Genomic DNA, 121,896 nt, shown 5'->3' with positions numbered 1-121,896 from the left:
AATCTTCACTCTGTGTCCTAGAGATGAACAGGGATGCTGAAACATTGCCCTGTTAAGGAAGGAAAATGGGAGGAAATCTTGCTTTTTTATAGTAGGGTTGTATTTCTCTAATTGTACAACTGAGTTTTCCATTTATATACATATAATCTATATATAGATATATAGTTTCTGGCTTAGTTCCACTGAAATTACTAGAGATTCTGCTCTTCATTTGTCAGGAACAAGATCTAGCCCTATAGGTGAAGTGCCCCTACACACTGGTGGACGTTTCGGATTCCCCCCAACGTTTCATACAGTTCTGCAGAGAATTAGCATCACCGCCGTTAAGCAATGGGATGCATGAGGAAGCTTTAGCATCCCTCCTGCGTTGGCTCAGCGGCGAAGTTCCCATTGCCGTCAAAGATGGGGGCATCAGACTAGATGCCAAGACCGCTAGGTACAGGCAGGGCCGGGTAACACCGAGGAAACCCAGCAGTCGGTACGCGGTGGGGGCACGTGGCGCTTGCCCGCCCCGCGGTCCCGTCTCTAGCCGGCAGAGCAGAGCAGTTCGCTTGTCTAGGGAGAGCTGGCCACAACCACCGCGGTAGGAGGCAGGCTCAATCCGCGCAGGCGCACTGCTGCCCAGCTCAGGCAGCAAACGAGCATGGAGAGATGGGGAGAGGAGCTTCCTGCGCTCCTGTCGCAGTTAGGCAAGCTGAGTGCGCCTGCGCGCTGGGGAGGTGGAGGAGGGCGGGGCTGTATTTTGAACGGCTGGATGCGGGTGGCTCACTATTTGGCAGGAAGGTGAGGAGGCCTCTATCCTGGCAGCAAAGGCAAGGCGGGGAGCGGCGGCTCCAAATGTGGCAGAGGAGAGCAGCAGGCAGCGGCGGCAGAGGAGGGGGAAACACTAGAGAAGGGGCGCAGCTGTCTCCGCGGCGGAGCTGAGCGGCCTGGCGAGGCAGGGGGGCTCCGGCAGCTGCCGCTCTGGCACCCCCGGGCCCCTTCCGGCCAGCAGGTGAGAGCGAGAGCGAGTCTGTCACGCCGCGCTTGGCCTGGCCCAGTACCAGGCCGAGCCGGAGGGAGTCGCTGTGGGGGGAGCCGGAGCCGCCGCCGCTCCTAGCCTCCCCCTCCCCCGGGGCTGCCATTAGTTATTCACTCGCAGCTGGCCCCGCCCCTGGGCCCCCTCCCGGCCGTCGCTGTTGCGACTCAGCCTGGGGTGTGCAGGAAAAGGCCCCTGTGTGACCGCCCCTGCCCCGCCCCCTCGGGATCCGGGGAAGGGGTCCTCGCTCTGGTCCCCAATACCGCCCCCCGGGCTGCACCCTCCTCCCTCGCGACTGGGCTGCAAGCAGGGGGCCCCGCACGGGGGGAAGGGCCCCCTCGCTGGCAAAGCCCCAGAGTCAAGCCCCGCTCCCAGTTGTGCTGCAGCGTGTGTCTCTCCTGTCCCCCCCATGTGGCTGGGCGAGGGGGTGCGTCGCACTGGTGCCCGACTGGGATACGCGGGGGTTGGGGGCGCAGCTGTTGCGGTGGGACTGCGCCCGGCTCCCCGCTCCGGAGCGATACACGGCGCTGCAGCTATCTGAGACGCTCCGTGTGCGCGTGTGTGTGAGCGCGCCTGGCTCGGGCTCTGCTGGCTTCCTTTGTCTGCTGCTGCCGCCGCGCTCCCCTCCTCCCGCTCTCGGTACCTCTCTCCCTCCCGCCCCTTCGTCCTTCCCCCTCCCTCCCTTCCTTCCCCTCTCTCCCAGACTCCAAGCGCTGCTGCAGCTGCAGGTTTGTAAATACTGGACCAACACACACACAACATGGCTGACGCTCGCCCTGCTCTTCCACCAGGCTCTCCTCCTCTGTCTCTCTCCGTTTCTTAATGTTTCATCCGTACGTGCATTTCTGTCTCTCCCCCCATCCCTAATCTCCTTCCCCACCCCTCCCCCTCCAAAAGGAGGAAAAGCAATTCACCCTCCTTGCGCGCATGGCGGGATTTCAAGGGTAAGGATCCTTGCTTTGGAAGCTTTCTCCTTTCGCTTTGCTGTTTACAACAAAATGAAACCTAAAATCAGAGGGAGCCTGGCAAGGTCTGGGGCGGAGGGGGTTGAGGTGAATGGGGTGAGCCCTGCTGAGAGAGGCTTGATTGGAATGTGCGTGTCTTTTTCTCTTTAGGGAGGTGGTGGGGGTGGGGGAAAAACTGATGCACCAAAATGTTGGCAGAGATGAAATACTGTGTTGCACTTGCAGAATGCTCTAGAGCAGTTTCTTTCTTTTTCTTTAGAATGTGGCTCATTATAAAGAGATCAACCCAATATAGTCACTTAAAAAAGAACTGGATCACTTAGGTCAGAATGAGTGTTGGGTGGATAAAAATCATAATGTAGGCTTTTGGAATTTTTGGCTGTACCGTCTCCAATATAGTATCAATATCTTGAGGAGCTTTCATACCATAGGATCCAGAACTGGAATGGAGGCTTGCTGAATCCTCCTTTGCAATGCCAGGTTTGTTGTACAAATCTATTTGCCCTTGTGATAACCACATCTTGGCTGAAGGATGTTTCCTTTATAAAAGAAACATGATGCTGGATATGCCAGAAATCCAAAAAGAATTGTGAACTTCAGTGTGCTTTGTTGAACTGCAACAAGAAAGCATGTTTCCTTCTTACTTGCTCCTGGACTCTGCATGGAGTCCTAGCACTGGGCTAACATTCAGTCCCACACCCTCAGGCCTCAGTTATGCACAGCACCCCCTTCTGGCTTCCAGAAGAATGTCCTCAAATCAGTGGATAAATGATGATGAATTTCTAAACTAGATGCCAAAATAATGTTGTTTGATGGCAGTTTCTTGTGCATATTTTCCCCATTCTATAGTGACCTGGAGTAGAGCTGAATTTTTTTCTAGGTTAGTTTTAACAGTCACTTTTTAGTGCTTCCTAGGCCTCTTGCTACATGTTTTGTGACTTTAGTGGTAAACATTTAATTTTCAAAGCTTAAAGTTACGGTATAATGCTGCTGGTGTATTGTCTAAAATGAAGTTAACAGAGGTGAAACTAAAATTATTTCACGGACTTGGATAACATACACTGCAGACTTGTGTGGAATCATTGCAGTAACTTATTGATAGGCCTAACTTCCATTAATTTCTGAGTTGTGCTCCAAGGTGACATTTTAGCTTTTGTAGTTTTGGGTGGCCTGCTTTGCTTTGGAAGCTTCTGGTAGTTTCTAGAAGAGAAACAGACTGGTATATTTGCATTTGTATAGGTTTTGAAAGATAGTTAAGTGGAATTATATTTCTTGTGTTGGAATTAGATATGATGTGTTATACTGGCTGTATAAATATTCTACCATTTGTATCTCTATTACAAAATGTCAGTTGAGTAGAGGTGAAGTCCAAATTAGAAGATTATTTGGAATGTGTATCTAGGTCTGCTCTACTTCATAAAACAGGGGTATTGCAATATTCAGTTATTCCTTTAACCTCACAAGGTTCTTTAGTAATATCTGTGGAGCCATTAAAATGTTCTAATAGTAGTAGATGAATACTCTGAAGACTGCTGTGCATTACATATCAACAACACTTCAAAACTATTAATTCTTTTATTTTTATATGAAAAGCCTGCAGGTGTACTATGTATGTTCAAGTCCCCTCTCCTCCTTAGTCCTGTTGATATGCAGCTGCAGTCTTGTTGCAGAAGTAAAACTAACTTGAATCATGGAATTATTGTAACTGTTTCAATGGAATGTTAAATCAAAAGGTTTACCCATATAATTTATCAATGAAAACTGTCATTTATGTTGGAGCTGGATCTTGGTCTAGAAAGCTAACAACTAACTTTTCTTGCAGTTGAATAAATTCAGTTCATGGTTGCTTGGTATTGTTGTAGGTATCCTATAAGTAATTTTGTGTACCCTGTACATTTTACACTTTACAACATGAATTTTTTAGTTGTACAGATGAGTCCTAGCACAGAATGAAAGTCATTGATCTTTCTCAGTAGTGGTCTGATCTGGTCTGATTCTGCCCAGAGAATCCTCCCAATGTAATGTTAATCTCTTTTTCAAGTACAAATAGAGCAGGTGGGTGCCATTGGAGGACCACTTTTTGTATATTGGGGGGTTGGGAGACAATGAAATATAAAATTCAAAAAGCTGTCAAGGTTATTGTGCCTAAAAGACAAAGTATGGTATTGATAGAAAAACATAGAACAGAACAATGTGCATCAAGATTGAGGGATAGCTCAGTGGCTTGAGCATTGGCCTGCTGAACCTAGGGTTGTGAGTTCAATCCTTGAAGGGTCTGGGGCAAAAATCTGTCTGGCGATTGATTCTGCTTTGAGCAGGGGGTTGGACTAGATGACCTCCTGAGATCCTTTCCAACCCTGACATTCTATGATTCTATGAAGATTTAATATAAATTACTCATTAATATAACAGTATTGTAAAACAAGACTGAAACGGGAAGAACTTGTAAAACACCTATTGTACAGGTAGGCTAACAGGAGGAGGTGAAAAGTGGGAAACTTATAAACTGATTTACCCTTTATTAACACTTTTATCAGTGGATCTTGGTACAAACCGCAAATCATAATAGAGTGCGATTCTTCATTTTAGCACAGAGCTTCACAAATGATTAAATAAACTCTTAAGGTAATAGGCCATTTTAGTTCATATCCACTTGAACTCGTACAGCTCTTCTGTTTTAGCTGTTCATAAAGGTGTGTGAATAGTACCCTTCCATCATTCATCTTATTTGGTATCTTCCCCCCAGTAATAGCTGCCAAACCCTTCTTGCCATGATAAGATTGATAGAAATCTTGCTGATGCAATGTTTGTCAAACTTGCTGTAAAATATTTTAATGCATTACAGATAACTTCATTAAATTCCAACTTGTTTTGCCAAATAGGACTAAGATTTTGAAGAGCAAGACAGAACAGCTTATCTTTGCTATTAAAGTTGTGCTTTTGGTTTTACTCACAAACTTATTAGGAAGACCAAACTGACTCTGCTTGATAGTATGGGCAGGAAGGTATTTTGTATGTAATAATTTTAGATGATGGCCAAGATATCCTAATGTCGATGTGTCCAAAGGATGTTATCTGAAAAATGACGAATAAGGAGGCTTATTTTGTGTCTATCTGACCTTGTAGTATTAATGTGTTGGTGCTTTAGAATACCTGAGAGGAAGTAAACTTTCAGATCAAAATAGCAATAAAATACTATGATCGGCACAATTTTTTTCATACCATATGTAAAGGATTCATCTTTATTCTTTGAAGTGTTCTTATATTATTTTCATTATGTCACTTTGGGTGGTTTTAAACCAACTATTATATTGGATGTGAAAACCTGACTTTTACAGAAGATTTCTTAGTTGAAGATGAGAAAATAAGTCATATCTTTCTTTTGAGTAGTTGGCATAGACACATAGCTTGTACTTGAAAAATGTCAATCATTCAACTTGCTTTCATGTATGATTTAAAAGATCTCTGGTTATGGCTCTGTGGTAGTCCTGTTTCTTATTGCTCTGTTACTAGCTAGTAGTTTCTGCACATTCTTTAGCTCAAGAGAAACCTACCTAGACATCAGCATGTTGCATAACAAGACCATGAAGAATCAGAATTCATTTTATGAGTAAATATATCCTACTCCTCCCTCAACATATGATGAAGAATGAGGTTTTTAAAGCATCCTAGGGATTTGTCAGATATGCCATTAAAGTTTAATACAAGATGTGTCTAAAACCACTAGACTACTTTGAAAGTCTCAGCTGAGGCATTTACTTGAATTACTTGCAATATGTAGGACCGCTTTTGCCATATGGATGAATGTTACATATTAAACCAAAACAGGAAGCCAAATCCTTTAAGCCAGTTTAATTCTGAATTTAAGAATGTAATTGACTCTTCTAAAAGTGAAATTGACAAGTGTTGAAAATGTCTTCCTAACTGGAGACTCTTTCTATATTCCTCTTCTGCAGTGTGTGATGTGAAACTGGTGTAATTCCATACTAAGTAAGATCATACATATTTCCTTCCATCTACCATTTACTATTTTTTTTTTTTTTTTTTTTTTAGTGTAGTGGTAAGTCCAATTGCCACAATGCATTAATCACAGACACGGATGGTGGCAAAAGCTTATGTTTTAGAATATCTTATTCTTCAACACAAGGCCCCAGTATCTGCAGATCTTAGCAAGATGGTTATTGATGTCTATAGAATCATTTTACATCAATATGAGTAAATTTGGAAAAGATGAGGGGAGTTGTAAGTGAACTATAAAAGAGCAGCAATGCTCTACTAGAGATTTATTTCCTGAAGCATGCTTGAGACTTTATAGAGTTGTAGATGGATGTTTTGGGTTTGTGAAGGAAGGTGGCAAGACAAGACATCTCAGTGTTTTCAATTATGTATTTTTCAACTAACTGTTACATTGTGAGAAATGTTTAGAGATACTACTTTAGCTTACTATTCAAGAAACTAAGGTCAAGAACGACTGACAAATTATTTTAGATGTTCACAAAACTCTAATAAAGTTTTAATAAAGTTATCCTATAACACTCCTGTATTATCCATCATTGCTGAATGATGCGTACTGTTTAGGGCCTGACTGTGCAAGTGTTTACTGTCAAGTATAGTGCTTATTGCTATCAGAAGTCCCTCGACTTCAGTGCAGCACTGTTTGACAGCAGATGTGTGCGGGCTAAGGCACTTAGATTGTAATCTCATTGGAGAAGGGACTGGTTCCTTCCCCCCCACCCCCCAAATACCAGGCAGAGAATGATGATGGCATTTTTTTTTTGGTCTTCTATAAAATGGCCTTTTCTGTTCATTGAGTGATTTCATGATGGTGACTTGTGACATCATTACACTTAAATCTGGGAAGAATGTGCTGTCACAGTTATTGGGCTATCTACATCTCTGACCTTTCTTGATCTCTTCAAGTTCTCCTGGTGTCAGATCTCACCTTCACTTCTCTCTGCATAGAATCACATCCTCTTTACCACACAGAGTTGGCCTTAGGTGTCAGTCCAAAGTACAAACCATGATTACCTCAGCAGGCCCGAGTTATTTTCTGTACCTATAGTTCTACTCCTCGGAAGCAGTGGCAGGAGTGGTACCCATTTCGTGACCTTTGATCTCTTCTGTTCCCAGCCTTGATAAAACAGCTGTGTAATTTCAGCTATAGCAGTGGTTCTCAAACTTTTTTGTACTGGTGACCCCTTTCACATAGCAAGCCTCTGAGTGTGACATCCCACCCTTATATAAATGCTGTCTGCAAAGTGAGGCTCATGACCCCTCCGTGTAATAACTTCGCGACCCCCTGAGGGGTCCCGACCCCTAGTTTGAGAACCCCTGGGCAGAGCCTGGAAATAGGCAATTGTTGTGGAACTATCCCCTCTCCCCACCTGTTCATTGAGAGGTTGCTTATCTAGCTCCATTATGTTGCTTTCCTGCTTGTTATTCCAGCAGCTCCCTGTTAAACTGTGTTAAGTGATTTTGATATTCCGTCCATTCACTTCTCAGCAGTTGAAGACAATGAAACAATGAAGTTTGAGAGCTGCTGAGCTAGACAAATATATTGACACAAGAAACTGGTAACCCAGTTAACTATACAGTAACTTTACCTCACATACTGGAAGAATGTAAGAATGATACCTCAATAGAAATGTAAGAATGATACCTACTTAATAGAAAGTTCTGCTCTGTTTTGTAATGTGGGATGCATTTGCTTGCTGTATGGACTGACTTCCAATATTCACGAGCACTGGCAAATTGTATGAAGTCCATGTGAATGTCAGGTGTTCAGTATCTTTGAAAATCAGGCCATTAGTGACTAAAAATATTTTATGGTTGTTGGCACTGCAGGGCCAATACATCAACAAAAGGGTGAGCTATATTCTATTCTAGCTCATCAGTCAACAGAATTTTTAACTTCAGTTCCAGGGTTAAATTTTTCCCTCAGTTATATCTGGCATTGACTTGCCTACATATAAAAAGTACAGAATTTGCTCCACAATATCTTTACTACTACAGATGATTAAGCGGAAGGTCACAGCTTTAAAAAAAATATATATATATACTTTCTGAATGGTTACCTCTTTATGGTTACATAGAATCTACCCTAACAAAGATGGGAACATGCTTACCTATATTTTTGTTTTACTTCCCATTTGACACTGTTTTATGGTTAGTCAGTTTCACAGTTTCCTGTGGTGTTTGTGCAAGTCTGATACAGCAGCTAGACAGAGAAGCATACTTGTTTCTTTTAAGCGCACATAAACTGGCAGGGACACTTGAAGGGGAACATAATACCTGAGACGACGTCTGAATTTTTTAAAATAACTAGATTTCTAGTTGATTGTCACTTTAAGGCTGTCTTTCAGTCTTCACAAAACTTGAATTTCTGCATTTTTTTTTTCCAACCAGTCTTTTCCCCTCCTCACCCTTTTTTCACCTTGCCTTGGATTCTTTCTTCTGAAACAGATGTAGCTGTCAGTCTCCTTTATATTGTTTCAAAAACACCTCCCAAGCAACAAAAGTTTTAGCACTGAAAGGTGCCAGTATAGACAGTGGCTCCTGGTGATAAACCTACCATCGCTCATTCGGGGTTGGGTTTTTGTTTATTGCCGGGGGACCTCTCCTCGGGCAATAAAGCATGTCTACACTGCCCATGTCACAGCACTGTAACATGAGTAGTGTAGATATACCCCATGTCTCTTCTGGCCTTACACCTCCATCCAGAGTCAGACTTTAATACAGCATAGATCCTCTGATCACAGGTGGCATTTGTGTTCAGTTGTTCTCACACCCCAAAACCTTGAAGGAATTCCCTGATGTGTATTAGTGATGCCATGCCCACCCAAAGCCATGCATATACTTCAATATTAAACTGACATGGCAATATTTTCACTCCCTAAATAAATCACTTCTTTCCTTCTCCTCAGAGTTCAATAAATAATTTTCCACAAAAGACTTCTAAACAGTTTTGCCCCACATTGATCTTTGTTGGGCTCTGTCATGGTATAATTCCCCACTCTGAACCTTAGCGTCCAAAAGATGGGGTACCAGCATGAATTCCTCTAAGCTCAATTACCAGGTTAGTACTTGTAGCGCTGCCACTAACCAGGAATTCCAGTGCCTGCTACACTCTGGCCTCCCCAAAACCTTGCCTGGGGACCCCCAAGACCCAGTCCCTCTGGATCTTAACACAAGGAAAGTAAACCCTTTCCCTCACCATTGCCTCTCCCAGGCTTCCCCTCCCTGGGTTACCCTGGAAGATCACTGTGATTCAAACTCCTTGAATCTTAAAACAGAGAGGAAAATTCACCTTTCCCCCTCCTTCTCTGTCCCCCTCCCAGACTTTCCCTGAGAGAGAAAGTAATCCTAACACAGAGAGAAAATAACCTTTCTCTCCCCCTTCCCTCCTTTCTCCCCACCAATTCCCTGGTGGATCCAGACCCTGTCCCCTGGGGTCTCACACCAGAATAAAAAAAAAATCAGGTTCTTAAGAAACTTTAATTAAAAGAAAGAAAAACAGTAAAAATTATCTTTGTAAATTTAAAAAATGGAATAGATACAGGGTCTTTCAGCTATAGACCCTGGGAATACCCGCCCAGCCTAAGTATACAAGTACAAATTAAAATATTTTCAGCAAAATACCAATTTGAACTCCTTCCAACCAAATACGCATTTGCAAATAAAGAAAACAACCATAAGCCTAACTCACTTTATCTACCTAGTACTCACTATTCTGCACTTACAAGAGCCTGTATCGGAGAGATTGGAGAGAAACCTGGTTGCACGTCTGATCCCTCTGAGCCCCCAGAGTAAACAACAACCAAACACTAACAGCACACACACAAACTTCCCTCCCTCAAGATTTGAAAGTATCCTGTCTCCTGATTGGTCCTCTGGTCAGGTGACAGCCAGGCTTACAGAACTTGTTAACTCTTTACAGGCAAAAGAGATATAAAGTACTTCTGTTCTATTAACTCCTACTATCTGTTTATGACAGGCTTTTTTGCTACCACTGTCTTCCTGAGTGCATGTATATCCTCCACTGTCTAGCTCTGAAGTTATTGCGCTCTCTCTCTTCCCCCCCCCCCCACACCAACCCAACAAAAAATAGCAACACTTGGGCTTGTCTGCTCCTTCTTGGAAGGAATATAGGGAAGGAAGGAACAATCGGTTCCCCAGCTTGACTTTTCCGGTCAGAATATTTACTCATCCTGGACATTTTGACTTTTTTTCAAACCCTAGGGGAAAACTGTTTACTAGTAAACTGAGCAAATGTGATAACTTGAGGCACAATAAATAAAGAACCATACACTATCACTGCTTCTCACTTTTCTGAGAATAAACACTTGTATGGAGGATTCAGAATTTAATTTAATTAATAAATAGTTTTACATATGAATTTTCTTAACCATTTATGGACTGTAATACTGGTTAATAGTTAAGAGTTTTCATTTCTTTCTATTCTCCATCTTCAATACATTAACTTTTTGTTCAAAAACTTTATTTCATTTACATTCCAGGTTTATCCAGTAAACTAATTTTTGTTAACTGAAGATAGATGTATGCTTATTTTCAGAATCTGTAACACCGAGACAGTCTTTCAGTTCAAGGTTTCATTTTTCTGTCCCTTGATCCTGCAAAAATTTAAGTACATGCTAAGTTATTGTGGCTACTTGCATGCTTAAAGTTACTTATGTGTAAGTCCTTGCATCACGGGGGTTTAGAACAACAACAGTGATAAATGTTATAATTACAATGAGAGGAATATTGTGCTATTCTTTAAATTTGGCAGGAACATAAATAGCATGTTCATTGTGTAATCTATAACCATGGTATTTCATACATTTCAAACTTTTTATTCAGATATGTCAAGTAAAACATTTTCACAATTGGGGTTGTTTTCATGTAAAACTCTACTATTATCTAAAGTACTTAAGATTAATCAAATAGTGAGTTAAGACTGTTAGAGACTAGCAAAAATGCCTGAGTTAAGTTCAGCTGGAGATAGTTTGTTCCTCTAGTCCAGTGGTCGGCAGCCTTTCAGAAGTGGTATGCCGAGTCTTCATTTATTCACTCTAATTTAAGGTTTCGCGTGCCAGTAATACATTTTAAGGTTTTTAGAAGGTCTCTTTCTATAAGTCTATAATATATAACTGAACTACTGTTGTATGTAAAGTAAATAAATTTTTAAAAATGTTTAAGAAGCTTCATTTAAAATTGAATTAAAATGTATAGCCCCTCGGAGCGGTGGCCACGGCAGTGTGAGTGCCACTGAAAATCAGCTCGCGTGCCGCAGGTTGCATATCCCTACTCTAGTCTCTGCAAAGATATAGTTAAAGTTGGTGGAAAAGTTCCTTTACATGTTCATTTATTCATTTCTTTTTCTTCTCAGGAGACTGATCCTGTAAAAACTTACATATGTGCTTAACTACTATGTAAGTCTTTACAGGATCAAGACTGCAGGTAATACTGATAACTTCCCCTTTGCCTTTGGACAGTCTTTAAAATCTCTTAGTTCAGTTATGTATTGAATAATAATAAAGTCTGCCCTTTCACTACTGATAATACTTAACAAGATCACTTTGTCTAGTCTCTAAAAACTGAAGGAGACTTCTTCCTTGTTGGTAGTGTTACCTTTATTTGATTTTTTTTTTAAGGGGGGGGGAGAATGGGTTATAGAGTTGATACACAATATGACTTATTTTCTAGATGGTTAACATTATCCATTCAGTGCTGCTTGTAATGAGCTGTAGAACTCTTGAAACTTGCAAAAAGGATTTTAGTTGACAGTCAGTAATGATAAATGTGTTATCAGTTGGTCTATAAATTGATCAGCCAGATACTAATAGGGTATAAAAAGAAGTTGTAACTCCTTAATAATAGCTTATGTTTATATAGTACCTTTGTTCCAGAAGCATTCAAGCATGTGTTAGAGTAGACTATATAAATAGAAATTGAACATGGCAGCAGTACACAAACTTGAGAAGAGGAGTTAACTTCTTTAACTGAAATTACAGGATTCATTTCAAGTAGGTAAATCATGAGTAGCCAGCTTGAAATCTGACCAGAAAATTCCCTCCTGTGAATAGTGGTGTGTGGTATACTAATGACATGAGTGATTATGGTTTAGGATTTTATTTGATCTGAAAGATTATTAATATACACCTCTACCCTGAAACAACGCTGTCCTCGGGAGCCAAAAAATCTTACTGTGTTATAGGTGAAACCGTGTTATATTGAACTTGCTTTGATCCGCTGGAGCACGCAGCCCCCTCATCCCGCTAAGCGCTGCTTTATCGCGTTGTATCCTAATTTGTGTTATATCGGGGTAGAGGTGTATCCTCAATACTCTAAGGAGAAAGTGACACCTGCTAGGTGCAGTTCGTGCAGTGTTCTTTAACACGTTGAGATTTTTTTTTCTTAGTCTTGGTCTCTTCTTGGCCTGTTATCTAAGTAACAAGTAGGCCTGACACAGCTAAATGTAAGAATTTGAGGTAGAATGGTTACTGTGATACAGGAAGGGAAACTTTTTTTTTAACTCCTACTTGAGACAAAGTAATGAACTGAGACCAAATTTGATGTTTCTTAAAGTATTGTCATCAGGATACTGAAGATGATGATTTCTTTCTTTGATAGGGTTACTGCTCTAATGGATGTGGGGAAGCAGTGGATGTAATGTATCTTGATTTTTATTAAGGCTTTTGACATAGTCCCACATGACATTTCTTCTAATCAAACTAAAGAAATAGGCTCTAGATGAAATTACGATAAGGGTGTGCCCAGCTAGTTTAAAGACCGTACTCTGAGTAGTTATCCGTGTTTCACTATCAAACTGGGAGGGCATATCTAAGGGGATCCCACGGGAATCAGCCCTGGTCCAGTACTAGTCAGTATTTTCATTCATGATCTGATAATGAAGTAGAAAGTATGCTTATAAAATTTGCAGATGGCTCCCACCTGGGAGCACTTTGCAAGCACTTTAGAGGGCAGGACAGAATTAAAAAGGGCCTTGACAAATAAGTGAACTGGTCTGAATTAAATAAGATGAAACTTAATAAAGACCAGTGAACTTGCCTTCACTTAAGAAGGAAAAATCAAATGTGCTACTACAAAATGGGGAATAGCTGGCTAGGTGGCAGTAATACTAAAAAGGATGTGTGGGTTGTGGATCACAAACTGAATATGAGTAGACAGTTTGATGCATTTGCAAAAGAGGCTAATATTCTGGGGTGTTTTAACAGGAGTGTCAAATGTAAAACATGAGAGGTAACTGTCCTGTGCCACTTGGCACTGGTGGGACCTTAGCTGAAGAACTGTCCAGTTTTGGGCACCACACTTCAGGAAAGATGTGGACAAATTGGAGAGAGAGTACAGAGGAGAGCAACAAAAAAGATGAAAGATTTAGAAAACCTGACATATAAAGAGAGGTTAAAAACAAAACAAAACGGGCATGTTTAGTTTTGAGAAAGGCAGACTGAAGGGAAACCAGATAACAGCCTTACTATGTTAAGTACTGTTATAAAGGGGTTGGTGATCAAATGTTTTCCATGTCCACTGAAGTTAGGACAAAAAGGAACAGCCCTAATCTGCAGCAAAGGAGATTTATATGAAACATTAGGAAGATTTTTTTCTAGCTATAAAGGTAGGTAATTTCTGGAATAGTTTTCCAAGGTGGGTTGTGGAATCCCCATCACTGGAGGGTTTTAAAAACAGGTTGGACAAGCACAAGTCAAGCATGGTCTAGTTTTACTTGGTCCTGCTTCAGTGCAGTGGAACTGCACTTGGTGGCTTGTTGAGGTCCCTTCCAGCCCTGTGCCTATATGATTCTATGAGAAACTAGATCCCTTAATAACCACCTAGGTTGTAGAACAAAACACTGTGGATCTGATAAGTATTTCAGTTAGCTCTTTCCTGAAAAGAGTGATATTGATGCAGATAAGGAGCAAGTGATCTAGCATAATAATGAGAGATGTGCAAGTGGTGGCAGCAATGTCTGCCTTAAAATTGTAGGAATATAACAATAGCATGGTGTAAAGACAAAATAACACAGGACTGGAGCTCCAAGAATTCCAGAGTTCTAATCCCCATTATGTCTCTGGGTTTGTAACCTTTGAGAGAGAATTCTTAAATGACTTGCATTGATCCCATTTTACATATAGGAAACTGCTTGCCTGCATTTCAGGGTTGTATGGATAGATATTTGTATATAACTTTGATGTGGTAAACTGCTATGTGTAATTGCTATAAAGGGGCTGCACCACCATTAAAACGCCAATTAAAAGTGCCCTTGTATACATGTCTTTAGTGTTCTAGTTGCCAAAATGCTTGAATAATTATTCTGCAATAATTTACAAAAAAAGAAGTTCATGTTCTTTGGATCAGATATATGATTATGAAAGGTCATTATGCAGATGAGTGTTTCAAGAGGTCCTTGTGATTGTCAAATTGAAACAGACTAGAAGCTTGAGTGAATTTCTTTTGAAACTTAATGTATATGTACATACATTATATAAATATTTATACTGGTTGATACCAATACACTTCTTTGTTTAAAGTTGACTTTTAAGCTTGATCCCAGCTTTGTTTGACAGTTGTCTGCTCTTTATTTCTCTTATAGCTGACTCTTCAACAGTGGGTTGTTCCATTGAGGGTTTTTTTATATTTAACCTCAAATCCACTTTCTTTGAATCATTCTGTTCCAATTTAATCCTTGGTTTAATCTGGGAGCAAGACATTCTCCGAAGGGACAGCAGATGGCAAATTGGCCAATGCCTTAGCCAAATCTTGAATGTGTCTGTGGTGTTACTTATGAGGGCGGCAAAGCAAACAGGAAATTATTAAATGTTCATTTTACCTAACTGTTAATGGTTTGCTTTACTGTCCATGATCTTTTAAAGTAATATTAGAACAACTAACACTTTTTGGGATACATCCTGTGCAGGAATTTCATTTGTTTTTGGTTTCATTTACGCCCGTCTGCCCCCCTGGACATCTGGGGTGGGTTCCTGAAAATTAATGGATACGTTTTATATGTCTGTCTTGGACATGAGAGGGTGGGGAGGCTGTCATTCTCGTGCTGAAATGAAGTCGCTCACTTTTTCCCTCATTGTCTTTGAATCTGTTTTGTCTTTTCTTTCATCCTTATCCATTTTAATTTTTCTCCCACTACCACCCTCTTGGGCCTCATTTCCTTTTTTGTGCTGGCATCCAGCTTTTTTTTCCTTTCAAATTGTTCTGTATGTGGCAGTGACTGGTTATATAGTCTGTTGTCTACACTAGAGAATTAAACTACTCATAACAGAACCAGTGGGATAACATTGAACTAAGTGCCCACAGCACAGTGTGCACAAATTAACCAGTGTTTTGATTTAAGTCTTGTACTATGTCCACACTTACTCTTTACTTTTCTATTTCAGTAGCACTGTTTTTGAGTACCCATTTCAAACTATTGGTGCAGTTACCTTCAGTGTCTGCTTGTAGGACACTTAGGCCTTTGTGCAATCCAAAGAGAATTGTAGAGGAAGTCAGTCAAACTCTCAAGTCTCTAGGATCAGTTATATTTTTGAGACAAGCCCTGGAAAACGATAAGCTAGGATAAATTTTCAGCTCTTGCTCTGTGCTCAGTAGGAAAGGTTTCTGTTGGAACTTTTTAGGCGGAGTGAATTGATTTAAATCAGTGATATAAATCAGCAAGTGGAAAGCCTCAACTTATTTAATCAGCCTTTCAGTTTGTGCTTCAGTTGTTTTCTTAAAAGAAGGTGCATTTTCATTGGCACAAGGTGGATTTGATTTAAATCACTAATCAGGAAGACTCAATTTAATCATGGATTTCTACATAAAAGTGCATTTTTCTTGGTTGTTATTACCTTAATACATATTCTTCACAACTCAGAGATAGATGTAAGTTTCATTTTTAGAAGGTACACACTATACATTTTTAAAGTGATTTATTTTTAAAACTTTTCAGATTAGTTCTACAGCTATATCAGAAAATGAATGATTGTTTGGTTATTTCATTTACCAAAGGTAATTGAAGCAGATATTTACGAAGTCAGTTCACCTCCCAATATCTCCAATTCAACATGTTAATCATTAATACTTGAAGGATTTTCTTGTCATGCTGTATTAGGAGGAGAACGTGACCAGACAGATGTTTACATTGTTTTATTTAACTAAGACAATGTTATGTATTCTGGATTTTTTCTTTTACGGCAAACATATAATATTTTAACAAAACAAGCATATGAATTTTTGAATCTAGTTAAACATTCAAGTTTTTTAAAATCAGGTTTGTCTCTGTTAAAATTTGTTTTTAGCTGAAATAGTTTAAATGAAATATTTAAAAAAAAATCGACTAGATCAGCCAGGTCAAGGAGAAGGAAGATCTGCCTATTTCAGCTATTTATTTTTTTTCACAACTGCATCTAAAATGATAGTATCATAGAGTAACAACTATATTTTTTGCTCAAACATGAGATTTCAAGAATAGTTCAGAAGGAAGACAGGCAGCCCTTAAGAAAGAAGTCTGAAATAAAAAAAGTTTACCAACCTGAAGATCCTGCATGTTCAGACATGTTCCGTTCAGACATGTTCCTTTCATCATCTTCAACGCAGCTTCTCCCTGAGAAGGAACACTTCTCACAAGGTTGTTTCATTTGAGCAACCAGGCCTTGCATTTCTTTGTTGCACTGCTTGTTTGCATTTTGCACGCTTGCCTGTTTTTAATGAAATTCCTCTAGTTGTGAGTAAAATATTCCCAAAGTGGGTCTCTTTTATGGCACTTTTAGAGAGTGGTAAGGGATTGATGCTTGGTACACAAATTTGCAGAGGGACAGTAGGGTTGAGGTCTGTTAATTCTCACCTCTTTTATCTATTTATTTATTTAAAAACATTTTTGCAGTTAACAACATGTTATCTTTGGAGACACAAAGCCACTGTTAGAGAACTGCAAAACTAAGCATATCTAATAGTATCTTCTGGACCAGGGGTCTCAAACTCAAATGACCATAAAGGCCACATGAGGTCTAATGCATTGGCCCGAGGTCCACATCACTGACACCCCCACCCTCTCTGCCTCTGCCCCTGTCCCCACTCCGCCCCTTTCCACCCCCTTCCCCAAAGGCCCCACTGCGCCGCTGCCCCTTCCCTGTCACCAGGGGGTGCAGGGTGCATCAGGGGGTCAGGGCAGGGAGTTGGTGTGGGTGGTGCAAGAGGGATGGGGGTGTGGCAGAGGGCTCAGGGCAGGGAGTTGGGTGCAGGTTATGGTGAGGGCTCAGGGCAGGGAGTTGGGGTGCAGGAGTGGTGTGGGGTGCAAGCTTCGGCCCGGCGCCACTTACCTAGAGCGGCTCCGGGGTGGCAGTGATGTGCATCGGGGCCAGGAGCCTGCCTTGGCCCCGATGCACACCACTGCAACCCCAGAGTCACTCTGGGTAAGCGCTGCTCCAGGAAGCAGCCGGAATCGCATCCCCTGGGAGAGCAGGGGTGGGCACAGGGGTCTACTGCTGCTCCTCCAGGTACCTCCCACGAAGCTGTCATTGGCCATGGTTCCCTTGAAGCCAGGCAATGCAGGAGCCCTCTGCCTCCTCCACCCTCCCCTTCGGCCCGAAGGGATGTGCTGCCAGCCACTTAAACATTACATGAATATATTGTCTCATACTATAGAATTTATAATTCCCGTTCTATGATGAGATATCTTTGAGCTATAATGTGTCTTAATTAAAACTATCTTTAGATAGGTTTTTTTGATAAAATGCTTTTTCAGGAAAAAAACCTGATATTTTGGATTTATTATTTATATTTTAAATCATTGATTTTTATCTGCCTTGCATTGGCAGATATTTAATTATTAAAGTATGTTGATTTACAACTAAATAGAGCCTTTACACTAGGTTTGTAAATCTTTTTGCTGTCTTGGAGGATACAGTAGAATTCTGCTTAAATAATTTAATTATTGCTTAATATTTTTCTAATTCTTATTGAGCATATTTAGTGTTAGAACATGGTGAATTATATATTTTGTTTACTAAATAATTAACTCTTGTTTTTGATTTGTGTCAAGCTGCATTAGTTGGTAATTGGAAGTTCAATACAACATATGCACATTTTATTAAACAAACAGTCTTAAATGTTTTGGGCACAAACTTCTCTTACCAAAAATTTTCACCTTTACGACTAAATTATTTATTAAAGGAACAGAGATTAACTGTCGTCATTGAGTTAAACTAGTCATTTCAGGTCAGTCTGGGAAAACTTTCAAATAGGCCTAAATTAAAGTGACTGAAGTTTAAGTTCCTATTTGCCTAAGTCTCTTGAAAATGAGACAAATGTGCCAAGTTCCTTAAGCAGTCCTTCAAACATTTAAAACTAATAGATCTCATCCCCCTCCCTCATTTATATTGATAGACTAGAAGACAAAAAGGTAGTTTTGTCTTTTGAATGCCCAAATAATTAATCTCAACTTTGAAATAATTAGAATATTTTCTTCATTTGGACTTTCTCTCTGCCTCCAGGAAGGGCTACTGCCGTCAAAAGTTTGAATAGCGTGTCAACAAGCTTTGGTTCCAGGTGCTTAGCTAGTGACTTCCACCGGGTCAGTGGTATGACTTTCTCTAAAACATCTGCAAACATATACTGCTTGAATGGCACATCTCCAGACCTGAAATTTATTGTGGTTGGCATGTTTGATGAGTAATTGTTAGATGCCCATGTAGTAGCAGCAGCAGCAGCATCTTCAGCAGTTAGGCATCTTCTCTGGTACGTTGGGTTGAGAATTTTGGCAGGAAAATGAGTGTTTGATCCATATACTTTACTGCCTTTAATTTAACTTTGTTGTTGGGTATTTCTTTGTTCAGTGTCTTTTTTAAGTGCTTTCCAAATTTCAACAGCATCAGCAATACAGAAGCAAACCTTCTGCAGTTTGTCCAGGGCTATAGAAATAGGTTTCAGTATGTTCAGGATATCTTCTATGTTTCTCTTTAGTCTGATGTTGATTACTTTGGCTCTAGTAGTAGTTCCACCTATTTTATGATTTTCTTCACAAATTATCAGAATAGACCAGTTCTTAATAAGTAACTCAAAACAATCAAGCACTGAATTCCATTGTACGTCTTAGGGGAAGAATTATGTTGGATTCTCCTGCTCTCTTCAGTGTAACTTAAGCGAAGTGGTTGCCATGGAAGTATTTTGTAGTTTCAACATTTTCCTTTAACCCTGGAGTTATACTTACATCTTTAGCTAAAAGATGTGTTAAATGAGCACTTCATGCATGTCGTAAATTTCAAATTCCCTTCATTATCTTTTTGTAGATTTCTCATCTGTGACAAAGCCATGCAGTTGACACTTAAGTTTTTGTTTACAGTTTGTTATAATTTTTACTGCTGCTAGTTAGTATTCCCCTGTATGGGCATTTCCTGATGTATCAGTTTTTTCTGTAAGAGAGACAACCACATCCTCTGTCTCACAAGTGCAAATTACAGGATCATTGTGTACAATGCTCTTCTCATTAAAAACTCAGATTAATGAATTTCCCATCAATGTTTTTGCATGCTGTTCAGTTTCTTTCTCATATACTGTATCCAGGAGCCATCCAGCAATGTCTGTACTGTCGTAATGATAGACTATGTTAATGAAATCTTTGGACCTGAACTAGACAAAAGAGAGAATTTGTTGAATAAATGAACCAAGCAATCTTCTCATCTGTGGAGTCTTGCTGGAATTTGCTTGTCCTGATTTACGAACTGATCCATGATTTTACTGGATGATGGAAGACGGTTTTTGTTTGTTTTTGTTTCTATACAGGTAATTTACTGTCTGACATATGTTTAGTTACAGCATTGCTAGTGGTATCAGCGGATTTTCCTGAGGTTGTAGACCAGTCCTGCACAACTCGTAAAGCGGCGAGGGCCATATTACTCCAAAGAAAACAGCTGAGGGCTGAAACCCCCTGGCCCTGCCCCAGTGCCTCCAGCCCCCTCCCCCCCCCGAAACACCTCCATTCCCCCCAGCACTGCCTAGCCCTATGGAAACAACCCCTTCCCTCAGTGCCTCCTGCTCTGCAGAAACAAACCCTCCTTCCCCAGCGCCTCCCGTCCGAAACAGCAGTGTTGAACCTTGGTAATATATTACAGCGGGCCCCTAAGGTAGTATAATTAAGGTAAAAGAAAAATGTCTTTTTTTGCTAGAAGTAGAATAAGATCTTCCCCCCACTTTGTAATCAATTGCCCTGTTGAATGAATGAGGTGTGAATGAGGAAGGCCTGGAAGGCAGGCACCTCCAGACAGCCACAGCCCTTGGAGAGAGAATGGTAGCCAGACCAAGGACAACCAAACTTGTTAAGTGGGCTGACTAGAAAAGAGCAGACATAGTGACGGCCTCGGGGGTTAGAAGCAAGCACCTTCCTTTGGGAACACCCTTTTTGCAGCATTGGGACAACCCCCAGCCCAGAGAAAAGCAGCAAAAAAGGACCAATTTTTATGAGAGACAAGATCAGTAGAACAGGTCAGCCACCAACTCCCCGTTCGCCTCCTCACCCCCACCAGATATAAGTTTCCCCCCCCCCCCCCGCCGCCACTGCCCAACTGCTCAGCTTGTCATCTCTCTCTGCCTCCCCCCAGCTCGCCTACTCACCCACCGCTGCCTGCTTGCCTCCTTAGCCGCCCCATCACCCTGCTGCCGGCTCACCTGCCCCTCTCCCCGCCACTGCCCACTTGCTCGTCATTTTCCCCCCCAGTCTCACCTACTCACCCCCTGCTGCCCGCTCGCCACCTCAGCTGCCGCCGCCACCAGCTCACCTGCCTGTCCGCCGCTGGCTCACCCTCACTCCTCAGCCTGCCACTGGCCTCTTCACCACCCCACCCACCGGCCGGCCAGCCAGCAGTTATCTTGCCTCACCCCACCACTTGCCTACACACTCCCTGCAGGCTGCACAGTGAGCCCACGCTGGCCACATGCAGCCTGCGGGCTGTATGTTGTGCAGGCCTGTTGTAGACATTGCAGATGTTGGACATTCTTAACATCTTATTTCTAAATTGAGCCCTGAAACAAAATGATTTTAAAACAGTCATTTTTACTCACTGAGTATGTTACTGAGTGCATTGCTTTTAAAAAATGAGATGGTAAATGAAAGATTCCTCCTGCAATTGTTTATACCACTGTTGAAATGATATGATTTATTCTAAACCCAGTTTTATAGGGAAAATAATAGATGTTTTACATGTTAATTCATAAATGCCTAATAAAACTTTTAAACAGAACATTTTCACCAGGTCGTTTGATTATATTGAGCAATAAAAAAATCAGTTTAGAAGTCCAGCAGTAACAGTAGAAACGTAAATACTCCCACATGCTAAGTACAGTAGAACCCCATTTATCCAAGTTTCCATTATCCGGTTCTCCATATTAACTGGACTGGGTAGCTGGGTTTGGGCTGTCAGCCCCAGGCAGCCATTTGGCAATTTTTATTTTTTATTTTTTTTTAAACTCAGAGTTACAGGAATTTTTTGAATTATTCACAAATACGGTCTTTTTTTGCAATCCGAAGACATGCCAGTTTTTTCTTCAGTTCCCAGGTGTTGAAGTCTGCATTAGAGCTTGCACTCTGAAGAATGTTGACCCTTCTTCACACGGTGTCCTGCTTTGACACCAGTGTTGCTACTTTGTGGTAGCGCACTCTCTACCTGTTGTGACATATTGCCCCTGCCCCGCCACATCCCCAACCCTACCCCAGATAAACAAAAGAACTAACAATCCAAATTTCTGCTTGTGTAACCTACATGCCTTTTGCACTGCAGTTTTTTATTTAGAGACAGCAGGAGAGTTACACAATTAATAGATATTGGGGCAGGGGGGATTCATCTGTGTACACATGCAAGTAGACAGAGCAGAGTAATTTACTTGACGTGCCCAGAACCATCCAGAAGCAAAGACTGGTAGTTACTAGTCAGATCAGTGTTTTTTCCATGAGCTGGATGGAGATTGTGTCCATGGTGAGCGTAGTCATAAACATTCATAATTTGAGAACAGAGCCAATCAAAGCTAGGTAGGTATAAAGTGTAACACAGAATATGAGATTTCCCAGGTGATCTCATCAGATGATCCTGATGAGATACATGAATATGTCACTGAAGTCAGAGGTCAGGTCCCCATGCCTGTGTTAACTTTGCCAGTCTGTTGCACCACCCACTAGCACAGGCCATAGGTCCTGTACAGGATCAATCCTGTAATATAGTACATAACTTATTGTGCCATATTTATAATGCTTGACTTCAAAAGTTGGATGATTCCCCCAGAATTTTTCTTTATGTAGAAAAGCAGCCATTGACTTAGTTTTTGATAGAGGCTTATGGATTCAGCATATTTTTTTATTTAAATGTTTTCAAAGATTGTAATAAGCTTAGACCTTAATGTATTTTGTATTAAATTCAGATTTCATTTTAAACAAGTTTATTTTAAAAAAAAATCCTATTTTTATCCATTCTGTTTCGAGGTGACTACAATGAATTAGTGGAGGTTATCTTGACAGTTCCAGCAGATACTGATCAACAATCTGTGATTGAGAAGCATAATCTTGTTCTGGGACAAGCGATTGCTGGATAGAACATCCAGTTGGACATAGTTCTTCTTGAGACTTGGGACTAGCATTAGTGAGCTGCAGAACTTCAGAATTAGGAGGGAGACTTATTTGAATCTCATTGGTGTGCCTGTACTAGTAATTTTCATGAGCTTTGTTTCAGATAGCTATACAAAAGGTATGATCCCCGCCTGAGGAGCTTTTGCTCTGTTTCTTCTACAGAGAGAACTTTGACTTTAAGACCACATGACTTTCATTGGCACAGGTAGGCTAGAATAGGCTTATTACTATAGATCGTCATGACGTTTTTTGCACCACGTTTTGCATTTACTTAAGGGTAAACCAACTATTTAACCATTTTCCCACTCTCATTCTTCACACTGATCCCCCTTGTGAGTGTGTGTTGGTTCATGGCTTTCACCACATTTCTATACAACTTCACGTGTGTGATAGAGATGCATTCTTGTGGTGGCACTATTCATTTGTGCTGTAAACTGAATATTAAGACTTGCTGCTCCATGCTTTGGAATCAGTTTTTGTCAAGACATGTTCACCAGCTAAGACTATAGCATTGATGTTGCCTTGCTTTGTGGAGAAGTTGGAGAATTTCAACTCTTCCCTCTAAAGTTTCCAAGATGTTGTCGGTACTGTGAGGTTGCACATCTCATGGTAGAAGGCAGAGGTCCAGAACCTCAGAACTGTGCGGAGATATAGGAAGAAGGGTAACATCAGGGCCCAAATGGGGCTATGGGTGATTGCTACTTCCCACCACCCAACACAGATGTAATGAGGTTAAGTGATGTCCATATAAAGAAATTAAAACTACTGATGATTCCTCAAGAAAGGCTTTTAATGACTTATGTCTATAAATACAACACAGAATAGGAAAAAAAAAAGACTAGCATTGAATAAGGATTAATATAAATGACAAATTATACTGAAGATAAGCACAAGTAAATTTCTGCATTAATTACTGACTACTGTAAAACCCTGTCCTTGGCATTGTAAGTTATACTGATGTCAGCCACAATATATGCATGGTTCTTATTACTTATTAGCCTTACAAGTACTATTCCTGCCCTTCATAAACACAAATACAAACAGAGATACTATAAATTGATTAACAACTTACAACTATTTCTAAACAACTTGACACTAGTATTAAAGTTTACTACTATTTTTAATACTGCAGCATTACTATAACCTGAGATCAAATTATCCCAGCACTACCATTCTTAATACTATGGTATCAGTACAACCTGAGATCAAATCAGCTTGAGCAAACCAGACTTCTTTACTCCGTTACCTTTATTCTGCAGGCAACCAGACGACTTTATTCCTCCGAAAAAAACGTTACCCCTTCAGTCGGCTGTTTTACGCACTGGCCAGGTACAGACGGTCATGAAGTGCCCATCCTTCAGTTCAGGGGATGTGGATTCGGTTGACCAAAACACACGTACACGCCCTCCCGAGCCTTAGGAATTCTTATCTCATCTGTTGGCCGTGTTCCAAAACAGGCCAACCAGTCGGGTTAGGCTGAATATTTACTGTGGTAGTTGTGGTTACTTTGATATCCAATTGTTGTTTTACTTTAATAAGTTATGCACAAGGAGATAACTTATTTCCATATAGCCCATTGTCTCGATTGTGGTTTTTCTAATAGCCAATTGGTGCTTTAGTTTTTTAGGTTACAAGGATATAACTTATCTCTAAGTGGGCTATTGTCTTAATTGTGGGTAAGGTTATTTTGATGACCTATGCCTGAAGGCCTAGCCCATCAAAACCACATAGGAATCAGTTTTCTGGCTGCAGTGTCTCTTAACCACAAGTTTCAAAGGTGGTCTTAATAAGCTTTACCTGTGGATATAACCTATTTTACCATATAGGAATCAGCATAAAACGTTGTCTGGTTGCAGGTGTCTTTTGACCACAAGTTGCAGGTTAATTTTGCAAAGCTTGCTTTTTAAAGCTAATTTACAAAGCTTGCTCTATAAAGCTTCCAGAAGTTTTAGGCCTAACACTGGCAATACTGTTCGTTTTAAGCTTGACAACACTCTTGTTCAAATTAATCACAAACTAGGCTGCCAGAACCCCCTGGTTCAGGTGGGATCAAGTCCTGTGGAGAGCGTTGATGAGTTCATCTAGCTAGGCTGCAAGCAGAGTTCGAACTATTGTAGCAAATCAGGTGTTCAATGAATAGGTCCCCCAGCCTTGAGCATGAAGTCCATGTCTTGTGTGTGGACACAAAAATGTTTTTGAACTGAGATAGAGTTCTGGATCTATCAAACGTGTGCTGCTTGTTTTGCTATATGGGCCATCTTACAGACTTGAAATGGCTAGAAACATTTCATATGTGCTGTCTATGCCGAATCCTGAGCATAAAAGGTTTGACTTTGTGCGAAGTGTTGCAGAGATCTGGCTTTCTTTCAGTCACTCACTGTATGGAAAAGCAGTGTTGTGTACTCTTTGGCCATCTTGCCAGAATGGACAAACCACCCCAACACACCATGCTCTCAAACTCTTCATTGACATGTAAAGGGAGTGGCGTGCCCACTCTGTCACCCTATCTGGTGCCTCCTACGGGGCCACCCCAGAGATTCATGGATTTGCAAGTTTGAGCCAGCTCTGAGAACTTACTGCACGATGCCAGGTGCGATGGCATCAACCATGATCATTCTCCTTGTGCAACGGTCCTCAGTAGATTGTGTGTTTTGAGTCTCATTCTTTGTGAAACAATTTTTGAAGAGATTTCTTATGATTTAACATGTTCTGAGTTGTTTTGCTTTGTAAGACCATGGTGTCTTATTTCACTTCTTTTTTGTTTAATTTTTTTTCATTGTCTCCAGTTCCTTGAGGCAAGCTGCTGGTATTGAAATTTTTCTTCATGCATTTCAAACTTTGACTTTAAACATTTTTTTTTCTGATCAGATTATTTGGACAAAAGGAGACTCCTTTTAACTGGCTGTGTTCTTGCATAATAATGGAGTTGTTGCAGAGTAATAAGGGAATCTTTAATTTTTATTTATTGGCACAAAGCACCATAAAGTGTAGCCTTGAAATTTTGGGATATACCCTGTCACTGGTTTCTGATGAAGTTCTTGTTCATCTGAGCATAAATGATAATTTTACTTAGTGTCCTGAGAAAATGTGGATAAAAGTTTGAGTGCAGAGTGCTTGATTTGCTAAATAAAACGACTGCACATGGATTAAAAGTTTGTGCGTGTTGTAACAAGTGAAAATAATTTTTAGGAATACGATGGAATATCTCAGTTTTTATTTCCAGATTCACAGAGGTTGATTTCTATTATGCAGAGTCTTCTGAACTTTGAGAACTGTAAACTGTATTGTAGTAAAGCTTTTATGCCTTTAGATTTTAAAATAATCCATGTGCTCAACTAATGAGACACAGAACTAAACTTGGCAAGTATGTTGTTTCCTTCTAAGAACTCTAGAAACTCTGGAAAGGGTTCTGAAACTATTGAATATGCCTCTGTTCACTTGTTTAGGTGACTGATAAATCAGACAGATGTAGAAGACATGCTCAATGAATCTTTCATTGATGTTTTTATTATATGGGGAGAAATTTTGGTCCATGGCACTCTGTTACAAATCAGAGTTGAACTACCTTGCAACTTGCAGTTGTGTTCTCTTCCTAGAAAAGTAAGGTAAAATGTCTTTGCTTTTTGGAACACCTTGCAGTTGTTGGCATTCATCTGGGGAAAAAAAATTGATATTGCTGTATTAAGTTAGCCCAGTGACCGAGACCTTACGGAGTGATTTGTCGTGCTTCTCATGTTTGGTGAGATAAGAAAAACAACCTAGGACAGTTTACTCTAGACATGTTAGATGGAAAGTATACCCAAAGGATGTCCTCAGTCTTCATCTTTTGAGGTCCATCTTTAAAGAATTCAAACTTGTTTCTCCCAAGTCATTTTTTATTGGATGACATTGGGAGCTTTTGGAGGGACATATGTTTGACTCCTTGTGCTCCCTGGAACTCCTGCTGCGAATGGTAGATTGAAAATATATGTGGAATTTAACCTGTGGTAATAGGCTTATAATGAAATCGTTTGTGTCTGTGTAAAATATGGTAGTACTAACGGAAACTGTTATACTTTTGATTCTGCTCTGAAAACTACAAAGATTAAACCAGCAAATATCACTGCTATCATATAGGTTATCATTAATTTTTTTCTTTATCTTATCTATTTAATTATGCTTAAAACGATAAATAGTGTTCATAAGTTTAAGAGACTCTTTTATAAATGTACATCAGTGTAATTAATACACATCAGTGTAATTAATACAAAGCTGAATCACTTTGAGGTTTACAGCTGGTCAACTTCTTGAGATGCATCCTTTTGATCTAGGGAGTTTTATGTAGTCCCATATATGGGTTAGCCATATAATTGCTGAAGGGCTATCCAGAAATATTTTTACATTTATGCATGTGAGAACTGAATAAATTTTTAATAGTCTGTATTCTGCTAAATAAGTAGCAAGGATACACCAGTATCCACTCAGAACTATAAGAAGAGACTGCAAGCTGAAAAGCTGGTATATCTTTGTAGTATAAGGGGCCAAATCCCAAGGCACGCACACTAGGAAAAAGAAAATGGAAGCATATGAAGAGGGGAAAGATTGCTTAAATTGAAAATGATTGTCAAAGTGTAAAAAAAACCAAAAAAAAAACCTTCCAACGTTCCTTCATTAAAATAGTTGTATGCAAAATGTATTATGATCATGAATTAAACCTTTAAATTTTTTTTCATTGACTGATATTTTTTTTAGAAGCATTATGAATAGAGTTGGTCAACATTTTATAATTTTGAAGAAAAGGAAACCTTTTTGAGTTTAACTGGAATTTTTTCCCATTTTGGACCAGCTTGAGTTATAAAGTACTGTATAGTAGCAATACAGTGTTATCCCTCTTGTTTTCAATATAATCCACATACCTTGTATGCCTTTCCTTATCTAGATTTTTGTACATAACATCCCAGATTTTTCATTAGACCACGGAGACATCTACACTAATTGTACCTAGCACGCAAGCAATATTTGACAAACTTCTGTAACATTAAAAGAACAGGAGTACTTGTGGCGCCTTAGAGACGAACAAATTTATTTGAGCATAAGCTTTCGTGGACTACAGTCCACTTCTTCAGATGCAAAGACTGTAACATACAGCAAGAAGATAGTTTATACATACGGAGAACATGAAAAGGTGGAAGTAGCCATATCAGCTGTAAGAGGCCAATCAATTGAGATGAGCTGTCAGCAGTAGGAGAAAAAACACTTTTGAAGTGATAATCGAGATGACCCATAGAAGGTGTGAGGATACTTAACATAAGGAAATAGATTCAATTAGTGTAATGGCCCAACCATTCCCAGTTTCCGTTCAAACCTAAGTTAATTGTATATAATTTTGCATATTAATTCAAGTTCTTTGGAGTTTGTTTTTGAAATTTTTTTTGTTGTAAAATTGCCACCTTCAAGTCTGTCACTGAGTGGTTAGAGAGGTTGAAGTGTTCTCCCACTGGTTTTTGAATGTTATGATGCCTGATGTTAGGTTTGTGTCCATTTATTCTTTTGCGTAGAGACTGTCCAGTTTGGCTAATGTATATGGCAGAGGGGCATTGCTGGCACATGATGGCACATATCACATTGGTAGATGTGCAGGTGAACGAGCCCCTGATGGCGTGGCTGATATGATTAGGTCCTATGATGGTGTCACTTGAGTAGATAAGTGGACAGAGTTGGCATCAGGCTTTGATGCAAGGATAGGTTCCTGAGTTAGTGTTTTTGTTGTGTGGTGTGCGGTTGCTGGTGAGTATTGCTTCAGGTTGTGGGGCTGTCTGTAAGTGAGGACTGGTCTGTCTCCCAAGATCTGTGAGAGTGATGGATCATCCTTCAGGATAGGTTGTAGATCTTTGATGATGCACTAGAGAGGTTTTAGTTGAGGGCTGAAGGTGACGGCTAGTGGCATTCTGTTATTTTCTTTGTTGGGCCTGTCCTGTAGTAGGTAACTTCTGGGTATTCTTCTGTCTCTGTCAATCTGCAGTTAGTTTAACATTTGTATGCTTGGATACTTGGCTCTTTGCATTGGTGCTGCATGCACACACCAGTGATTGTGTCAATGCAGTAAGCACCCCAGTGTGCAATATGCCACTTTGCAGTACACTGTCTTTTGGAAGGCTTTGGCAATGCATGGTGGGGCAGAAACAAGTTGTGCAGGGATGAATGGGAGCAAAGGATCAACTTCCCAGAGTGTAACTGTCTCCATCCCATAATGTCATCTATATCCCATCTGTGCGTTTTTAAAAATTTCACAAATCCATGCTGCTCTTTTCATTGTCTGTCATTTCTGACAGAAGCATGGCACCTGCACAACTCTGCACTATTGTCACGAGTGTTGCAAGCACACGATGCCAGATCATCTGGTATTTACAGAACCATATGAAGAATCAAATTAATGTGAATATGACAGTTTCCTGGAGGGCAGGTTGCTGCGGGACTTAGTGAGAACCAAGTTAAGATTGTTTAGTGGCATTCATAGAGCTACTGCGGGTGGTGGAGCACCACTTCTTGGCCTGAGAAATGAGCACTGACTAGTAGGATTGCCTTTAATGCAAGTTTGGGATGGTGAGCAGTGGCTTCAGAACTTTAGGATGTGCAAGGCTATGTTCATGTGCTGAGCTCTTCTGCATCCTCCAGCGCAGGAATCCCAGAATGAGAACTGCACTCACAGTGAAGAAGCTAGTGGTGATCACCTTGTGGAAGCTTCCATCACCAAATTGTTACCGATTAGTGGGAAATAATTTTGGAGTTGGAAAATCTCCTGTAGGGACAGTTATCATGCAAGTGTGCAAGGCCAGTATATTTGAAAATAGATTCTTCAATCTAGAGAAAGGTATAACATGATCCAAGGGCTGGAAGTTGAAGCTATAAAAAGTTAGACTGGAAACAAGGTATTTTTTTAATGGTGAGAGTAATTAATGGAGCAATTTACCAAGGTTCATGGTGGATTCTCCATCACTGACAATTTTTAAAATCAAGATTGGATGTTTTTCTAGAAGATCTGCTCGAAGAATTATTTTGGGGAATTTCTATGGCCTGGGCTGTACGGGAGGTCAGACTAAATGATAGCAATGACCCCTTCTGGCCTTGGAATCTATGAATCTGTGAGCCTCCTGCAATGCAGGACAATGAGTCTCAGCAAATATTCAGGACATAATGGATGGATTTGCAGAAGTAGGGTTCCCAAACTGTGTTAGAGCAACAGACAGCATGTTTATCCTTATTTTGGCACCAGATCACCGTGTTCATCAACAGAAAGAGTTACTTCTCTATAGCTGTGCATGTGTTGATGGATTCCTGGGGACTCAAATCTTTCTGAAAACAGGACTGTTCAGAAAGCTACAAGGATGTTCTTTCCTAACTGGTTGATTACTATTGGCAATGTGGAAATGCCAGTATAGATCCTGAGGGGACCCAGACTACCCGTTACTTCTCTGGCTCATGAAGCTGTATCCTGGCCACCTCAACAACACAATAGAAAGTTTCAACTACCAGCTCAGCAGGTGCAGAATGACAGTTGGCTGTGCTTCTGGTAGTTGAAAGGACACTGGTGGTTATAGCTGCCTGCTATGTCCTGCATAATATCAGTGAAATGAAGGGATGTTGGGGGGTGAGGGGAAGAGGGAGTTGCTGCTGGCATGGCTGGAGGTGGTAGGGTGGCTGCTGTCTGTTTTGAGCAGCCAGCCACAAGGCTTTTTGGAGAGCTCAAGTGGAGCTACACAGCTCAGGGAGGCTTTGAAAGAGTGCTTTAATATCAAGCCACATAATGCATTGTGGTGTACTGTGCTGTTTTGGGCCCTTTGGGGAATTGTGTGGTGCTTGGTATATATTTGACTATAACACTGTCAATGCAAAGACTACTTTTTTGGTGCTTTTATGATGATTATGCTTTTTGTCACTGATCCTAAGCATTGTCTCATTGTAACATAACAAGAAGGTGTTCTCTGCAGCGTATGTTTTGAACTAATAAAGATGGCTCATTTTTTGGATAATAGAATTTTCTTATGTAACTAAACCAGTGCAAAATAAAATCTGCAATTTGAAATCAAATACATAAAAAACTTAACTTCTGTTCTATTAATATATTGTCAAGAGGAAAGAACATTCTTGTCCATTTTACCTCTATGTACAGAAACAGCAGCTTTCACAAATCATTGTATGTGAGGCCGTTTGTCTTTAATGACTCCTGGGGAGTAGTGGTAGAGGTAGGTATACAGCCTCTCATGCCACATGGAATGTTGAGGGAGAGTAGGGAGGTGCTGTAATGGAGTTTTCCATGGACTGCAAAGGAAGGTGAACCCATGTTTGTTGAACCTGTAAGTCCACAAGAGACTGGAGCCATCTATGTTTACTGCTGGAGAAGCCTCATTATGTCCTGGTGCATCTCCTTCTCTGTTCTCCCGCTTGGACTCTTAGACCTTTCTCCTGTCTGCTCTTTCCTTCTCCCAGCTGTCTGCAGTGTTCATCCTCCAGGCCCTTTGCTCATGGTCCTATGTAGTACTGGCTTACAGGATTTCATTGAACATGTCATCCTGAGTAATTTTCTTTCCTCTTCCTTCTCTGGCTCAGGTGTTCTACAGGTGTGTGGAGGAACCTCTCAAAGCTGCAACAATAGCAGCTACAGATAAAACACACAGTGGTACCATTGTCAATATGGTCACAATGGAAAGTGAATGTTAAGATTCAGAACTCCCTTCCATTGCTTCTTTTAAGTTTTCAACAGGACGTGTTTATTGACTCTTCTGCTTCAGAGTGCTTGTGCACGACCCCACTCACAACAGCAGCCATGGTCTACCAGTGGTGAGGGAAATGAGGAGGGAATTACTCGGTTGCATGAAACTGAATATAGGGCAGTGGCACTGAATATGGTCTCCGTTTTCCACAGGTGATAGTGATTTTATCTAATATCTCACTCTAAGGATAATAAAAGCAAAGAGAGCACAGCTGCTACTGAAGCCACCTAGGCTGCTAGCCTGTGTACTGCAGTGGTGCTTGCCAAAGTTATTGTCAGCTGGTGTTGGAAAGGATCCAACCACGGAGGAAGAAATAAGGCTGCCATCCAAGTTCCCTGTAAGCTGTGCGGCCGTGCAGCAGCCTGTTTAGCGCACTACAGGCACTCGGGGAACCCGTCCAGCCAACCCAGCCTGCTGCAGCCAGGAGATGGGCATGCCATAAGCACCGACTTCCCCTCTAGCAAGGGGCTGGAAGGTAGTGTAGAGGACATGGCCAGAGGTGTCAGGCTGTAGAGGGGCCAGAGCAGAAGGGTCTGTGACTCACCTGCAAGCACACTCCCTTACAAACTTCAAATTGAACCAAAGAACCCAGCGCATTGGCAACTACTTGTGAACTCTCATCCTCCTCTAGTGCATTGTTTTATTTAACTAAAACAACAGAGTTATGTATTCTGGATTTTTTTCTTCAATAGCAAACATATAATATTTTAACAAAACAAGCATATGCATTTTTGAATGCAGTTAAACATTCAAATTTTTTAAAATCAAGTTTGTCTTTGTTAAAATTGTTTAAAATAGTTAAATGAAATATTAAAGAAAACAAACATTAAATCGACTATGTCAGCCAGGTCAACATAAGAAACTTTAAAATATTGGCGTCTGCAGTTAACTCAGTCATCGTCACCTTCATTTTCCTGTTTGTTCATAATCTGGAAAAGAAAAACAAGCTTTCCTGCTTTTTCAGGTCCCAAATGATTTCTCAGTTTGGAATGAATTAGTCCAAAGGAAGAAAATATTCTTTCTACATGGGCAGAAGAAGCTACTGCTGTTAAAAGTGAGATTATCACTTCAACGGTCTCCAAATCCAAGTGCTTAAGTGACTTCCACCAGTTCACTGGTGTGACTTTCTTTAAAACATCATCAGCAAACATATATTTTTTGAATGGTTCAGCCTTAGCTCTGAAGTTTATTATAGTTGGCACTATGGAGGGATGATTGCTGGATGTCCAGGCTCCAAATGGTGCTTACCTCAAGCAGCTCCCGGAAGCAGTGGTGTGTCCTTTTTCTTGTTCCTAAGCGGAGGTGCAGCAAGGAGGCTCTGCATGCTGCCCCATCCGCAGGCACTGCCCTTGCAATCCCCTAGGAACCGGAGCGAGGCCGTGCTGCAGCTTCTGGGAGCCATGTGGCGCACTGGAGTGGGGCTGAGCCGCGTGATGCGTCCCCGACCCAGTGCTCCAGCCAGAGCAGAGCTGAGCCAAGCCGCGCGGCCCCTGATCCAGCGCCAGAGCTTAGTGGCTTAAAGTGGCTCGTGGGCCGGATCCGTAGTTTGCCCACCCCTGAACTAGCGGGTACTTGCTGGGCTACTCTAGAAAAATTCATACATTACAAGTTGCCGAAGGATATCTAGTTAACTGCTCTCTGTGTAGGTCCATCTATGGCCTATTTGCATGAATATGAAATGAAGACAATATTACCCAAGGAATGTTTTTTAGACCGCAGAGTTCATTGAAGCTGAACTTTCTACAACTGTCTTAGGTGCTACAATGTATCCTTTTTACGCTTCTAGGCTGCAGTAGAATGGCTAACCAGCTGCATGCAAGTAAGGTAGTGAAGGCTGTAATCTCCAAACTTTCATACTTTGTTAGGCAGAGCACCTTCAGCTCCCAGTGACCTCCATGGGATTTGTGAGAGCACAGCACTCAAAAATCAAGCAACTTTGTATTTAATTGCTTAGCGTAAGATACATGTAAGAGTCTAATTCTCGGTCCACTCATAGTTGCAAAGTTTGGCCTGAGTTTCCAGTACCAAGGGACTCTGGGAAATCTCTTCTAAAAACTAATTGCATGGACAGTTGAGTTAGATGTGGATGGCAACTTGGTCAAATGACTACATTGCCATTGTTTTGCTAGTTGTGAGGAGGCAGGCAGGTGAGGAGCCCGCCTACCAGAACTTCCCCCTCCCCCAAGTGCCTCCTGCTCACCGTCGGGCCCTGCTGATCAGCACTCCCACCCCCTAGCATCTAGCACCTGCCGTGGATCAGATGTTTCGTGGTGTCAGAAGGCACTGGGGGAGAGGAGAGCGAAGGCGCAGCACGCTTAAGGGAGGGGTGGAACTGGCCAGGGAAGAGGCAGGATGGGGGCAGAGTGGGGGTGGAAAGAAGCAGGTTGGGGGTGGAGTCTTGGGGCAACTGGTAGATTAGGGGCAGGGCTTGGGTGGAGCCAGGGGGGAGCACCCCCCCAGCAGATTAGAAACTGGCCATCTATGTCCTGGGCCCAGCACCTCCGTAGGGGCGGCTCTGTCAGCTGAGACATCTATTTGTTTTAGAATAAGCCAGATACTGTTTTGAATGGTATTTTGGAGAAAAAGTTCTTCTAATCTTCCAGGGCAGGCGGTGTGGAATGTAATCATTCTGTATCTTTGCTCTTCTTCAGAGCTGATAGAAAATCCTACACTTTTTTTGTTGTGTTTTTGTTTTTATTAAGGCCTGGGCTGGAATAACAAATTATGAATGGATTCTGTCAGTTCAAGCAAAGGCTTACTTCACAAAATTCTTGTTCCTTTTATCTCCCAGAATAACTACGTCAGTTATATGTATGAGGAGTTTCATTTCTTCAAGCACTTCACTCCAGATAGAAATCATAGGTGTCTGAAGGAACTGCAGTTTGGCATGTCACTTACGCCATATAAAAACCTCAGAATGACAAGTTGGACCAGTGCAACTTCTTAGGGGGAAATCCTATGCATGTTGAGGTGGGGAGGATAGAAAGAAATCTCTGTGACAGTCTTCTAACACCATTTAAAAAAGATGAAATCACAGCGTTAGAAAGGTGTAGGGGCGTTCTGGATGCTAGTCTTGAAGAGAGATTATTGGTCAGGGGGCAGATCAGGTATGAAAGGTTTACGATAAACTGCAGAACAACGTACAATCTTTATCATACATACATTGCAACCTTATATATATGTTCGATCATTTCAGCTGTCATGATGCTATCAGTCAGGAGTCCTTGGATCTTGACATTTGAACAAGCACACTAAAGCACTCCATTTCATAGTAGTACTGATGCTTTCAAGGTGTTTGAGCTTGCTTTTTGTAAAGGTCTTACTGTTACCTTTAGAGTGAACTGAATGCAGAAACTTACTCAGACACAGATCATCCCTATTTAGATTTTTCTCAAATTGTCTCTGCTTCATAAATAAAAGCTCTGTGGATGAGAGAGGATTTCTGGTGTCCAATGGATCTTTTGGTGTCTGGCGCACTGAACTCTCCTCTACTCAGTGCCAGGGCCCTTGACTTGCTGACATCTTCCTGCCACTGACTGCCCTTCTTGTTGCCAGATTCAGACAGTGAGCAAGAGGATGTGGTTTCCCGCTGCTTTTCTCACCCGCCATATGGGGTTCAGTTCCCTGTGGACATCATGAGTATCATCCCCTGATCCACAGCCTCCTTGGTTTGGCCAACTGTGGTACCGACCGCCTGGTCCCTTCCCATTGCAATGGCCATACTAGGATCCTTAGCAGGCTCAAAGATAACAAGCGTCCCTTACTTCTAATGTGACCTACAGCAACCGAGGAAACACCCTCCTGTAACAGCTGCCTTCAGGGCTTCTGAACCCCGAACAGGCAAGGGAGGAACTGGAGGCTGAAGTGGAGGAAGTCACTCCTAAAGCCCACTTCTCATCGTTCTCACCAAGGGATAAATGGAAATAAGTTTATTGTAGTATTAAAACATTGTTATGTAATGTCAGGTTCATGCTGCAATATTGAAATATTAATATTTTTTTCTACTGTATACCTGATTTATGATTGTTACACTTTTTCTGCATCCATATACTGTATGGAGTAGAAAGATGTTAAATTAATTTTGAACAGTATCCCTTTTGGTCAAGACAGTTTGAACAGGCTGGACTTACTGGAATTCAGGGAAGAAGCAGAGGGATTGAAGTATACATTCAGCATTTCCAGAATAGCAACGGAAAGATGTGTAGTTTTCAGTCTTTCCCTGTTCTGACATTTCAGTGAACTATACCGGGAATGCAACTTCTATTAATGGTATATGTTCTCAGCTCTAGAACTCCAAGAGGATGAGGATGGACATACATACCCCTCTCTCCCGCTGCCCTTGCCTAAGTATACGAAGGTAGAAGGTGCCAACTAGTTCTAAGTTGTGTTGACTTTTGTTCAAAAAGCAAACGTTGGATGTTGACAATCTTACCAACTGTTCATCAGTATCTGATCTCTGCAGCAAAGGGGTCAGGGGTTTGAAAAGGTGGTTTGGAGGCTTCTCTCACTGGGATGAGGAAGTTCAGTGGTTCCAGACATTAACTTTTGGGCCATAGAACTGGGTTTGAGGCAGAAGCTAACACAACCTCCTAGCAATAGTGTTTCTGTTAATTCTTTTAGACCTGATGCCGTACAGTTGACCACAAGGTTCTTGTTGACTTGCCGGCAGAACCTAGCAAAGGTGGATAGTACTGTATTGCTCTTGAGTGTTGCTCCATTCTGAGATAAAAATGAACAATTAGTCCTCTGCCCCAAGGGCTCCTCCTCTTTTAGTACATAGGGATTATCTGTCCTCGCGCATGAGAACGCTGAAAATAAATTAGCAAACATGGGCTGTGATGGAGTTCATATGTTGACAACATGTAGCTCTGTCACATGGCATGTACAGTTTGGGCTGCTACAGTGGAAGAAATCATTCAGTGCCTAGAAGATGAACGTAGGGCTTTGATAGGGCTACCTGGCTGTAATTTAATGCCGTTAAGATTGAGAACCGTTTCTAGGCACAGGGGAGCTGCCAGTTGATAAGGATTTTATTGACATTCCTGAACTATAATATGTAATTCAGTGTGTTACTAGACCTTGGGCTCCTCAGAATTGCTTGTGGGAACATGCACTTTGTGAGAAATATGCCATTTTCTTGGTCAAGTGGAGTTTCACACCAGAAGCTTATAATGCTAGTGATTTGGGATCTGTTACTGGCTGCCAAAAGGCATCTGGGTAGAATTCAAGGTGTTGGTTTTGATCTATAAAGTCTCAACATTTGAAATCTGATTCTGTGTTTCACCATGCCATACTGCTACATTTGAAATCAGTGGAGGTACTTGGGATGGAGCTCTTTTAGGTATAAATGAGAGGGAGCCGCCAGTTATGAAAGGAAGTCAAATTAGGTAGGCCTGGCCTTGGAACAAAGCTTATAAACACACACACACTCTCACTCTCACTCTGCTAACTGTCCAGCTATGCCAGGGTTGGCCAAACATTTTGACCTGAGGGCCACATCTGGGTATGGAAATTGTATAGGGGGCCATGAATGCTCACAAAATTGGGGATTGGAGTGCGGGCTCTAGAGTGGGGCCAGAAATGAGGAGTTCAGGGTGTGGAGGGAGTCTCCAGGCTGGGGGAGAGAGTTGGGGTGTGGATGGGGAGGTGAGGGCTCCGGCTGGCGATGCGGGCTTAGGGTGCAGGAGGGTGGGACAGAGGAGTTTGGAGAGTGGAAGGGGGATGTGGGCTAGGGCAGGGAGTTGGGGCACTGGAGGGTGTCGGGGTGCAGGCTCCAGGCGGTGCTTACCTCACGCAGCTCCCAGAAGCAGCGGCATGTCCCTCCTCTGGCTCCTGCACAGAGGCGTGGCCAGGTAGCTCTGCATGCTGCCCCATCTGCAGGCAGCCGTGGCCAATGGGAGCTTCAGGGATGGTGCTTTCTGGCTGTCCCTACGCACAGGAGATGGCTCCATGCTGCTGCTTCCAGGAGCTGCATGGAGCCATGGCATAGGCAGAGCGGGTCAAGCCCTAGACTCCACTCCTCAGCAGGAGCTCGAGGGCCGGATTAAAACGTCCGAAAGGCTGGATGTGGCCCCCGGGCCATAGTTTGCCCACCTCTAATCTATCCACAGATTTTGCATGGGTTTAACTGTCTGTTTAGCAGTTATCCTCACATGGTTGCAACTGTAATGGATTAAGTATTTATATTTGCATAGCTTGTTTTGGAAAGCTTCTAAACAGATAGAGTTTAATCCATAAAAAAATTGCATAGACAAATCCTAAGGGGTAAAGGAAAAGAGATATATAATGCTTAAGTTTGAGCCCTAGAAACCAGTGAATCTACAAATGAAAAGTAAAGCTCTCTGCCATTGTCACTTGCACATCACATACTGTAGAAAAGAGAGGGAAAAAAGAAAAAAGCTCTGTGGGCACTCAAATCTTTGTTCACAGACATCTAACATTATTAAGGCTACGTTTTTGTCATGGATATTTTTAGTAAAAGTCATGGACAGGTCATGGGAAATAAAGCAAAATTCATGGCAGCCCGTGACCTGTCCCTGAGTTTCATTAAAAATATCCCTGACAAGAAGGGTAGGTGGGAGCTCCAGGCTCCCCCAGCCCCTGGGGCTGGGGCTCTCCCAGTAAACCTACACAGGTGCATTGCCCATTTTCTGGATGAGATTTTTGAAGAGATCACCGATGCCGATTACCGTGATGTGATAGACCACATCAATGCGCTATTCCGCATCTAGGGATGCACGCAGCCCTTACCCTCCTCACCCAAAGAGTCCGTACCTAAAAACTTCCTTCCCGAAAAGAAAGCCGTTTACCAGGAACCTTCTCTGTTGTTTGTCCTTCCCCAAGCACTGGATGCCACGACTGGCTGCCTTCTTCCTGGCTCAAGAAGAGCTTCTGGCTGCATGCATCTACGGATTCCAGGGTGTCTCTCTCCACCTCAGCACCATCGCTCACGCTTTTCTCCTCCCCCTCCCTCCCTCTTGATAAGAACGGCCATACTGAGTCAGACCAAAGGTCCATCTAGCCCAGTGTTCTGTCTGCTGACAGTGGCTAATGCCAGGTGCCCCAGAGGGACGGAAACTAACAGGTAATGATCAAGGGATCTCTCTCCTGCCATCCATCTCCACCCTCTGACAAACAGAGGGTAGGGACATCATTTCTTACCCATCTTGGTTGTGGAGCTGTCTGTAAGCAAGGACTGGCCTGTCTCCCCAGGTCTGTGAGAGAGAGGGATCATCCTTGATGATGCCCTGGAGAAGTTTTAGTTGGGGGCTGTAGGTGATGGCTAGTGGCATTCTGTTACTTTCTTTGTTGGGCCTGTCCTGTAGTAAGTGATTTCTGGGTACCCTTCTGGATCTGTCAGTCTGTTTCTTCACTTCCCCAGGTGGCTGTTGTAGTTTTAAGAATGCGTGATAGAGATCCTATAGGTGTTTATCTCTGTCTGAGGGATTGGGGCAAATGCAGTTGTATCTTAGGGCTTGGATGTAGACAATGGATCGTGTGATGTGTTCTGGATGAAAGTTGGAGACATGTAGGTAAATATAGTGGTCAGTAGGTTTCCGGTATAGGGTGGTGTTTATGTGACCATCACTTATTTGCATTGTAGCATCCAGGAAGTGGATCTCATGTGGACTGGTCCAGGCTGAGGTTGATGGTATGGTGGAAATTGTTGAAATCCTGGTGGAATTCCTCAAGGGCCTCCTTCCCATGGGTCTAGATGATGATGTCATCAATGTAGCACAAGTAGAGTAGGAGCACTACGGGACAAGAGCTGAGGAAGCATTGTTCTAAGTCAGCCATAAAAATATTTGGCATAATTGGAGGCCATAGCAGTGCTGCGGACATTAAGGTATAAATTGTCCCCAAATCTGAAATAGTTGTAGGTGAGGACAAAGTTTCTTACAGGATAGATGAGAGACGCTGAGAAATTTTATCAAAGGGAAGTACCCATTAAAACACTTCTGTCTCTTCTTCATTAGTGATCTCCTGTGTGGATATTCTTAGCTGACTCATGCTCACTAGAGGCTGCTATGGAACTTCCTGTTATCCTCCCTTCAGTGAAAGCATTTCTCCCCAGGAGGATTCTCAGGTCATTCAGATGGTGAGTGAGTTAGAGAGGATTCAAGTCAGGCTTTCCAATTAGCAAACTCATCAGGACACTTATCACCACAGATGTAAGGCTGGAGGGATGGAGTCAAGGCCCGTCCAAGGGAGCTGGTCCAATCAAGAGAGCAAACACAGTATAAACTGGTGAGAGATCAGGGCAGTCCAATATGCTATCATGTTCTGCTTCCATATCCGGACTTCCCTCATGCAGACTATGACAGACAACACCTCAGCCATGTCGTATGTCAGCAGACAAAGGGAAACAAATCTACAGACTGTTAAAGGTAATCTCATGTCCTATTACTTGAGCTGAGCAGAATCTAGAGTCAGTTTGCTCCCTTTGTGTCCGCTCAAAAGTGAATGTAACAGCTCACTGACGCAGCAGGCAAAAGGTAGATCATACAGAATGAGGTCTATACCCAGAGGTCTTCCATTTACTGGTAAAGGAATTTGGTTTCCTAGCAATACATCTGTTTGCATCCCATTTGAATTACAAAGATTGTCAGCGAGTTTGTAAAGTCAAGGCAACAGATACCTTGTTGCAAAGATGTCTCAAAGGGACGGACTGTTTATTTTTTTTTAAATATGTCTTTCCTCTAATCAGAATGCTTCGGAAGAAAAGCAAGACTGGTAATTCTAGTAGCCCTGTTCTGGCCATGAATACCTTGGTTTTCTGATCTCCTTAAAATGGTACAAGGACCTTCCCTCTGCTATCCGTCCAGAAGGGATCTGCATTACAAGGGCCAGTCGTACATCAGAATCCAGACAATCTGAGCCTCACTGCCAAGTTCTTGAACAGAGCCTCTTAAGTGAAAGAGGTTATTCAGAAAGATAATATCCATGTTTTAAGGTTCCAGAAAGAAATTTAACACAACATATTCATGGGCCTGGTGGCATTTACTTATTGGTACCAGGACAAGGGTCTCACCCCTACATGTGTGTCAGTACTACAGGCTCTTTGATTTCTTCAAGATGGACTCAGGCTGGGCCTGATAGTTCAAACATTTGAAAATCAAGTTGCTGCTTCATCTGGCAGCTTCTTAGTTTTAGCAGAGAATTAGTGGATTTCATTTCTCCTAGATGGCTGGTGTGCCTTTTTTGAGAGTAGCATGACTTCTACCTCCTCCTAAAGTACAGAGTTCTTTCCTGGGATTTTACCTGCTTAACAATACCCTCACAGCCCTTCATTTGAACTACTTATGAAGATAGTTTATTACTTTCTAACCAGTAAAGTGGTCCTTTTTATTACAGTCATGGTAATTCACAGGGTATCAGAATTGGGAGCACCTTACTTTGAACCCCAATGCTCTCAACTTTGACACCCATCTTTCCATAAAGATTAAGTGATACTCTCAACCAACCATGTCTTTGTACCAAAGACTAACTCCAGGTTCTGTAGAGTACCCCAAAGAGAATCCGTGGTATTTGTTGGATTTCTGTAGAGTTCCCAAAATATATACTCACTGCACAGCTCAATTCAGAAAGACAGATACTTTCTTCATTCTTTTATTATCCATTGTCAAGAGGAAAGAGAGCTTCAAAATCTAACATTTACATAGGGCTAAAATATCGTATCTCAGAAGAATAAGAGTAAAAATCATCTGATGTTGCCTTTGGTAAGTGGGTACTGCTCATTGTGGTATTCCAGTAACTTTTAGAAAGAAGTTACCCCCTTTCACATCTCCGCAAAACTATATGTTTAGTATGCCCCCTCTTGACTCAAGTGGACACTGCTATGAAAATCTCAGTGTCCTGGATGACCTTGTTACAAATAAGAATAGACAGATTTATTTATGCTCTATTCCAACAAAGGAAAAGTTTTCAGGTAATGAAGTCCACAGATCTAACCCACCTGAAATAGGCTGTCAATTGGGGAAAGGTATGGGATTATTAGTTGTCACTCAGTTCATTTTTTGTTTGTTTTTAAATTGAATTTCATGCTCTTTTGGAGAATTGTTCTGTTTAGTCTCAATGCCGACTAGAATAGTTGTTTTTTCCTGGGCTATGGAAGTGTTTCAGTTGGTGGCTTAACAGAGATGGAGCCGTATCTCTTTGCCACAGAATAACAGATCTGGCTGCATGGATCAGAGACCTAAAGCCATAACTCATTTCCTGTAAATTTTCTTTCTTGGAGTAAGGCATGGATAAACTTTCATATTCTGCATCTGTTATATTTCAGTTCAGAATGATTCACTCCAGAAAAAAATGTGAATGAATATAATGGGTTCTTGACATTTAACTTGTTTCATTAGAAGTTGCGGGTTACATCTCACATCTCTAGTTTTAAACTATGATCAACTCTAAACACTTCTAGTGTTATACCAGTTATATTAGACTAGTAAAAACCAGCAGGATCTTATTAAAGGGGACAAGGCAAAGATGCCACATTTATTATGATAACAATTTATGACTAATAACTAATATCTTAATTTTTATACACACACATTATACCTAATACCTATACACACACACACACGCACACCCACATTCATCAGGTGTTCTGCAGCTGCTGCATAGTTACCAGTCCTGAAGATAGCTTAAGTTCATGGCTTGATTTTGCAGCTTGGGTTCGTAGCTTGTGGCAGCTAACTGACCAGGAAAGCCGGGCACAAGGCTGAGCTGGATCTCTGTTGGGCAGGCACCGATGTTCTTCCGTGTTGGCAGCAGAATGTTACCCAGAGTCTCTCATCTCACCCTTCTTTTTATAGGCTTTTAGTTTGGATTCAAAGTCTATAGGTCTTGCTGTGTCACGCTGCCTCTGGGTTTAGATTGATCACCCATCAATTGCAGGCGTGACTTTCAGCCTTGAACCTGGCTTTGATCTTCCTTCTGTTGTTCTGTTGTCCTTTTCTTTTTAGGGTGGATGCTTCTTACTTTGTTTAGGGCTGTTGTCTAGGTCTTCAGCCGTTGGTATTTGAACTTTATCTCATCAGGACAGGCTGGGGCTGGAGGTTGATTCCGTCATCCACACATACCTCATTCACACATCTAAACTAAACTAATAAGATTACAGCAGGGTTTGCAAAAATGAAGGTTGGTGGAAGTTTTTACAAAATGGAGTGAGTGTTTTAAAATGGGGTTTGAATTACAATATGGCAAACAGTGAACAGAAGTTACAATGTAGGCAAGTGCAGTGAATGGTGAATAGAAGTTACATTAACAATTAAAAACAATTTCATTTATCAGTTCTACACTAGAAAGAGGGAAGGTTTTGGAAGACCAAACTAGAAAAGTCCGAGAGAGAGGAAGCCACTAGAGGGTGCCAAAAGGCCCATTCATGAATAATTAGGTGTAATTCCACTTTTGACACTTACTGAAAAGTGCAGAAATTGGAGTGCACTAAGCAACTCTCTTGCATTACTGTGCCATTATTGAATTGTTACAATGGGGCTCAAAGTAGGCATGTATGCTAATCAGAGAACAGTTAATCTACATAATTAAGTACAATGTACATCTATTTAGATTGATTGATTTAAAAATGTCTATCTAAAGCAAAGTGTTTATGGATTCATTAAAATAACACGCCCAAAGGATTTATGGATAAAATGAAATTATTTTGCTGAAAAGGGAAAATTTCTTATATTCTGTGCAGTATTGGGAAGGCATGACTCATTCTGTTTTGCCTCCTCTCCACTCCTCCGCTGCTCCTCAAATGGAAACAAATTTTTGTGGTAATTCTTATGTTCTGCTGTATTAATACTGCAATTGTATCAGATATCAAATTTCTTTAAATATGTAAATCTTTGATCCAAATTTTTACTAGTATGTAAATATAAAGAAAAATGTTTGTCATTCATTCAAAGCTGATCAGAATTATTTGTTATAAACAATATTAAACATTCTTAACTCTGATCTGATTGATGGCATTCAGCTTAATTTTCATAGCTGTGAACTAATTTTATCTATAACTTTTCTTTTTAATAGCAACAAAAAAGGTGTTTTTTTTTAATGTAAAATCCAGCAAGTGAGGCATCACCTTAATCCATGTAATGATCCCTGTCCATTTCTTAGTGGACAGCTGTATGTCTATGTGCATATAGTCACAATACTTTTTTGCAACTTTTAGAAGAGGCCATTGAGTTGAGAAACTTCCATCACTACGTGTGCTGATGTTTACTTAGCAGGCCACTGACCCCCACCTGGTACTGGGAAGGCCTATGCCAAAGAGGTCAAGCCTTGGGTGTTCTGCAGAAAGCCTTTTCCCAGCCAGTGTCACTGTTGGAAGTGCAAGGGTGAGAGCCATATAGAAATAGGTGCTCTATTTTCTGTGGTTTTAAGACCCAAGACAAAGAAACTGAGAGAGGAGTATCTTAGCTACATCCTAATGGAGGCAATCCTGAGACCAACCTCAGAACCCTTTTAATCATCGAAGGGAAGCTCTTTACAGGCTTCTTGTCAAAGTGATTCCTCAGAGCAGAGCCAGAGGAGATCACTACCACCAGATCTGTCATCTTCAAGGTCCAGGATTTCTGTACTGTCCTGATCTCAAAGCATAAGAAAAATTCAGTATTTCATTCCGCAAAGTCCAGAGTCCAGGACTCCTCCGCAGAAGGTTCGTGTGGTACTGATAGTAGAACTTTCCGTTAGGCTCGCTGATCCCATCTTATTCAGACAGATCTGAGCTGTCAACTCTGGCACCATTCAGGGGCTGTTGAAACTAACTACCTCATCATCTGACGGGTTCTTAATTCCTGTAGGTCCACAGCCTATGTCTGCTCCAATCACTGCGGAGGCCTTTGCTGTGGCCAGAGACATACTGTGCATTTTTGCATGATCAGGCACCGGATGAGGGGAGATTCCCATTACTTCCTGATACCCAAAACCAGAGGTGATCCATGACCCAACTTAGACCTTGAGAACCTCAACAAGTACATCAAGGTGATGAAATTCCAGCTGGCGTCCTTAGCTATGATTATCTCTTCCCTAGATCCTAGAGAATGGTATTCTGCTTCAGCTTGTATGATGTGTACTTCCACGTGTCTGTTCATCCTGGCCAGCAGATTCCTTTGGTTTGTTGTAAAAGACAACTATTATCATCTTCCTTCCCCAGAATCTCCCATCCATTTCCAGTGCAAAGGAGCTGAGGAAGGGATGGGGCAGGACTTTGCCCTTTGTACCATTGTTTTGCCACATGTGGACCTCAGTGATGGGCAGGGCCACCCTTACAGGTACTGCTAGGGAAAAATCTGTAGCACCAATTTACAACAAAATATTACACTTGGTCGTATGTGCCTTCTCCACCAAAGTGTTGCTATCTTGTGTGAGAATGATAAACTTTGTGAAACAAACTAGTGGTTCTGGCCATTATCAAACTCTTGTTTCGCACTTTGACTTCATATTTGTTGAGCACAATTACAGTGGTACTGTTGGATAACTGTGCTACATGCGATGAGCAGCAAAAAACCCCACAGCAGTAAAATGCCATCTGTGTAACCCATCAAATTGTCTCTTTAGCTATTAAAATGTTAATAATCTAGGGATATTGTGTAGGTTAGGTAGACCAGTTGCAGCCTGCTTACTGGAGTTTTATACCTTTACTCCAGTGAGCCACCGTGATGTTCAGTTATGACCAGTGCAAATATTTATATTTTTTGTATTTTTTTGAGAGGTAATATTTAGAAACAATCTATCAGAAGAGTAAAACTCTAATCTTAAACTATACTTGACATTAGATATTAATTTAAGTTACTAATTTGACACCTTTTTAAAAATTCTTCCCTAGTTCAATACTAGCCAGAATTATTAAACTAAAAACATATTTGCTGCTCTGAAATTCTCAATTGGTAGTATATAAATCCACTTGTATGGGTATTTACTAAACAGCATGTTGTTAAAAATACAGTACATCATGCTTCTAGCTTAAGGTGGTCTGTAAAGGACTTAAAAATGGCTTGACTTTTTTTCGTCTCTGTGGATGTGTTCACTGCAATAAATAGAGGCTTTTTGTATCAAGATGGCAAGTTTGAGTTAGCTGAAACAAGACGTTGGTAGTTAAACCCCGGGTTTTGGTTTGGGTGTGGGTGTAATAGGGCAGACCTTGACTAGCTATATTAAACTCTACAAGTAAAGACTGCCTATGTCATGTCTCCTAGTTGGTTTTTATCCATGTTTTGTAGTGAAGACATAGCCTATGATATAAAGAAGACCCAGACTTCTTGTGAGGGTTTTTTGGTTGGTTTGCCTATATAAACACCAGGAATGGCAAATGTGACCTTTTCTGGCTTGTTGAAAGACCCTTTTTGGGGGATACCTCAAAGGTTTATTCTTGCAGTACAACTAAAGTGCTAGAGATGGTTGACTCTCTAACAGCTCCCTTTATTAAAAATGTTACTGAAATAAAATGTGTAAGCTAAAACCCTGCTTTTTGAATGACTGACTAAAAATACCTGCTCTTGGTCAGTTTTAACCCTCTTGGATGCTGTGATGGTGTTGTTAATTCTCCTCTCGTAGTGTCTCAGACTAGAAAAGTTTTTAATTTCCTTTATAAAAAAATGAGGAAAATCTTTCATGTCTCTTCTGTGAATCATGAAGAAGCAAAAAGGTACCAACCCAGTTATTTTCCCCCTTGTGTAGGTTACCTTTTAACTGGTTTTAGAATAGCAAAGGTTGGATTTCATTTCTAGCAGCCTTGGCGCATGACATTTGTTGCAGGGAAACTGTTGTGACTCAGGCCATGGCTACACTTACAGTTCTGCAGTGCTAGTAGTTACAGCTGTGTTCGTACAGCTGTGTAGGGCCAGCGCTGCAGTGTGGCCACACTGACAGCTAACAGCGCTGCAGTGTGGCCACATTTGCAGCATTTGCAGCGCTGTTGGGAGTGGTGCATTGTGGGCAGCTATCCCAGCATTCAAGTGGCTGCAACGTGCTTTTCAAAAGAGGGGGGTGGGGTGGAATGTGACAGGGAGCGTGGAGGAGACAGAGAGAATGGATTTTTGGAGTTGACACTGTTCTCAGCTCCCTGCCTTGCAAGTTCTAAGAACTGGAAGACACACAGTGCCTACCTTCAATCATTTTAAAAGTTCTGACCCCTTCGCCCACCCCTCTCTCATTCACTAAATGCAAATTATGTACTCCTAAATAGCCATCAGACCAGATAAGCATCTGCTCAACATGGACTTCCCCCTCCCCCTCTGCCGTGTGAGCGTGCTGTTTCTCTCTTCAAGCAAACAGCTGTGAACATTCCCCTGCCTGCCTCCGCTCGCTCAGCAAACAGGAGCTGTGTTTGTTTTTTAAATAAGCAGTTTGGCTGAACTCCGAGCTCTCCCTTTCTTCCGGTTTGTTGTGGACAGGAATTCTGGGATACCTCCTTTACACCCCGGAGGTCAATAAAAGTGGGGTCCACACTTGCTGACCAGCGCTGGATCACCAGTGCTGGAATCGCTACACCCAAGGCTCGACCGGGTGTACAGCCAGTGCTGCAACCAGGGAGTTGCAGCGCTGGCCGTGCTTTGCAAGTGTGGCCACATCCGAAGTTGCAGCACTGTAACCCCCTCACCAGCGCTGCAACTCTCTAGTGTAGCCATGGCCTCAAAGTAGAATGTTGTCAATGTTAAATGGCAGATACTTTAAACTCCTGCTGTTTAGGCTTCTTGGCTCCAAAGACTGACAAAATAATTTGTAGATTACTCTCCCAAATACAGCCTACAACTTTCCCAAGAACTGCATTTTGCCAAATTCTTAAATGAACTAGTAATACCAACACCACAAGCCAGAAAACTTCATGTTTGACTTTTTCTTTAAATTAGAATAAATAAAATAGAATAAAACATCGAACTGGCTTCTTATCTTTTCTTTATCTGAATAGTGTTATATTTACTGGCATGTATTATCATGATAGAACTGGCATAGGTAAGAATATGTACATGACACAAATATAATGTCCCATGTAATCTTGTACCCTTGTCTATTGGCATCAGATCTTTACACATGTAAGGACTTATCACCTGGACAAAATAATTCCCTGTGGTGTTTTGTGTCCTGAAATGATAAACTTTTCCATAAATATTCGGTTATAAACTAGCTATTCCAGTAGTCCAGTACTTTGTCATAATTATTGGTGCAAAGTGTGTTTTAACTAGTTGTTACAGTAATATGATGTTTAAGCAGGCTTAGGTTGCTCATTACAGGTTAATATGGTGGTCTTTTACCTCTGGAGGTATGAATTTAAGTCCTAATTTGGTTACAAATGAGATGATTAAATCTGTTTTCATTTTAGTTCCTAGAGGATGTTTGTCAACAGTGTATGACCAAACAGTTTGGCAAAATTGCCAACCTTCTCTTGAAGCCCAAGATAGTGACAGGGAGTCATTGAGTGTGTAGCTCAAGAGGAGAAGTGCCTTAACAAACTACAAGCAAACTTGCAGACCACATACTCATGCTAATGTGCTGGTTTTTTTGTAGTGCTACTAGTACACGTTCAATGTACATCAAATTACTTCTTTTTGTAGCTTAGGGTTCTTTGGCTATGACTGTCTTAATGTTACCAGTTAACTGTTGAATCAGTATTTAAACTCAAGGACTATTACATATAGATTTTCTAAATTTCAAAGTTTGCCAACATTTTTGGGCATTAAATTACTTTTATAATGCAACGTTTTGCATGTCATCTCCTGGTGGTTCTTCCTAAAACGATAAGAAAAATTTGACAGTGGGTTGTACACACCGTAACAGTACATTTTATATCCATCTGTCATTTTTTTGCTGTTTTATGCTAAAAACTGCAATTGCTACTATAATATTTCAAGTCTGAAAGAAAACCAGACCCAACCATGTAATTAACATGAAGACTTGCTCAACAGATGGTTAGCTTGCATGGTGGAATACAAATTTAGAAACTTAAGAAAAATGCCGTATTAATCAGACCCAGGGTTTAGCTAATTGAATATTGTGCCCAGTACCAGATGCTTCAAAGAAAGAAGCAAGAAGGCTAATGGTGGACAAGTATAGAATAACCTGTCTATAGGTGAAACTTCATAACAGTTGGTAGTTTGTCTTATTTTTGGAAGCGTGGGGTTATATATTGCTTCTGAATGTTTATCCATGTAAACACCTAATCTTTTTTCTTGAAATCATCAAAGCTCTTGGCTTCAGTGATGTCTTGTGGCCAGGAGTTCCGTAGGCTGACTGTGCATTATGTACAGAATACTCCCTTTTTTCTCTTTAAATTAATGTTCTTTTCACATAGTTTTATGAGAGAAGGCAGATAGGGGTGTTGTATATGTCTCTTACCATGTCCTGTTGTTTAAGTGAAAACGTTTCAAATCTTTTTGTTTCTGATTTCTCAACATTTCTATCCTCTTTCCTCCCCTGACCTCTTCCTAGTTTTGCCTTTTCTTTAGATAGTATATACAGAAATGAATGCAGTATTCCAGAAAGTGAGATCAGGACCCCATTAAAACAAACTAGGTATAAAAATCTGTGACTTCCATTAACCTCTGTGAAATTTTCTCTCCCGAGGCTGGAGCTCCCAGCCCATTGCAGCTGCCCAGCCATACCAGGCAGCTGGCAGACCCTGCAGCTGCCCAGCCATGGTGGGCAGCGAGGCTACTCTCCACCGCTGCCCATCTTCAGGGGGGGCACCCCGGAGCTCCCACTCACTGCAGCGGTGGGGGACCCTAGAAACCCAGCAGCAGTGGATGCTGAGCCTGCCTCCCCATATTATTAGGGATATTTTTAGTGCAAATCAGGAACAGGTCACGGGCTTCTGTGAATTTTGGTGTATTGTCCATGACGTGTCCTTGATTTTTTTACTAAAATATCCATGACAAAAACTTAGCCTTAGTTATAGATTATGGTTGCCTTCAGCTTCAGTGTGTCCACATTACATAGTTGTCAGATTAGCAACGTGAGTATAGGCTAGTCTATACCAGACATGGCCAAACAACGACTCATGAGATGCATGTGGTTCTTTAAGGGGTCAGCTGTGGCTCACAGAGCTTGGGGCTTGACCCTGTGGAGGGAGGAGTGAGCTGGTGCTCGTGACTCCAGCCCTACAGGGGGAGGTGGAGGGGTGTTCCGAGCTCTGGGCTTTGCCCTGCAGCATGGCAAGCCAGTATTCATGGCTTCAGCCCTTTGCTGGGGCTCCAAGGCTTGGGGCTTCACTCCTGCGGGAGTGAGCTGGTGTTCTTGGCTTCAAGCCCGCGTGGGGGTGGCGAGGCTGGGCTTCAACCCCATGTGGGGGTAGCAACTCAATGCTCAGAATTTCAGCCCCGGAAGCACTGGTGAGCTACTGCTTGGGGCTTCAGTGGCACTTGCTCGTTATAACAGGAAATTGCGTCACAGTAGTGCTGTGCAGACCTTGTGTGCTGTGATCTCCTTGCATTCTGCACACTACAGGCTGTGTTTACTGTTCGTAAGTGGCAGCTGAATAGATATAGGGGTTAACCCTATGTTAATTTAATGGATTACAATGACATCTTCAAACTATATAAGAAACACAAGTATAAAGAAGAAAACAAACTTTTCAGCCAGAATGGGAAGAAGATTTTGTATTCACTAGTAAAGGTAGCAAACCCATGTGCCTTATCTGGCAATGCTTTGCTCTGTCACTATAAAGCGAGCAACTTGAAATGTCACTATGAAACGAATCAAAATAACTTTTTTTCTCTAAATACCCTCCTGGATCAGAATTAAGGAAAAACAAGCTTACTGCATTAAAATTACACCTCAGCTGTCAACATACCCTACTTTTGGCTTTCCGGAAGGAAACTGACACAGCAACTGAAGTTAGTTTTGTTATGGCATGGAATATCACTCATGCGAAATAGCCGTATTGTGATGGATAATTCGTTAAGAATATTGCAGAAGTGGTTGCAATTTTAGATCCAAGTAACACACAACTTCAACAACTAATAAAGCAAATTCCAATTTCATGTCACACTATGGAGAGGCAGATCTCCCAGATCAGTGCTGATGTTGCAAGCAAGGTGCAAAACAATCTAAAGAATGCTCTAGCATTCAGCCTAGCTGTTGACGGCTCCACACACATTGAAGATAAAACCACAACTAGCGATATTTGTTTGCTATGTTTCCTCACCTGTAATTGTGAAAGAAGAAATTTTGGACTTCGTGGCTCTAAAAGAAAGAACCCGTGGTGTTGACAAAGAACGCACTTGACAAAGCATTGACAAATACCAATGTACTGCTGGATAAACTTGTCCGTGCTGCAATGGATAGAGCACCTGCGATGGTGAGGAAAAAAAGTAGGCCATATCGGACTTTTGAAAAGCGATCCCACATTTCCAGAGTTTCTCCCTGTTCATTGCATCATCCATCATGAAAATCTCATAGGCAGATATTTCAAGTATGAAAATTTTGTGAAAACACTCCTGGAAATTATCAATCATTGGCTCTCTTAAGGTGTACATTTTTGGCTCTGCTGATGTGAAGAAGTTGCGGAGCCTAACCTTTTGTACATAAAACACAGGCATGAGTATTGCTGGTGTAGCAAAATACTGTGATTCTATATTGTTCTGGCTACTTTCAAGAAATAGTAACACTATTTCATAAAACTAATTGGTGTATCTGTAATTTCATGCAGATTGTGTTTTGATCTGGTGAAATTTTGAATTGGTTACAGTGGTATTTTTCTTTCTCTTGTAAATGTTAAGTACTGGTTTAACAAAGTGGATGTACACGGCCCTATTTGCACGTTTTTGAAGTTGGAGGTTTCCACTGTGGGATCCACATAGGGTGACCAGATGTCCCGATTTTATAGGGACAGTCACAATTTTTTGGTCTTTTTCTTATATAGGCTCCTATTACCCCCTAACCCCTGTCCAAATTTTTCACACTTGCTGTCTGGTCACCCTAGATCCACGTGATGTGTATTGATCTCCCCTGACCTGGCTTTTATTTCTCCTGGTCTGCTCCCTACAATGCAAGGGAGGGTAACTCTCTGGCTGTCTACCTGCTGGAAGTTCATTAAACAGCATTTCTTCCTCTCTCCTTAGCCCTGCTGTGTGATAAGACTGCCACTAGGCACCAGAATTGTATATAGTATTCAATGTATTTTAAAGGATGTTTGAAAATATTGGAGCGGGTATATTTAAGAGCCACAAAAATTATTTGAGGTCTAATGAAAATACCTTACTGTGAGCTTATGTCTATACTTGGACAGTGTGTGGAGTACAGGCACTACATTTGTAGCTACATGTTGCTGTGAAAGGCGCCAGCAGCAGGGAAAGACTTTGACAGCTCCTGATATGCATCTAAATATAGCCTGTGTAGCGGAAAAAAGTCACTCAAAAGGTATTGGGGTCACTTAGACCTCATTAATTATGCAAGCATCAGAGGGGTAGCCATGTTAGTCTGGATCTGTAAAAGCAGCAAAGAGTCATGTGGCACCTTATAGACTAACAGACGTATTGGAGCATGAGCTTTCGTGGCTGAATACCCACTTCGTTGGATCCGATGAAGTGGGTATTCAGCCACGAAAGCTCATGCTCCAATACGTCTGTTAGTCTATAAGGTGCCACAGGACTCTTTGCTCTATTAATTATGCAGGTATTGCAGGGTCAGATTTTTATTTTGAGGCAGTAATTATGATTGTTTTGATTACCATAGTTTCTGGTTTTTATTTTTCAAAAAAATGCACTGAAAGTGTTTTCTTGCCTATCTTTGAGACTCCAGATAACGTTTGCTTCATATCAGCACATTGAGGGTTTTTTAAAGACAACACTGTGAAATTGATTTTTCTAGGAAGCATGTGCTTGCTAGAAAGAATTTCTGGGGAAGCCACGATTGTCAGATGGATTTGCTGGCAGCCCACACTTGACAAGATTCTGCTGTTTGGTGCAAAGACTGGCTATTACATTGCACATGTACGTTGACTGTCTGAATGCATATTCATTTGGATTTTGTTGAACTGCACATGGCATAGTCTTTGAGTAAGAGTTGGATGTTTCTCAGGGACCAGGGTACAGAAATGGTGAAACCAGGTATAGAAAAGGAACATTGCTACCTTACCTCGTCTTCTAGGGAAGCAGCATCTAGTGTGCTGAGTACTGATCCAGAGCCTAAGAAATAGGAAAGATGTTACATCTGCTCCAGAGAAAAAGACAGAAAAATGCATCAAGAATGTGTGAAGTGTAAAAACTTAATATGTTCAGGACATATGTCATCTATTATTTTCTCCATTTGTTCAAAGTAGTAGGCTAGTCACTGCCACTTTGTTGTGTTTGTGCCTTTTTATATTGCTATTTCCATTGTCTAAATGTGGGGTCAGTTAAATACTGAAAGTTGCATAGTGTATTTTTTTAAAATAAATGTGTGTGTTCTTGTGGTCAGTTAGACTCCCACACACAGTACAGTTTAGTGTGCTTCTGAATCTAGAAAAGTTTTAATTTGTTCATAGATTTATAGTTAACTGATTATAATATCAATTTTAAATGCAGCCCATGTGTTTTCCAGTGTTGACATACTGGGGTCTTACAGATCCAACACAGAAGTAGTGTAGTGATTCTTTTTGGTCCAATATGAGTGTTAAGGAAGGAGTGGCAGGGATAACTTGTGCTAGGCAGGTACAGAGCTGCACTGCAAGGACTTGGAAGAGCCTCTAGCTTAGAACAGTAATTACAAATAAACTGTGCAAGACAGACTTAAGTCAAAATGGCATTGGAGATAATTATTATATTTGTATGACTACACTGCAGTATTCTAGATCTTGATTTTTTTTCCACATTGATATCAGTTTTGATTTTTTGACACACATCCATAGGTAGCAGCAGAACAAGCTAGCTAAATAAGAATTTATCTTGATAGTTTTTCCTACTGAATATCCTTCCAAACAAAGAGAGCATCCTTTGTCAGCAAAATGTCAATCCACATGTCTTGTTCACTCTTGAGTCAAGGGAAAATTTAAATGTTTCAGGTATCTAATTTTTTCTAATAGACTACAACATAGTTTTACTCTCAATAGTTTTAATATACTGGGTGGGATTTTGATCTCTGAAGGATGAAAATCATGGAGTCCCAAGAATGTCAGGTAATCTAAGGGGCTGTAAATTTCTTAATTAAAATGAATGATTTTGACGTCTAACCACCAGTTTGATGTTTGTTTTGTCCATTTCCCTACACAATGCAAGAAGTCAAGTATTCTAAAATGTTAACCCCTGGTTTCATTGAACAAACCAATTTAATATGCTTTTTATTTTCTTCGGATTTAACTTCCTTGTCTCAATTTACCATGGTCTCATGAAATTGTAAAGCTATTGGTAAACACTAATTAAGCTAGGACAGCAGATGTTTGTGGTGTGAAAAAGCGAATAAAGCTGAAAATGCTTTAGTTTCAGATCAATTACTGTGATTTCTCTTGTTCTGTTTGGTTAGCAGGAACTGTTTTAGCAAAGATATTGCCAACTCTCAGGGGAAAAAAAATGCTTGATAAGAGTGTTCCATACAGATTTCTATGAAGAACTCATGTAGCAACTGATCTGGAATATTTAATCCCATTAAATTTATCTAGAAGTTTTAATTCTCTTCACTTGTCTTTACAAATTACTTTACTCAAATACCTACCCTTTCTGCAAAATTTCTGTAAATTTGTGATAATTAATTTCACACACTGAAGAACTCTTCTCCCTTTTATCATAGTTGAATTATTTTTTCAGTGGTGTGTTCTAAAGTCTCAAATCACTGTTCTCTGTAGAGCTGGTTTCCTTTACGGAGAAGTAAATCTGGTGTTTTGTCCAGTAACAGAAGTATTTGATTACTGCCAATACCTCCTGCTATGCAAATACAGTGATATGTCCTTTCTTATTCTACAGCAAGACTTTCATCCAATCAGCTACGTTTTAAGAATTAAAAATTAACACCCTGTACTACTCTGGCTGAAAACAAGCTGTTAGTTTATTGGAACCTAATCATTTTATTCCATGTTGCTTTCAGATCATTCTGATCCATGTTTTTAAATACTGGCCTAGAGAATGGCACTGTATCGTTTACAGAAATTAACTTAAGGGACAAACCTACCAGGTATTGTAGGTCCAAGTTGGTTTTGTGCCAGGTTATTCCATTGTTTTTACTGCACACAGTGCTAAAACATTAAAATAAAAAGTAAAACTTCCCTGAGCATGAAAATTAACATTTTTGCTAATATAATTTTAGTTTTTAATTTTTACATTGCTCATCTTGATCACACTTCAAATTTGAATGCTTATACTAAAATCTCATTTTGTTTTGCAGAGAAATATAATTGAAAATACCACTTCAGCTAAACTTGGGACAAGCAAATTCTCATTTGAATGGTGGATTAACAAGTAGTAATTTTATCATTCTAAGGCTAAGAGGAAATTTTAAGAGTTGGAAAGAACTGGATTTTCACCCTAGTCCAGCAGCTTTGCTGCTCACTTAAACACAGATGAATGAAGACCCCATTCGGAAAGACACCAGGTCAGCGATCCAGAGCTGATGCAGGTAGGCAATCTTTTTTCAAATTGGGTGGTGAAATACTGAATTAAATATTAAAACACAAAAGTGTCTGTAATGGTTTTATGAAGTTTTTAGTAACTTTCGGTTCTTTTGCATCTTGGTATTAAAATTGTGTGTGTTCTGCTCCTGTCAACTTCCCTGACTTTATTTTGTTGTAGTTGTTCTGACAGCAGCTTGTCAGAAATCCAGTGGAGACTTGTATGTAAAAGTATCTTGTTGTATTTTAGTTTTGCTGAAGCTTTCATATTGCACACAGACATGAAATTTTGAAAGGAAGGGGAAAATGCTTCACAACAAGATTAGTGTCTGTCAGTTTCAGAATATAAGCAGTTCATCAGTGATTCCCCACAGTGCTTGTAAAGAGACCTCTGGAACATGATATATTCATTAGGTGCTACTTAAAACTTGCTTTAAAATGTCAGCAACCTGAAGAAGCTGATCAGCCAATAATGGTAAAGGAGCATCTCTAAGCTGTTTTTGGCTTTATTTACATGAGATTTAGGAGTCATCTGAGTAGGGAAATGAATTCAGATTGAGGTAGTGTGAGAAGTTAAAGCTATTCCTGATTAACTCTATGCGAGTGCTCTTCTTCCACAATAAGAGTACCTTTTTCTAAATTAGCTTGATCCATTTCTAGAGCATCCATGCATGAAGTTAGTCAGGAATACCTCCCCCTGTAGACAAATCTTTTTTTTAAACCAGTGCAACCTTTTATTTGGACAATCCTTATCTTGGTTTGAATGTCTTACTTCAGTTGAGTTTAAATCAACTCCTGACTAAGGGCTTGTCTACATCAGAAAGTTGCAGCGCTGGTGAGGGAGTTACAGCGCTGCAACTTAGGAGGTGTACACATCTGCAGGGCACCACCAGCGCTGCAACTCCCTGTTTGCAGTGCTGGCCGTACTCCCGTTTTGTCTCGGGTGTAGAGGATCCAGCGCTGGTGATCCAGCGCTGGTAATCAAATGTAGACACTTACCAGCGCTTTTCTTGACCTCCGTGGAATAAGCAGGTATCCCAGCATACCTGAGGAAGCCTCTGGTAATCAAGCTGGTCTCCTTCCCCGGTTTGCTCTCGCGTTCCCCGAACCCCGAGCAAGCAGGTCTCCTTCCCTGCGGTTTGCTGGGTGGTTCCGGGAACGCGAGAGCAAACCGGGAAAGGAGACCAGCTTCGCCGCGGTTTGCTCTCGCGTTCCCCGAACCCCGAGCAAGCAGGTCTCCTTCCCTGCGGTTTGCTGGGTGGTTCCGGGAACGCGAGAGCAAACCGGGAAAGGAGACCAGCTTCGCCGCGGTTTGCTCTCGCGTTCCCCGAACCCCGAGCAAGCAGGTCTCCTTCCCTGCGGTTTGCAGGGTGGTTCCGGGAACGCGAGAGCAAACCGGGAAAGGAGACCAGCTTCGCCGCGGTTTGCTCTCGCGTTCCCGGAACCACCCAGCAAACCGCAGGGAAGGAGACCTGCTTGCTCGGGGTTCGGGGAACGCGAGAGCAAACCGCGGCGAAGCTGGTCTCCTTTCCCGGGTTTGCTCTCGCGTTCCCCGAACCACCCAGCAAACCGCAGGGAAGGAGACCTGCTTGTTCGGGGGTTCGGGGAACAAGAGAGCAAACCGGGAAAGGAGACCAGCTTCGCCGCGGTTTGCGCTCGCGTTCCCCGAACCTCCCTTGAAGCCGCCCAACAGCGCTGCAGTGTGGCCACATCTAACACCACTTGCAGCGCTGGTTGCTGTAAGTGTGGCCACTCTGCAGCGCTGGCCCTATACAGCTGTACTAATACAGCTTTAACAACCAGCGCTGCAAAATTTTAGATGTAGACATGGCCTAACTTAAACTATATGAAAATAAGTGTTCACGCAGCCTTATGCACCCATTTAACTAAAGCTGTTTAAAATTGCGCATATAATTAAACCAGTACAACTTTGTCTTGAAGACAAGCACTTAATCCATGCTTTGAGGGCAAGAAGAATTTAAGACAATGCAAGTGTAAACTAACAAGGTTTAAACTAAGTGCCTGGGGTCTCTCTGAATGAAAACTAACTAATTCAGCTTTCCCCTTGCACTGGGTGCTAAGGGAGGTGTCTGTAAGGACTTATGTACACATGGAGCCATACAGAAATAGCTATTGTACTTGTAGTCTGCAGTAACTTTCAAGTATAGACAAGCTGTAAGAGTCATTTCTTGTGAGTTGGGGGGGAGAATGGCTTTGGGACACAGAACTCCACATCCAGACATTTTAGGAAACTGTTGAACCACAAGCTAGAAGTTCTGTTGTTTTAATCTGTTTGATTAAAACTTCATTAAAAAAAAAAAAAGCAAAATAGTTTATCTTTGAAACAGAGAATTTGCTTGGTACAACTGTTTTGTTTTTTTGAGGTTTTTTTGTTTTGTTCTCTCTTCACACACACCCCCTCCCCCCCCCCCCCCCTGTTCTGCAGGGTCATTCTATTAAGCTTTCATTCCTGGCAGAGAAAAATCCTGTGTTCACTTTGTAAAGCACAGAACATAGCTAATGAGCTGAAGGGAGGGATAAAAGAGTATTTAGGTATGCTGTACGGCCCATGTACCATAGTAGATTTATGTGAAGCTCCTGTGATTTTAATATAAAATTGGGAAAGCTCAATTGATATGAAACTAACCACACAGCCCATATTGATGCTTCCAAATGTGTTTCCAGCTCATCATTCAGATTTGTTGAATAAATTACAAAAAATCTTTAATCTCCATGAAAGGCTGCAAGTCTCATTCAGTAACCTAATCTCTTTAATATTAGACACACAGAAGCAACGAACACAACACTAACTGCTTCTGGGTTGTGAAATATAATTGTCTTCCAGTGTGGTATGTTAAGTATTCAGTTCTGGTAGTAATACAACAATTTTTAATCTTATGTATTGCTAGTGACAACTTTTGAAAGGAACACCTGCTGTCGAAGGCATTCTTTTCAGTGAGATTTGAGGCATGTTGTGCATCTGATTTCATATATGGTTCATGTTAGCATGTCTTTACCTGTGTTATGATTGTCCAGTGAGCATCACACAGTAAAAACTAATGTTGGGGAAAAATAGTTCTGGAAAGAGTGCTTTTGCTTCACTTACATTGTTACTGATCAAATTCATAGTAATGCTACAACACTTAATTTCTCTTTTGCAATTATAAACTTTTTGGTTACTATTAAAAACAGTTTGTTTTATGACTTTGCTTTACAGGTACAGGAAAGTTACCTACAAAGTTGGGAAGGTTAGGAATAAACAGATGAATCAGTTTCTTAAAGAGCTGATCTAAGACTCTGTGTTCAACTATAATAAAGTAAATTTCAGATATGGCAAACTATAAATTCTTTTTTTGAATTAGTACTTACAAAATAGTGTTTTGCATCTCCTACTGTCATTCAATATTTTAAAATTTTTTTTGTAACTAGAAATCACAGTTTGGTGATTGATTGTTTTATCAGTTCATAATTATCTGATTAAACTTTGTTCATTGGCTGAGATTTGAGAATTGCTCCCCCTTTTCTTTCAGAAATCTTCACATCTAAGGGACAAGTGAGTGAAAGTTTTCAAATGTCAGTCTATGAATTAAAACTAAAAATTATGGAAGGCTTGGGTGGCCAACGAGCAGGAATCAAACAAAGCCTGTGTCTAAAACATTCATGTCATATAAGTGCAAGAGAAGAGGTAAAATACATTGATGAAGATTTAAGAGGAGAATGGATAGGCCTGAATCAAAATGATTATAAACAAAGTTTCTTCAAGTGGTGGCTTCTGTGTCTGTTCCACTGGAGTTGAGCATGTACTCCATGTGCCTGGGACTAGAAGTTTTTCTGCACCTGCACCCTTCCCTTTGTGCTCCCAGCTGAGGGAATATGGGGCAGTGCAGACCAATCACTTCTATAGTTCCTTTCTACCATCTGTGGTCTGAGATAAAACTTCTCTAGTGTCTACAGCTTTAGCTAGCATTTTTTTGTTTTATTACTTGTCAATTGTTCTCCTTTTCTACCTAATTATTAGTTTTAGTATTAGTTTAGGAAAACTTCGGGGGTTTCCTCCCAGCCCCAGCCATCTACCAGTATTTGGTGTCTATCATGCCCAGGGCCCCAGGTTTGAAGCACTGTGGTCTGTCTCCAGGCCTTCCCAATCAGTGAAGGTCTTGACACCCATCTGTAGTGCCTCAGGGAAGCACATATCCCCTGAAGTGCCGTATCTGCTAGAGTTTCTCTTGCTGAACTCCTCAATCACGTGAGTTCAGACTTCATACTTTCCTGATGGATTGTTTGATGAGACCAGAGTCTGACTTTGGTACATCAGTCAGAGGCACCAGGAATCAGCCTTTAGTATACAGCTGTCTCAGGACAGGTCTTCACTACCCGCCTATCCAGCGGGTAGTGATTGATCTATCGCGGATCGATTTATCACGTCTCATCTAGACGCGATAAATCAATCCCCGAGTGCGCTCCCCATCAACTCCGGAACTCCAGCTCATAAGAGGTGGAAGCAGAGTCGACGGGGGAGCAGCAGCGGTCGACTTGCCACCGTCCTAACAGCAAGGTAAGTCGAGATAAGATACGCCAACTTCAGCTACACTGTTTGCGTAGCTGAAGTTGCGTATCTTAGGTCGGCCCGTCTCCTAGTGTAGACCAGGGCTCAGGCTCTGAGACTGTTGTAATCAGAATTAAGGACCAGCAGAAAACAGGGAAGACACAAAGAGGGTAAGAATGAGCACCCTCATAAGGACAAATGTAAGCAATCTCTTCTGTGTTCTCCATCTAAGAAAAGGACTTCTCTGGTCCATTCATATGTTGGGTGAGCTTCCATGCCCTAGTACAGGTTTATCAGGAGCTCAAAGAGAATCTGGTACCTGTCCCTTGGCACAGAAAGCCAAAAGTGATCTGAGACCACCACCTACTGAAGTAGTGACTTTGGGTCTATCTTGAGTACTGAAAAGGAAAAGGAGCAATTGTATGCATCAGACACCACTATAGAGAGTTGCCTGGAGAAGAGATTGCCAATACCAAGAACCAGTCTGCCCAGATTGGCACTGCTGAAAGACTGAAGCTTCATTAACTAACCAGCAACAGGTACCAGATGGACTATTGAGGCGGGCCTAATCTATGCAGACCTGGAATCATCAGTGCTGTTGGACCAGACCTGTCAAGAGAGGTTCTGACAATACTGTTGGTTCGGCAATCACTGATACCGTCAGTCACCTGAAGAAGAGTAAGACCACTATCTGTACCAGCAGCTCTGCCCATTGATACAGAGAGAATGCTCAGACAGGAAGTAGACTTCTTGCTTCAACTGGGAGCTGTAGAGCACCTCAGCACAGAGGAAAACTATTCTACTTGAGATATTTCCTCATCCTCAAAAAGAAAGGAGACCAGAGGCCTGCACTATGTCTGAATGTCTTTGTCCACCGCCTGAGGTTCATAATGATCACAGTGTCCTCCCTAATGTTCTTGCTAGACAAAGGAGATTGGTTGATTTATATCTCTCAATCTGAAGAATGCTTATTTCAACATAAATCTCCACCATGCACATAAGAGACTAAGATTTACCATCAGCCTAAACCATTACCAATACAGAATCATTGCCTTTGGCCTCTCCCCAGTGCCAATAGTGTTAACAAAGGTGTTATCAATAGTTATGGTACAGCTGCATCATCAGGACACGTCAGTGTTCTACCTATGTGGCTGGCTCCTGAAAGGGGAGTCATGCCAGAAAGTTCTGCTAGCAACTCTATTCTTAGTTAACCTCCGACAGTCATTAGAACTTCAGAAAAGTCTACTTTACCCCCACATAGACTATGGACGTTTTTGAAGTGACTATGGATTTGGTCGTGGCCAGGACATGCTTACCTAACAACAGGTTACGGGTAATGGCAGGACTCGTAACGAGTTCCAGGTGAACCCCCAGCCACTAGTGAGGTCCAGTCTTTCCCTCCAAGACCATGTAGCCTTATACATACATAAGTACATGTGATACCATTCAAGATTTCATCTTCAGTGTCTGCAAGCTTGGTTATAGAAAGTCTGTCCCTGACAGACACAGCCTGGACAAATTGAGTCTCTACCCCACAAGGTCTAGCCTCACTCACCTGGTAAGAAAACATGGAGATGGTGTCTGAATTTCATTCATCTCTTCCCTCACCCACACAAGAAAAAGTTAGGTGCCTCCTCATTAGGTTGGGGAACTGATCAAGACACTTGGCATGTAGCACAGGGTACTTGGACCCCGCACGAGGCCAAGTTGCAGATAAACCTTTTAGAACGACATACTGTACACAAGAATTGCAAAAGATTCCTGCTGTTCATCGAAAGCCTGCATTTCCAAGTCATGCCAGAAAGCATGATAATCTGTTACATCAACAAGCGGGGAGGTAGATGCAATTTGCCTATTTTCATAGAGGCCATCAATCTTGAACTTGTGCGTCCCACCAGCACATCATTCTCCCAGTTGTGCATCTACCGGGGACGGGGAGGGGGCAGAAAACTGTGGCAAGTAGCTTTAGCAGACTCTCTTCCAGAGACACAGGATGCATTTCTAGTCGGCTGGTCAGAACTGCTAATGTATGCATTTCCGCCCATCCCACTCTTAGCACAAGTCCTGAGGAAGGTCAGGCAGGACAAAGCAACAGTGATGCTTGTGGCTCTTGCATGTCAGAGACAGTTCACCAGCATTCTCCAGATGGCTGCACATCCATGCATCCACATTAAACTACTACCAGATTTCTTGACCCAGGACACATGCATGGTATTCCATTGGAATTCAGCACCTGTCCATAGAACTGCTTGGTATGTAAATGGATAGCTAACTTAGAGATTGTGTTCTGCTGCTATACAGTCCATCATGATCAACAGCTGGGAAGACTCTAGAAGAAAGTGGTACACAGCAAAATGGAAGAAATTTTCACCATTGCTGCCACCATTGTCAGCTATCACTGTAAGTTTGCGAGATGCCAATTGCTGAACTATCTCCTTTCTCTGAAAATGTTGGGATTGTCATTCTGCTCCTTACAAGTACACTTGGCAGCTATTAGTGCTCTTGCGTGCGCGCTCTCTCTCTCTCTCTCACCCCCACACCTCCAGTGGACAACTATTCCATCTTTTCCTATCCAGTCATAGTGTGGTTCTTGAAAAGCCTTGTCAGTGCCTTTCCACTGGTGCTTAAAGCCACTGCAATATGGGACCTCAATCTAGTCCTGTCTACATCAGCAAAACGCCCATTGGAGCCCTTAGCTTCATGTTCCTTCAGTCGTCTGTCTGTGGAAGTTGCCTTTCTTGTTGCAAACACTTCAACCCGGAGAGCTGGGAGCCCTTATGTTATCCCTATGGAAGTCTCTCTCTCCCTGTCTCTCCCCCGTTTCCTTAAGGGTACATTCTAAGTTGAAGGTGATTTCAGAATTCCGTCTAAAGTAGGTCATCCATTTAATCTGTTCTCTGTTCTGAAGCCACATCCTAACAGAAAGGACATGAAGTTCATTCTTTGGATGTCCAAGCCTTGGTTTTCTACTGTCGTGGAAATGACCACCACCGTGTTGAGTTGATCAGACAGCCTGAGGCTCTTTTTTATTGATTAATCAGAGATACATGTGTACACACGGAGAGACGACAAATCCCCTAGCTGCCTTACAGCAGTGATACCTATGCTTATAAAGCTTAAAACCGCAAATTATCATATGAGCTTATACATCCGTCATTACCTTATTTGGCTAATACATGACATCTTCTGAAAACAATTGCTATTAATATTTCTGTATATCATAAGTGAGCTAAAAATTGCAAGCCTGTTCTTTTCTACTTCCTCATGGAAAGTTCTCGTAATTGTCAGGACATTGACACCTCGGTTTTCCCTTACTTGCAGTTAAGCTGTTACGCGTCGCTAAGCTTTTTGAGGAACTTGTGTCCAAAAATACATATTGTTTTTACCTTTGGCCAAATTATCGTGAGTTATATTTTATGCTTACACGAGCAACTTAATGAACTAGAAGCTGTTAGTATATTCCGGCAGTGATTTACTGTTTATTTAAGGGACTTTATGTCAGTTCTAACCCCTTTTAGCAGCATTATTCATGGTTTGTGTATAATAAAATCGGAGAGTTAGCCTCAGGTGTGTTAGTAATAATTATTCATGATTATCTTCTTACTTTCTATATGTTAGTATGATTGAGGCCTATGGCCTTGATTTAATTATTAGCTTAATCAAGACCTGGCTCCGGGGCCTGGGGTTTATTTTCTTTATCACTACATAAGAAGTACAATTCCCTTCAGAAAATTCCCTTAACTATTTGACTCCTAGGGCTCTTCTTTTATATGTTGGGTGATCTTCTCAGAGACTTTTCTAAATGGATTTTGAGCTGCCCCCTGCTTTTGCAATGAGTTGATAGTGACCTCTGCCTAACAGGGTGTGAGGCCAAACTCAGTTAGGGCCCAGGCAGACTCTGTAGCTTCACTGTGAGAGGTCTCTCTTCTCAAGATATGTAAGGCAGCAACATGAGGCATTATGCGTACCTTTTGAGACATTACACCCCAGGTGCAGCCTTCAACAGCAGACACTGCTTTCAGCAGAGCAGTCATTCAGTCAGTGGTACAGCAGGGGTTCCTCACATCCTCCACCTGAATGAATACTGTTTTTGAGTCACCTTGAGTGAACACACGCAGAGACCACCATGCAAAGAAAGTAAGGATTACTTACCTTGTATAATAACAGATTTTTCCACATGCGTAGTCCCTATATGTATTCCATAACACACCCTCTGCTTCAGATTCTTACCCTAAGCTGTTCACAGAAGAGAAGGAACTGAAAAGGCAGGCGGTGTCTGCACTGTCCCTTATATGCTTGACTGGGAGCATGAGGAGTAGGGCGCAGACACAGACCAACAGACACTTCTAGTGAAAAATCGTCCAGTCTTAAGTGAATGGAGCGTATGTGCACCATGAATGGAATACAGATGGAAGCTGTACATCTCAAAAAAACTCCAGTTACGTTTCAAGATAAGTAGCCATCCTTCACTATCAAGCTAATCATTTATGGGGGAAGGAAAACCCTACACTTTCAATTTCAGGAGTCACACTAGGAACTAATGGAACACAAGTTCCTGGTATTATTCTGTGGCAAGAGGCTAACAAAACTGTTGGACCCTGGGGGAATTATGAGGCATCAGTAGTAATGCCAGTGTTAAGTTTTGGACTCAAAGCAGGGATGAAAACTCTGTTATGTGGTAAAAATACAGCATACCTTCCCCAGAATTACAGCATTTACTGAATGCTAAGTGAATTTTCTAAATATTTACAAGTAAATCTGTTTCTTTAGCATTAAAATGAAGTTTAAAAATGAATCCTTAAGAAATGTAACACCCAATATTTTTTGTCTCCCCTGATTTCATTAACAGAATAACTCTTGTCAAACTTCCTGTAAAGTGAAAATTCACTAAAATCTTGTGCATATGCTACATTTGAATAACTTATTTTAGGATTACTGGTAGTGTTTGTTCTCGAGAATAATAGGTAAAGTTTTCCCTTCAGCATAGGCTGAAGATTACAGTGGTCTACTACAGAGAATTCCACAACTTCCACTGCCCTCACCTGGTAGCCACTCTGCGAAAGATCTCTTTGTGTGTCACAGCATGGAAAGCAACCATCTTCCCTGACTTGTGACTTCAAGTATCAGAGGGGTAGCCATGTTAGTCTGGATCTGTAAAAGCAGCAGAGAGTCCTGTGGCACCTTATAGACTAACAGATGTATTGGAGTATGAGCATCCGACGAAGTGGGTATTCACCAACGAAAGCTCATGCTCTAATACATCTGTTAGTCTATAAGGTGCCACAGGACACTCTGCTGCTTGTGGCTTCAGTCTCACTGAGAATATTGGAAATGGTGACCATTTTCAAAGAAAGCTGTTCTTTTTGACAGATAAAATTTCCATTAGAATTTTTTAAAAAAAAATAATAAATATATTTTCAAAAGTTATTTTGTGACACTACCTCTACTCAATAGGTAGGCCAAGAAGGAGGGGGAAATTACAGAAGGGGGATATATACCATGCACACGAGGGGGATATATACCAAGCACACGAGGGGTTGCAGGAAGGACGGGGAAGTTTGTGTGTGTTGTAAAAGGCAGAGGTAATTTGGAAGATGGGGGGAACGGAGTGTGCACTCAGGTGTCTTGTGGTGCAGTGCCAAAACAAAGCAGCTGTAAACCCACTTTAACTGACCTGTATGCTCTGGCTGCTTTGTGCTATTCCAGAATAGGACAAGACAGCCATTTTAAAAACTTTTTTAAGAAAAAGTATGTACTTCATAAGTTTAAATCATTAGAAATGTCACATGGTAGCATTTTCTTTTGATTTCTTTAGTTTCAAATATAATTGTTTAGAAAATGGTGCGTTATGCATTTCTTGTTTACTACAGTCCTATTTATTTACTCATGATTTGCATCAAGTTACGTTTGAAGGAAAATTCAGTTCAATTAAAATGCATGTGTACATATGTAAGGATAGTTATGAAAAAAGTTTATCCAAAACATTTATTTAATGAAGGATAAAATTTATTTATCTGTAGTTACTAAATTAAGCTGATCCTATAACTAGATCTTGTTCTCTCACCTCATTTTTATTCATATTGGAAGAAGAACACCAGCTACTGTGATCAAGTTCTGGTGTTCATGCTTTGAAACGGTGATTAAAAAATTAGCACGGGTTCAGAGAAGCTATAAAAAGTAACTGAGGTCTGGAAACAATCCTTATGATGAGACTTCAGCTAAATAAGGTGAGTTGAATGTGACCTTTAAGTAGGGTGACCAGATGTCCCATTTTTAAAGGGACAGTCCCATTTTTTGGGACTTATATAGCCGCCTGTTACACCCCACTCCCTGTCCTGTTTTTTTCACAGTTGCCCTCTGGTCACCTTACCTATAAGGGGTCCTTTAATTTAGCAGACCAGGGCATAATAAGATGAAATAGTTGAATGGGAAATAAGACTCACATGAAAGTGGGGGCAATTAATCATTGGAACAACTTTCCAAGAAAAGGGTAAATTTGTCATTTAAAAACATAAGAGCAACCATACTGGGTCAGACCAGTGGTCCATCTAGCCCAGCATCCTGTCTTCTGACAGTGGTCAATGCCAGACATATCAGAGGAAACGCACAGAACAGGTAATCATCAAGTGATCCATCCATACCCTGTTGCCCATTCCCAGGTTTTGGCAAACAGAGGCTAAAGACACTTCAGAGCATGGTTTTGCATTTGAAGTCCTGAAATTATGGTTGGAAATCTCTCTGAGAGGCACTCTATTTCAGCTGCAAGTTAAGTTTTGGTAATTTGTTTACATGGTAGATAAGAATTGCCTCCACTGCAGAAATTGAATGGATGACGTTCTATGGCCTGTGCTGTGCAGAAGATAAGATTAGGTGATTATATAGTGATCCTTTTGACCTTAAAATTTATAATGTTGTCATGTATTTTCTTAAAATTAGTGCAGCAAACATATTGGGAGAAGATTATACCCTGCTTGCTTAATCTGATGCTGAGAGTTCATCATCAATAAATTAGGTAATTGTTGAATTTTGAGGATAGTCACTAAAATTGGCTTTAACTGTAATCATCTACTGGCTGAAGCCATTTTGATTAAAAAAAAACAAGTGACCTGACTTGTGACCCTGACAGTTTAGAAAACAATGTATGAGACTATAAATCAGTTTCCAGCCAGCCATATTAGCTTATTAGAACAATTTGTATACTAGTGCTCACATATGGTCCTTTTGTCATTTTTAGCAGAGAATTGTCTGTTGGGCTTTTGTGGTTGCCAGATCATACAGGTGGTTCTTTCTGTATAATTTCTTCTCTTTTCCTGAGGTATTCTTTTCCCACCAACTGCCCTCCCCTCCCCCTCCATTTCTTTCTGTCTTTCTTTCTGTCACTGCGTGTCACTTCCCAGCAGCTACAGGATTGACAGATAGTTATATCCTGGAAAGTTTGACATTTTTCTTGGAGGATTAGACATTATCTTACCTTTTACAGTGATCATCTGCCAGTGAATATCTGTCAGGCTGATGTATTCCTCCTCCTCTTCTTTTTGTCCTTCATTTCTCCTAGATTTGGAAATATTTTCTAAACTGATAAGTTCCTGAGAGACTTTCTAGAGTCATTGTTAGAATTGCAAAAAAAACATTGCATAAGGGCTGCTGCCAACCTGCATGTGAGCCTGGCTAAACCCAGCAGTTACATACCTGTCATACATTCAGACAACTCTAATACTCTTAGTCATCCAGAAATGTAACATCACTGCTTCAAAATCAAAGTATTTTTGTCTCAGATAATAAATCTAATTTCCCTCCCCCCAGTTGGCTATAGCAGAATGCCTGTTTTTTGACACAATAATAGTTGTCAGCAGCAGTCTAAGAAATGGCAGTTAACTTTCAGTGAAGGTTAACTGCCACCGGTATAGACAAAGGGCATTCCCTTTTCAGGCAGGCAGGAAGAGATAGTAAGTCCGGACACAGAAGCATTCACCTATTCTTTCAAATAACTTTTGGGTATATAAAGTGAAATGCTTTAAAGGACCTAGTTTTCAGAAAGTACTGAGTACCCTCCTCCTGAGAGTCTGGCACCTTAGGGATTTAAGAATTGGGACACGTAAAATCAGTGGTCACTTCAAAAATTTAGATCTTCCTGTTTGGTTCTACTCTTTCTCCCATTAGGCTCAACATTTTATTCTCTACTTTGTAGAGTATTAATTAATGGAGTCTCAGACTGATTTGCAGTCTCAGCTTGCCTTTGCTATATCAGAATGGAAGAAAAGACTTCAGTAAAGAAGTCTGAAGAGGTAAACTAATTGCAACACCGCTTTTTCAGCCTCCATAATCTTCCCAATTTGTCCCCTTCACCCTGGGCTTTCCCTGTTGCAGCATTGTGTATGTATGCTCTTCCCTGTTGGTCACCGATGGAAATAGTGCCTAACAGTGCGTTTTACAACATGAATCATGGAACCTCACAAGACCCTGACACTATAGTGTCATGGGAAAAAGGAGGGAATGCTAAAGAATTCACTGTAACTTTTCCTATCCTGGTACTCTGTTCTCCAGAGTGGAAGCTCTCAATCCAAGGAGTAGTTCTTGGATCACAAAGCTTTTCTTCTCAGGTACCCTTATAGGTACCCTTTGCACTGTAACAGTTTCTCCTGCTCCTTCATTTATCTCCAAGGACTTGTTTGCTGAATCTTCTGGCAAATGGGTAATTCCTTAATCTCCTCCTCCCTAGTAGCTGGATGTCATAAAGAGAGGAGGAGATTCCTCTTCTCTCCTCCGCCCCCCGGAAGAGCTTCTACTGACAATTAGGCTTATTTAATTGTGCACACAACTGTAGTTCATTTAAATTTCTGCAGTGAGCAAACAGGATGCAAGGTTTCCTGCAATGAGGATGTCAGGCAAATTTTTCCTTGTTTGGTCAACCATAATAAAAATGGAGGAAGCTTGTAGCAGAAGCACTAATATTGCCAGTGCAACACCATCTTTCCTTGGTACCAGAAATAGTCTTTTCGGACCAACCCATGAAACAAGGAGACAATGGAGGAATTGAAAAGAGTTTAGCCCAGCAGTAGCTTGGCTCTGCTGAAAGCACAGTAGGTGCCAGCTGGAGGGCAACAAGGAGCCAGACAGCCACGGCAGACCTGGACACCAAAATTCACACATCCATTTCTGGGGAGGACTGGGTCTGTGAAACAGATCTGGGTATTGCTTCAGCAGTTCAGTGAGGCTCTCAAAGAGTGGCAGGTGGTGTAGTTGGAACTACAGCAGGCTAAAAGAACAGCAGCAGTACATGTTATGGACCCTGCAGGAAAGAAGCAATAGCAGATACTGGGTGGATAAGAGGGATCCAGTGGGCTGGAAGACTGAGACGTGGCCAAGAAGATGTTATGATTGTGGACAGATGGGATATTTTAAGAACAGCTTGCCCTTGCATGAACTGTGGGGGAGACCCAGAGAAACCAGGGCAGAGACTGCAAAAGATTACCAGGCAGAGAGGTCTGAGAGAGAACACCTAGACCAACCAGGGCAGAGACTTATAGCTCTCTAGGCAGAGATGCCTTGGAGAAAAGACCCTGACAAAGCAGGGCAAAGAGACTGCAAAAGCTCTCAATGTCAACAGGTCTGAGGTGGGAAATCCTGTCTAATCAGGACAAGGGACTGTTAAACACTGTCCAGACAGAACAGCCTAGGAAAGAAGACCCTGAGAAATCCAGGCAGAGATTGCAAATAGCTCTCCACATAGACAGGCCTGGGCGAGGAGACCCTGAGCAAGGAGGGCAATAATTGCATAGGATGGGACGTTAACCTTCAGATAGGCCCACAACCCTAAATCCATTTTTTGGGATTGGGTGTGAGGGGAGATATGTGATGGGGTGTACCAGGTCCTTTGAGATCCCCTGCTGGAGGCATTGCATTCCTACCCCACCCCACCCCACCCCAGGAATGAGCAGTTAAAACTGATCCCCCAGCCTCCCTAGAAAAGCTGCATTGGTTGCTTTTATCAGAGCACAGCAGGCTCAGATAAAAGTTGTTGCAGGGCCTGATCAGGTCAGTTCATGGGTGTGACCAGAGGGGCAAGGAATGACCAAAGGTGTTTAATAAGCCGCGTTTACTGGACCTGGGAAAGAGGGCATGAAAATGGAAACCCTAACGTAACCAATGAAATGAATAGGACCACATGTGGGGGGAAGAGCCCAGGGAATAACAGCAGCAAACACAGAGCGGTACATGGCTGCTGTTTATAGTCCCTGGGTTGGGACTCGGAGTAGTGGGCGGCCTGAGTTCCTCCACCCACCACTGGGAAAGTGACCTATGCCCCGAGAAGGGGACAAGGTTCTTTAGGAGCTCAAGTGAAAGGTGAGATTTAAAAGGCCAAGAGAGGGTTGAAGACCTTAGTGAGGGCAGGTAGCTTGTTGGACTTTTGCTACCGCTGGGAGAGGTTTGCTTTTTGATTGTGTGACTTGGCTGGAGGGCTGAGCCACTGCAGATCTACCAAGCAGGTACGTACCAACCTACAGGAGGCGCCAGGACCAGAAAAGATTGCAGTATGAAACCCAGCTGACAGGAGGAACTCATGAGAGGTTAGTGTCCCATGTCACAGTATGGTTTTATTAACTTGGCTGAATGTTCATTTTGTGAAACTATGCTGAATATATAATAAATAGCTGGGATTTTTTTTCTAACCTTTCCAGTTGCAAAGTACATTGTGAAAGCTTATGTAGGTAGCTGGAGAATGCTAATCCTGAAAGCGGTATCTCAAGTGAAACAGTAGTATGCTGTTTTGTGTAATTATCAAAGTAGTACAGAAACTGCAGCAAGTGATGTGAATCTAAACCTTTTCACATTTAATGGAAATGGCATTCATGCATAGTAAAATCTGACAGCTCCCTTGTGATAAATTCATTAATGTTGGCTGCTTTAATGCCAATTATTGCCTGAGACCAAAGTTATACCAAAAAAAAATATATTCTGATCTTTCCACTTATTAAATATATGGTGAAATATTGATATTGAAATTTCCATCAAAGTGTTTTTTTAATAATGAATTAGCCAGTCACTGTTCATCCTCTAAATTCTGTTTAGATCACAAATCAAAAGTAGCGTCAGTGACAGTCATGTAAATTGTTCACTCTGCAAAGCTGCTGCCCTACTTAGTGTGTTTGGAAGTCTCTCTGCCGAAGAGAGGATTAGGAATTAAGTGTTAATTTGAGATTGGGAATGGTGTGAGGAAGCTTGTATAGGATCTGACTGCACTACACTTGGCTTGTTAGGTTTTCTGTACATTCTACTAGAAATCAATCTAATATAGTTTTCCAAAGGTGCCTAAAGAAACAAAACTGAACAGTGTCAGCTTCCAGGAAAACTGCCTTGATCAAAACCTTTACTCATAAACATCAAGTACTATTAAATCCCTTGCTCTCCAAAAGCCAACCAATTTTCAGTAATATTTAAAATGATATTTGCAAGGAAACAAAAAGGCTGTAGTTCCATTTTTAAGATGTTTTTCAATAAAATGCTTCAAGCATTATGAGCTTTTCTCAGGCTCACTAAATCATATGTTATACAAACGTATGCAAATAGGTTTGTATCTAAAATAATCCAAAAGTAGCTAGAGAAATAGTTTTTGATCAATATTGATAGAAATTATTTCTTCTGTGCAATTTGTTTGACACTCTGGCAGTACAAGATATTTGGGTCTTCCTTAAGTGATGATCCGTGCAATAGGAATAAGATCCTGTTAAATTATTTCATAATTTTTTTATTCATAAGTACTTTTAAAGGGCAAATTTGCATAAAGCAATAAAATATACCTCAAAATATCACCAGAGCAATTTAAAAGTATTTTAAATAAATTTGTCCTGGAATGTGTGCTACAAAGAGAAGATTATTATTCACACGCTTATTGTGAGCTTGCCACAGTGAATTGGGCAAAATTGAAGGACCAATGTTTGATGTAATTGGAGGACTGTTGGATATTGTTGTTTCACTCATAGAGCTATCATTCTGCTTAGGGACAAATTACCTTCTAAACATTAAATATTACTCCAGTGAGGGGGAAAATTCAACAGTTGTATCTACTCTTGATTTTATTGGTCACTTATCCTATTCGTGGAGTACCTGCCTGTGCAAAGGCAGCCTAGTTGCATGTCTGTCTGAAAATCTCTCCCTTGGTTCCATCACTGGGATTCAGTACTTACTTAAGAACATAAGAATGGGCATACTGGGTCAGATCAAATGTCCATCTAGCCCAGTATCCTGTTTTCTGACAGTGGCCAATGCCAGCAGCTTCAGGACATGATCCCTGGTTGAGCTCCCACATGCTACTGCAGTACCAAAAAAGCCACAACAGAAAATAGGGTCCCTTCACACCTTTTTAGAACAGTTTTCAGTTTAAGACCATGATATATGGGTTCGCATTCAAGCATACGGACCATCTTCCACCAGGAGTTCACAAATACATGAAGCAAGTCGGGAATATGGCAACTATCCTTCTTAATTTTTAACGTCATTTTAAAATTATGAGAATTGATGTTTTAAGATCCTGGGTACTTTAAGCACTTTTTTTTTAGTAAAAGGGAAAAAATGGTTTGTCATATAACTGATTAGTTTTTACCGTCTCACAAAAAAACCATGTTCCTATGGCAGTTGGGGGAAGAAGGGCATATTTTTAACAAGTATGCCACTTTTGTTGGTAAACCTCTATCAACTTTTTCTAAAGGTTCAATAATATGGTTGCATATCATTTGGATGTGTGTTTTTTTTAACACTTCCTTTCCTTCCCCTACCCTATATGTGTGCACACTTTTGTATTTTGCATTGTTGTACATCTGTAAGGATTATTAGTATCTAATCTTTTAGCTACAGCTAGTATATTGTCTAGATGTGTGCTGGTGGTAATGAAAAGTGTTTCTCTTTTCATAGTGGGGGAGAGGAATGTGTCAGAGTGGTTACAAGTGTTTTTCTCCCCAAATAATTGGCTGCTACTCTGAAACTTGTTCAACAATATGAAGATCTGCAAGATGCTAGCAGAACTCAGGATATATTTTGCTAGTTAAGATTAGGTAGTTTAGCAACTGTAACTTCCCTAATTCAGTTGAGCAACAAAAGAGGCAGGCAGGCTGATAACACTAATAATAAGCAAATAGTAGTTCTGGTCTTATGTAAGGGTAAAACTGAATGATGTAAATGGAAAATGGCTGTAAATACTGAGAAAACTTCCAATAGCTACTTCTGAGGGCATTCTGCCCCAGAAAATTAAAAATTCTGTGCACAGTATTTTAAAATTCTGCAAATTTTATTTGTCAAGTAAATGTGGAGGCTCCAGCATGGCATTGGGGAGCACAGGCCACTGGCTGCACAGAGGTGGGAGATCACTGTGCAGCTCCTCCCTGAGACAGTGACTCAGTGGTGGGGCTGCACCCAACCCTGACAGAATGCAAGGACCTGACCTGCTCCAGAAACACCCTAGGGCCCTGCCCCCGTGTGTGGGTAGACACACCCAGCAGGGCAGTATCCAAGTGTGGAGGGGCTTAATGTGAAGAGATCCAGTTGTGGGTTAAGAGGGTTCTGAGTGGGGCAGTCTAAGTGCAGGTGGCCGGTGAGGGATCTGGGTGCAGGGGTGGGATCTGGGTGCACTGGGGCTTGTCGGGGGTTCTGAGTGCAACTGGAATGGGAATACAGGTGAAGGTGGCTGGGGCTCAGCAGGGGGAAGGGGTGGAATTGGGGGGGGATAGAGCTTGGCAGGGGCTTCTGGATGTTGGGGGCTCAGTTTGGGGTCCAGATGCTGAGGGAGTGGGGCTGGGTGGGGTGGGGATTCAGGTGTAGGGGAGGTTTTGAGTGTGGGAGGTGAGACTTGGTGGGTGGATCTGGGTATGAGGGCATCTGGATGCCCAGGGGTTGGGCAAATGCAGGAGCAGCTCCCTGCACAGGAATCCCTCCACCTGCAGCTGAGGAGCGATGGATGCAGGAATCGGAGGGGGGGGGCAGGGAAGGGAAGTTTACAGAGCTTACTGCAGCCAGGGGAGAAATCGGGGGGTGGGTTTGACCCAGCCCCGGATGCCATGCAGGGGAAGAGGAGGTCTCGTGCTCCCCAGCCCAGCTGTGACTAGCAGCTGAGCCCTGCTCAGGGTAGGAACCACCAGCTGGGTTTTCCCCAATCCTGTCTCCTGCCCCAGAGTGATTTGGGGTACCTGAAACATACTGCCAGGAAGCGTCGCACAACTGCTTTTTTTGCCTTCCCCATCAGAAAGTCATTTTTATGCAAGGAAGCAAATAAATCTGGGGGGGACACAAATTCTACGCATGTGGCACAGTGGCGCAGAATTCTCCCCAGGAGTAAAGAGCTTAGGAAATGGTGGATCAAGCAATCATCTGGTTAAAGCCTTTAACTTGTACTGATTTTGAAAGTTAAATGTTAAATTGTTTGGGAATTTCTTATAGTTTGGAATCTTTCAGGAAAGTCGATGAAAAAGGTAGAGAACAAATGTGTGGCAGTCACCCTCAAGGGAAACAAATGTGTAGGGTTTTTTATACTGGTTTTACAACATTGTTTTAAGCCATAGAGGCTGTGGCGAATTGAGCATTCTGTCTGTACCATTTCTGAATTGCTTATAATTTTTAGAAATTGTATCATGAAATTACTGTGTCATGGAAGAGGGTATCAGAGCAGTGGAAAAAAATACCAAAAGGCTGAACAAAAGAAGCAGATGATGCCAATGGGGAGTCTATAAAGGGACTCTCAGTAAATGATCAGATTTGTGAAAGAACTGTGGGTTTTGTGATAAAAACATGAAATTTTGCCACAATCTTGGAGCATGACCTTGTGACTTGGATTTTCATTCATACCACATATAACAAATTCTGAATAAGGTAGAACAGTTGAAAAAGTCCATAGGATGAAAATTGGTCAGGATATCTGGCAAATAATTACTGCAAATTAATACGTTCACAGAAATAGAGATCAGTTCTTTAATAATTCTTGAAGACAAAGTGACTAAATGGGAAGATGTTTCATCCAGACCCAGTGTCTCTGCACTTTGTAGCTTGGATGTTTGCTACCTAATTGATGGGCAAAATCTTGTTCCAGGGATGTCCAGAGCATTTGATAGATAGTGGGAAGGAAGGACTCCAAGATTGACCTACAGTGCCAACTGGAAAAGATTTACCATTTGCACAGAACCTCAGCATACCTCACCATTCCTAATGGACCTTTCCATTCATCCTCTCAATGAAATCATCTGGACTGTCAATTTGTTCTATAAAAGTTCAACTAGTAACTGTATGTGCCTGTCATCAGCAGATTCAAAAGCACAGAATATTTTCACCCTTTACAGTGTCTAGGTTTCTAAAGAGATTAGTACATGTATTCTCTCCAATTTGAGATCTCCTTCCCTAATGGGAACTTAACATGATGTTAGCTGATCTGGTGGGTCCCCCATTTGAATCATTGGCTACATGTTCATTACATCACCTTTTAAACATTGTTTTTGATCATTACTCTCTCTAGAGTGGGAGAGAAATTAAAGCTTTAACAGCAGGCCCACCATTTACCATTTTTCATAAGGATATGGTCTGTCGAGTCTCATTTAAGGTGTCTATCCAAAGTAACTTCTAATTTTCAGGTTAATCAAACTGTTAATTTACCTGTTTACTTTTCAAAACATAATTCTGAAAAGTTACGCTGAGACATTAACATATTCTTTATTTAGTTGCAGAACTAAGACACCCTGTATCTTCTAGTTTATTAATTGCTTATGTCAAGAGAATGAAAGGTGAAGCAAGTTGTTCCCAGAGGTTATCCAGATGGATTTCATACTGTATTTCACTAATATCAAATAGCTAAACTTAATCTTTCTTGCCCAGATAAAAGCTTACTCTATTAGAGATCACACTACATCTGCAGCTTTTTAGAAATGTCCCTGCTGCTTAAAGTTGTAGAGCTGCCATCTGGAGTTCAATTCATATAGTCACAAAACACTGTGCCATCCATTCAGACCTTACGCTTGCTTTGGCAAAGTGGTCTTTTAGTCATTATTTGGTTAAGACTCAAGTTACCCACAAGCACGAGATTTCTACTTGAGTCACCAAGAGCAGAATACGTATGGACACGCACTGAAAGAAGAAAAGACTTGTTACTTACCTTACACTAACTGTTGCTCAAGATATGTTGTCTGTGTATTCCATGACCTGCCCTTCTTACCCTGCTATATCTGAATCTGTAATTACTTGGATTCTGGTTGGCAAAAAGAATTGAGAAGTAGTTGGACCATTTGCCCTTTTATACCTTGGGGTGGAGAGGTCATTGAGGACATTTAAGGTGCAGGCAGGGGCCAGGGTTCTGATCTCCGGTTCATGTGCACCAAGAGTGGAATATATAGACAACACATCTCAAACACCAGTTATTCTGAGATAAGTAACTGTCTTTTCCTATACCAACCAGATATCACTGAGCTTTATTTTTTTGTTTGTTTTGGTTTTTAGGTTTTTTTTGTTTAATCTCCAACTTTAAAGTTATACCATTTTTTAAAATAGCTTACCCTGGTACAAAATAATTAACTGCAGAAGACTAGGAGTAACCAATTAAGGTAACTTAATATTCTGTTACTCTGCATTCAGTTAATGACAATATTAACGGGAAAACTTTGTCTTGTGGGTCAGAGTTAACTTTATACATCCTAGAAACACATTTAATTTTTCAGTGTCAGTATTGTTAATTGATGGGTATGAACTAAAAAGATAATAAAATATTTTGTCAGCTGCCTTAACTGGTCATTTCCAGTCTCTTTAATGCTGTTTTAAATGGCCATGCAATAAATATGTATTTTGTACAGTCATGTTTACCTAAGTAATTTTAATGTTTTTACGTGGGAGTAGAATGAGTGTGGAATATAGGTTTTTCAGGTTACTGCAGAAGTTTGAAAGAACTTGATCTCATGGTACAATAATTTTATTTCCTTTACAAACACCCATATATTCCAATGATGATGATTATTCTTACTGCTTGGGCTGAATAACCAGAAATTAAATTTTGAACTAGTCAGCTGGAGGCACTGAGAGTGAGAAGTTAACTTGATGCCTTAATTTCACATTGTACGGTATTTGTTCCTTACCACTCTTGGTGTTCAAACAGATTTCATGAGTCAATTAAATATCTTAACTAAGTTTTGTTTCTCTAAATAACTTGCTAGAATGGAGGTTAGTAATACGGCCTAACATTTTGGGCCTATATGCCTACTTAAGACGGAAGCAGTCAGGTTTCAGATATCTAAGAGACTGTCACTTCAGATTTTCTTTTATTTGAATTTCTGATTAACAAAAATGACCATATAAAAATCCTGTGGTTTTTTTTTTAAATTAGTGCTGTTTAACTTTTTCTGTAAAATAATTTTATTTCTGCATTGGGACTCCATTATTTTTTGTTTATGAACCAACATGGCAGGCTTAAACTATATTTCAATAAGTATTAAAACTTCAACACTTGTTCAGAAGCAACTTAGTTTAATGGATTAAGCACAGGGTTAAGAGTTGAAAATCTAGGGTATTGTCCCAGTTTTGCCACTTACTGTGTGACCAGTGATGGGCAAGTAAATCCTCACTGCTTATGCCTGTAAAATGAGAACAGTACTTAACTTTATAAAGGTGTTGTCAGGTTCAACACTGCGAAAGTTGACCATCACAAGTACTGTGACACCACACATAATGCTGATATTAATTCTGTATCATATATTCTAAATTTACGAACATAAGGTTGGCCATATTGGGTCAGTTCCTCAGGTTGACTGTGCGTTGTATGAAGAAGTACTTCCTTTTGTTTGTTTTAAACCTGTAGCTTATTAATTTCATTGGGTGACTCCTGGTTCTTGTGTTATGTTGTGATAAAGAGTAAACAACACTTCCTCATTCATTTTTCTCCATGCTGCTCATGATTTTATAGACCTTGTGATGGGGCAAGGCCAGATGGCTACAGTAAAGTGCTGAGGAACAGGTATGTTAGCCCTATGCTAAACAAATCATTAGTACCATGGTAACCAAATGGCAGTTGCTCCAGGTTAATCAAGGCACCTGGGGCCAATTAAGATCTTTCTTGAAGGCAGTGGAGATAGCTACATTGATTAGAACACCTGCAGCCAATCAAGGCAGGCTAATCAGGGCACCTGGGTTTAAAAAGGAGCTCACTCCAGTCAGGCGGGGAGGAGCCAGAGGAGAGGAAGCGTGTGTGAGGAGCTGGGAGCAAGAGGCGCAAGGAGCTGAGACTGAGAGGGTGTGCTACTGGAGGATTGAGGAATTATCAGACGATCAATCATTATCAGACACCAGGAGGAAGGTCCTGTGGTGAGGATAAAAGAAGGTGTTTGGAGGAGGCCATGGGGAAGTAGCCCAGGGGATTGTAGCTGTCATGCAGCTGTTACAGGAGGCGCTATAGACAACTGCAATCCACAGGGCCCCGGGCTGGAACCCGGAGTAGAAGGCGGGCCCGGATTCCCCCCAAACCTCGCAACTCCTGATCAGACACAGGAGGAGTTGACCCAGACTGTGGGTTCCACCAGAGGGGAAGATCACTGAGGTGAGCAAATCCGCCAATAAGCGCAGGACCCACCAAGGTAAACGAGGAACTTTGTCACAACTGGTGTCAGGGTGGGGATTTTTGGTGTGCACAGCGCGGCAGAAGAAGGAGGGTGATTAAAAAAAAAGAGTAAATTTTTTTTTTTGTCACCACAATGGATCACGTAGTGCGGGCACTGATACAAGCCATGGTGGCCCAGCAGGAGGCAACCCTTGTCCAGGCAGCCACCCAGCAAGAAGCAGTGCCGCTGCAGCAAGAGACTAATCGCCTGCTGATGGACTAAGCTGCTCAAGACCGAGCTATATTGCGGGAACCGGTAAACCAGGTAAAGACCCTCACAGAGCTGAACTGTGGCCATGATGGGACGCGGCTCATATGGGCTAGCCATTGGCTGCAGAAAATGACATGGGAGGATGATGTAGAGGCATACCTTCTGGCCTTTGAGAGGACAGCCCTACGGGAGGCCTGGCTTCGAGATCAGTGGTCTGGCATCTTTGCCCCATTCCTGTGTGGGGAGGCCCGGAAGGCCTACCATGATCTGCCTGAAGAAGCTGCAGCAGACTACTCCCAGCTGAAGGCAGAGATTCTGGCCAGATCTGGAGTAACGACCTCAGTGCAGGCCCAGCGCTGTCATGAGTGGAGGTACCAGGAAGACAAAACCCCGCCATCCCAATTGTATGACCTCATCCATCTCGCACAAAACTGGCTGCAAACAGAGTCCCGGAGTCCGGAAGAGATACTAGAGGTTCTGGTCATTGATCGGTACATGAGGGCACTGCCACCAGATCTCCGCAAATGGGTAGGCCAGAACGATCCATCCACCTATGATGAGTTGATCACGCTGGTAGAAAGACGCATGATAGCCAGGGAATTGACCCAACAACCCAAGGAAAGCCCCTTTCGTAGCAAACACCCAACCTCAGCCCTGGAAGGTGGGACAGCCAACCCCCTGGGGAGTCCTAGGTGGAGGAAGAGGAGGGCTGAAAACCAGCAGAGACTCCAGAAGGAAGAGATTGGCCTGAGTGGGGGGAACCCTGGGACTAAACCCCCTAGCCCGCATGACAGGAGAATAATTAGAAACAATTGTAGATGTTATGCATGTGGGGACTGGGGACACATAGCAGCACAGTGTCCCAGCACCGAGGAGCCTATGCAGTGCAACTTGGAGGATTGGGAGGTCCCAGGCGCCCTTATCCACCTTGCAGGCGTTGCATTAGCCCCGCATAACTACACCAGGCTGGTGAAGATAAATGGAGCAGAGACTGCAGCACTTGTGGACTCGGAGAGTGCTATCATGCTTATATCGAGTAAGCTGTTAAAAAGTAGCCAGCTGCTGCAAGCCAAACGCATAGCAGTGACGTGTGTGCATAGGGCCGTGAGCCATTACCCCACCATCTCAGTGGAGATAGAGGTTCAGGGGAACCCCATTAAGGAGACAGTGGGCGTAGTTCCTAAACTCCCATATCCTGTAGTTATTGGGAGGGACTATCCAGGTTTGATAAGTTACTCCCCCCGGAGAGGCTGGAGGGAGGTGGAGACCGTGTTGGCAGTGACTCATCGTTGGGGGAATGTCAACTCCCAGTGTTTTCTGAGTTTTCTCAGGATCTATTCTCAGCCCCCTAGAAGGCCCAGAAAACAAAAAAAGAAAGGAAGGCCGTGAAGGCTTTGGGAACCCGGATCCTGACCCAGGGCCAGAAGACTGCACTAGTAGGCAGATGGATACGAGCAACCATCAGAGAAACCACCAAGACGGAAGGTGAGCCAGAGGCTGGCCCAGCCGTGATGGCGACGAGCCGTTGGAAGAAGCAGCAGCCAGCCCCTGGGAGCTCAGTCAGGTTAGTCCTGGGAGAGAGACTTTCGGACGGGACCAGGCAGAGGACCCTTGATATGATAATGTCAGGAAAGAGGTGGCTGAGATAGATGGGATACCAGTGGAGGGGAAGGTCCAGGGTCCAGGACCCTACTTTATAGTGAAGAAAGATCTCTTGTACCATGTGGTGGAAATGCAGGAGCAGGAGATACATCAACTTCTGGTGCCACGAAAACATCAAAAAGCCATATTGAGCCTCGCCCACGGTCACCTGTTTGGAGGACACTTAGGGGTAGAGAAGACCCAGCCAGGATCCTGCGGAGGTTCTTGTGGCCAGGAGTACATGAAGATGTCAGGCGATACTGCACCTCTTGTCCAGAGTGTCAGCTACATAGCCCTCGCCCACACTTACGGGCTCCTTTGATACCTATTCCAATAATAGAGGTACCATTTGAACTCATAGCCATGGATCTGATTGGGCCCCTAGAGAAGACAGCTCGGGGCCACCAACATGTGCTGGTTATATTAGACTATGCAACCCGATACCTGGAAGCCATCCCCCTAGGCAACACAGCTTCCAAGACAATAGCTAAGGAGCTAGTACAGATCTTTTCCCGGGTTGAGCTACCCAAGGAGATACTGACTGATCAAGGGACACCTTTCGTATCCAAGTTGATGAAAGATCTCTGTTCATTGCTCCATGTACAAGCCCTGCGGACCTCTGTATACCACCCACAAACAGACGGTCTCGTAGAAAGGTTCAATAGGACCCTCAAGGCCATGATCAGGAAAGTGGTGAGCCGGGGTGGGAAAGACTGGGATACCCTATTGCCTTACCTCATGTTCGCCATCCGGGAAGTTCCACAAGCCTCTACAGGTTTCTCTCCATTCGAACTACTATATGGGCGCCACCCCCGAGGCATATTGAATATAGCCAGAGAAGCCTGGGAAGAGGAGCCAAATCCTGGAAAGAACATAGTCAAGCATGTACTGCAGATGAAGGATCAGATAGCCCAAGTTACACCTATTGTAAGGGAGAAAGCACAAGAGACCCAACAGACCCATTATAACCACCAAGTAAAGCTTCGACGGCCCCAACCAGGGGATCGAGTAATGGTCCTGGTGCCCACAGCAGAAAGCAAGCTGTTGGCCCAGTGGCAGGGACCCTATGAAGTGATTGAAGCCATGGGAGAGGTAAACTATAAGGTGCGGCAGCCAGGCCACAGGAAACCGGAGCAAATTTACCACATCAATCTTCTAAAACCTTGGCATGATCGAGAGGCATGCTTAGTCACCCAGGAGACCCAAGAGGATAACTTACAAGAGCAGGTGAAGATATCGCCTGACTTGACGCCAATCCAAAAACTCGAGGCAGCCGACAGGATTAATTGCAACCGATATGTGTTCTCTACAAAACCAGGGTGGACGACTGCGACCTATCATCATTTGGCACGATCCCCGGAGCCAAGGTAACACTGAGACCCTACCGAATCCCAGCAGCCAAAAGAGAAGAAATCAAGGCCGAAGTAAAGAAAATGTTAGAATTAGGCGTTATTGAAGAATCCTACAGTCAGTGGTACAGTCCAGTCGTTCTAGTGCCCAAACCTGATGGTACCACGAGATTCTGTAATGACTTTCGCCGACTGAATGAAGTATCCCAATTCGATGCATACCCCATACCACGCATTGTCGAACTGGTTGACCGACTGGGTAGTGCCCTATTGTTGACTACACTGGATCTGACAAAAGGGTATTGGCAGATTCCCCTGACCAAAGAAGCTAAAGAAAAGACAGGGTTCTCCACCCCAGACGGGCTATTCCAATATACTGTCCTCCCTTTTGGGTTACATGGGGCCCCAGCCACATTCCAGCGCCTCATGGATAAGCTGCTGTGCCCCCATACTAGTTATGCAGCTGCATACCTAGATGATGTCATCATCCATACGCCAGACTGGGGAACCCACTTGGAGAAACTTGAGGCCGTACTACGCACCTTAAGGCGGGCTGGCCTCACCGCTAATCCTGCTAAATGTGCCATAGGACTAGCAGAGGCTAGGTACCTGGGATATATTGTAGGAAGGGGTATAGCGAAGCCCCAAACTAATAAGCTAGAGGCAATTCAAAACTGGCCCCAGCCGACCCGAAAGAAGCAGGTCCATGTGTTCCTAGGCATGGTAGGCTACTACCGATGTTTTATTCCCCACTTCACCAGTAGGGCATGTCCTCTAACGGACCTGGTGAAGGCCCGAGGTCCAGACATGGTGAAGTGGACCGACGCAGCAGAGGGGGCATTTTTAGAGCTTCGGACAGCCCTCTGTAATGACACCATACTCATAGCCCCGGACTTTACCAAGGAATTTATTTTACAGACAGATGCTTCTGAGGTGCGGTTGGGGGCGGTTCTGTCACAAATGATTGGAGAAGAACACCCGATCCTCTACCTAAGCAGAAAGCTGCTCTCAAGAGAACAGAAGTATGCAGTAGTCAAGAGAGAATGCCTTGCTGTCAAATGGGCCATGGAGACGCTGCGTTATTACCTCTCAGGCCGGCGATTTACTCTTGTGACGGACCATGCACCCCTCCAGTGGATGCAGAGAAATAAGGAAAAGAATGCAAGGGTCACCAGGTGTTCTTATCCCTCCAACCATTCCAGTTTCGCATATGGCACAGGGCTGGATGCCACCACTGCAACGCTGATGGTCTTTCACGAGCACACTGCCTGGTGTCCCAAGTTGCCCAACCCTATGGTGTTGAGCAGAGGGGGAGTATATGTGATGGGGCAAGGCCAGATGGCTACAGTAAAGTACTGAGGAACAGGTGTGTTAGCCCTAGGCTAAACAAATCCCTAGTACCATGGTAACCAAATGGCAGTTGCTCCAGGTTAATCAAGGCACCTGGGGCCAATTAAGATCTTTCTTGAAGGCAGTGGAGATAGCTACATTGATTAGAACACCTGCAGCCAATCAAGGCAGGCTAATCAGGGCACCTGGGTTTAAAAAGGAGCTCACTCCAGTCAGGCGGGGAGGAGAGGAAGCATGTGTGAGGAGCTGGGAGCAAGAGGCGCAAGGAGCTGAGACTGAGAGGGTGTGCTACTGGAGGATTGAGGAATTATCAGACAATCAAGCATTATCAGACACCAGGAGGAAGGTCCTGAGGTGAGGATAAAGAAGGTGTTTGGAGGAGGCCATGGGGAAGTAGCCCAGGGAGTTGTAGATGTCATGCAGCTGTTACAGGAGGTACTGTAGGCAACTGCAATCCACAGGGCGCCGGGCTGGAACCTGGAGTAGAAGGCGGGCCCGGGTTCCCCCCAAACCTCGCAACTCCTGATCAGACACTGGAGGAGTTGACCTAGACTGTGGGTTCCACCAGAGGGGAAGATCACTGAGGTGAGCAAATCCGCCAATAAGCGCAGGACCCACCAAGGTAAATGAGGAACTTTGTCACAACCTCTATCATATCTCTTCTTAGTCGTCTCTTTTCCACTCTGAATAGTCCCAAGGTCTTTTAAATATCTCCTCATATAGAAGTTATTACATACCCTTAATCATTTTTGTTGCCCTTTTCTATAGCTTTTCCATTTCTAATATATCTTTTTTGAGATGGGATGACCAAGACTGTATGCAGCATTCAAGGTGTGGGCATACCATGGATTTATATAATGGCATTATATAATCTATTTCTATCCATTTCCTAATGGTTCTTGACATTGTTAGCTTTGCTGACTGCTGCTGCACACTGAGCGGGTGCTTTCAGAGAACTATCCAGAATGATTCCAAGATCTTTCTTGAGTAGTAATAGCTAATTTAGACCCCATCATTTTGTATGTATAGTAGCAATTGTTTTCCAATGTGTAGTATTCTGCATTTATCAACATTGAATTTCATCTTCCACTTTATTGTCCAGTCACCTAGTTTCATGAGATCTCTTTGCAGTCTGCTTTGTGCTTAGCTATCTTGAGTAATTTTGTATCTGCAAACTTTGCCACCTCACTGTTTACCCCTTTTTTCAGATCATTTTTGAAGATGTTGAACAGCACTGGTCCCAGTACAGATCCCTGGTGGACTCTGTTTACCTCTTTGAAAACTGGCCATTTATTCCTACTTTATTTTCTGTCTTTTTAATCAATTACTGATCTATTAGAGGACCTTCCCTATCATCCTATGGCTGCTTAGTGTACTTGTCAGAGGCTTTCTGATAATCCAAGTAGACTATATCCACTGGATCACCCTTGTCCACAAGTTTTGTGACCCACTCAAAGAATTCTAATAGATTAGTGAGGCATGATTTCTCTTTACAAAAGCTGTGTTGACTTCCCCCATCTAATCGTGTTCATCTAGGTGTCTGATAATTCTGTACTGTACTATAGTTTCAACCAACTTACCTGGTACTGAAGGTAGGCTTACTGGCCTGCACTTGCTAAGATCACCTCTGGAGCCTCTTCTAAAAATTGGTGTCACATTAGCTATCTTCCAGTCATCTGGTACAGAAGCTGATTTAAGTGATAGGTTACATACTATATCTAGTAGTTCTGCAATTTTATATTTGAGTTCCTTGAGAACACTTAGGTGAATACCATCTGGTCCGAGTGGTTTATTACTGTTAAATTAATCAGTTTGTTCCAAAACTACCTCTCTCGACACCTTATTCTGGGACAGTTCCTCAGATTTGTCACTTAAAGAATGGCTCTGGTGTGGGAATCTCCCCACCATTGTTGTGTTTGGAATTTGAACATACAAATCTTGACTACAACCACTATCTGTTTTATTCTGACATCTGAGTAGAAGTTAAAAGTGTATTTCATGCAAGTTTAGCTCCAGAAGTGTATTAATTCTAGGATTTTAACTCAGGATACTTACATTCTTGTTAGATATTTAACTCCCATAGAATTTGCAGCACTTCATCTATATCTTGGCATTCAAAACAGCAGCCTTTCTTAGCACTCTGCATGAACCTAATCTTTTCATTTCTCAGTCATTTATGTGGTGCTTTCTCTGTTACAGGGCATGCAGGAGTGTCTGCCAGCATGATGAAGAAGAGAACTTCTCACAAGTAAGCTATTTCTAAAACTTATTTTTATAAATTTCAACTGTTTGTACTTCCCAGTGTAGGGTTTGTTACCCAGAATTACCTGGTTAGAAACATGTGTTTCTGTTCTTACTACTGCTGTTCCAGCCTTTACTTTTTGTTCTAGGAACAGTGTGGGATTGTGTTCAGGTAATATATATCCACTGGCAGATATACACTTGTTTTCTACACTGCTTTTGCTCACATGCTTGCTTTTTAAATTTACTGATGTTTGAATAGCACCATCACTTGAGAAACAAGAGCATGTGAATAAAATGCTATAGCTTGCTTGAAGACGTTAGGGAGAGGAAGTAGCAAGGAAAGACTATAGTATCTTCATTGCCTAAGCGGTGTGTTGTGACTAGGTCAGTATAAAGCTATTCTCATCAAGTATTTTTACTGATGACTGCATCTGGAAAATAACCTCAGACATATAATAGATTTCTTATTACTACTTGTGTTCCAGTAATTTCATTTCAAATACACTTTTGTCATGGAAATTTCTCATACTTATTTTTTCAAATGTGGTGATTGGAAATACTGCAACACTTTATAAGGATGCTTTATTTTTTGTTAGGGGTTTCTCGTCACCCTCCACACTCTCATCGCTCCCAAAAAAAGGGGATTAATTTGTTGTTCACCTTGTGATTTTAAGAGGAAGTAGATGATGGAAAGAGCTAGTCTGAGGGAGGAGAAGGTATGATAGTCTGGACATGTTTGATCTCATTGTTTTTTAAAGCTAAATAGGTTGAGTCTGGCTAGTTTTCTGATGAGACACTTCGAAGACAAAAACTGAATGAATGCAGGTGCATTGTATGACTATTAATCATTTTTTCTAAGTGCAAAAAACTGTTTGTTCTTTTTCAGTGTACACTCTTCTACAAAATAGTATGTGACAATCCAGGGTTGCCAATCATCAAATGTATTCCTCAGTGTTGCATCCAATGTTCAAACAGATAGAGGAATAGATCACAGAACTAACAATTAGTGGAAGCTTGGGCATGACTCTGTTATATTTTATATGCAAACAGAATGTACAAAGTACACAGTGTTTTGGCTGTTTCTCTATGCAATCATATTAGATGTTTGTCAGTTGGTATCCTTTCTAAAAGTGGTAGTTTTGGTAAGCCCATTCAATGAGTAATTCTCTGAGCACCTCAGGAGCAGCCTCTCAGCTTACAGGAGGATGGCATGAGTCTTCTGATAGTGGGGATGTTTCACTCTGTTACCTTTTTAGGTGGTACCTTTCTGTGACCCATATATGTTTGCGAGTCAGGTCAGACATGGGAAAATATAGGCATGTTAGGTCAAAGACCCTAGTTGGTACTCCTCCATCCTTGCAACTCTCATTTTATCATATGGACAGACTGCTTGGCCTCTCTGGCCCCATGGCCTTATTTTAAATGAAAATATTCCTCAGCTTCAGTGTCCAGAGCTAAATCTCCTTCACCCTCAGATCTGCCTATCATGCAAAAGCAATCACAGCAATCTGTAAATATTGTTGAGCCGGACTCTTTTCTTCATCAGTTTCTGCATGAACATATATTTCAGCAACAAGTTTCTGAAACATTTCCACAGAATGAGGCTAACTCCTCAGGCATCTTCATTAGATGATTATAAGTCATTTCAAGAATTGGTCTTCAGAATGGCAGAAGCTTTGGAGAGATACCAGCTCAGACTGTTCAAGAAAAAGAACACATTATTGGTAGGAGCCTACCAAATTTGCGCTCCATTTTGATCAATATCACAGTCATAGAATTTTACAAATTGTAAATTTCATGATTTCAGCTATTTAAATCTGAAATTTCATGGTGTTGTGATTGTAGAGGTCCTGACCCAAAAGTGCGTTGTGGGGGGTTCGCAGTACTGCTACTTTTACTTCTGCACTGCTGCTGGCGACAGCGCTGCCTTCAGACCTTGGCAGCTGAAGAGTGGCAGCTGCTGGCCGGGAGCCTAACCCAGAAGGCAGAGACGCCATCGGTAGCAGCGCAGAAGTAAGGATGGCATGGTATGGAGTATTTCCACCTTTACTTCTGTGCTGCTGCCTGCAGAGCTGGGCCCTCAGTCAGCAGGCACCAATTTCCGGTCACCCAGATATGAAGGTAGCACATACATAAGGGTGACACTACCGTGACCCCCCTGCAACTCTGTTTTAGGTCAGGACCCCCAATTTGAGAAAAGCTGGTCTTCCCTTTGAAATCTGTATAGTATAGGGTAAAAGCACACACAAGCCCAGATTTCATGGGGGGAGGCTATATTTCACAGTCCGTGACTCATTTTTTATGGCTGTGAATTTGGTAGGGTCCTAATTATTGAAGACTTTTCATGTCTTTAGCAGAGTGGCTTGCCTTACTTATAAACGAAGACCTATTAGAATTAGCCCAGCTTTTATGGCACACTCTGGAATCTGTACCACCAACCTCTAGGAATTTTTAAAAAAAGTATCAGTTTCGTTCAACAGGTTTTAAATATTTCTATACACATCCTACTCCAGGATGTCACTTAGATATGACTGCAGCACAAAAGAAGTTGAAATATCAGTCCTTTAGAGTTACTCCAAAGGAGAAGATAGTAAGAAGATTGGATTTTTTAGGAAAGGATCAGCTCGCCTTCAACTTTGCATAGTGAATTATCAGGTTTTTCTGTCAGATTATCATCTTACTTGAATTAAAGTGTCTGAGTATCTTGATAAACTTCCAGCAGACCTCAGAAAGGCATTTAAATCTTTTCTACATAGTTAATAGCTAAAAAGCCTCCCTACAAGCTTCCATTTATGCTGCTTTTACAGCATCAAGAGAGCACCAATTACTATGTGATGTGTGTCATGACTCCAGTTTTCTGGGTTGCCAAAGGAGGTTCAAACTATGCTGGAAGACCTCACCTTTGGAGGGATCTAGTCAGCTGTAAAACCGATGAGTTATTACATACATTGAAACTCTCATACCACTTTATGGTTATTAGGCATCTACACTTCGCAATATAAGGAAGTGCAGTCTCAATATCATACTCAGCTGAAACACTCTGTTACTATTTTTTTAATCCTTTTTATCAGAGAGCATCAGGTTTCTCTAAGAAACAGCAACATATACATGCGTGGATACCTTCATCAACTTCAGATGCTGCTAAGGCTGCTCTTAGAAGTCATTTGATGTATATATCAAGAGCTGCTAACCAATCCTGGAGGATCTTTATCCCTTCCCTTCATCTTTTTGGAACCATATCTGGAAATAATGTAAAATATGGAACAGTATCACCAGCAACAGATAGGTACTGAAAATTAATTCAAATAGGTTACTCTAGTCAATTCTAAGGCATTCTTACCCACAAATCATCTTCCCCATCCCATTTCAGAGCTGCTTCCTCATGAAAATCTCCTTCAACAAGAGGCTTAGTCACACATGATTTTTGGAGCTATGGAGGAAGTTCCCCCCAATATCTGGGGAAAGGGTTCTATTCCTGATATTTTTCTAGTCCTCTAAAAATTTGGAAACTGACATCCAATGTGACCCTTGAGAGATATAAATTTCTTAATGTGCCAGTTCAAATTTCTAGTGGTAACTTTGCCCTGCATACTTCCTTTCGTAGATCTTCTAGATTGGTTTGCAGCTCTTGAGCTACAAAACACATTTTCATCCATCCAGAACACAGGAAATACTTGTATTTTTTGTAGCGGGCAACACAAATTAGCATTAGAGTGATGCCTTTTGAGTTGTCAGTCCCAAGAACTTTCATTAAACATCTGGCTATGGTAGTGGCACATCTCAGAAAGAGAAATGCCAGTTTACTCCCTATCTCAATGATTGGTGAGAAGATCGTTTCTAGAACAGGTCATAAACAGTGTTTGGTATCTCATACATCTGCTGTCCAAACTGGGACTGAGAATGAATGTGAAGAAGTCTCATTTAATCCCAACATAGAAGATAGAATTCACTGTGCTTCTACTCAGTGCTCAAACCTCTGTAGAATAAGTGCTACAACCAGATTCAAGAATTTGATAGAGTTGATCAATCAACTTCATAAAAATCCCTGTACTACAAGAAGGATATGTCTCGAGCTTTTAGATCCCATAACTTCACATAGGCTTCAAGACTGTTTCTGGATTGTCCCTTTCCATGTTGTTCACAAAATAGATATGGAGTATGCATCTCTTAAGGAGTTGTGAACTCTCTCAGCTCATGGAAAGGTGCACATCAGTTCTGCAGGAGAGTTCTGTTCTTCCCAGCACTTCACACAAGTCAGTAGTGACTGATTCTTCTTCGTTGGGTTGGGGAACCCATCTCAACAACTTTTACAGTACAGGATCAGTGGTCTCAGACATGCCTTCATATCAACATCCTTTAGCTCAGAGCAATAAAGCTTGTCTACATGGCCTTTCTACCTCATATCAAAGATGAGTGTAGAGGTAAGAATTGACAGTACCACCATGATGTTTACAGAAAACAGTAAGGAGCCAAACCAATGCTCTTGTGCAGGGAAGCAGTCCTTATGTGGAACTGGTATATCTCACACGACATAAGACTAACTTTAGTGCATCTTCCAGACCTACATAACATGCTGGCAGAGGGAGCATCCAAGTAGGCATTGTTCTCAGAATCATGAATGGTTCATAAAGAATTTAGTCATCAAGTCCGTTTTCAATCAGATCTGTTTGCCACTGAACAGAAAAAGAAATGCAAAGTATTTTATTCCAGGTAGGGACGAGAGTCTGGGTTCTCAAAGAGATTTCTTCATAATCCCTTGGACTCAAGGCCTATTATACACTTATCTCCCAATTCCTCTGATCGCATATATGCTAAGGAATTCAAACAGGAGAAGGCCGCAGTCATCCTAATAGTTCTGGATTGGCCCATGCAAGACTGTTTCACAGAAATCAGAAATTCTCGGTATTGCCAATATCTCTTACCACTTCTTCTAGACTTAGTTGCTCATAACAGGGAAAACATTTATCCAGATTTGTTATCACTACACCTCATGGTATGGAAACTGTCTGGTTAACGGACTTGGAGAAGGCTTGTTCTGGTAATATACACAACATATGGATTCAGGGCAGAAAGCAATCCACGAAGACAAATTATACTCCAAACTTCAAGCATTTTTCATCCTGGGCTTACCAGCGTGATGTTTCTCCATATGAGACATCAATCTGTCATATCCTTCAGTATCTATTATTCTTATAAACCTCTGGGTTGTTGCTAAGCTCATTATTTGTTTGTTTGGTGGCTATCTCAGCACATCCTCCCCCAATTCAAGACCATCCAATTTTTTTCTCATATTTGTTAAAGTTTGTGAAAGGACTTTTTAGAGTTTTTCCTTCAATAAGACAACCCCCAGGGTCTGAGAATTGCAAGCCATCACTGCATTTTTAACGTTGAAAGTTACACCCTGGCTATGCCCTTACTTTAGGAAGAAATTTATCTCTGATTTTAATTTAAATCAGTCCATTCACTTGCCTGTTTTTCCCAAAGCCTCATTAATTCAGTTGTGAGGCTGCATTACATACTCTTGATGTCCTTTGAGCTTTGCGTGTTTGACTTTTTATTAATGATTTGAGGTGTCAAATAACCAGCTCAATTGGAATTATTTAATCAGAGGTCATTGGTCAAAGATGAATACAGCAGTATACAGCATACAAAAAAGAAAATATGCTTTACCACCTCCTGCAAATGGTGAAGCCAGCAGCTTGTTTCCCTTTTGTAACTGACAGAATGTTGGCAGTTTGTTCACTCCCAAACTAACACCCCAAACTTACCTTTATAATATGTGAAACAAAGACATTTCTTTGCAGGGAGGGAAAAGTTACTTTCCCCAAAACCATGTGTTTTGTTTTTGATATCTCAATTTACCTAATTACTTATGGAATTTCTTTTTGATATCTCAGCTTACATGATTGATAAACTAGAGGGATTTCTATTCCGATTATTATTAAGAATACCTGTTGAAACAAGCCTAATGAGTTAAAAACATCTTTCAGTGGGTCATTTGATAAATCACAGAAAACATCTGTGATAACAAATAACTTATCACAGAACATAATTGGATTATAAGAATCCTATATCAATTAATCAGGCTGGTTTATTATAACACACTTCTATAATAATAGAGATCCTTATTAGTTTCCAAGGGTTCCTTCCTGGGCATATGGGCTATGTTAGTAAGATAAGGTAAAATTACACATTCTATTATTGAATATATATTTCCTTTATCAACTAAGGTTCAACTGAAGGTCAGAGACATTTTAATAGGTAGAGGGCACTACATTTATAGTTTCTCAGCATTAAAGGGAATTTGGTTAACATATAAAAGTTTTGTAACATATAAAAGACTTAATATCTGAGTCATTTTATTTGACTAGAACAAAACCATTCAGGCAGCTCCCTTTGCTATTTATATTTATTGCTGGGAAATCCAAGGGTCAGGCAGCCTCAACTTGGAGAATATCTAAATGGGTGCCACACTTCATAAAAGTATGTTATGAGGTGGCCAATTTAGGACTTCCAGGTCGTATTAGGTTGTATTCTACCAGACCACAGGTCACTTCTGCAGCATCTCAAGGAAATACCCGTAGCTGATTTTCTGTAGGGCTGCTGGTTGGAGTAATACTTTCACTAGTCATTACTACTTAGTTCAGATGCCCAGTTTGGGAGCGCTGCATTGCAGTCTAAGTAAACTCACAGTGGTATTTCCATGTGTTCACAGCCCACCCTACTTTCCATGATACTAACAAGTCTAATAATCTGCTCTTGATCGTGATGCAGGAACTGAGAATCAGTTGGTCACTCTACCAACGCACCTACCTGTATAGCGTTGAGGATAGGGTTGCCAGCCCTCCAGGATTGCTCTGGAGTCTCCAGAAATTAAAGATTAATCTGTAATTCAAGATTATGTCATGTGATGAAACCTCCAAGAATATGTCCAACTAAAATAGGCAACCCTACTTGAGGGGGAAGGGCTTAAGGTAATCAAGGGAGCAGGTGCAATGAGCAGACACTGCTGACTAAAGTGCTCTGTTCTCCAGCACATCAGGCATATGCACTCAAAAATGGAACACATGTAGATACCACATCTCTAACTTCCCCTTTTACTTTCCTGGTGCCTCACTAAGACTGGGGACTGGATGATGTCAGTTAATGGCTGCTTAAGCCTCACAGGATGGAGATGATTGGCTGGGGGAAACATCAAGAAGGGATTAACAAGGTTTATGTGGACAAATCCCTAGACTGAGGAACCTCTTTCTGACCTTTTTTTAGAAAGCTGCAAAATCTAGGAATCTTACTGGTCTTAGGCTGTGGTGAGGTGATCATAGCAGCAGTAGCCAAAAGTGCACTTTATCTGTGCTTAGACAGGACTTGACCTTTCCACTCCAGGGCAAACCACCCCAATTACCTTTTTGGTCACCTGTCAGGTTGTACTAATATAGTGCCCTCTACAAAGCCCTTAATTGTTTGAGACTTGGCTACCTGACAGCTTACTACATTACAGCATTAGGCATTGCAACCAGTGTTGTAAGCCTCTGGAATGCCTGTAACTCAACTGGTGTTGCACAGAACTTTTTGCTACAGGGCACAGGTATTTACACCAGTATTGTGTCTTGCAACAGGTTCCTCTGCATCATTATAGAACAACTGGAGACAGGAAATGCAAGTATAGCAGTTGCAGTAGTGCAATCATAGTGGTGCTTTTCACCTTTCACTTTGGTAACTCAAAGTACCAGGTCTGTCATATTTCAAGGAAGATATCTAAATAAGAGGACAGCCTATTCTCTGCAATACTAATGAGGGATGGTAGTGCCTTTGTTAAAGTTGGACTTATTTTGGACTGAAGAAAGAGTAAACATCTTTATTATATACAAAGAATACAGAGCATCATCCACAGATTTGTAACAGATAACTAGTGGATAAAGATTTAACTTACAGAGGTTTTCAACTAAACTGAGTACTTAGAGTAAAAATTTAGTTTAAAATTGAACCTTTAAGAAATCTCATTTTTTTCAGATTGCTTTTGATAATAAATGGCTCATTTTTATTACCTTTTGCACCTTTGAAATAGATGCCCATTTCAAGCTAGGTTCCAAGTAAGTACAGTTATTAATGATTTGTGAATATAATGGAGAAGGTGGAGGGAGGGAATGTCTTCACTCATAATGGCCATAGTTTTCCATAATTTACAATGAGACTGAAGGTTTCCAGTGGGATTGAAGCTATCCGTGCCCTGAATAGAGAAGGCTACTATTTCAGCAGGATGGCATGCTTCTACTAAAGATAGCTGCTTTTTCGTCTGAGATGGTCATGATAAACTTTGCCAGCGAGTTACATGATTATTTGATAGATAGCAGCATATTGGAGGAACTAAAATTTCTTGGCTCTATTCCGAGACAAACTGCTAAAATGGAGTTAAGGTTAAAAATACATATCACTAACTTAAGGTAAAATATATTACAAGGATTTTGTAATTACCCCAGAAACAAGACCAGGAAATAGAGAGTTAAGATTAAGTTTTAAAAATCCAAATATGTTAAGGTTGGAAAAGCACAGTTAGAGCACCCAAACAACTTCAATTGTGCTGTAAAACCATTAATTTTTTTTTTAAAAAGTAGCACTAAACTAGAATTAAGTTATTACAGCCGTTCATTGACTTCAATATTTTCCTCATGTAAGACCTTAATTTGAAATTGTAAATCTTAGTATAATAAAAAACCGTTTTGATGTCTCTTAGACTGTAAAACACTTTGGAAATAGTTATTCATAAATTCAGGATCTTTTGGAAGAGATACCGGTTCACTTTTACTTCTGTAAGTTTGCGTTCATGATGCTTTCTTTAGGCAGTAATGTGTTTAAAAGTAGATATGAGCTAGAAGCTTGTTAGTTATTTTAAAGGTAGTTCAGGCCCAAAATTTAAGTTAAAATGATTGTGGAACTTTATTTCACTGAAAACGACAAGTGGTTTTTATTTAAGTATCCCCCTTAATTATTTGCAGTCCCAATATTGAAGAATTATATGCATTATAACCAGAAAGTGAAATGGACTATAAACAAAATTAATAATAATATATTGAGATATACCTATCTCATAGAACTGGAAGGGACCCCAAAGGGTCATCAAGTCCAGCCCGCTGCGTTCACTGGCAAGACCAAGTACTGATTTTGCCCCAGATCCTAAGTCGCCCTCTCAAAGATTAAACTCACAACCTTGGGTTTAGCAGGCCAATGCTGAAACCACTGAGCTATCCCTTAGTGGTTCACTAAGTCTAAAATGAGTGAAATGTAAAGCATAAACAGCATAAATGATGTGTTGGGCGGGGGAATAGGTATTTTTAAAAGTTCAAATTTAATTCTAAGGTATTGGTAACATGTTCAAAAACTCGTTTAAAATTATTTAAACTTGGTAGTGTCTCTTTGAACACTTGTCCTAATAGATTTTTTTCAGTTACCATTCAGAAAGAATTACGCTTATTAACCAAACAGTTAATCAAAAGATATCTTAGCATGGGACTCTGTGTTGAAGTAAACTTACTGCACACAAAAACAGATTTTCATTGTGCAGGAAAAAATTTCGCATCACTGATTCCTTCCTAATGAAATATTGCTGACATTGTAGTGGATATATTTAGTAAGAAAAGTTAACAAGAGAAATTAGCAAAGACCTGTTATATCTCTTAAACACGCATGTTTTGAAAATGTACTTAACAAAAGATGCGTATAAAAAAATACTGAACTTCATGTTTCTGCTGTATTTAATTGGGAAAAGGTTTGTTATATATGTGTTATAGTAACCTGTGATGCCAGGGTGGCCACTCAAAGCCTTTCTAGAAAATACTGCTAAAGACTGCATATAATTGTGACAGAAGTGAAATCTGAAAATAAAGAAAATACTGTTGAACTGCCCACTAAGAATTTCTTCATGAAGAATGCAAGGCTGGAGTTGAGAGAAATTGTAGAGGAATTGCAGTTCCCAGTGAATGTATAGTTCTAATTATATCTGATGGAATAGTACATTTCCTACCTCAGCAACCTTGTGGAATGATGGAAGCATTCTATGAACAGTTTTTCCAGATCTCACTACTATCTGTCATGTCTTGGATCTCTGCCAAGCACTATTTTGTTCTGAGTGCAGGTCCCTGTTGATACTCACTGTGGTGAGCATGTGCTCCACTCACCTCAGATAGGAAGATTTTTCAGTAGCAGTCCATGCCTGCACTCTACATCACCTCATGCTCTCAACCAAGTGTGTAAGGGGTGGCATGAATTGCCTGCCTTCCAGGTCTTCCTCATTAGTGATCCTCACAAGAGCTGCCTGTACTATCTCAAGGAATTACACATTCCTTCTAAGTGTGAGATCTGCCATTCTTTCCCCCATGAACTAAACAGTCTTGTGAGTTCTAGCTTTGCAAATATTTAATTGAGCTTTCCATGGGGTCCCAATCTGATCCTGGAGGTTGAGCTTCCCAACACATGGACTGGAGCTACCAAGTAGTGCCCCTCCGGCACTGGCACTCCCTAGCTCAGGATCCTTGATCAAAACTGAGGACTTCTCTAAACAGAGACATGAGGAGGGTATGGGTAAATGTCCTCATAAGAAGCAGGATAAATAACCTCGTTAGTTCTTTAAGAAAACGACTGCTTCTCCCCTACTCTCCCATCTAGTCAGACTCCACACCCAAATAGGGGTGTGTCTAGAGCTCACGGGAGCATGTATCTGCACAGACCATGCTAAAAGAAAAGAGCACGCTGAAATATCAGACTGACCCCCTTCACCTCTTACCCATGCATGTGCTTACAACCATTCCTGAACATATGGCCTCAGAATGGAGACCAGAACAACCATTGCAAGCCAGGGTCCCTCAATCTGGCAATATGGTTTTTGAATAGACAAAGAGATCGTGTTCTGAAGAGGGCCAAACCATCCTTAACAGCAGGAAACACTCTACAATCATCAGTGATTAGACAATGTCATAGAGAGTACACTTACAAAGTTTATGGACGATACCAAGCTGGTGTCTTGCAGCTACTTTGGAGGATAGGATTAAAATTTAAAATGTTCTGGACAAATGGTCTGAAGTAAATAGGATGAAATTCAATAAGGACAAAAACTAAGTACCAGGGCTAACCCAACCAGAGCACAAGCTACCTCAGTGCTTTTCCCTGCAAAGAATTCACCTCAAAAATCTTTAGACTGGCACCTTGGGGCTTGAGTCACATTTTTATTGGACATGAAGCCCTTGCTCAAGCTTCACCATCAGATGCCTACTTTTGTCCTGCGATCTATGGCACAGCATGTTTGCTTGTACCCTCCTCCCCAAAGAGTGCTTCATGTGAGTCAACTACAGTGAATACCCATAGGGAACAGCACTCAAAGAAGACAGTAAGGTTACTTATCTTGCAGTAACTGGAGTTCTCTGAGATGTGTGGTCCCTATGGGTATTGCATAACCCACCACCCTCCTTCCTCTCTTCTCACATCCTCTCTTGATTCAGGGTAGAGCTAGGAACTGGAGAGGTGGTTAGACTGTGCCACCCCTTAATGTCTTTGATTCAGAGCACAAGGTGGTGTAGGGTGCAGGCACAGATCAATGGACCTTGCAACTGAAAAATCTTCCTGTCTCAGGTGCCTGGGGCAAGAATACCCTTAGGGAATATGCAGCTTGAGCTTCAGTTACTGCAGGGTAGGTAACGGGTCTGAGAGGCTGCTAGCTACTGCTGAGAATGCTTTACACTGTTGCTAACTTTTTTCTGAGAATGGTGTAGGTTGCTTTTTGTGACATTCAGTTTCTAATAATTAAAGCAATTAATGTTGTGTAAATATTTGTGCCAGGTTAAATGAAGTTGGCAAGGTTGCAGCGAACAGTATTTATTGTAAAACTACTAAAATTATCTAAAGTTTATCATAAGAAAAAACAAAGATTTATCTTAATCTGATAGCCACGTGAATAGTGTGTTAATGGTGCAGATTACTGCAAGCTAAAATAAATATATGAAATAATTTAATACATATCTTTCTGTCTCTTGAAAATGGCTACAATATACTGGTAACCATATAGTTCTTACATAGATGCTATAAATTGTCACTTGTTTTAATGAATTACAAAAATAAGACTTTTAAACTGCTAGATACAGTTTGGTACTTTGTCAGATAGCAAAAGTAAGATCTCTCACAACCATAACCAATGAAGACTTGGCAATATTAACCATTGGCAAGTGGTTTGTGCTGGCAAATATTTGTTTTTGGTGGCAGGTTCCATAAAGAAAGAATAAACCACTGAAGAGAGAGAGGAGCAGAAGTGGATTGCTAGTCCTCACTGCTCACTCTAAGGAGAATCTTCCATACTGCTCCTTCCTTTCATCTGACCCTAGTGGCGTTGTACTGAAAAGGAACGTCAAAAGAGTGCTTTTCTTGTTGGCATGCTACGCCTATGTTTGATGAGCACTTCTCAGGCGATGCTGCACTTACTGATAGTTTGAGAAGTTACTTGAACTCCAGCATAGGCATGGAGAACAGAGAAATACATAAACACACTACTACAAAAACAGCTGTTGACCAACAAATGCTAATGGCAGCTGCTTATCCTGCTTGTGGGTGTGAGAGGCATCCTTCATATTGGCCTCGGATTAGTTAAGTATCTGACAAATACTGATGCCTTGTAAATAAGAGATATAGGCATGTCTCTAATTAAACTTTCCTTTTGATGTCTGAATTGACCTTTTAAAACAGGTGAGTTGCGCTTTCAGGAGGTTCAATTGGCAAGGAATTCTGACATTTTAAAAAATTTCATTCCAAATCTGAGCAAAAATCTGAAAGTTCAAAATTTCCTACAAATTGAAAGTTCAGAAAAATGTCAGTTCAGCATAGTTTTGATTCAGGAAATGTTTAAACTTTTTTATATTATATTTTATATGTAGGATCATGGAAATGTAGGGCTGAAAGGGACCTTGAAAGGGTACCCAAATCTGCTTCCCATGCTGAGGCAGACCACGTATACCTAAACCATCCCAGATGTGTAATGTAGAATATAATATTTTAATATTACAGTAGAAACTAAAAGATTTCAGCCAACACTGTTGAAATGCAACTTTTGGATCTTTTTCTGTCAATTTTTGTTAAAATTGATAAGTTCTTACAAAACACTTTTTATTGTTTTGATAAAACTGCATTTTTGCTGAAAACCTGTTACGGCAAAAATTTGACCAGCTGAGTTAGTTTCAGATTATTTGGCAGCATAGCAACTGATCACAGGACCATAGTTTTTCTTTTCATTATTGTAGTAGTATGTTTCCTAAATAATTTAAAGACAATTAGTACAGTAATTTGGCCTATTCAAAAAGAGGTGCACTATAATACAAGCTGCATTAGAATTTGTCCAACATTAAATAAAAAAATAAGGAATACTTGTATATTAAAATAAAACATTGAACTACATTGGATTATAAATAGAATAAACAACATTTTTCTGCACACAAGCTTAATCCTGTTTGTATCAATATACAGAAAGCATCGAAACAACGTGGGACCTAGCAAACCCATTTCTCAGCCCCGAAGAAATATTGTAGGGTGCAGAATACAGCATGGATGGAAAGAAGGGAGTGGACCTGTAACACAATGGAAGGGGACAGTTCTTGATCAGGTTCCTGTAAATCCTTCTCTTTACCTTATTAAGTATGATGGATTTGATTGCGTCTATGGACTAGAACTGCACAAAGATGAAAGAGTGTCAGCTCTTGAAGTCCTTCCAGACAGAGTTGGTAAGTGTGTTTTGATGCACGTACATATATATTGCATGCTCTGGACAGGATGCTGGATGGAGCTGCTGGATTGCATTTTGTCAAGTCTGTGGACTTTCATTAGTAAATGTTCTCCTGATTTTGGAGTGAGTAGGGAATTTCTCTCTTAAATTAAATAACTTATTTTTATATTACATTGAGTGCTATAGAAGTTCAGTACTGTAAATTGTCATCTAATTGGCATACTTGTATAGGATATAATATTGATCAGCCTTATTCACAGCCAAGATTTCTCTCTCAAAAGCTTATGTAATGCTTAGACTAATATTTCTGTTACATGTTAAATTGTTAATGCTGAGTGAGAGTTCACATTTTACAGTTCAATTTCATGAGAATTTTCTTTGCTGTACTCCATATTGTATGGTCCTGTATTAAGTGTTTCTCCTATGCCTTTTCTGAGAAGTAATAAAAATAAAGTGAAATTTCTTTAAAAATGAAATAATTGAATTAGTTTGTTTTCAATAGCTCAGTCTGAATTTTTAAAACCTGTAGGATGTCTGAAACACTTATTAAGGTTCAGAATTCACGCCAAGTGTCACTGACTCTCAAACTAGATCAGCTTTTTTTGTTGGCTGCAAGGAGTTAGCTGTGTTTCAAGAAAAAAAATCAGTGACAGTAGAAAACTGTAGAGGCTATTTTATGATCAGCCCTCACCCCATTTGCTAAAAGTTTATTTTTAATAGGAACAAAGATGTTGTGGTATCTGCTCTGTAACCCACAATTGGTTTTCCTTAGTGTTTCTAACTATATTTTTCTGTAGTGTGAGTGCAGTGAGTTGGGGCTTGTCTACACATAAAAATTAATCTGGAGTACAGTAGGGGTGTGAGTTTAAAGAGGATTAATTTCTTGATTAGCTCCATGTGTGGATGCTCTTTTTCCTGAATAACTATGTCCACACATGGAATTTAATCAGGAATAGCTATTCTAGAATAACTGATAGTGTAGACAAGCCCTTATTTAATAACCATAGCTAGAATTCCGCATCTTTGTAATCTGGATATACCCAGAGAATAAAAATATCCACCAGTTAATTCATATAATTATTTTGTAAAGAAAACAATTTGAATAAAGCCCTTTTTATGATTTCTGTGGAAGATGTAGTATGCAGGCTTCCGAGTGGTCCTGAATTTTATGCAATATTGTGTACATATTTCAGCTTCATCTCGAATCAGTGATGCCCACCTGGCAGACACAATGATTGGCAAAGCTGTGGAACATATGTTTGAAACAGAGGATGGATCAAAAGATGAGTGGAGGGGGATGGTCTTGGCTCGAGCTCCTATAATGAACACGTGGTTTTATATTACTTATGAGAAGGATCCTGTCTTGTACATGTATCAGCTCTTAGATGACTATAAAGAAGGTGACCTCCGCATTATGCCTGATTCCAGTAAGTACGCCAGTACATTTTTTTTCTTCTAAACCAAAATGACAGCTCACTTTCCATAGACATTGGGTTTGTTTGTTTCCTGAAATGAAAGAGCTGATGAACTGCAAGAACTGCAGAAGGTTCATATATTTTTAATATTAGGGATGACTCTTAAATGGTGGTAACTTGAAACAAGGATAAAATGGTAATTGTATTAGCCTATACTACCACCATCCACTTTTTCCATATGTATAGGTATTCTCCCTCAAAAATATTGGTTTCATCATAGCACTAGTTTGATGGGAAAGCGAAGTTAGGTTTTTTTTTGTTCCTTTGTGTTATCTTTTAACTAAATATAACAGATCACAAAGGCTAAAGTGAAACTAGATGAATTCATGTACCCTAAATAAATGTCATGTGTGTTTCTTAAATGATCACATCAGGACGTGGAAATTTTGGGTGATAACTCTTAAGGACTGGTACGTGTGTTTCTAAGTCAGTTGACCTATAACAAAGATGGTAAGGGAAACCGATGTGTGTGCACGTGCCATTCAAACATTATGATACACAATGAAATGAACATACACACATACTGAAGGTTTTTCCCTAAGTTTAATTTTCAGCCCTGTAACTGTAGATAGGAACAACCAGTTTGTTTGCAAGTTGGTACGATAAAAAGAATAGAATAGAATTCTTTAAGAGAGGTTTAAAGACTTGAATGTTAGTTAATTAAAAATTACCCATGTCTTAATATTATTCCCTTTTTGATTAAATTTCACTTTACATTGCCCCGAGTCTTTGTGCTCTATGTGTTTCAGATTTCGTATTGACCATGTTTGTTACAGGAGTTATTCAAGTGGAGGCTGGAGATTTTAAGAAATGGGTTTTTTAAATCCAGGAAGATAGAGGGGTGATTGTGTGTCTTGGTTTTTTATTTTTTGTTTTGTTTTTTTTTTTAATCCAGGTGGCAGTTGAAACTTTTGGTACTAGAGAGAAGGGGGGCTGTATCTCTTGTCTCCCTCTTGGCCAGGAATAGAGGTTACATTGGATAAACTTTGGAGGGAAAGAGGTTGTTTCCCTCACTTCACTGTAGCGGATATACCCCTATATCCAGCTATGATTATTAAGCACATTAGCTCAGTGTTTCTGCTAAAACGATCAGCAGTGAAACTATTAGTTTGATTTTTTTTATTCCTCCTCCCCATTTCCCCTCTTGGCTGCTCTGTGGATTTGGCGAGGGGAAGGAGTATCAGATGGGTACTAGAAGATTTCTCTTCCATTAACTGAAGGAAAGAAGTGCTGAAACTTTAAAAACGAGACAGAAGAAAAACAAAAAGCAGCATTGTAAATAGTCTGAATAAAAATCATATACCCCCACTTTCAATGAATGAGCTTCTTGTCCTGTTATATTGTGCTTGTCCTGTTATATTAATAGTAGATCTCCAGGTATTCAGTGTCTTCCAGGGTAGAAAATATTGAATTGCAAATATAGAAAACAAACAGGAGAACTCCTTTTAAAAAAAGTAACAACAAAAAATGTTCAAGAGTGGACCCCTTTACCCTTCTTCCTAGGTGAATGAATTGTGACAGATGCTTTGGCTTTATAATGGGTTGTTAGTTTGGTTGTTGGAGTCCTTGATGGGTGAAGCTTTCCATAAATATTAGAGCTGGAAGCCATTCATTGGATTCTTAACTATCTCTTCATGTGGATATAGGACTATGTGGTACAGTTATTAGTAGACAATATCACACCAGTGTCATTGTACCTGAACAACCAAGAAATGCTCATGGTTACAGCCTATGTTGTGACCTAATGCCTCTTTGGAGTGATATGCTGATTATCAGACCAACCCAGATTCTCTTTCTGGCAGTGGGGAAAAAAACTTGTGTGCCACCAGCATGAATCACAGATGATGAAGGCTGTAATTGTACCTGTTCCTAAATAAGTCAGTGGTACAAACTCTTTTTCAGAAATGGGCTTATGAATCAATAAATCTGTGTTCTACCGAAAGCAATTTAAAATGTCCCTGGTCCTTTTTTCTGTTTAAGGACAGGAAAGGATCCCAGCTCTGACAAATGGCTTTTTATTGGACTTTGGCCATTGTTTTATGTCTTCCCTTCCCTTCCCTCACTCCTCTCCTCCTCCCCCCCTTCCCTCCCCCCTCCCCCCCCCAAGTTTCATAGATGAGGGGACAAGGCATACATGTTTTTCCTAATTAAGATCGAGTTAACAAATTCTGATTCTCTGATCTCCTGGGCTTGATGTTGGAGACTCTCATACTTGTCACTGTCTCTCCAGACACTCTGCCAGGAACAGTCAGTCTTCCTTAGGTTTTGGAATCTTTCAGCTAGTGGCCTGAATTGTGCTCTTGAAGACAGAAATTCGGTGTTCCAAGGATGTCTGTGTGGGCTTGAAACTTAGCACTTTAATTGACGGAGCTTCTATTAAAACATTTGGAAGGGTGCTTTACCGCCTGTCCGTAAGACAACCTTTTTCTTTTCTATGATAGCTGCAAGAAGAGTAACTGAACTGTAGGCTTTTAAAGCTGACCTTTCTTTACTGTGTTCCATGAGGGAAAGGTGACATTTTTGTCCTGACACTAAATTTTTTCCAAACAAAGTCTGATTCAGAAGGAATTCTGAAACTACACCAGTTTTTTTTTTTTGAGCCACACTCTGACTACCAAAGGAGGCTAAGTTAAATAAACTTGATAAGTTTTTAGGATAAAGCCCTGAGAAAATCACTCAAGTTTCTTGCAGTGTTAGCATCCACAGCTTCAACTTTGTCCTATTAACAATAAATAACCTCATTGTGAATATTTAACACTCCTAATAGTTTATAGTTTAAGCAGTTTTAACAATTCTAGCATTAGATTACTCTACTCTATGTGGGGTAACCCCCTGTACCTCATTTGGGTACTGGACTATGCCCAGGACCCTGGGCTTCAAACTCTGTTTCCTGCCTGCAATCCTTCTCAATCAGTGAAGACCACTATCGTTATCTGTACTGCCTTGAGGAAGCTCATATCGTGGTGAGGTGCAGTATCCAATCAGACCCAGGCTGGGAACCCTCCCTGTACTGCAGCCTGATTCCACAAGGAGTGCGCCTTCTGCTGCAAAGTCTGATGTGGGAGAGATACTCCCCTCGCCCCCCCTCCACCACAGACCCTATGCCGAGGCCTTTTCAGGAAGCTAGAAAGCACTTTCATAAGCATGAGACTATCTTCCTGAAAATTCACTTCAAAGAAGTCGGATGCATCTGTAAGCAAACCTACTAGCTCAGTCCATGAGGACTTAGGACATACTAAGTCCCAGAGGCACGACAAGAAAGCTTATAAGCATTTGGCTCCATTGGTTCCAGACCGTGTCCTGTTTATACCATCATTCCCAGCTGCTTCCAAACAGTTGGTACTGATAAAGCCCAATCACTGCTGGATACCACCCTCCTTGCTGGCTCTGATGGTCCAGACAAGCAGAGTCCCCCTTATACCACAGAGGTCCGAATCCATTTCCACCCTCAGGATATTTTCTCTTTCCTGGGTTCAGAATCCCCTCCTCTATCGGGGCTCTCAATTTCGAGGAGATACCATCTCCTCTGAGAGAACCCACTGCAGGGTAGTGCTTGTCAATTCCCACCCCCACCTGATGCAGAATACATTTTCCCCTCAACGCACCAATGGTACCACCACTGGAATCAGCCTTCTCCTCGGAAGATTAGGAGCCATCTGATGAACTGCTCTTCCCTTACCATACTTATCCTCCCCTACCCAAAAGACCCTCACCTCATCTGACTTAGAACTATTGGCACCCGAGGCCACAGGGGCCTCTGTGACCTCTTACTGACCTCTCCTGATGGCCATATTGGGGGCCTCGGGACCAGTACCACCCTGCAGAGTCGATTCAATTTACTAGGGAGTCACTCCTTGCCTCTTTAAGGGAATGCTCTGATCAGGGGTGCTGGAATAATTTGTATAATGGAGGTGCTGAGAGCCAAACTGTAACCTTGTATATGACGGAAACCATTTCAAGCCAGGGAGTGCAGCATCATCCCCTGCACTCTTAGTTCTCGCACCTATTTGCTCCGATCTACCTCTGGATCTGATGGAAGAGGAAGAATACTATGTGCTGGCTAAATACAATTCCCTGAACTACGGCAAGTTTGTGAAGTTTACTGACAGAGCTCGTTTCCTAGCTTTGATGAATGAAAGCAAACTGGTAGCCAGGACCACCCAACCTGCAGTCAGTGCCATGGATAGCGCTTCTAGAGTTATGGCAGCTGCTGTTGTCATGTGCAGGGAGTCATAGCTCCTTGCATCAGCCCCTTATGAATCCACCTGGCAGCAATCAGTACATACCATTCACCTTCTCAAGACTACTGTGGTTTCGCATACCCACTAACTAATAGATTCTGGAAAGGCTTAGTGAGAACCTTCCTGCCTCCTCAGAAGCTTGCACCCCAATGGAACCTGAATCTTTTCTCTCAGTGATAACGAGACTCCCCTTTGAGCCTTTAGCTGCTTACTCCATCTCTTTCCTTTCCATGAATGTCGCCTTTCATGTAGCCATCACATCAGCAAGAAATGTTGGGAAATTTGGAGTAATGATGGCTGACCCTCCATACAATGTATTTCATAAGGATAAAGTTTCCTTGCATCTATACCCCAATTTTATCCCTAAAGTAGTTTTGGAATTTGACCTTAACCAATCCATTCACTTAGCTGTGTTCTTCCCAAAACGACACGCTTCCACAGATTCCACTCCCTTTACGTTTGAGCCTGGGATTTCTACCTGCATAGAACAAAATCAGTCAGGAAAGCCCTGTGACTATTTGTCTCTGTATCAACAGTCAGAGGGCAGGCCACCTCTACCCAGAGAATCTCCAAATGGATATCTGGCTGCATTCTACTCTTTCAGCTGTCAAACCCCTCCCCTTTCACACTGGGGCTAAGAGCTCATTCCACCAGAGCCCAAGCAACAGCAGGTAGCATCTCTTCAAGAGAGACCCTCCTGGACACTTGTAAAGCAGCTATGTGGAATTCCGTTCAACCATTTGCAAGAGATTATTCCCTGGTGCAGGATTGTTCTTCTGATGCCTCCTGTGCAGCAATGGTAGTCTGCTGAGCCCTATCAGCCACATCCTCCCACCCTCCTCATGTTTAGGTACTATTTGTCAGTCACCCACAGTGGACTACAATAGGGACCATCACTCAAATAAGAAAAGGAGGTGACTTACCTGTAACTGGAGGGTCTTTAAGATGTGTGGTCCCTATCGGTAATGCACTTTTCACCTACTGCTTCAGATCTTATCTGATTCATGGTAGAGAAAGAATTATAGAGGTGAGCCAAATACTTGTTTCAAATTCTCTGGCTCCAGATACATGGTTTGCATGCATAACCCACAGTGGAATACAGACAGGGACCACACATCTCAAAGAACTTCCTCATTTGTTACTTTGCTTTATGTGCATATGACTACATAGGAGCTAATGGATGCAGGATGTCTAGGAGGCTAGTATAAGATTTCAGTTTCTTAAAATTCTGGTTGCAGTGTTACCCATGTACATTTTTTCCTGTAATGGTAAATTGTGGAACTGATGAACTTTGTTTGACTGAATAGACTACAACTTTTAAAATGTTCTTCTCAAACATTGTAATTCATCTCTTCTCACGACTCCTGATATTTGTATACATTCTGAAGATGTCTTTGCAGTTGTTATGTGGATTGAAAATCCTTAAACTCCTAACTAAACACATCATGATTTCTGTGTTACAGATGATTCGCCTCCAGCAGAACGGGAACCAGGTGAAGTTGTGGACAGCCTGGTAGGCAAACAAGTGGAATATGCCAAAGAAGATGGCTCTAAAAGGACTGGCATGGTCATTCATCAAGTTGAAGCCAAACCTTCTGTCTATTTCATCAAGTTCGATGATGATTTCCATATTTATGTCTATGATTTGGTGAAAACATCTTAAACATCATCGTGAACTTTTGCCAAACTCGTGGAACTATTAAATGTAAAATTTGTAGACACAAAGACTTGACTGCTTTCCAGTTTAATGAAAGCTTAAATGTCCCTGCGAACCCACAATCTCTGCCAACAAAACTGTTTTGTTCTGAATAATACAAACAAATTTGTGTGAACATGACACATTTTGTGTAAGGGAACTCCTTTTCTTGAAGGAAGTCGCTATATTTTTGGGGAGAGGGAGTTAAAGTAAACAGCTGCAAATTCAAGCTGTGTAAAGTTGATCTAATATTGTAATCATTAATCTAAAAAATTTTTCATAGCCTTTAACTTTTTCTTCAACCTCGCACTCACCTGTTCTACTGCCACATGCAAGTGTAGTTTGATATTTTCGATATTGCCTTCTTATGTAACATTAAATTTAATTTCTTGGCTACTGGCAGTCCTTGTTTTCAGGGTTGGGGCTGAGATGATTTCAAAAAATGTAAATTGTTGGTTTGTGCAGTGTTAAGGAGTGCCTAACCCAAGTAACATCAATCTACTGTGTTTCTATACCTTATTTCAAAGTTGCTTTTTAAGAATTAGCAGTACATGGGAATATTTGTGCATCTTCGTAGACACAAGACAGTACAACATTAAGTGTTTGACTTGCACCTTTCAGTGAAAAGGCTTTAAGCTATAAAAGGTTTAATCAGCTATATAAACTGTTGATTAGAAAATGCAGCCCACATTTACAAGTTGAGGGAACCAGTAAAACTACACAAAACAAGGCTGCCTTCTATTCTAAATGTTGTATTTTTGTTATACACACTTCTTAACAAACTCAAGTGCTCGGTGCCACAACAGTGATAACATTATATGTTACTTCAGAAAGATCTTTAGACTACACATTGGCAATCAGTAGTCTCTCATTTAATATCAAAATTAGCAATCTGGATGTTTGTGTATGGACTTAAAAGCCTAATAGTTTATCTGTTACATGTAAAGGCAGAAACCTCATGAAAGAACAGTCCTCTTACATTAAAGACTTGTTTTAGAGAAGGAGAAGCATTTGTTGCTTTCTGCTGCGTTCCTTTTTTTTTATTTTCCCCCCCGAAAAAACGTCTTTCTTAGCTCTTCTTTCTGGCTTTTCTACGAGTGTCCGGACAAATCATCTACAGCTTAAACCTGTTGTCGCCTTTTGTGGTGTGCGTTGTACTCGCTTTGAGGTATGTTGTAACGTGAATTTCATTCAATGAACACTAGAATTCTGCATGCCAATGGTGTACTAACTAATGAAAAGCTATAGGCAGCCTCAGTGGTTCGGTCATCTGCATTAGATTGTGGATGTAAATAGCAGCCCACAGCTGCAGATCCTTTCACAGTTTTAATCTTGCAAGATAGTTGTAAACCAAGGTAGTTTAAGTGTGGCAGTTTTAAAAATTAATCAGAATTGCAAAAATGGTCAGTTCAGCAACAAAATTGTCATGTCACATTAAGGCAGAGCTTTGCAAGTTTGAAAGCACTGCTTCACAGAAGGCTAGTATGTGAAGCCAGTTATCACTGTTGAGGGGAGGAACACCCAGATACCCAACCTTACACAGAAGGCTAGGAAAAGGTGCTGTTAATCAGAGATCCGAGGCCCAGATGACCTCTATTATAGATGTTCTTGACATTGAAGATTCAGTGGTTTAAGCCCCTTTCTATCCATTTTTGCCTGACTTCATATTTTAGCCTTAAGGCTTGTGCCTCATTATGCTGTTGAATGGTAACACATACTCACCATAGAAATACAGTACCGTAATTCTTTGTCCATTGCTACTATTGCATTATGTCCAGTATTTCATCATGGGCAACCAAAGGCAGGCTATTGTCTTTCAGTGAATAGCTTCTCAATGCAGTCCTTAAGTACTAAGTACCTGAATCATAAATGTTCCTTGTGTTTTTGAGCAAAGTGAGCAGATTTGCAACACAGTGTTTTCATCCTGCAGATCTGTTATGTGTTTTCTATTGACTCTTAAGAGTCCTGCATGTAAATCTCAAAGCTGAGCCTGGCTCCATGAGCCCAAGTTGATATTTGTGGCACAAGAATGAGTGAGTGTATCGATATACACAGGATATGCACATAACTTAGTACAGTGAATTTTGGGCTATACATCTAAGGAAAACAAGGTTTGTTTTGAAATATTTGAAGTTTAGGTCTACTGAAACATTTTTAGCATTAAAGGCTTGCATTTGTGGGTTTTCTGCAAGCCACTTTAATATACCACATAATCTACCAATTAGTGGAGTATAATCTGTAAATTTTTATGGCCTTTTAAGTGTCCCCTCTTGTCTGTTGCTTTGTTGGTTTTTGGGTTGGGATTTTTTTTTAATAGTTTAAACCACCTTTTTTGAGGCTTGAGACTAATTCCACCTCCTGTCCTTCTGCTTTGGGCTTTGTTTTAGGCTCACGTTTCAGATCTGCATGCAGTGCTTGCGTTACCCTAGTAACTAAATGTTGGTTCCTTGTTCTAGGGGTTCAACATTCCTTTCCAAAATTATCATGGGGCTTGTCACAGCACAAGCCAGGATCTGTGTATAAAAGTTATTGGCCTTTCTCATTTACCTGCTGTAGTATTGTTGTATATTGTGTGTGCGCGTGTGTGTGTGTGTATGATGTCAGGCTGCCATGTAAAATTTTAAAAAGAAAAAAAATCTTAAATGCAGACCATCCTTTTTTGCATGCTTAGAAGGTAGAACGTTCAATGTAACAAACTAAAGTTGCATGTTAAAATGTTTAGGTTTTTTGTTTTTGTTTTTATTTTGTGTTCAGTTTTTGTGAATTTGCTTATTGTGCTGTTTTAATGGTTGTTAGTAGGACTAAATGCACTGGTGAGGCGAGCATAGTGCCAACAGAAGGTAATTTTCCAGTTGTATGTGTCACAGCATTTGAAGGGACCACGTATTCTGTTCACTAGTAAATTAAAATCACAGCTGAATCTAAAACACCACTTTTTTTTTTTTCTTTTGAGTGCCAAACCCTAAATTAAGTTGGAGTAGAATACATAAAGACCTAAATACATTGGGGAAACCCCTTTTAAACTTCATAAATTGTAATACATAAAAGTCTTTTTTTTTTTAATTGATTCATTTTAAAACTGAAAGTTTCTTTGAGGATAGCAGCAATTACAATCAATTCAGGGAAGGAGAATTATAGCTAAAACAGTTTCTGGTTCCTTTAAAATGCTGTGCTTTTTGTATTTTACATCATTAGTGCAATTTGGATGGTTCTTGGTATGTGTATAGTTCAAAGGTCTTCGTGTTCACATTTTAAAATTAGGTAATGACTTCATCTTTAGAGCTTGGTTTCACTATTTTTTTTTATTTTGAACAATGTAGACAGTTCCCTGTTCTCTGCATTTAGAAGTATAAACACTTTAAATCTGTTACTTAATTCTGTAAGTAATTTTTATAATTATGATGTAACTCTATCCTTAAAACATTTAAAATAAACCCTTTATGTGCAACTTATGACTGTAAATTTTGTTCTCATGAGCAAAATGTAGTGGTGTGTTCTAAAATTGTGAAGAAGCAGTTTCTTCAGTTTTATAACTAGAAAAGGACTTATTATTTTAACATTGAGCCATTTATGCTGGTATAATAATTTGCCATTTGAAACATCTTTGCTTGCTAAAACAAATCTTTATTCCTTCTTTTGCCAAGTAGGTATGAATGTTGATAAGATGGCATTTAAAGTGGATGAAATCTGATTGAGGTGAAGCATAGTGCTTAAATTTACTTTCTCAAAATGCAACGAAAAATTGTGTAAGGGAATGCTGCACATATGTGAAGAGCCTGTAAATTAATGTATTTTCAGTGCACATTTATAGTTTGCACTCTTAGAAGCAGTGACTCAGAAATTGTGAACTCCGGAAGCTTTTATCAATATGTAGACACTTACTTCCATGCCTGCTTTGAATCAACATTCATAATTAAATAACAAAATAAAACTTGAATTTTTATTTCACTCACAACAACAACAAAAGACTGAAAATTGGGGGTTTGAAACTGCTTCAATTATAGACATAATATGTTTCACCTCAGCTTTATGAAAATGGGTAAGTATTATTCCCACTGTATATGTGAAGACAATATTTTTAACAAATAGGGTGCCTAAAGTTAAGCTCGTAAGCCCATCTTTAGACACCTAAAATAAGTGTTCTGATGTTTTTCAAGTGTGTTAAGCATACAGGAATGCCTTTTGAAGTCAGTGAAGGCTGTTGGGTACTCAGCTCTTTGGGCATCCAAATATGTGGCTTGATTTTCAAAAGGATGAACATTTCATACCAAGCGGAGAAAATCTTTGAGGCCAGCCCGAGGTCCCACAGCAAATTAGCTTCAAAATGGGAATTGAACCCAGATCCTTTTGATTCCATCCTGTGCTTGATTGACTGGATTATGGTGCATGAGAAATAAGTCTGAGTGAAAGTTACTTTAAGTAATTGACTTATTTTAATGTTTACTATCTGTTCCATTGCAACCAGTTCAAACCCCTGAATTATACTTATAATCAGGCAGCCAGTTGCAGGACTAAAATACAGTGTCTTTGATACTCTATACCTTTTTCATTACATTCAACCAACTGCTTAATTGCTTCCACAGTGGATAGTTACAGGAGCTCCTGGGGTGTTGTGTATCTTCTCCTCTGCCACCTCCTCAGAAATGTTAACACTCTTCATGATACTAGGTTCCATCAACCATCAGATTACACAACTGATTTAAGACTTCGGAGGGAGAGAATGATACTCGGGAAGGCAGATGTGTTAATCCATCTGAGAGCAATATACATAAAGCTAGCAAATAGTTGTTTAATGTGTAAAGACTGAAGATACAGATATCACAGCCCTAATCAGACATTTGTATTGTGTAGGGCTCTATGTATTCTCTGACTGTAGAAGCTAAAACTGTTTAACTGTAGCTAAAGGTCTTTGTAGACCTCTTATGAATGGAAAGAGAGCCTCCCAAGTATGAACTGGCATTAAACTGTTGCAATGTTGTCTTCATGTGTCTGCAAACATTCTAAAACAATATCTCAGAAAGGAATAATTTGTTCCTGTTTAGCTCTGAGGGGTTTACTTTGAAGCCTAATAACCATTTAAATGGCATCATAGAATTATAGAATATTAGGGTTGGAAGGGACCTCAGGAGGTCACCTAGTCCAACCCCCTGTCAAAGCAGGACCAATCCTTGTTAACATTTACCTTACTGATTACTTCAGCAAAAACACCAGATAATTCATTGTTGCTTGCGAGGAGTGAATTGGAGTAGCTGTTTGTTGCTAAGTTTTGTGCCGTTCCCCATTATGGCCTCTCTCTAATTTGAGAAGGAATGACAAATCATTTGGAGTTGAGGAAATAACAAGTGATTTTTTTTTTCATCCTCCTGTATTGTTGAAGGATAGATTTCAATTCTTGAGCCATATCTAACAGATGTGTCTAATTCAGTCTTCTCTCCAGTGATGGTGATTCTGCAATCTCACTGGGCATGACACACTGTCAATTCTATTTGTTTTCCTTGCTGATGCTCATAATTGAAATTTGATGTGGCTGACTAAATAAGAATGAATGATCCCTGTCTAGTCTAATGTCTCAATTTATATTTGTAAAGAGTTGTTTTCCCTGTGCTACTTTTCTTCAGATTGACTTTGCCACTCCTGTAAGCTTTCTTTAAATTCTGTTCTCATCTTTTTATTAGTGTTGCTGCTCTCTCTGAATTCTCATTAATTTCTCTTCAAAATTTGAAGTATAGAAACAATACAAATATCATATATTGCAGTTAAGGCACTAACCAGTGCCAAAATAAGCTGATGTCTAGTTAATAGCTCCCGTTCCATCTTGATACAATTGATAATTCTTCCCTACCACATGAAATTTTGCTACATTTTAAAATTTAATTTTATTGATTTCAATCCATTGTTCTGGTTTAAAGATTTTAAATCTTATTCAGCAGAGCAATCTCTCACAGATAAACAAATGCACAGAAGCATAGATATAATTTGGCATACTCTGTACTCTACCCATCAAGTCATTAATTATATCTAAGACCTGATCCCTGTAAGACCTCAGGGAACATCTCCATTCAACTTGACACTAATAATTACTTAAGCATTCTCTATACCCAAACTTCAACTGGTTTTTTAAAAGTGATTTATTTAAACAAGTGCAGACTTCTGTATGAACACTTACTTTGGTTCCTTAAACCTGTTTCACATTGACTTAATCTAAACCAAAAGGAGCCACTCAAATGAAATAAGAGTATCACATAGCCTTTTACAGTAATTTAATACCACATTTTAAGTGTAAACCAGTACAACTCTGTGTAGACAAGCCTCGGAATTTTTTTAAATGTGTGTTCCTATTATCTCACTTAAGTTTGTTTGTGAGACTGTCCTCTAGTGTTGTATCAGACGCCTTAAATAACTGGCTTTTTTATTCACTAAGTTTGTTAACCTACCAAAAAAGTAGAAGTTGACTCAGCATTTGATGTAATGCCATTAGATTCACTAACCAAAGATGAAAGTGTACTCACCTTGAGCTGAGCTGTGGACACATCTCCCTGGGACGTGAGAATAATTCTTTGTGCCCATTCTATTCCTGTTCCCAATGAAGTTGTCACTTGTGGTGATAGAAAGTTTTTTGTAACGTAGGCGCGTCTGTTAAGTTTGGCTTTTGAGTGGATTTCATTGTGTTTTGATGATTTGACTCTTCCCTGGGTATTTTTTTTAATCCTCTGAAAATGTGAATCAATTTACATTTTTAAATCTCCTCACAAGTTTGATCAATTAAAAAAATGAGAACTTTTTAAAAAATCATTATAAACATCATGTTAAGGAAGTACTTGTAAAATGTGAGTACATCATGTGACCTATGATGTCCAGAGAAAGCTGCAGCAATGTTGAGGCTCCCGTTGTTTGGCAGTCAGCATGGCCCAGTGAACAGGGAACTGGACTAGGAAAGTGGTCCTATTCCCATCCCTGCTACTGATTTGCTGTGTGACACTGGGCAAGTCACTTCATTTCCTTGTCTGTAAAATGAGAATAATGGCTTATCTTTATTTTAAAGTGCTCTTGAGATATATGGAGGGAAAATGCTAAAGAGCTAAATATTACTGCTCATCAGCCCAGGCAAGTGAGGAAAAATCTAACAAAGGATTCCCAGAAGCTACAAAGTACATTTTTGTATATTTTTATTGCATTGATAGACACAGATTTAAAGACACATTGCGATTTGATTTAAGTGTCACAACTCCCTCCAGTAACAAAACACAGTGCCAGAAAGTTTGAAGAATGTGCTGCATGAGACTCAAATCTTGTAATAAATAATAGTGCCTCAAGAAGCTGTTTTGTTACCATGGCAATTTATCACACCCAGGAGTCACTTTATAAGAACATTGGTATAGTAATCCCTGTTTGGGGAGGCCACAGCAGGATTGTAGAAATTAGACCAGGTTTGCAAAGGCCCTTCACCTCCCCAGCTTCCCTTCCCCAAGGGGTAAGTGCATGGATGCGTATGCATGAGGAGCCCCTGCCAAGCCCAGTGGTAGTTCCAGCTCCTGGGTCAGCCAGCTGCTTCACCCTAAAGAAGGTAAGCTTTGAATAGCTATTTAATTATAGATTAGATGGGTATGGAAATACATCTCTTATGATTTTGTACTTCATCTGTCAAAAAAATCATAAGCTGCCATTGCTTGATAAGCAAGAAATCTGCCACAAAAGCTTCCTGCCTGTAGTCTAAAAGGTTCAAAACAAAGGACAGAATCAGGGACCCAAAGAATATGCCTGACTCTAGGGAAAGGATGGCAGCAGCTGACCAAATTCACTTCTAGGGGAAGTATACAGTTAGTTTTGCTTGTGGTATGTTGTTGTGCATTGCATTGAGGAATAGTGTTTTCAGTAACTGGTTCAAAAAATTCTTGATCTCTCTGGAGAGTCCCACCAACATGAGATTGTTCATCTATTCTCTGGGTCTTGCGCCGTTTTCCAGGTGTATTAATTCTGTCCCTGCCAAGAATTCACTCAGATCAATAGCATAATTGTTATAATAGTATAATTCACTCCAAATGTGATGGTGTGTCCAGGTTAATTATGGTGTGTCCTGATGGACTGCACTGATGAGGAAAGACAAATGCTGGAGCTCGGCTGACATGGAACAGGTGGGGCTGGTAGAAAGCCAAGGTGGCAGCAGAAAAAGGCTGCCAGGGAAGTAGACTACAGTCCCACCCTGGGAGAAGGAAGGAGTGTTTGGAGCTATGGAGTTAAGAAGTCTTCAGTTATTCCCTGGGAGGAAGGAGTTCAGGCTGATAAACCCAGAATGTGGGGAGCCAGAAGACATAGGAAGGAGTCCAGGAAAATAGCAACAGAGTCTAGGAGAAAGCAGGCTGTCATTGCTAGACATAGGTTACCTGCACTGGACATCTGGAATAGAGGGTAGATCCAGGTTCCCCTACCATGACTGGGGAAGCAGCAGGATCTAGCCAGTGAAAGGAAGACTGCCATTTTGGATGAAGAGACTTTGATACCCCAAAAGGGGAGGACTGTAGTGACCTGGTTGAAGGGCCAAACCATGAAGAGAGCACCCTGAGTCACAGAGAGAGAAAGGGTGTGCAAATGAGCAGCAGATGGGGTGGAGGGTTTGGACCTGGAAGGAGCTAATCCCCAGAGCAGCCTGGAGGAAGTTCACTATCAGTGAGTGGATCCTGTGACAAATGTCTGCTCATGCTACAGTGAGTGGAAAGACAAAAAAGGTTTGTCAGAGAGTTTAAAAGTTGCCATGCTGTTTGCTGCAAAACTTGGGACTAAGCTAGAATGCTAAGTCCCTGTATGTTGCTGTTAAGAAGAAGCCCTGGGACATATTCTGAAAGCTACTATGAGGCATACAATCTTGTTAATTCAGTTTAAATTAATTGGGGCTGGGCTGGTGTCAGTACATAAACTCTTTTTGTCTATCTTCAGTACTTATGTGGCCCCATTACTGTCTTGCCTCACAATTTATAATGTATTTATGCTCACAAAACCTTTAAGGGGAAGTACTAAGTGACTTGCCTAAGGTCACACAGGAAGCCTGGAATTGAACACTGGAAACAGAGTGGGGAATTGAACCTCGTCTCCCAAGTTCTAGGTTAGTGTGCTAACCACTGAAGAACCCTTCCTCTTGTCCCTGTTGGTACAGGTATAGTGGAGCTGCTGGAGGTAGCAGCCAGCTGGGAAGTGAAGGGGACAGAATAAGGGGATAGGCTCAAAGGGGAACATGGTAAGAGAAGTGGGAAGCAGGGGCAAAAGGGGAGAGGTTTCTCCAGGCTCTCTCCAGAACTGTCCCGTGTTCTCCCTCTGCTAATAACCCCTCCAGGGTATTCCATGCTCTCCATCCCTAAAGAGACTGTTCCTGCCTCCTTCTCCATCGTGATCTCCGAGGTTTCCCTGGCTCAGCTGCTTCAACCCCATAGCTGCTCCTATTCCCCTCCTTCCTTTTTGCATGGTATGAGGAATAAATAGGCTTTGGCCTCCCATATACATCTGTCACTGAGGCAGGCATCTGTGTCTTTATTACTAGTGAAACATTTCACATGTGGAGCTGCACACAACATGGCAGTTATGGGGCAAGTTCATTGACTTTGATAAAAGTGGAGCTTAATCATAAAAAGTTTGATAATCACTTTTTATCAAACGGTATGTGATGTGTATGTGTTGCCTGGCATTGCTCACATACAGAGAGACGTAATGGAACAGACTTATTGTTGACTTGCCTAGTTGAATTCTCAGTCTTAACTATATTAACACTATTTCCACAGGGCTTAGCTGCTGCTCAGGCCTTTCCATGCTGGTCAATGCCTTGAGCAGTAGCTTCTGTTTCAACTACCATTATTTCAAGTAGCATTTAATTTCTCTTTCCTTTTAGTCTGAATGAAGGGAGGTGAGTACACCCTTTAGTTATAACTTAGTTTGTGTTTGAGGGCAGCCATTAATACCTTCCAGCATAACACCTTGCATTTCCCAGATCTCTGATGTGAGTGGAGGGTCTGCATCATATTTCAGAGGAGTTTAAGTTTAAATCTTGTAAAGGGTGTGCCGTCACTGTCACTGAAATTTCTGCTAAGTTTTCCCATAAGCCTGTTAGGCTAAATAGCAGGCAAATATGTAATACACAAAATAAGTCAAATTTAGAAAAAGTACCATAAACAATATTATAATTATCTTCTTGTTTTGTCTTTTGGATTGGAAACAGCCTTGAATACGAATGGAATTAAATAGGACAGTGTAACAGGGATTTCTGTGGCAGGACAGAGACTAGGAAGTGGAATGGAAGTGCCAGAGTTCTCGAAAATTCTAAACTGCCTGATCAGTGACTATCGGCTTGGGGGCAAGTGAGAGAATAAAGGAGGAGGTATGTCAGAAAGAGGACAACCCATTAACAGCCCCATGCACACCTCAGTAGTAAGCAGGGTTTATGACCAGAACACAAGAGTCCCCTTAATCCCAGGCTGGATTTGGGCAATTTGGGATGACAATGGCAGGGGCCACCACCACTCTCTTATCTGGGCAGGATGAGGCTTACCCTATCCCAGCCCGTCTCTCCCTGCCTTCCGGCAATCGGAGGTCTATCCGAGAGAGAGAACTCATGCACACTCACCTGAGCAGAAGACTGGCAGGGGGCCCTGCTACCACCACCCCAACAAAGACTTTATGGGGTATTTGCAACCCCAACCCCCCTGAGGTCCCCTTCAGATTTCTCTGCTGGGGTGATCTTGGCATAGGACCCCAAGAGCAGCAGGTCTCAGAGTTAACCACTAAGATGAAGGGACATTTTATTCAGAACCATTTCATGGTGTCTGCAGGCTCAAGCAAATATCACTGCAGCAGTCATGCTGGGTTTGTTTTCAAGCATTTTTCATAGCCATATGGGCTAACACCTTTCATTTAAAACAAAACAAACAAAAAAAACCCTGAGATTCTGATGTCATCGTGTGAGCCTGGGATCCTGTGCCATAGGATGTCTTAGTGTCTTGAACTTCATCCGGCTCTGCCTGACCCCATGACAGCACAATTAAGAACTGAAACATAGAATCTAAGTGTGCCCCTGCAACTAGGGTAATTGAAAGCATTAGTCCAGTTACCGCACTGGTACTAGGTCCTGCTGTTATGCTATATAAAGCATACGGGGTCTTTTATAGAGGAGAAGGCAAAACCACCACATTTATACAACAGTTAGCATATGCTTTTTAATCACACACACACACATGCACTCTTGCCAGTTGATGTTTATAATTACCAGTCCAGAGTCTGGATCAATCTAGTGGCCAGCCAGATTGGCCGCAGACAGGGGTAGCTCTAGGCATTTTGCCGCCCCAAGCACGGCAGGCAGGCTGCCTTTGGAAGGCCCGCTGAAGTCACAGGACCAGCAGCCTGCCCTCGCAGCAACCAGCAGAGCGCCCCCAGTGGCTTGCCGCCCCAAGTACGTGCTTGGCGTGCTGATGCCTGGAGCCACCCCTGGCTGCAGAGGGGAGCAGGGTTCTGTCGGTTGCAATCCGATGCTCCTGGAGGGCTTGTCTACATCAGAAAGTTGCAGCGCTGGTGAGGGAGTTACAGCGCTGCAACTTAGGAGGTGTACACATCTGCAGGGCACCACCAGCGCTGCAACTCCCTGTTTGCAGCGCTGGCCGTACTCCCGTTTTGTCTCGGGTGTAGAGGATCCAGCGCTGGTGATCCAGCGCTGGTAATCAAGTATAGTCACTTACCAGCGCTTTTCTTGACCTCCGTGGAATAAGCAGGTATCCTAGCATACCTGAGGAAGCCTCTGGTAATCAAGCTGGTCTCCTTCCCCGGCTTGCTCTCGCGTTCCCCGAACCCCGAGCAAGCAGGTCTCCTTCCCTGCGGTTTGCAGGGTGGTTCACGGAACGCGAGAGCAAACCGGGAAAGGAGACCAGCTTCGCCGCGGTTTGCTCTCGCGTTCCCCGAACCCCGAGCAAGCAGGTCTCCTTCCCTGAGGTTTGCTGGGTGGTTCCGGGAAGGCGAGAGCAAACCGGGGAAGGAGACCAGCTTCACCGCGGTTTGCTCTCGCGTTCCGCGAACCACCGTGCAAACCGCAGGGAAGGAGACCTGCTTGCTCGGGGGTTCGGCGAACGCGAGAGCAAACCGGGGAAGGAGACCAGCTTCGCCGCGGTTTGCTCTCGCGTTCCGCGAACCACCCTGCAAACCGCAGGGAAGGAGACCTGCTTGTTCGGGGAACGCGAGAGCAAACCGCGGCGAAGCTGGTCTCCTTCCCCGGTTTGCTCTCGCGTTCGCCGAACCCCCGAGCAAGCAGGTCTCCTTCCCTGCGGTTTGCAGGGTGGTTCGCGGAACGCGAGAGCAAACCGCGGCGAAGCTGGTCTCCTTCCCCAGTTTGCTCTCGCCTTCCCCAAAACCCCTTGAAGCCGCCCAACAGCGCTGCAGTGTGGCCACATCTAACACCACTTGCAGCGCTGGTTGCTGTAAGTGTGGCCACTCTGCAGCGCTGGCCCTATACAGCTGTACTAATACAGCTGTAACAACCAGCGCTGCAAAATTTTAGATGTAGACATGGCCGGAGTGTGGCAAGATGAACCCAAAGCCCCATTGCAGAGCACCCTGTTCTTACAGTCTTTTTTTCTCTGTTGAAGTCTATGGATTTTGCTGTGTCAGTTTGTGACCGGGTTACATCTTAATTGGTGTAAACATTCCAATACACCTCCGAGAGGGTCTTCCTGTCCTTTGTTTCGATTTAATCAATTGTCTTTAGGGGTGCCAGCCTTCACCTCAGGGTCATCAATTTGCCTTTCATTATGGATGTGCGTTGATGATTCTCTGATGTTTTTAAGTCTCTTCACTCCTTCCTTGACCATCTGGCTATAACAATGGCCTTCACACCTTATCTTTTCCTGATGCATACATTCCTCATTCACACAAACAGTCTTTTACAGTTAAAGGTATACAGCAGTTTTTATGTTGAGCAAGAAAAGGCATTGTAAATTAAGCCTTCCTAAATCTTATAATCAAAACAATTTACGTTGGGGTCCAGGCCTTTAATGTTCCTCTAATTTCCTTAACATATACACAATACAAGATCCTGTCTCTTCATTTCTTTGTTTTAAGGTTTAGAAAGTTATATTTAATTAGAGTGCTTAATTTGTAATACATATAGGAAACCACAGTAAACATTATAACTTCTCCTAAAACAAAAGGGTGACCATAATCAGTCATAAGGATTGTTCTGGTCTGTCATTCCTTTCTGCTATTCAAAAAAGGTGGCTGGCAGGATGAAATCAAATCATACATTAATTCTCCAAGTACAATTATAAAATTCTGCTCCTATACTGCCTGCCCGGCTACTATTCACTCTGTGGTAACTTGGTTCCCTGACTCTTGCAATTATACTATAGACAGGGCCTAATGGTCAAGTCAACCCAAAACATAGCTGGTGCCCCTCATTCTCTCCAGTATGAGTCTGAGCCCAGCCACAGGAGGGGGACTCAAAGGGACCTTCTTGTTTCTTAACTGTAAAACAAGATCGGTTGTTTAAAATGCAAGTGTTTTAACAGATATCCCAGCTATAAATGGCTGAAATGAACTTTTTCTAACTATTTAAACATGATATGTTTTGGGTCCATTGTTTAACATGGGATGTAATGGGAATGTTGACTGATCTTCCTAGAGCTTATTCCATAATTAAAATATCTAGTCCTAAATTACTGTGGTGTGTGTTCAAATCAAACAATTAGTCATTTCTGAAATCTGGAACTGGTAAGAAGTAACTATATCTACTGTCTTCTCTAAAAGCACATCTTAAATTTATAGCTGTGACATTCCCACTGATGGGAGAGTAAGCTTGCTAGCCTGCAGCCAGCATAATTAAAACTAAAGGAAAAAAAAATAACCAGGGGAAAAATAGTCTCACTTAAATGTACTATTTTTGAGCTGGGATCACACGGTCTTCTGACCCGTTTCAGATATTGCAAGTTACAACACAAGGGTCCAGAACATTTTCTCCCAGGAAATTACCTTAAGTCACCCCTCAAGTGGAAAGGTCTGACAGCTTACAGAAGAGGCGAAGGGTGCAGCCTCTTGACCCTGCGCATCCACTGGGAAGGGAACCTAGTTTACTCTGAAAAGGCTTTCTTTCCCTCCATATTACTGCACTGGTTTCCTCTCTGCACTCCCCCTCCCCGGACCACAGCCAGTGACAGAGACTCCCTCCCTGCAAAAACAAATGCTTCTGCACAGTACAGCAGTTGATGCTTCAAGTAGCACCAACTCCTGCTTGTTTTTCCAGCCTGAAACATGAGCTTTGCAGAAGACAGTATTGCAGAGACAGCTTGGTCCCTTTCTCCACTAACCACTTTATATTAAGCAATCCGTCAATACGTGTTACACTTGAGTATGTTTGTTTTATCTTCATCTCCTATTCACCAGTACTTTTTCTGTCTCCATAAATAACCAGACATGAAAATTACCCCAAAAATACAAATTTAAAAAGTGAAGTACTTACAATGCTATTTGGAGGCTTGGCACCCGCTCAAGCAGCCCACGTCTCTCTCCTTGGGGCTCTGCGAAACTAGGACTTTAAATACTTTGTTGCATTTTTTATTAATATAAACTCATCCCAAGCAGCTAGACTTTGAAGCCTTGCTAAAGACTATGTCTAGACAGTTATTGCATTTTTTTTCCCCCAAAACCCAAACACATTAAATTTACCTGCTGTAGCTACAGGGGCAATCTTAACATCAGGCTTACCATCCCATCTAAGTTCACTTGAAGAACTATCACGCTCAAGAACAAAAAAGTGGTAGATTTTTGCAAGAGATCAGTGTTCCGGCAATGACAGTTTCTCTGTGAATAAAGTCAACCAAATGATGATGAAGAGCGCAATAAAAACAGAAGTAGTACTCACCCAATTCCCAAATCTTCCTGCAACAGCCACACTCTTGTTTCCCATGGTCCTGCAGGAGGATTTAGGCTTACTGCTGCTTTGCTCCTGTCTGATTGGTCTCTGCTTTGCCTCCTGTGTGTGTGACACGCACAGCATCCCGAGCCACTCTGCCTAATATGAGTATTCCTCTGTCTTAAACCAATACCATTTCATATAAAGCATTGTTAATGGTGTTCTTATTTAGAGAAGGAAAGGTTACAGCTTCACCTTTTTATTGTTTTATAAAGTTAATCTAACTTGAAAGGTGAACAACAAAGGAAACCCACCATGCATACTGTTTTATTTAGGTCCTATTGAAATGGTCACTCATGAGTAGAGTGGTGAGCTTCTAAGCTACATGGTAGAATTCACCACTGTACTACATTCCATCTCCCAAAGGGATGGTGCTCAGATTTCTACAGTGATGGGGGCAGTATACAAACCTAGATAGGTAGAGATATACGTGTATCAATAATGTACTGATGGAGGTCTTATAAAATACACACAGTCTTTGACCTTCTAAAATACTGAATATAGCATCCTGACCTGGCCTCAGTTTTTTACTGCACCTTGTTCTACTCCCATCCCCCAGATACACACATGAAATAGCAGAGATGCTTTGAGCATATTGCCCTGGGATACAATGAATGATTCCTTTAGAAGGTTTATTAATAATTGTCCATCAAAACAACAAATGATGTGCAGAATCCATTTAACAAGATTTAGTAATTTAGTAAATCTGTTGACAATCTTATTTTACTATTTTGTACTTGAGATAATATTTGATATAGTGTTAGTCGTTCATCTGATATTCTTTTGAAGCCAGAGCTTAATCAATCCTAGAATCTGTGAAGATTGTTTTGCATGAAATGTGTTCTCTCAACAGGATTAGTTTTGTCAAAGAATTGAGTAAATGTCCTTTGCTCTCTAAATTTAGCTTCTCAGTGGAGAAATAACATATTTCTGCATTATTTAATCATTGGGAAATCTAAACTCTCAACATCCAGGGATCATAATAA

The 121,896-nt window shown here is 41.3% G+C and overlaps 1 protein-coding gene across 6 annotated transcripts; it reads left to right on the top strand.

Annotated features, from left to right (window-relative positions):
* The first annotated feature begins 730 nt into the window (after nt 1–730).
* On the top strand, nt 731–106,988 carry SPIN1 (spindlin 1). 6 transcript variants are annotated; one of them, XM_050945960.1, is made up of 6 exons: nt 731–994; nt 54,643–54,873; nt 84,772–84,820; nt 98,314–98,567; nt 99,763–99,996; nt 105,749–106,988. In XM_050945960.1, exons 2-6 carry the CDS (start codon nt 54,822–54,824, stop codon nt 105,946–105,948), a joined length of 789 nt encoding a protein of 262 aa, XP_050801917.1. In that variant the 5' UTR covers nt 731–994; nt 54,643–54,821; the 3' UTR covers nt 105,949–106,988. The 6 variants fall into 6 exon arrangements, with proteins under 6 accessions (XP_050801917.1, XP_050801920.1, XP_050801918.1 ...); XM_050945963.1 differs by lacking the exon at nt 731–994 and adding an exon at nt 1,554–1,577; XM_050945961.1 differs by lacking the exon at nt 731–994 and adding an exon at nt 1,584–1,746.
* Nucleotides 106,989–121,896: the final 14,908 nt, after the last annotated feature.

Source organism: Gopherus flavomarginatus, chromosome 3 (assembly GCF_025201925.1).
Source record: "Gopherus flavomarginatus isolate rGopFla2 chromosome 3, rGopFla2.mat.asm, whole genome shotgun sequence".
Taxonomy (NCBI): domain Eukaryota; kingdom Metazoa; phylum Chordata; order Testudines; family Testudinidae; genus Gopherus; species Gopherus flavomarginatus.
The sequence above is the reverse complement of the archived record's forward strand: the minus strand, read 5'-3'. Positions and strand labels throughout refer to the sequence as shown.

Bases quoted from the DNA above. Each gene is read 5' to 3' on its own strand.
- SPIN1 (XM_050945960.1), top strand. From the start codon at position 54,822: ATGAAGACCCCATTCGGAAAGACACCAGGTCAGCGATCCAGAGCTGAT. The intron at 84,821-98,313 runs GTAAGCTATTTC...ATCAATATACAG, and splicing joins AAGAAGAGAACTTCTCACAA to AAAGCATCGAAACAACGTGG. The intron at 99,997-105,748 runs GTAAGTACGCCA...TCTGTGTTACAG, and splicing joins CCGCATTATGCCTGATTCCA to ATGATTCGCCTCCAGCAGAA.